Source organism: Abrus precatorius, unplaced genomic scaffold (genome assembly GCF_003935025.1).
Source record: "Abrus precatorius isolate BTA unplaced genomic scaffold, Abrus_2018 Scaffold9, whole genome shotgun sequence".
In the NCBI taxonomy this organism is placed as follows: Eukaryota; Viridiplantae; Streptophyta; class Magnoliopsida; order Fabales; family Fabaceae; genus Abrus; species Abrus precatorius.
In genome coordinates, this window is record NW_020874439.1 from 30,867,089 (window position 1) to 31,008,080 (window position 140,992).

The window sequence follows — 140,992 nt, forward strand, 5'->3', positions numbered from 1 at the left end:
CTGTCATTCTACCTTGCCAGAGTCACTCTGGGGAGAGGCACTAAAAACTGCAGCTTACATTCTAAATAGAGTGCCAACAAAGGCAGCTGCCAAAACGCCTTTTGAGCTTTGGACTGGGCGAAAGCCTAGTCTAAAACATTTTCATGTGTGGGGATGTCCAGCTGAGGCAAGGCCTTATAGGCCAAATGAAAAGAAATTGGACTCCCGAACAGTGAGCAGCTACTTTATTGGTTATTCTGAAAGATCCAAGGGCTATAAATTTTATGATCCCACACTAAAGACAATTTTAGAGACGGGAACTGCCACGTTCTTTGAGGATATTGAGTTTGGAGGGAAGAATAAGGTTAGGGACTTTGTCTTAGAGGAAGAATCAATAACAATTCCAGAACCGATTCAAACAGTTGCTTTTGATAAAGCAAGTTCGGAACCTCCACAAGACATTGTTATTGAACCCCTTACTCAAGATGATTTGGTTGTTCATGAAGAACAAACTCAAGATCCTCAAGAACCTGTGCATCATGAGCCAATACCTTTGCGGAGATCCACTAGAGAAAGAAGAAATGCTATTCCAGATGATTACATAGTATTTCTTCAGGAACATGAGGAAAACAATGGTATGATGGAAGATGACCCAGTCAACTTTCGTCAAGCCATGCAAGGTTCTAACTCTGAAAAGTGGATTGAAGCAATGAAGGAGGAATATAAGTCCATGCAAGACAACAAGGTTTGGGAACTTGTCCCATTACCAGAAGGTGTGAAACCCATTGGTTGCAAATGGATATTTAAGACCAAAAGGGATTCCAAAGGTAATGTGGAGAGGTATAAGGCTCGTCTTGTAGCCAAGGGCTATACCCAAAAGGAAGGGATTGACTTTAAAGAGACTTTCTCTCCAGTTTCATCGAAAGACTCTTTTAGGACAATCATGGCTCTTGTTGCACACTATGATTTAGAGCTTCATCAAATGGATGTCAAGACGGCGTTTCTCAATGGTAACATTGATGAGACAATTTATATGGTGCAACCAGAAAACTTTGAGTCAGGAGATCCAAAGAATATGGTTTGCAAACTGACAAAATCCATTTACGGGCTAAAACAGGCGTCTCGTCAATGGTATCACAAATTTCATCAAGTAATTCTATCATTTGGTTTCGAAATGAATCTTGTTGGTGATTGTGTGTATCACAAATTCAGTGGGAGCAAGTACATTTTCCTGGTCTTATATGTTAATGACATACTGCTTGCCACTAATGATATAGGCATGTTGCACGAAACCAAGAGATTTCTGTCTATAAATTTTGAAATGAAAGATCTTGGTGATGCTTCCTTTGTATTAGGAATTCAGATACACCGAGATCGATCTCGGGGTACTCTTGGATTATCACAAAGAAACTATATCGAAAAAGTACTTCAAAGATTTGGCATGCAGGAATGTAAAGCAGGAAATACTCCAGTTGCTAAGGGAGACAAGTTCAGTCTCAAACAGTGCCGAAAAGGAAATTTGGAAATTCAAGAAATGCAAAAGATTCCCTATGCATCAGCTGTAGGGAGTTTGATGTATGCCCAAGTATGTACGCGTCCAGATATAGCATACATAGTTGGGGTATTAGGCAGATATTTAAGCAATCCAGGAATGGATCATTGGAAAGCAGCCAAAAGGGTTATGAGGTATTTGAAGAGAACAAAAGATTATATGCTCACATATAAGAGGTCAGACCAGTTGGAGATCATTGGATATTCTGACTCGGATTTTGCAGGATGCCAAGATAGTTTGAGATTCACTTCAGGTTACATTTTCATGTTGGCTGGTGGTGCGGTTTCTTGGCGCAGTGTCAAGCAAACCATTACTGCTTCATCCACTATGGCAGCAGAATTTGTAGCATGCTATGAGGCATCAAATCATGGAATATGGCTGAGAAATTTTGTCACAGGGCTGCAAATTATGGAAGGAATTGAAAGACCACTTAAGTTATATTGTGACAACAAATCAGCTGTATTGTATTCTAACAATAATAGGAGCTCGACCAAGTCAAAACACATTGACATCAAGTTCCTAGTTGTTAAGGAAAGGGTACAAAGTGGACAGATTTTCATAGAACACTTAGGGACAAACTCCATGATAGCAGATCCTCTTACTAAGGGACTTCCACCCAAGGTTTTTCATGAGCATGTTGCTCACATGGGTGTTCTAAAGTTTGAGGATTCTTTAATTTAGTGGGAGTTAGTCACTTCTATGTATTTTATGTTCTATGCTTGATTTTATGTATGCATACATTGACTTTTGGATATATTAATATATATGTTTTATCATTCAGTCATTACACTTTGTATATTAAGGTTATTGAATGATCTCATTGAGGTAAAGTAGGACCAGTTGAAAATAGACATGTACAGGCCACCTTCACGCAATTTTCATGCTACTCATTTCATGATGAGTCTATGTCATTTGATTCTGTCAGCATTAGTAATCATTGATGGGTTTAGTTGTGATTGATACAATGAAAACTATTTTGGTTCTATATGCAGATGTAATCAATGGACGAGATTTTGGAATATGCTCAAGACATGTAATGGCAAATTTTGAGCTCATAAAGTCTAATACATTTATAAGGATTGTAAGGATATATATATTTGTGACCAGTGGGAGATTGTTAGCAATTTTTGGGTCACACATATATATTATATAAATAAATGTGTTAGGGCCATTATTTTATTAGCCAAAATATTAAAGTGGTCTAATTAATATAAAATTTATGGCTAAGGGCATATATGTCATGAAAGACTGATTGTGTAGATACCATTAGTGATATTATAATTTAATGAGGGGCTAAATTATAATTATCAGTTTTGGGGTAACTGATGGAAGTTACTAAAATAAGGGGTTATGGTCCCCATTTGTAGAGCGCAGTAACACACGTGAAAACACACGACTCTTTTCTCTTCATCCCCATCAGGAGAGAAATCCAAGAGGAACAAAAAGGCTCTCTACATTTAGAAGATTATCAAACCAATCTTGAATCTCATCACATTGTTTGTTCACAATGGCAAATTCAGGTACGCTTCCGCATTTAGTTTTCATCATGATCTTGAGTATGGGATAGAAAGCATGTAATTAGGTTGATTGATTAAATTCTAACAGATGGTTCATAACGTGCCGGAAGAACTTGCTTAGCCGGACGATTCCCTATAACCAAGTACGAAGTTCAGCGTGATCTGTTGCAACACGATGACGCTTAATGGCTTTCTAGCACCGTCATGCTTCTTCGTTAACTTTGACAACAAGTCACGCTTTCTCACGAACTAAATGTCGTTCATGTAAGTTTCAGATCATCAAACTTTGCTTCATGAACCGCTGGTTAGGTGTAGGTTTGTAGCGATATAATCGTGAACTCGGTTTCAATTTCAATCTATGAAGAGAATCAGGAAGCTTATAAAGAAGGGCCATATTCTTGGACTGATTAAGTTTAACCGATTAGATTTTGAGCTAAGAGGTAAAATAAGGAAGCGAAACCAAATGAAGTATGAATTAAAAAATAGCAAGTTGGGTGAAAAAGAAAAGAAAAGGAAATGTTACCATTTGGATAATGTTTAATGTTATTGTTGTTTAGGGTTACAGAGTTATGAGTTTTGAAGTAATTAAAATGGGAGATTGATGTTTATACATTTATATGATAATATATGTAAGAAGAAGGAGTTTACAAAAGTGTGAGTGAGAATTTTCTGACCTTTTAGAGTGAGGGTTAGGTTGATACAGGAAGTGTATCAAGGTATAAGCAATACATGATATATGCGTGAGCTTCCTAAGTGTCAAAATTTTTGTTTTTTATTTTCATGTTTTTGTTGCTTAGAGTGGAATGTTTTTATTTTTGTGAAAATTAATCTATTATTTAGTAAATTTAATTTTAAATCCCTTAATTTTTGTTTACGTTTTTTCTTTGTTTTGAATGCTTAAGGTGGCATGATTTTCTTTTTGTAAAAATTAATTGATTATTTGATAAATTTAACTTTAATCTTGTTCAATTAAAAAATATTTTATATAAATAAATTTTTTTAAATGTTTATTAATTGCTAATGATATTAGTTAAAAATTAAAAAATTCTTAAAATACATTAAAACACACATCTCTTGTAATCTTTTAATGCACACTCTAATGCAATTTTTATTTTTTTATTTATTAATTCCTAATCATATTAGTTAAAGAATTAAAAATAATTTTTTCCCTTAAAAAATGTTACAACACTTCCCACTTTTAATGCATACCTTTAATGCAATTTTTAATTTTATTTATTAATTAGTTCTTCAATTAGTACCCTGACAAGATTCTATTTTATATATTACTTTTATATGTTGATACTTTTTATTTAAAAGCCAAAGGTGTATTTTTCAGATGAAAAATTATGTATGGTTAATCCTAACCTTAAAAATATGAGTATAATTATCTCAATTATAAAAATAAAATAAAGGTAATACACACGTGTGTGTGTGTATATATTATAATTTCTGATAAAAATTTTATGAAAAATAGTTTGTTAAACCAAAAACTTTGATATTTATAAGCTAAAGGTGAGATTTGAATAGAATATGGCAAACTTAGTTTTTTAACCAGCTAGACACTTAAATGTAATTTTTTAATGATAAAAACTTATTAAAACGTTATTTTTCCCATTAATATTATAATAAAGTGTAAAACAATATGAATTTCACAAATATTATACATTTTTTAATGAATGATATAAAAATCGACAAAAATACGCTTATAGGAGGATAGGAAGCATCATAATAGGAAAGTTAGAGGCACAGTTTGTTAAGTTTCTCCAGAACCTCGGAACAGATGACTTCGTCCTCCCTCCCAACATCAATGCATCACCTTACGTAAGATGTGAGTTCCTACGTATAAATAGCTAAATCAAACAAAATTCTCTAGTACTGGCTCAATTCTCTCTTCAATTAATGATTTTTCTTCTTGTTTTCTTTCTCTTACGTTTTACCTAAGAAAAAAAAATTTAATTAGTTTCTTCTTTTCTCTTCTCTCCCGGTAGGAGTAGGAAAAAAGAAAGAAAAACTTATCTTTAATTCTCTATAGAGAAGAGAAGCATAAGTAATAATGGCGGCCTTTAGTGCTGATATGACCTTAGAAAGAGGGAGAGAATCATTTGCAAGGGCTTCAAACGTTGAATGGGTGGAAGAAGATGAAGCGGAGCTTCAAATGGCTGCACTCCTGAGGTTGCCTACACAAAAGCGTCTTAACCTAGCATTGCTGAGGAAGCCATCTTCAGCGGAATCCAAAACAGTGGATTCCAAAAATAAGAAAGGCAAAGTTATGGAACAAGTTGATGTCAGAAAGATGGATCGCTTGAACCGTGAACACCTTGTCAAGGAAGCTTTAGCTACTGATGACCAAGACAATTACAAGCTTCTTTCTGCCATTAAAGAACGCTTCAATAGGTACATAATATAAACAGTTTTTCATCTTTATATATTGTATATATTAATTCATTTTCTTTAGGAATACATGTCCCTTTTTCAAAGAATATATTTTTGATGTAAATTTATTTTTTTATCTCTTTGATCATTTTGAGATGATGATGGTTAAAATATTTTATTCATTTTTTTATCAATTTAATTTGACAAAATTGTAATAAGTGGATGATTTAATTACCGTGTGTTTGGTTTTGTGTTTTTATACTAAAAACTATATAATATAGGTCTCCCCCCCCCCCCCCCCCATTGAGACTTATTTAATATTACATACATGAAAGGGTCTATATATGATTCTGCATTTAAATAATTATTTGTGTGGTTGAATGCAAAAGGGTTGGATTAGAGGTGCCAAGTATCGAAGTGAGATACAAAAACTTGAAGATTGGAGCTGATGTTCAGCTTGGTTCAAGAGCTCTGCCAACTTTGCTCAATTACACGCGAGATATCTTTGAGGTTCATACCTATTGCACTATATTACATTTATATATAGTTCCAACTTCAACACAAACATTTGGAGATTCAAAATTACTAAACAAATCAATTTTCATTAAAAATATTGATTATATACGTTTATTTGTTTAATGATATTAATTCATGTACTTATAATACAATTTTTTATAACGTGTCCTTGCACACATTTTTAAAAAAATCGTATTTAATTTATGTTTCTTAATCCTTAATTATTAGTTCATAGTTTACAAATAATACAAACTGATTTAATAATGTTGACATCTAGAGTATGCTTACTAGCTTGGGGATATGTCGACCTAAGAAACATTCTTTGACCATCTTGAATGACATCAGTGGCATTATCAAACCTAAAAGGTAATTTCTTTTTTTATTAATTTAAATTATTTATTTTTTCATGGAGGCCTCACTTGGTGGAAATGAAATATACTAATGTAGCTCCAACATATATGCATGTGTAGGAATAAATAAAACTAAAGTATTTAGTATAGCTAAACATTTACAACGGGCTAATGAATTGAATCAATTAATTTTTAATTAGTATAATAGTGAATGAAATGTATACTATTTTAATGCGTAATTTTATGCATGTATTTTTATATTGAAATAAATACCAAAATTAACGTTATGTATTGTTGCTTAGGATGACGTTGCTCCTAGGACCTCCAGGTTCAGGCAAAACTACCTTGCTTTTGGCTCTCGCGGGAAAACTTGATAGCAACCTTAAGGTAGTACAAATCCTATGCAGGATTGATATTACCTATTGACTAACATTAATTATACTCTATTCATAAATTGTTTTCGAATTTAACATAATTTTTCAATTATTATTTTATCATAAAAGAAAAAAAATTATAGTTGAGATTCTTTCTAATCTTTTGATAACTGCAAAAGATCCAATTCCATTTAGGCAAAGTTACTATATATATCCATCATCCGTGGTTATAATTGCATTCTAGAGCTTTCTTAAAGCAACATTATATATCACATTATATTTGTAATTTTTAATGCTTTTTATTTTGTGAAGTATAATAGTTACATTTTGGTTTTTTGAAATAAATATTAAACTATTACGTTGGGTAACTTTTTTAGCTAAGATTTTTTTTAATATAAAAAATTTAGTTATATCACAATTGCAAGTGATGCCAACGTGCATTAAATCAGTACAGACAAAAATGTTAGGTATTAAGATTAGTTTTGTTCATAGAACCTTTATTTGTTTGAAATTAGTCCAATTCTGAATTGCATGCATACATAACAAGAATGTGACATGTCAGAGCGTTCTTCAAAATTCCATTATCATCTTAGAATTTCATTATACACTTTGTTTCGGTAATACCTTTGCAGAAAAGTGGTAGCATAACATACAATGGCCATGAGCAAGGCGAGTTTTGTATTCAAAGGGCATCTGCATACATTGGCCAAACTGATAATCACATTGCAGAATTGACAGTGAGAGAAACTTTTGATTTTTCTTGTAGATGTCAACGTTCAAGTAATGCAGGCATATATATATATATATATATACGGGTAGGATTTTTTTCTACTGGTGTAAGTTTAAAAACTCTTATACCCAATCTGTCTTTTATTTAACTTAAATTTAATAGGTTATAATTTATTATTTCACTGATAATTAGATTTAAGTTAAATAAAAAATTCAGATTAGCTATAAGAGTTTTTAGACTTATAATGGTACAAGAAGATTTTTTCTAATATACTATATATAAATAATATTAATTTCATTATGTACAGTTTTTTTCCTTTTCACAATTCAATTGCTTACTTTCCCGGTTTAATTTCATAACAGAGTTTGTGAAAAATCTGGAAAGCTTAGAGAAGGAAAAAAACATCGTTCCAAGTGCTTTAATTGATGCATTTCTGAAGGTTTGTGTCATCTTAGATAATGTCTGAAAAATCATGCATATATGCAATTTCAGGGCTGTCCTCTAATGTTGAAAATGATTTTACTCCACAGGCATCAGCTGTTGGTGGCAAAAGGCATAATGTGATGACAGATTGTGTTTTGAAAGTGCTTGGTCTTGATGTATGTTCAGATACGATTGTTGGCAATGAAATGATAAGGGGTGTCTCTGGTGGCCAAAAAAGGAGAGTTACAACAGGTAATATATCATACATTTGAATCCATATTTGTTCTATGGACAAATGGGTTTCTAGATAATGCAAAATTTGATGCATATTTGTTGTGACAATGTCTATACAATAAGATTAACACATTATGAAGGCACTAATTGAAGATGAAGCAATGACATGCTATTGCATATCATTTTTTTTTTTCACCAGGAGAAATGATTGTGGGACCAAGAAAAGCTCTATTTATGGATGAAATATCAACTGGACTTGACAGCTCAACCACATTCCAGATTGTAAAATGCATAAGAAATTGTGTTCATCAAATGGATGCTACTGTGCTTATGGCTCTTCTTCAGCCTCCACCAGAAACATTTGAGCTCTTCGATGATCTTCTGCTTCTGTCAGATGGCTATATGGTATATCAAGGTCCCAGAGAAAATGTGTTGGAGTTCTTTGAATCCTTAGGTTTCAAACTTCCACCACGCAAGGGAGTTGCAGATTTTCTTCAAGAGGTATTTGTAGACTTTTGGTTTTTCCAATGAACAAACTCAAATGCTTTATGAATTTATTGCTTAAAAATTGGTATTTTTATTATGTCAGGTGACCTCCAAAAAGGATCAAGCTCAATACTGGGCTGATTCTTCAAAGCCATATAAGTTTATTTCAGTTACAGAAATTGCTGAGGCTTTTAGGAATTCCAAATTTGGAAAGTCTGTAGAATCCATGCAAACTGCTTCCTTTGATAAATCAAAGAGTCATCCTACAGCTTTGCCCAAAACTAGATTTGCTCTTTCAAAATGGGATCTCTTTAAGGCTTGTATGTCACGAGAATTGACCTTGTGCAACAGGAATAAGTTTCTTTACATTTTTACTACCTTCCAGGTATATACAGAATTAATTAAATAATGATGCACTTAAACTTGTTTCTATACATAGTTTCCAATTGTTTACAAGTAGAATTCATGAAAAGTTAGAAAGGTTCCATTAATCTTTTACAACTTAAAAATAGAGTTCATTTTTAAATGTAGATTGTAGACTATCACAACCCCTTTCCCTGCCAATCAATTCAACCAGGAAAACGAATAAACAATATGATCATAAGAACTCCTAATGCACATTGCTATCTTGATATCACTTTTATAGAACGCTTTCACATAGGCTTGTGCTTTGTGAATTTATTAATTATTGTTTGAAGGAAATTTTCTCATTATTTTACATTTGACAATTTCTCATGTTGCTTTAAAGGTCATACTTGTTGGATTCATCACCTGCACAATGTTCCTACAGATAAGATCCCATGATAAGAATGAGTCTACTGGGACTCTCTACCAATCTGCATTATTTTTTGGACTAGTGCAGGTGATGTTTAATGGCTATTCTGAGACATCACTCTTGATAACTCGACTACCCGTCTTCTACAAACAAAGAGGCAATTTATTTTATCCTGCATGGACATGGTCTTTGTCCTCTTGGATTCTTGGAATACCTAATTCCGCTGTTTCAGCTGTTTTATGGACTTGTGTTACATACTACAGTATTGGATTAGCCCCTGCTCCTGGAAGGCACTTTTCTTTGCATCCTTTGTTATGAAATTTTTTCTTCTTTAAAAAAAATATTCAATATTCATATTCTTTTCATTTTGAATAATGTTTCAGGTTTTTCCGACACATGGCTTTGCTATTTATGTTACATCAAATGGCTTTAGGTCTCTTCCGATTCATGGCTTCACTTGCACGCGATATGGTTCTTGCTAACACATTTGGTACAGCTGCATTGATGATTGTCTACTTGTTGGGAGGATTTATTATCCCTAAAGGTGAGCAGCACCAAGAACTATGAAACAAAATGCAGATATAGTGCATGCTTTGGAGAAATAATAGCTTATTTTTCAAAAGCTCTCTCAAGAAGCTGGCAAAAATAAGCAATTATTTCATCAAAATAATATGAAACAAAGAGATGCATAATGATATATTGTGGTGAGTGATTTGGTTGTTATTCTCAGGTATGATTAAGCCATGGTGGAGTTGGGGTTACTGGGTGTCACCTCTTAGCTATGGACAGAGAGCAATTTCAGTCAATGAATTTACTGCCACAAGGTGGATGAAGGTATTTTATGCATGCTAATTAAATTTATTATTGCTTTTCTATCTTTATTGCTAGTGATTTATAGAAGATTTATGTAATTATGGAAAATTTTTGTTTTAGGATTCTGCTTTTGGCCACGGCACAGTTGGTTCCAATATTCTCAAGTCACGCAGTTTACCAAGTAATGATAATTGGTATTGGATTGGTTTGGGAGCTTTAACTCTCTACTCGTTGCTTTTCAACAGCTTGCTCATTGTGTCCTTGACCTATCTTAATCGTAAGTTTAGAATATTTTTACTTATCCTTAGTCAATAAATTTCTTTTAATATGTAATGATCTCTAAGTACTCTCCAATCAAATGATACCAATCTTTTATGCTCTTTTTGCTTTTGCATGTCACAGCACTCCAAAAACCAAGAGCACTTCTTCTTGATGAGGATTCAAATGAAACAGCAAAACTCAAATCAGCTGGTGATGACAACAAAAACAAGGGAATGATTCTTCCTTTTCAATCTTTGACAATGACATTCCACAATGTCAATTATTATGTTGATATGCCAAAGGTATGTAACATTTGTAGTTTCAGTTTCCTGAATACAATTGAAAAACACACAAGAAAGTAGGAGTTGACTTATCCATTAACTTGCTTTTACAGGAGATAGCCCGACAAGGTGTAACAGAAACCAAGTTGAAGCTCTTGTCAAAAGTGAGTGGAGTTTTTGCACCTGGTGTCCTAACAGCATTGATGGGATCAAGTGGAGCTGGAAAGACCACTTTAATGGATGTTCTTGCTGGGAGGAAAACTGGAGGATATATCGAGGGTGATATTAAAATATCTGGCTATCCAAAAGTGCAACAAACATTTGCCAGAATAGCAGGATATGTTGAACAGAATGATATACATTCTCCTCAGCTCACACACAGTTGAGGAGTCCCTGTGGTTTTCTGCATCATTAAGGCTTCCAAAGGAAGTAAGCCTTGAAAAGAAGCATGTAAGTTCTTTACTGAACTTGTAATGATAATGAACCATGTTAGTTTGCGCAACGTTAACCAATTCACTCATATATTGTGAAATATTCTGCAGGAATTTGTTGAACAAGTGATGAAACTAGTAGAGCTTGATAGTTTAAGACAGGCTTTGGTTGGAATGCCTGGTTCTTCCGGCTTATCGACGGAGCAGAGAAAGCGTCTTACAATTGCAGTGGAGCTTGTAGCAAACCCTTCCATTATTTTCATGGATGAACCTACGTCTGGACTTGATGCACGTGCAGCAGCCATTGTTATGAGGACTGTTCGTAATACGGTTGATACTGGTAGAACAGTGGTTTGCACCATCCATCAACCAAGTATTGATATATTTGAAGCCTTTGATGAAGTTAGTTTTTCAATTACTGTGTCTAATCAATTTACTACTATTATAACTAATGATTAAGTAGCTTATCTCATATGGTCTGAATTTTGATTCTTCATTTGCAGTTGCTTCTTATGAAACGTGGAGGAAGGGTCATATATGGAGGAAAGATTGGTAGGCAATCAGATATAATGATAAAGTATTTCCAGGTGAAACAACATTTTAATTGTTTCTTTTATATTTTATGTCATTTCGTTCCTTAGTAGTGTGAGGATCAGCATGTTAAGATAGAAGGAACTTGCAAGTCTTTGCCACTAAAATATTTGAATCACCATGTTCAAAGAGTTTAGCCTCAAGTTAATATTGCCTCTTCTAGCTTCTAAAAGAACATGCAGGTGCTGTGAACATATTAAAGTTCTATATTACTTCAGAGTTTTTAGTTATTATCAATCTTGACCTTACTTTTGTGTCTTGACTTTACCATGCATTTTTTATTACCTCGCCTGAATTGTTTTTTGGAGGAAAATTCATGTTTCTGTATCTTGTTGAGTTGATTGTATTTTAATGGTATGAAATTTCTTTCCTATTTGTTCTATAGAATATCGAAGGAATCACCCCAATTAGCAGTGGCTACAATCCAGCTACTTGGATGCTTGAGGTTTCCACCGATGCCGTTGAATCAAAACTTGGTATTGATTTTGCAGATGTTTACGAAGATTCTGAGCAATTCAGGTATATACTTACTTATTTTCATGTGGGCAAGGTCTTCCCTATACTTCTAGTATTTGAGGATAGGATCAAATCAGTGACTACGATAAATAATACAAAAAAGTGTTTTCCATGTGAGATTACTGATTATATCACATACGTGCCTCAGGGGTGTGGTAGCTTCTATTAAGGATTGTGGACAACCTCCTCCTGGCTCACAACCGTTGAAGTTTGAAACAGAATTTTCACAAAACACATGGACACAATTCGGCAAGTGTTTGTGGAAGCAAAATCTAGTGTACTGGAGGAATCCACCTTACAATGCAATGAGGTTGATATTCACCATAATGTGTGCCTTGATACTTGGTACAGTGTTTTGGGACCTTGGTTCAAAAAGGTATACATCCTTTATAATCTTATTTGTCATAAGAAAAAGTATCTTACATGAAACAAAGGCAAATAGTAGAAATAATAACCATGTCACTAAATATTTTGCAGGGAAACTATTCAACAAGTGTATGTAATTATGGGTGCACTTTTTGCTGCATGCCTCTTCATTGGAGTGAATAATGCGTCTTCTGTACAACCTGTTGTTTCAATAGAAAGGACAGTGTTTTATAGAGAGAAGGCAGCTGGAATGTACTCTCCTATTGCTTATGCAATGGCCCAAGTAGGTGTCATTTTACTATAAATGATTTTCGAGGTTAAATTTCTTGTGAATTTTGCACATCATGATTACTTAATATGATTATTAACAGGGGTTAGTGGAGATTCCATACATTGCTGTTCAGACAATAGTATTTGGTGTAATCACATACTTCATGGTCAATTTTGAAAGGGATGCTAGGAAGATCTTAACTTATCAATACCATATTGATATGCTTCCTGCATCATGGATTTGTTATACCCCTAAAATTTACATCATCGTAGAAACTAGAACTATCTACTTTTAGTTACATTAATCATATAAGTATCTTTAAACTTGTCCTAAGACAAACACTAAAATAATACTCTTTTTTCATTTCTAATGCAGGAAAATTTTTCCTTTATCTTGTGTTCATGTTCCTTTCATTTACCTACTTCACCTTTTACGGCATGATGGCTGTTGGTATTACACCTACCCCACAATTGGCAGCGGTTGTTTCATCTTCATTTTATTCTCTATGGAATCTTGTATCTGGGTTTCTCATTCCAAAATCTGTGAGTTAAAAACAACCATAAATATGTTATACATTTATATGTATGTAACATTTTTATATTTGCCCTAATGTTAATGAGTCTTGTAATGTTTCAGTATATTCCTCCATGGTGGATCTGGTTCCATTATATTTGTCCAGTTGCTTGGACACTACGTGGTATTATCACATCTCAACTTGGTGATGTCCAAGACATAATTGTTGGACCTTCATTTAAGGGAACTGTGCAAGAATATTTAGCTTCTAGTCTTGGATATGATACTACAATTAATGGAATGTCATCAGTGATGCTTTCAGTTATTGTGCTTATTTGTTTCATCATTCTCTTCTTTGGTTCCTTTGTTGTATCCGTTAAGATGTTGAATTTCCAAAAGAGATGATTCAAGAATAGAGTCCAGTATCAAAGATAATATCATGATTGATGATTTTTATATTGGATAATCGTCATTGTTAAATACTCATCTTGAAGTAAAATACATGAAAACTAATAATATGTTTTTATTTTGAAGTGTTAGTCACATCAACTACTATAAAAAAAATCCAACTTCCATTTTTATTCTTCGTTGTGTTTAATTCTTGTAAATTTGGCAGGGATAATAGCAAAATTAAGGATGTTGAACTTTGATATTATATATACCAAAAATAAGATTATATGTTGACTAAAATTTTGAGCAAGAATCCATCCTCTACATTTTCTTTAGTTAATTTGACTAAAGTAAAAGGTGCACTACAAAGAAGAAATCTAAGAATTATAATCTTTAATTAAAATTTTAATAGAGTAAATTTTAATTATATATAACAATTTTAGCTGTTATTGAAAAATTAATAATTATATATTTATATTTTAAAAAATCAAAATGCATTTCTATTTTTAAAGAACCAGATTATTTTTTTAATTAATGTTTGTGTACAATACATAGTATAAATTATAATTTTTAACTTTTTTTTATAATCTATTTCTATATATTTATCAATAATATAAACGTTTTCCAAAAATTGGCACATTTTTTTAATATTATTTCATTTTTATACTTCATTAAATTTCTTTTATTAACTTTTCATTTGTCTCGTATAGATGTTTTTGTGTGTGTATTTTCATCTTTTTAAATTTAATTTTTTATTAATTAATTACCAAAAAAATTTATAACAAGAAAAAATTGGGAAAAAATTGTATGTGGAAGAATAAAAACATTAATTTTTTAAACAAAAGAAAAATATTTTTATAAACATTAAATGAATATATTTTTTATTTAAGATAAATATGCATTAAAATATTTTTAATTTATTAAGAAATAATGTACTTTAATTTCTATTTATTTAAATTTAGAGAAAAAAATTTAACAATATATATATATATATATTCTCGACTCTTTTTTTGTTGTTGTTAAATATCAACATTTTATTAAAGACAAATTTAGAGTACGAATGATACTCTAACCCATTACAACTTTAAAGGGAATTAACAATACATGTCAAGGATCATTAATCTAATTCACAATCGATTTTTCTAAAGGCCCTACTGAGCAGCTTCCAACATACATATTTTAAGCATTTGGCTGAAGCTTTGATTCTTTCTTCCTCCTTACCTTGCGAAGTGTACTCTTAACATTAATTCTTTCCTGCACTACTGCCTCAATAACAACATTGGATTGAAGAGAATCTAGTCTTTAACTCAATACGTGATTAGTCTCGTCTAACCCATGAGAATGCTCAATAATCAAGCCATTAGATTGTCAATGAACTCTTTTTGTGTCACATTCTTGCCTCTAATTGCTCCCTTATCAACAACATTCAGTTGCCATAATCCTTCGTTAGCTCCCATGTCCTACCAATTCATTTCCTCATAAGTTTTGACCAACAAAGGTCCACCTCGGTCAGCCTCCTTTTCAAACGCATCATCACCTAATCGCACAACATTTACATTATAATTGAAAATCAAGTCATTATTGATATTCACTTTATAATTTGAACTCTCTCTCATTAATGCATCTGTTACGTTCTCTATGAAATTTGATTCTGTACTTTCAAACTTGATAGACGATGCTGAGTCGCTATCAAAACAACTAAATTTTTTAAAGATTTTGTAGTATAGAGCCAAACCTAGGTCTATTCACGGATACACATTCTCATTTAAATTCAATTTTAGATTTTTCTTTTTAAAAAAATGCAAAAAAGGTTTTTGGGGTTTTGAAAATTGCAAATTAATCAAATTGAATTACGAATAGAATAAAATTGAGTAAAAATGAATTAAGAAACATCAATCCACAGAATACCAAATGCGTGTAACTCTGGCTATCACAGTATCTAAAGATTTAAATCTGTATTTGAACAATCACCTAATTCAATTATTAATTCAATTGAATAACCTAATTAAAAAAAATTACGAATTAAATCAAATAATCATTTAACCTAATTCACATTAATTATCAAATTAGAGTATTAATCGAGTCTTAATTTGAATTCTAACAACAGAAAAGTTAATCACAATTGCAATATACAATTCTGATATTAGAGAGAAAAATAGAACAAATTCAGAGCAATTTAGCGCAGAACTCAAGTCAGAATTACAGCGTTTAGATTCTGCGATTGAACAAAAGGTTTAGCCTTCTATCAAAGCAATTAACCCACGCAAGAATGAGAAAAAAATGAAAGAGTTCAAGAAAAAGTAAAAATAATGATTCTTATTTCGGCCAAGTCTCAAAATCTCAAAGTGTTTTATCACATTCTCTAAATAAGAACCTTATTAGTCTATTTACATGCTCTAATTAGAATAAACTAAATGGCCAAAATTTGGACCTTAATTATAACTACAAGCTCAAATACAATTATCTAATAACAATGGGTCTAAATGCAATCTCGCAATAATATTCAGAAAATCTACCTCAACTTAAAAAAATCATAAAAAATTGAAATCAAATCCAAATCTAACAATCAATATTTGCATTTTTAAGCCCTAGATGTATAGAATTCAATGCAATTAGAATCAGCCAAAAATTATATCTGTAGAAAAAGTTATGACCTAAAGAGTAATCAGAGGTCAGAATTACTGAAAAATATGAAATTAAAACATTTATTTATAATAGGTCCAATTTATTCCAATAAGTAGAAAATGGTAAAAATTTTAAAAACAAAACATATTAAAAGTGTTTATAAACCAAAATAAAACTATAAATATAAACCTAAAATATGTCACATCAAACTCTCCTTGATTTTGTATAATATCTGACATGGAATCATGTAAATTTTGTCCCTGATAACCACCCGATGTCCCCCTTCTCCGTGCTCTCCATACTATTTTTTGTCACTACTTTTTTTGTTGCCCTGCTTGCCATTAGATCACAACCCTTCTCACCATAATATGAAGTTTTATCTTTCAAAGCGTCCAAATCCAATGAAGTATTTGAATCATGATATCACCACCCTCTTTGAAAGAATTCTCCCTCGTGTTCCTCAACCATCTGAATTAAGAATACAAGATCATTAACATAAATCCTTATATCTTTATTAATCAACACATGTGTTTGAGTCCATAAATGAACTCTTGCAAAATCCATACGTCTTCGAGATGTTGTATCATTGTCCATGCACACAACATCTCCCAGTGGTGACACTATCTTCTGAAAGAATGCTCCTGACCATATGATATATCACGTCGTACAAACAGACCCACGTTCCTCTATTAACAACCACAATACAAGGATACCACCAATCAATGGTATAAAACAGTTTAGACAAGTTATCTTTATACCTAACTATAACATCCCCCAAATCCTCTAAATCCTCTGATTCCAATATTATCACTCATGGTAATGGTTTTGATATTCAATATGGATTTCCGTACAAGGAAGTCAACCACACTATTGAGCTCTTCTGGCCGGTGTAACCTTTCCATCACCGCTTTACAACACCTCTCATATCTTGATTAACATGGAACTCGCTATGATACCACTATTTTTTCTTAAGCACCCACATCGCATTTTTGTTTGGCCCTGCAATAGCACCATTCTCCTTCACCATATCTGCATAGTTTCGTCCACCAACACTACACTACCTCTCCGTTCCACCTTAGTCCCTACGCTAGTCAATAGTTTTGACACATTCTCACGCACAACATCCTGATTTTATCTCGTGATTTCTAATTTATTGCCAGTTCTACTATATCTAGACACGTTCAATGTCATCCACATGTTGACTATTGTTATGAAACTTAGTCTCTTTTTCATGTCTTGGATATCCCGACCTCTACAAATAGCAGGAACCCAAATCTACGTCGATCCTTGCCCCTCTTTGAAATAAACAAATCCTCAACCTTCTCATACCTTTGGAATATCTCACACAGCGCTAACACTTCATGATTCTTCGTAAAATTTAAAAAAATATGTTGATAACGTTTGTATACGACTAATGTATCTTTTAAATTTTTTTGAGATTTTCTTTGTTAAGCCATCATAAGCGTACACGCTGAACCTCCACCCTGTCTTACACCCTCTCACTCTCATTTAGTAGATTTACCCCACTTTAATTTTCCTCTAGCTCTAAAAAAGGATTCTCCCCGTTTAGTTCCTCAGGTATGCAAACACAAATTTATATTAGTTGAAGTTTATATTTTTGTTTATGTGTGGTGTTAACGACATTTAATCTCTTATTTAGAAGCTTGTTTAGTTAGATAAAATAATCTAAATTTGTTTATAATATCTTTTTACAAATTTTCTGATTCATCAAATAAAAAATATTAACCATTTTTAAAATAGTAAATATATTTATTTAACACTTGTTTTATTAAAATAAATAAATAAAAATACAATATTACTCATGTTAATGGATTCTCATGTGTGACCCCAAAGGAAATACTTTTAAAAGAATTACATGAAAATTTAATAAACCGTGTTTTGAGAGCATATATTAAAGATTTTCTAACCATATTATTAGTATAGAATTACTACAAAACCTGAGAAAAAATTGTGGAAAGTGATTGCAGATGCAAAAACCATAGATAGAGATAGAGTTGATATTGCCATACATAAAGTGACACTAGCTAGGAGACATCGACGTGGAAAATAAGTTATATACATTATTTAATTGGATGATTCCATCCGAATATAAACTATTAAAGTATGCAGCAATTAAGGGCTAGTCAACTAGCACATGCAAACAACACCTTACCACTAATTTTGTAAAGGAAAACCTCATCCTCTGGTGCTCCTTAAATTTATATCATCAAACACTCCAAAATTGAAGTCAAAGCTAGAAATAAACCTTTAGGGAATTAGCTTCTCGTCTCTCATGCAATCAATCCAGTACAATATTGAATTCAATGTCTTATACCTTGTAGCAAAACCAAGCCCATCAACTTTTTCTCTACTCCCCAAGAGTTTGAAAGGGAAACGAAATAATGCATCTAGAAATTCCCAATTGGCCAAATTTTCCACACTTGTTTGGACCAACCCATTTTCCTTCACAATCTCTTCCCAAACATGATGCTTCTCAGGCATGGCTTTTGAAAACCAAAAGTTCTCCACAAACATGTCTTGTGGGACATGCACTCCCAATTTCTTCCCAACAATTGGCCAAACCTCTTTCCAAGTGAAACTTGGGCCATTGATTGAATTAAAAGCTTGGCCATTGTTGCAAATTATATCACTTTTTGTGGCTGCCCAAATGTGTTGATCAGCTACAAGCCTAGCATCTGATCCATCAATATAGGCCTCTTCCCAACACTTCCTAGTTCCTCCATAGACAAAAGGGAGCTTCAAATGTTTACAAATAGCCCCATACACACATAAGCTACCCATGAAGTTATAAACTGATCTAATAGAACTACCCAACAATAAACCAGGCCTATGCACAGACCAGGACACCTTACCATTAAGTTTCTCCATGAGCAAATCCTCCAAAGCATAGTAGAAATTAAGGGATCTACTCATTCTAGGAAACTCTTCATGGTAATAGTGGAGCTTCTCTTCATCAAAGGGTGCTTGAAGTGATACATAGTGCTTGGTTCCTGTCTGAAGGGAAACATGCTTTAGATTCTTCGCAATTTTGAGTATAGAATTCAAAGCATTGGACATCATGGCCTTGTTTTGCTCACAACTTTCTTTCGTCTCTGATGGGAAGTGGCTTGCCCATGTGATCCAAAACACATGAGTCACATCTTGTAAGCCACATAGCTTCTTTTGGGTCTCCAAAGGGTTAAGCAAATTACAAGAAATGAAATGGTAACAAGGACTTATAAGGGTAGTTGGTATCTCAGGATTTCTAGCTATACCATAAACCTTCCAAGAAGGTTCTAAAAGCAACCTCCTAGCTAGCTCAATCCCAACAAGTCCAGTGACCCCAAAGATGATAGCAACATTGTTTGTCTCCTCTATAGATGCCATTGCCATATGCGGGACTCTAGACACTGACCCTTCTTTCCAAATTGAAACCATTTTATAGTAATATGAAATGAATGAATGGTTGTGACTCATTCATTATATGTATTTGGAATTTGGGGGTTGCAATAATGTGGACTTTCTAACTGTCCTAACAACGATCAACTTGTCTACAATGCTCTTCTTTTGAGGAGTGTTTCTGGGCTGTCATAGTTGTAACTTGTAAGGTAGAGGTTTGAGTTTAAAATTCCAAGTAGGATAGATGCTGGTTGTTGCCAAGATAAGAGACATGAGTGTGTTATTTTATTGAGTTCTTCAAAGATGGTTACAAATATGTACTTTATGATTGAAATTTTGACCAAACTTCTCTTTTGTTATTAAAAATAGGTGAGGCATAAAGGAGTATTGAGTTCCAAACTCCACCATCAGATTGTGCCCTTAGCCATTGCAATGCTGGCGTTGCGGTTACAAGCAAATTTAAATAACATATATACATTAACGTGCTGTATCATTAACTTACTTCACCTAATGCCAAGGAACTCCTTTAATAAATATGTATGTGCTCACACCATACATCAAGGTAGGTCTTCCTCTTCTTTAAATCACAAGCTTTTAATAAAGGGTGCGTTGGCAATACTGTTTATAAGCATTTATCTAATAAATTTTTATTACATGAAATCTTATATTATAAGTTTTTTTAACTTGATTTTAAAGTTGAGTTTATCCATTCATAAATAAAAAAAAATGTTAGGAAAAAAATATATTTATTGTATTAAAGTTATAAAAGTATAATAAATATTTTTTAAAATAAAATTTTACTATCATTAGTTGTTTCTCTTTAGTTTTAAAAACTTAAGTTAATAAAATTATATATTATATATCTGACCACAAACTTCTTAAAATAAGTAAAAAAAAATATTTTTATATGTTACATTGAATAGCCTATTAAAATAATTTTTTTAAAAAATTATAATAGTTGTAAGTTATTTTTATAAACTTTAAATAAACTCTCATTACATAAAATATTTATATCATAAATCAGATTATAAAATTTATTTATGTAAATTAAACAGACATTATATTGACAAATTATATAAAAAATTATTAAAATAAATTGAAAAAATTTATAAGCACTATAAATATTTTTATAAACACTTTTAAATACACTCATTATTCAGGAACAATTAAAAAAGTTGAACAGTTATCACAGGAGTCTCAAATCTTATGATCTTAAGTATTAATTTTGAGCTTTTGTTAATCTTACATTGGATGAACGTGGAGCACCTTGTTGTCTTTAAAGAACCAAAAAAATATGAATGACTATTCCAAAACCAAGAGTGGATGATTATTCCTTTTAATTTGGAGGAACTGTGTTTCCTCATTTTGTGGGAATATTAATATGGGAAAGCAACAAACTAATTCAAAATTCTTATGTACAATTGAAACACCCACAAAACTTTCCAGACAAAAAAAGATTAATATGATAGTCTGAATTATTATTTTATAATCTATTTGAGTGAAAAAAATAACAATTTCTTTCTTGAAGCAATGAAAAAGTATTCAACTTAGTAGAGTTGAGTTAGTTGATAATTTAATTTAAATAGTTAGTGATTATAGTTAGACACACATGTGATCAGTTAGTGGTTAATTGTTTTTCTTAATTTATAAGCCTTATTTTAGACTTGTACTATATATTTCATAAGTTTTATTCATTTTACTAAATCCAGATTTTCATTAAATACAATATAATTGAGTTGGTGATTAGTTTAAGTACTTAGTGATTGAAGTTAGATGGATATGTGATTAGTTAGTGATTAATTACGTTTTTTAAGTCAACATAGGCCTTAAATTATATACTTCAATTCAATTAAAGTATATATGATTTGAGCCTCGTCTGCAAAACAAATAGCTAAATGCCACGTCCTGAATTTGTGTAAGACAAATACCATATGATTTGAACACAATGCCACGGGTAACATATTGTCTGTGTGAAAATTGATAATTTAATGACCTAAAAAGCTTTTGCAACACATTGTTTGTATTTAATTTAGAGTTTTATTAATTTTTATGACTGATGATAAGTAATTAATAATAATAAAATTTTATTAAAAATGTATTTATTATATTTTTATAACTTAAATACAATAATTATGTATTTTTTTATAAAAAATTTTCAGTTATGAATATTTAAACTCAGCTGTAAAGACTAAGATTAACAAAACTTTTTAATTTAAGTTAAAGATTGCATTAGTCGAGACTTAAACTAAATACTACATGTAGTAAGATACAATAATTCTTTGTATTTAATTTATATGTTGAATAATAAAAAAAATAATAACTTTAATGATTTCAACTTGAGCCTAGTATTTTATAAGTTTTATTAATCTTCATAAATAAACTGAATCAAATCGTAAAGAGGAAACTTAAAGAGTGTTTCTCCATAAAGACAAGAAAAAACGCAACATTCTTGATCCATTGATTATTTTATACATTGAGTGAAACGTTGCCCATTCTTTAATTAATACATGGAAAAATGAAATCATTAGGGAGTAAGCGAGAAACATGGAAAAGGTAAACGAAGGGAAAAGCGATTTTCTAATAACCCTTAATATCACTGTACATACCTTATCTAAATCTCTCCTTTTATGATTTTTTTTAATGTGTTTTAAGAGTATATAATATAAATTTATATATAATAATCTTTATCAAAAGTTAAAATTTATCATATAATTAAATAAAATTGTATTATTTATTAATCTTTTATTATATATTTTTAAACAAAAGTTAAACAAATTTTATATATGTAGATTCTGACTTTCTGTCGGAGTTCCAAGCCTTAGCTTCAAGGACACAACTTTCAAGAAAAGGCTAGGGAACACAACCCTCCATTCCAAGCTATGGTTTAGCCCCAAAATTGGTCCTTATGTTTGACCTGTAACTCCAATAAATTAAGTCAAATCTAGAATTACTTTATGTGAAACTCAAACTGCTAATTTGGTAAGGTTGTTTTAGGATATCCAATAGTGAATAAAACGAAATGTCTACTTCAAGTTATTATTCTATTATTTATGTATTTTATAATTAATGAAACGCAAAAAAAAAAAAAAAAACAAAAATAGCGTGCATTTATTGTTTCTTTAATTAGAATTATATTTAATTTTAGTGTTAAAATTTTTTAATCAATTAAGTTGTCTATTTTAAAAAATCAACAAATTTAGTTCCTTATCAATTTTTTTTACTTAAAACACCTAAATTCATTGTCTTATGTGCAAAACTAATCAGACAAATATCATATTTAATTTAAAATTAAATAATTAAAATTTTCTATCTTTAAATATTAATTTCACATAAAATAATAATAAGAATTAAGATAACTGTAACTGAAATCTCTGTGTCTATCTCTTTTTTCCCTCAATTTCTCTCCTTATTCTGATTACCAGCAGAAAATATGGTTGGGTATAGACAGAGAGCAAATATTAACTCAGTATGCACCTCCCTCTATGGTATACACATTGACTATGTTTGTCAATATGCCATTGTACATGTCTTTATGATTAAAACATTCTGTCGATCAATGCACAGGTTTTATCATTTGGTGTCAAGATCTTCTTTTTTTTCAATCTCATTTTAGATTTTCCATGCCCTAACTGAATGCGTTGCAAGAAAACATATCACCAAATGGTTTGCTATCTATAAAAACACGTTGATATAGAAATTTACCTAGAAATGTTTAAAACTATGTTAGGAACCCAAAAAACAAAATATGAGAATATAGTGATTTTTGTTATCGAATATCGAATGACAACAAAGAAACGGAGAACCAAGACTAGATTCAAGATCCAAGAAAGAACAAGACCAAAAAAACAAAATTACGCAAGAATCAAGAACACAAGAACCCATAAATAAGAACCAGAAGCAAGGTCAAGGCCGAAGAACTAGAATCAGAAGCAAGAAACAAGAAATCAAGTCTTAGATCAAGATCTGGGAACCAAAAAACAACAATAATACCAAATCCTCCAGGAACAAAATTGTATGAACATGGCAGTTAACAAAAGGTATTTTATAAACAACCTTTTACACTATTTTTTAATAATGTAAATAGGAAAAAAAAATATTGGGAGAAAATAACCCCTAAATTTATAGGGCCATAGCCCATCATTAGAAAGCAGAAACGCAAACAAATTGTTGTACTGGGCTTGGGCTTGGGCTTGGGCTTGTATGGCTCAGAATTGTTCTGTAAAGTTCTGTTCCGTTTACCCTTTAACCCTTTATGCTGTTGACCCAAAAAAGAAAATGTTCTACTGTTCTACACTTTATCCTCAATATTCTCCATTTCCTCTTTTCCTTTCGCTTCAGCAAAACGCAACGCTCGTTGCTGTGTGTTAAGGTAAAGCGACACCGTTTAACCCTTCCCCTTCTCATCACAGGTTAGCTGACCCATTTTTCTTCAGTTTCATCATATTCTTCTTCTTCTTCTTTTCTCTCTTTATCATATAATGAATAGTTCAAAATTTATGAATCAGGGATTTATGTCAGGTGATTGAGCTCTTCATCTGATGTGTTGTTGGCCATTTCATTTTGTTTCCCTGATTTGATGATTTTGTAGAAATGGTAGAGTTTGATTTCTAATTCTCTGCTTTTATGCTTTGATGATATAAGAATAGTGCCGAATCTTGCTTTCGGTTGCAGCTCTTTTGTGTGTGCGTTTGTGGTTTGGTTTAGATGATGAATTGCATCCAATTGTTTGGTTGAGAAGCATGGGAATCTAAATTCGACGAATTTGAGTAGTTTCTAGGGTACGCATTGCTTTGGTTTCTTACTGTTTATTTCATGATTTTTAACCATCTGGGTAACTCTGATTCCCAATTTTGAATGGAATACTGAATCCTGCGTGTTTCTTCACTCGAACATGATGGGTGGAAACTACAATCTACAACAGCATGGTTGGCAGCCATAAATGCATTTTCTTACAAACTGTAATGATTAGTATTGTATTACGATTTGGCACTATCGGTTATGTTACATCTATGACTTTATATGGAGGTAAAAGATTGATCTGTTTCAGTGCATGGCATGTGAGGCTTCTTAAATAAACCATAGGTAGTATTGGCCCAGCTTATTTTGAGCTTCTCTTCTTAAAAGGAGAGGCTGGGACAAACAGAATTTTATGAAAATAAGATTTTAAAACATACTGGCTTTTGTCCACAAAATGGTGGTTTTCTATTTGTGGGAGTCATTAATGCAAACTCCAAATCTCACCCTGTTCCCCAAACCAAAAATTACGACCAATGTTCTATTTGACTGTTTTACCTGATCTGCATTATCTATCACCTTTTGGCACTTGTGTACTATAGTATCAATGGAGCCCTTGATTCAAGAATGGATAACATAACTGAAATGACATTAATTCAGCATGCAGGGTTGTTATGAAAATATTAAAGATTCATCAAGTCACCAAAACATTTCTAGATCTAGTATTTCATGTTGTATAATCACGAAAGCAACTATTGTTATTGCAATGTACAGAAAAATAAAAATTTAATAAAGCAAGATGGAGCTTGCATGACTCTTAATTATATCAGATATTAAAATACAAAACCTTTACATGTAACTGAATAAAATATTATGAAATTCTACAGAATAATAATTTTTGTTACCAAAAAAATAAAGGAAACTGCACAAACGAAGGAGGAAGAAGAAGGTGGGTGCAGAGAAACAGAAAAAATGGCAGAGAAATTAGCCCCAGAAAAGCGTCACAGCTTTGTCCACAATGGTACCTTTCCATTTCCCCCTGTTGTTGTCTCTCCAATTTTATTCTGTTTTATACTGTTTTTTTATCAACTAAATTGGAATCAAACAAACCCATGTGCCATGAGTGGAATCAGGTCAAAAGGTGTTTGAGTGGGATCAAACCCTAGACGAGGTCAATATGTACATAAATCTCCCTCCTAACGTTCATTCCAAGCAATTTTACTGTAAGATTCAGTCCAAACACCTTGAACTTGGCATCAAAGGCAATCCTCCGTATCTCAATGTAATTCTAATTTCTTGCTCTTGATTTTCTTTCTCAATTTATTATATGCCTTTTTTTCCCTTTATCATTTCTGTTGCTGGTTTTTTATTTTTATTTTACTTTCCCCCCTTATATATTTATTTATTTGTGTTTGATTTCTCAGCATGATCTTACTTCCCCAGTGAAGACTGATTCGTCTTTTTGGACCCTAGGTAAAGGTTTAAACTTTAAAATTTCCCTAATTTCATAACCAAAGATGAAGTAAATGTGGGTTTTTTGGTGTTTATTAAGTTAAATTTGTTGATTGATACTGGTTTTGGAATGGCGTCTGCAGAGGATGACATAATGCACATAACACTGAATAAGAGAGATAAAGGTCAAACATGGGCTTCTCCCATATTAGGTCAGGGTCAGTTGGACCCATACTCTTCTGATCTTGAACAGAAGCGCCTCATGCTTCAGAGATTTCAAGAGGAGGTGAGTTGTTCTTTTCATCACTATCCGTTTCTGTGTACTGGGATAAAGGTCAAACATGGGCTTCTCCCATATCTAGCATGTGCTTCTCAACATCCTTTGTTGTTATGGTAATTTTAAAGTAACTCATTTTGTCTGCAACTCAAAAAATGATGATGATACTCCTTCTTTTTGCCCTTTTATTTCTTGTCAGTTCATCTTTACATTTTGGTTTTGTTTTGTGTTTAAAGAAAGGTTTATTCTTTTATCATGATCTTAACTCAATCTACTGCATTTGCCCAATAATGATGAGATGTTCATTTAAAAACATGTAAATCTTTAGTGAAAACAAAACATTAAAAATATTTTAATCAGTACCTTCAGCTGTGTGACATTGCACTATCAAATGTATTGCCAGTTGTCACTTGTAATTGACATATTTGGGCTCTAGATACACATGGATGTGTTCTGATTATTTGTTTATGTTATAAATTATTGGCATCTGAACCTTCTTGAGGAGTATTTGCTTCTTACTGTTCCAACCTGATCTTCTTCCTTCCATTTTGACGTAAATAAATTACCTATAATAAAAGTGATAATGGTGAAGTCCATCATTGTTTAGAGAAACAGATAAAGACTTGTTTTAGGTTACTAATTGATAGCCATTAACTACGTTATGTGATTAAGTTTTTAGTGGGACATTCTTTTTTCCTTTAAACAATTATTCCTAATGATAATGCTTGTGCCTTGCGCAGAACCCAGGTTTTGATTTTTCACAAGCTCAATTTAGTGGAAGTTGTCCTGATCCAAGGACTTTCATGGGTGGAATCCGATCAGATTGATGATCTTAGCTGATGTAATTAGTATTTGCCTGCTTTAAGAAGTTATCAAACGGTAAATAATCTGTGTAATCTCGTTTGTCTCCGTGTTAGACGTAATCTAATTAAGGCAGTCTCAATGCACTTTCTGTAATGAATGACTGGCTATATTGACATTATATGATATTTTTTTAATCTCTGTGTTGCTGCTTGGCGTTTAAATATGTACATAAAAAATGGGGCATTTTAGCCAGACATTGACTTTAATAGCTTAAGATCTGATGTAATTACGATTTCAGTCTCCTATGAATCACCAAACCAGATCAAGCTGAAACATAAATATAACCATTGTTTCTTAAGCTTAGCAAGTTCTGTTGTGTAGGGTATGCCATCATTTAGATTTGCTTTGTGTCATCATTTGGAGGAAGACTTCCATTGGCTCGTGTAGATGTTGGCATAAGATGAATTTGCATCTAACGGTTTGTAAAATTGTCTTGAGCCCTTGACATTCCGCAACTGAGTGAGTGAATGTGCAGAGCAAGTGATTGTAAAGTAGAAGATTATTAGAATAGTAAAGGATGCAGAAGACAACAATAACTGAGAGCAATGTGATTCGATCTGAACAAGAAATTTAGACCTTTTAGGTATTTGCTGATTTAGGGGTTTGATATTAAAAATAAAAAAAGTAATAACATGACACTGGAAAGGTAAAGGAAACCAGTTCAAGATATCTCTAATATTTCTCTTAAATAACTTTTGAAGAATAAATATTTCTTCCAATATTTACTATCTAAAGGGGCTTCTTTTTTTTCCTTTTTCTTGATTTTATAAATATTTCTTCCAATATATTTATATTAAGTTTAAAAATGATTAAAAAATTCAAATATAAATATATTTTTATTTTAAAAATCAATATTTTAGATAACTTTAAGGTACAACTTAAGGTAATAATTGATATTTAATTATTACATGCAACGAATATTGCTATTTAATGTTTATCGTCTCATAATTTTGAATATGTTGTTTAGTATATTAAGTGTCTTTGGTTATATTTACTATCGAACTTTTTAAAGATATTTAAGGTAATCAGAATAATGAGATATATAAAAAATTTATATATTAATATTAATTAAAAACAATATAATGATTGAAATCGATTTAACTGTTGTCTAATATTATTGAAGAATAAAAAGCTTCTTATGTTTAATGTCTACTTTAATATATTAAATATGAATCGTATTCTTAAATTAGAATTATTTAAAAGATATACTAAATAATAGAAGTTTTAGATATAATATTTTATCTTTTTATCCTAATTTAACGTCTTGAACTGATCAAGACTCTCTTAATCAAATTGATTTAATCTAAATTAAATAATATTTTAAAAAATTAAACTAATTCAATGCAATTAAAATGGATCAATTAAGAATTTATTTTACTTTATATCCCAATTAAACCAATCAATGGTGACCATATGCACTGTAAACCATTTACTCACTACAGTTGCGGTTTGATTTTAATGGCAAACTTTTATAGATTATATCTAATGTTGATAAAGCATCTAATGTTGATAAAGGAAGTTTGAATATTTATTAATAATAAAAAGTCTTTAATTGAATAATTAATTAAATATATTAATTTAATTTGATATAAAAGTTATGTATATCATAAAATAGAAAAAGTGCATATGATTATAGAAAGAACTTTGTGTCAATTAGTCACTATCTAATGAGTTTACACTAGCTTTGCAAAAAAAAAAATGTAATATCTAATGTTGATAAAGGAAGTTTGAATATTTTTTAATAATAAAAAGTCTTTACTTGAATAATTAATTAAATATATTAATTTAATTTGATATAAAAGTTATGTATACCATAAAATAGAAAAGGTGCATATGATTATACGAAAGAACTTTGTGTCAATTAGTCACTATCAAATGAGCTTACACTAACTTTGTAAAAAAAAAATGTGTTATGGGAAGTTACTGATAGAAAAAAATAAATTGTCGATGTGTGAGTATGAGACAAAAAAAAACTGCCTCAATAGTGTACAAGAGAAAAAAGAAATCGTCTAAAAAAATAGCAGTAAAAAAAAGTCGTTGCAATATTATAATTTTGATGTCCCTTATTTACTTTTTTTTATCTGCAAACTGTGTAGATCCAGTTTTCTTCTACCTGTTATATTTAATATCTTTCTCAACACTTTGTTAAGTTGCAACGAGAGTTCTTTTAAATTTAAATTTTAGTAATTAAATATATATTTTTTTTTAAATTTATAAGAATGAACATATGGATAGGACATTATTTTAGTTTAATTTATTATTTTAAATTTAAATTTTAGTAATTAAGTATTTAAAGATATTTTTTATCATTAATTTTAAATAAGAGTAGTTGCAAGAGTTATTTTCACTTTTATCACCATATGTAATTTTTTTATTAAGCATTTAATTTTATCCTTTTACTATTTTTTATTTCTTTTAAATTTTAATTTATTTTTATTTAATTTCAAATCTTACTATTGTATTGTCGTATTAAAATAAAGATTTTTAAATAAACTAAATTTAAAATTATTGTAATTATAATTAATTTAGTTTTAAATTTTAAATTGTAACATACACTATCAATAAAATTTAATAAATTTTTCTTTCATTTTAAAAATTTTATCTTTAATTTAATATTACTAATAATTAAAAGTAGTATTATTTTCTTTATACTTTTATTAAAAATACCCACATAATTAAAAAAAAAATTGCTATTTGATTTAAATTATTACAATTTCACTAACACCAATAAAACAAAATATTTCCTTAAACTAAAAAGAATTCACAAGACATATAAAAAAAGTGAAATTAATTTACACTTACAATTAATTTTTAAGATATATTTTTTAATATTTATTTTTCAAATATCAACTATTGTGATCATAAAGCCCTATTCTTTGTCAACTAAATTTTGACTTATAAAAATGACCATATGTTAAAACTTAGTTTCATAATTGAATTGTGAAAAATATTTAACCACAAAAAAAAAAGCATAGTTAGTTAACATTCAATTTAAGGTCACATAATTGACTATCATGTATTAATTACTTTGTTACTATTTATCATGTCTATATAAAAGATATTGTCTTTTCAAACTGTTAAATTCACCTCATTACTTTCTTTTGGTCAACTTTGACTTTATATCTCTATATAGAGTTACGTATTCCAAGGCTCCAATTTGGTAATCTCATGGTAAAAATAGTCAGGGTGTTTGTGTCAATTTTTTCTTTTTCTTTTGACATTTAAAAATATGATATAAAATTAAAGTTTTTTTTTAAAAATTAGTAAAGAACACATAATAAAATATTTGTATAATTTTTTATTTTAAATAATAAAATATTATAAAAATTTAATGTAATAATAATAATCAATATTAAATTTTTAATTAAAATTTATTATTTTAAAATTTTTTAACATATAATCTTATTTGAAAAATAAATAACGGATAATTTAATGCACTGTTGTTTTATTTTATTTTATTATAATTGTAATAACTATTATTATTATTATTATTGTTGTTGTTGTTTCACTTGGTTTTCTTTTCATGCTTTTTGAGATTCTCCCATGCCGTTCCTCCCTCTGTATCCATCAACCATAACCTCTGCAAAATCTCAACTTTCACCTTCAAAACCAATATCGGACCCAATTTCCTCTGAAATTTTCTTCCTTTGACAGTACCCAGATCCATTTTGTTCCATTCCAGAGATGAAGAACCCAAGGAAGAAGAAGACGAAGCCAAAGAAGGTTGAGCAGAAAAAAGGAGGAGGGGTTGTTGAGAATGAAAATAAAAAAGAAGACGAGAGGAAACGAAGGGTTTTAGAGGCATTGATTGAGGCTTTCTCCTTGTCTTCTATTGAAGAAGCTGCCAGGGCTTATGATGTTGCAGGTGGTGATCCCGACAAGGCTTCGCAGATTTTAAGGAAGGGTTTTGGGGACAACGTTGAATACCCTTTTTGCTCTTCTTCTTCTATGTTGAGTGGTGGAAGCAGTGGTGTTTCCTCGGCTTCAACTTCGGGTTCCTCTGATGGATTTGTGGAACAGACTTATGGAGAAGATGTGAGGTATTTCAAAGGGGGAAGGCAGAAGAAGAAGGTGGTTGCTTCAACTGGAACTGTTTCCACTGTTCTTGGGAAGGATTACGTGAGGAGGAACGGCACGAGGAACAATGGGTTTAATACTAATGGGGTGGTTGTTGATAAGGAAGAGGCAGAGCAATTCCTCTGCTCTATGCTTGGGAATGATTCTGATCTTAGCTTGGCTGTTGTTAGAGATGTACTTTGTAAGTGATTTTCTTTTTATTTTCAAATTTGACTTACCTTAAACAAGATGGATGGAGGAGTGATATCCTCTGATAATTTATGTGATGATTTTTAAGTTATAGAAGACTAATGACTAGATGTTGCAAATATTTTTTTATTTTTTATTTTAATTTAATTCTAATTTCAACTTTGTAACCATTTAAAGTTTTAAACCTTGTTATCCTAAGGTCAATTGTTTGATGTAATTCTTTTTCTTTTTCAAGAAAAAGGTTGTCAATTATGATATTTTGTTTAGGAGTTTAGTTTGTTTTGGTTTTATTACTTTGTTGTTTGACCTTTGAATTTGTCTTTGCATGCAGGTCAGTGTGGATATAATATTGAAAAGGTATGACGGCAATCTGAGATTATATTTCACTCAAGTCCTTAACACATAATGATCGTTTATTATTCTCAATGTTGCACTTATTGATTTTTGTCAGTTACTTTTGTTTGTGTACAGTGTACACAAAAAGGTTGATTGCTGTTTGTGCCCTTTTTGTTGGTTTGTGGTGGTGCATATGTTTAGAGTAGGATGGTTTCATTGGTTATTTGTTTATTAGTGTTTCTGGGTCTGTAAATGGAATATATGCAGGTTGATTAGAGAGCTCCTTTGAGTTGATCTTGATACACACACATTTTGGTTTCATTTTCTCTGATTTTCTTTGGTTTAGGAGGATCCTGTTTTTTATTCTTATTTTCTCATAAGCCTTCTTTAAACAAAAATGTCGGTGTGATTTCATTGATTGAATATGCAATGCCATACAATATTTCGATGTCAATCTATCCATGTTGTGGAACTTTCATTAATGAAGCAGCAATTTATTTCTTATCTCATGTTTTGAATTTTTCATTCATGGAGCATCAATTTTCTTCTTACCTCAGTGCATCATGTGGTGCCACCCCAAGCTATCAATCTTGGATAGTGGTGCATAGTGGCTTACTCAAAAAATGCTATAGTAGGATAGCACATAGTAGGATGATCACTATTCAGAGTTTTTATATACAAATTAAATAATTTATACTATATTCATTTAAATGAAAAGAATAAAAAAAAATACTCAAAATTCATGAGTTATATAGAATTAACAATAGAAAGTCATAGATCTTGAGCAAAATATACAAGTAAACAACAATAAAAGTCCAGAAACATTCAAAATTCAAGCTTTATTCATATTTCAAGAACAAGACATCTTAAAACATTCATTAAAAAGGGAGGGCAGCTGTCACTCAAAGAGAACAGAAGAAGTTGTGGGTTCAAAGTTCAGAATATAGGTGATTCACGGTTTAAAATAGAGAAAAGAATGGAGCGTAGGTGTTGCTAGAAAGACTGCATGAGGTGGTTGAGCGTTGGTGGTACAAAACAGAGAAAAGGGTGAGAAAGTGTTGGTCTCACTGTGTCTTTTGGCTTTTGAGCAGACGTAATGACATACTACATATTTGAAATCTCTTTCCCTCATTTTTTTAGTTATGGGTTGAGGGGTAGAACAAATCAACAAAATTTAAGAAATAGGAAACAATAAATGACAAATTTTTGTAAACATAATGAAAACATGTCACTCGAAATTGAAAACAAGAAAATAAATCGAACACCTTCTTACACATTCTATTGTTTGCACTGCTTTTCTGTTTTTAAGTTCGTTGGCCATCACATGTGGCTATAGTGGTTTACTTCATTTTAATTTCATAGACATTTTTATGCAAATGGATAGTAGCAGTGTGTGTTATCTTGTTTTCCATCCCTACGGGGGTTTTAGGGTGCTGTTCTAATCAAATAAAGTTATGCTAGTTTTTAATATGATTAGCTGTGAATATGATTTTCCAGGCCTCAAATATATTGCTTGATTTAGCTGCATCCACAGTTGGGCAATCCAGTAGTGATAGACATCCTAACTACAGAGTAGACAACATAGATGATGAAAGATTCCTTGTTGACCCAAATGACAGTGTAAGTGGCATTTACTGCTGCTTTCAAATTTATGCTTGTTTAATCTTTGAACTGGTCATGTGGTCTCTTCTGAAAAACTCAGAGATGTGTGTAAGCTACTGGGATTGTACAATACAGCAAGTGTGTTCATTTTGGTGGTATTATTAACTTCATTATGTGTCCCTACTGGTACATCGTATTAATTGTCAATTTATTCACAGTTGACAGACAGGAGATCAGAGTGCACGTCTCTTTCATCAGAAAGTGAACTTTCTGATAATCAATGGTCTCTTGTATCTTTAGACAGGTAAATTACATCAATGCATTTATTAAACTGCTAGTTCATGGAAGTGTCAATTAATTATGCCTTTGTCTTCCCATTTTTGTCCCACTATGCACCTCCTACAAGAAAAAAGAAAACAATTCTGGTAAAGGATCTTTCAATTATTGAAGCAACATCTTTTAATTCGTTTAGTCATATCATAATTTAAACTATTAAAGTAGTCTGGTGAATAACATGGTGGTGGGAATTTGAATTGGCAATTGAATATTGTTGATAGATATATCTTGGTGCATAATATTTAGACTGTATCTTTAGATATACTTTTACATCCTTCAAGGTTTTAAGTTTTTGCATAGAACTACTAAGTGCACATTCATTTCGTTGAAATCCTGTCATATCCATAGTCCACTAGGATTGTAATTATGCTTAGCAGGCAACATTATTGTTCTCAACTCCTTTTATTAAATCATGACAAATGCATTCTTGAACATGAGCTATATAATCTTAGCATAAGCCCTGGGATATGCCCTTTAAATAAAAAATATACTTGCCACTTTTGTATGAATTTTAATTAGTAATATAAGATTGGGCTAGTGGTGTGAGGGGCGTGTGTGGTTTGCATGTAGTGAAAGGTTCAAGGCTCAACATCACTATTTTACCAAAATAAACAATAGTATAAGAGAATTTATTACTTGTAATGTTGGATTTCCTTTTACTTGATTATCCTCCTATTCTAGCATATGCTTTTAGTTCCTGTTTATACCTTCCTGCATTTGAACTGCTATGTCATCTTAATCAAGGATGTTGGTATTTGGAACCTAACTCCACTAGCTAGTTGTTTCTTGGTTTTAGGAATTATGCGGAGGTCCTCTCTAGTTCTAAAGCTAATTCTGCTATTAGCCCAGGATGTACAAGGTCTGAGATTCCTCAAAAGGTGCTGGAATCTTTGTTTAACATTCCCAAAATTACTGAACACAACAAAGATGCCATGAATTGGAGGAGAGTAGCAAAGAAAATGCAGTCTTTGGGACCTGGATTTGATATTTTTCCACCTGTTACAGAATCACAGCAACGTATTTATGGTACTTAATGGCAATTTTGAAATAATACCTGCACCTTTTGGCTCTTCTTAAACAGTATTAGTTGGTTTGTGCCTGTGTAATTTATTTTATTATTCAACAATAGTTATCTGATCTTCAGTAATTACAAATCTGATGTATGCTGGTTTCTCCTTCTGTTTTACATGCTATCATAGTTTGTAATGGGATTTTTGTCATTGGTTTTATTGAGTATGTTGGCTTGCAAGTCGCTCAATTTAAGGCTTGATGGAATTGATATGGTTGAGTTACCTGTTCTATATGGTGTAACCAGGTGGCTTGCCATCCTAGGCAACCCAAGTCAGGGCAAGGAGGATACATCATGCATTTTTGGCAAGATTACCCCTATACACATTGGTAGATTTTGCTAGAAAAGGTTGGATCAGACTGGAAAAGGCTGAATCTTGTTGAATATAGCTGGAAAATGTGGGCTAGGGTCTTATCGGATAATATTGTTTTGCTTGGTCTCTGAACTCATTTGATGAGTGAGAGTAGCACAAGCAATGCTTGTGCCATCTAGGATAAAATAGGAAGTAAATTAATTCTTAAGAAATATAAAATGCCAAACAATCTGGAGGAAATTTTGGATCAATGATATATTATTGGCAAATTGGAAAGAGCTCAAAACATTAAATTAGGAAAGAAATAAAAATAGTTAATATTATAATCGTAAAAAGGTAATGTATGTTAATTAACTAATTATCAGTGCTAGTGGTTAAAATTGTCTTGGCAACCTGGGATTGGTTCAAAATTACCCTTGGTGGCTTATCTAATAAAGTTTCTTATTCTTGAAAAGATTCAGAGGAAAAGAGAATTTCAAAGCTATACAACCATAATAGTTAATTTACTACAATCTTTTTGTTTATTTAGACTTTGGGATTATCTTTTCTTTCTATGCTTAAATTTAACAGGTTCCTTGATGGTATCTAATGATGACGAGTTTGTTTACTTCTTTTGTTTTCCTTGTTTCTAGCTAAAGGAGATGAATATCAAGTGTTTAGGGAAGATTCAAATCAGCATTGGAATTCAGTGAAATCTTATTATCAGAAAGTAAGTTCACATTTGGCCTTTTCTGGGAATTATTTAACTTTGTGATCTTTAAGCGGGTTTGCTATGGAGTTCAAATGTCAGTTCAGAACATGAAAGGGTGACATAATTTTGCAGGCTGCAACAGCATTTACCAAAGGGGATCGAGCATATGCTGCATATCTTTCTGACCAGGTTTGCTTTTCTTTGTAAAGAATGGAATTTCATGTGAAAAACAGGATACACTTATGTTGCATCAATCATTGGGATGGTTGTTTATTATAATATTTTATGTATTTCATCTGCTTTATCTACTGCAGTGTAGCTTGAAGTAGGTTGATTCAATAAATAAAGACAAAAGATCAGAATTTATATATTCTAAACATTGATCTATATTTTAGTAAGAAGGTTTCGTCTGAATGTTTATCACGCTTTCTCCTTTCCTCTGTATGATGCTTTCAATCTCCCTTTTTATGCCTCTGTAGATGTAAAGTTTTAGTTTGATAATGAGGAATCGAGATCCAAATATAACTATGCCTTGTGTATTCCTTTTTGAGGTCCATTGTTTTATAGAAACATTTTAGATTGCATTTTCTCCGTTTCATGGTTTTAATTGGAATATCGACTACTTACTATGTGGTGGTTTATATGTACACTACCTGTATTTTGTCGAATCCTTTAGCATGAGTCACCTTTTTATATAATGCTAACTATTTCTGTACCTGACTAGGGTAAAGAACAAACAAAATTAGCTCAGAAAGCAGACACAAAGGCCAGCCATGACATATTTGTAGCTAGGTTGGTGGATTTCTTTAAACAACAAAGCCAGAAAACCTCCTTTATCACATTTGCCTCATTTAGCATTGCTTGTATTAAGCTATTGTTAGTGATATGCAGAAACAAGGGTATAGAAAATGTGATAACTATTGATTTGCATGGGCAGCACGTGAAACCAGCGATGAGAATGCTGAAACTTCACCTTCTATTTGGATATGTTCCCTGTAAGCATGTTCTGAGGATCTAAGTGCTACCATTTTCTCACCACTTTAGACCAAAATGACATTGCATTATTGACTTGCATTTGCATTTGTTTACCTTATCTGATTACTGTTTTATATATCTGCTTGCAGCTGTCCAAGTACTTAGAGTCATTACAGGATGTGGATCACATGGTGTTGGAAAGTCTAAGCTAAAACAAACAGTATGTTTTAATTCCACTCTCTTCTATTCAATATTTTATGCACTGAATGTATAGTGTAACAGTGTTCAATGTAATAACATGTTGGCATATATTTTGGAACTTGGTGCTTACAAAGAAATTGATTTATTTTTGTTGTTTACATCCTATAAAGTAGAAACTCTTGATCATTATGTCAATGTGTCTTTGAAGGTGCTAAAACTGTGTCAATGTATCATTTGCTTAACACAGGTTATAAATCTTTTAGATAGAGAGGCAATTGAATGGAGTGAAGAGAACCGTGGAACTGTGTTGATCAAACTCAATGGATTTAGAGACTTCAGCTTTCTGGATGCTGACAGTGACAGTGATAGTAATTGATTAAGCATGTTGTATAAGCTAGCTATAAGCTTATCAACTTGTTGTACCAAATTTAGATCAGTAACATGGCAAAAATAATGAATAAATTAGAGCATTGACATTGTACTGTACATTAGGTACCTATTTTTGTATAATCAAGCTCCATTGTCATTAACTTATGGGGACAGATCTTGGCACATTTTGGGTTATATCATCTGATGTGAACCCCTAGCTCTATTGAGTCAAGTTGAGTCAGAATTGCATTCTCAGAGTAGGGTAATGACCTGAGATGTAATTAGCTTTGTATATACATGGATATGTAAAGATTATTTTTAAATATTCAGGATTTTTTTTTTAATTTCACCATATTCTTTTTTTTAAGTGCTGTGGATGATAATTACACACTGGTATGTTCGATGCCATGGGCTTTGGTTGGCTCGAAAGATCAACCGATCAAGTGCTAACCACATAATGTTGAACCTTATTATTTCCTTTTTATTTTATTTCAATATTTTATTTGAATTCCAATACATTAATGCATTCATATAAAACTGATTACAAGATTAACGTATGCATGCAATCCATTTTGATTGATTGATTGATATCAATTCTTGCGTAATAATAACATTTAATAATTACTTATATCAATTTTAATAATTATTATTACTAATTAACTTTTATATTATAAACAAGAGTTATTATTTAAAAAGTAAAGCATCAGTGAAATCACAACATAATTTGTCATGTATATTTTAGGATTAAAATTCTTTTAATGCAATAATTTTACTTTTTATCTACATTTTTTTTTGTTTATTCTGATTTAAATTTAGAATATTAAAGTTGTTACTTAACATTTATTTTTACCTTATATGAATTTTTATGTTTTTCATCAATATTTATTTTTACATTTATAAAAACTATCTTAATTACTTTTAAAAATCTTATCTCTTAAATTTATGGTTATTAATATATATTGATTATTAACATTTTATTAAATTTTCTTTGACACTATACAATAAAAATATTAGTTTAAAATAAATCATATTTTAAAATTATTAAATTTTATTAAATTCTCATAATTTTGATACATGCAAGTCATATTTATAGCATTAGTCAATTGTTTTTTTTTAAAAGATACTTAAAATAATTTTATCATATATATAATTATTTATAAAATATAATTATTAAATTATTAAATTGTATGTATATTCTAAAAAAAAAAAAAAAAACAATGCATTGAATGGGCCACGTTAACTTTTCCCTTTCTATTGCTTTCTAGGCATTCAACTGACGCGTACGTTGTTTTAGAAACAGGATATCGTTATCATAATTTGTCCTGTTTTTCCTTATTATTTCTTTCTTATTTCATTTTAATACAAAATTTTGCATGTATTTTTCTTCTCATGATTATCTTATTTCCCAACCTAGCCCTCACATTAGAGGCTGCTGCTTATATCAACAGCCATGTTCACCAGGATCTCTACAAATCTCACGTTCACAAATGCCATTTTTCGTTTAATCATTAGGGTGAAACTTCATCTACCGAGTATCACAAACATACAATTAACGTTTGACCTATAAGCACATGCTTTTAACAATTAAGTAGTCTCTTAGGTGGAAATGAAATTAAAACTTGAAACACCTTCAACAAATCCTGGTTGAGAATAAAGAAGTGCATTTATAGAGGGAGTTCACCACTGTCAGCAATCACAACCTTGCTCTTGGGAGTGCCACTTTGTTTTCCTTCAGCTTCAATCTTGTAAACAACATCCATTCCAGATAGAACCTTACCAAAAACAACATGCCTTCCATCCAACCTATCAAATAAATATATACATTAATAATTTAGTAGTTTCTAAGCATGGCAATAATGCATAATGAAACGCACATGACAATTGAAATACCAATGTAACTTTTCAGATTTCTTACGTCACACTACACAAACTGCATAAATAATTACAGGAAATACAGGCCCTCACAAATTGAAGTATGCCATAAGAATATAGAAGAAACAAAGCATTATGCATTATAAATATGCTTTAATAAAAAGACAAAAAGAATTTAGTAAGCATCATAACATGTGATCTTGATATTTGTTTTCTTCTGCAATAAGTTATTGATCCAGATATAATTACCAGTTAGTTGTCACAGTTGTAATGAAAAATTGTGAACCATTGGTGTCAGGACCAGCATTTGCCATTGATAGAAGTCCTGTTCATACATATAATAACAAAAAAGAACATTATCCCTTCATAGATTCGTATGAATTTATGCTTGGCAAACTTCTATAATAAAAGAGGAATATAGAAGAAAGAATATTACCTGGTCCAGTATGCTTTAACTTGAAGTTCTCATCAGCAAACTTCTCACCGTAAATTGATTCTCCACCCATTCCATTGCCATGTGTAAAATCACCTCCTTGGATCATAAAGCTAGGGATAATTCTATGGAATGAGCTACCTTTGTAATGGAGAGGCTTTCCACTTTTACCAGTTCCCTTTTCCCCTAATAATTTGGACCAAACAAGAGTAAAAATGTAAAGGATATAATGAATTTAATTAGTAAGATGAAAATAAGCACCTCACAAATTCAAACTGTGATATCATTATTGAATAAGCATGGGAGGAGGAAATTTTATTAAACTCAAACATCAGTGAAAAGACAGAAGTGAACAATATAAAATCCACCTTGTCTTTAAGAACTTAACTATGTACTACTGATCTAAATTTGTTCTCATTCTCATACATAGAGCAGTCTGATTACAGGCCAACCGTTACTCATCAGTTCTTACATTGAGTGAATCTATTTATTCACTTATTTCTGTAGCACAGCTGAAGATATGAAGCACATATAAAAAAAGATTCAAAAAGTTCTCTAATTATATGATAAAAGCAATACACAGAGGCAGTGAAAACAAGATCACCTGTGCAAAGAGCTCGAAAGTTTTCTGCAAAAAGGGAAATCAAAACAAGGATTCAGTTAATGCTAACGATGATAATTGAAAAGAATCAAAGTGCAGAGAATTTGAAAACCCAACCTGCAGTTTTTGGAACTGTCTTCCCATAGAGACCCATTACAATTCGACCTGCAAAGTCAATTATCACAGCATACATACCAAAGGTCAAGATTTGATACTCAATTCCAGGAAAAGGAAAATAATCCAACACCAACTCAGCTATCAACTTTAGAAGTGGGCCATGACCCACCAACTGAGCTTACAAAGGCCTATGACGATTCCCAGTCAAAGATGGAAAAAAAAAAAAAAACAAACCAATACTTCTAGCAAAAGACAATGTTGCTCACACGTATATAAAAATATTGGGTTTTAGCAGAGACAAGTCCTCCACAGACTCTACCTACCATATTTACATAAATAGGAAAATGGAGAATTCCAATAATTCAGAATTGCTACATTTATTCATTAATAATCAGAACAATTGAGTCAAACCTCCCCCCTCCTGTTCCACTCACATAGGCTCAAACCTCAAATCACATCCACTAACCAAATATCAAACTAAGCGCCTGTGTCCTTCTCCTTTGGAAACATAATTTCAGGAAAGTGAAATTCTTTGCTTTAGAAAAAGTGGGCTCTAACGTGATTTTATGCATTGCTTAACGTGTAACTTCCATTACAAAAGTTAAACAAACAGGCTAATTAACCAACATTGTGCCTATTATTAATCATTATTCCCGCCATAAACACGTTGGTCATCGTAGGTAGATTCTAGGTCAAAAAGTTAGATTATTGTTTGATTGGAAATGAATTGTGTGAAAGTGTACGCGCAACATTACTCAATTACAAGTTTACAAGATTATTCTAAGTAAAAATAAGCTTACTCAATCATCTCATTTCACTTTACTCTGAATCATATCAAGGAAAGCAAAACATAAGACACAACACAACGACTGAATAAACCGCAAACACAACGAGGAATTAAGCTTAAAGACCTGCAGCTTTTCCATCAATCTCAACATCAAAGTAAACCTTGTGGGTCACTTCCTTCAAATCCTCCTTCGATTTCTTTGCCTGAAAAACACACATAGACAACAAAATTGAATAAAATTAAAAAAAAAAAAAAAAATTGTACCAAACTCAATTGCAAGTCAAATAAATTCTAAAAAACAAGGATTATTTTATAATTAATGTAACATAATAGAATTTTCCTCTGATAAAATAGAAACTATGAATCTCGATCTCAAGCTCGATTGTTGATCCATTCCCTTCACATCGAAAGGATTTGAGTAACCCTAAAATTTGAATAGGGAAATAAAGAGAGCGAGAGGGAACCTGGATTAGAGCTAGGGTTCCGAAGAGGAGTAGTGTACACAGCAGCAACGACGTTGTTTTCGCCATCTGTTGCTTGCTTCTATGATCGCAGCTTCGCCGCTACAACTCCGACTGTGTGTGTGATGAGAGTGATACAGTGACAATACGATATGGGGAATTGTCGTTTTCTATGATCATGATCGGTCTGTTTTTATTTGTCATCTTAACCAATAGGTGTTCTACACGTAAGCATTAATCTCAAATTGTTTGATCCATTTGCGCAAGCCCTCTTCTAGTTTTGGGCCATCCACGTTGTTTGCACTAACAACTTCTCTTAGGCTGGTCTTATGTATTTGTGACAAAAAATATCTATAAAAATCATATTGACAAAAAATAATCAACAAAAAATAAAAAAGAATGAGGCATAATTTGAGTAAATTTACAGAAAATTTGTTATCAAAAAATTAATATAAAAATATAACTTATTTTATAAGTTAAAAATAACTTATCTCTTCTTTAAATTAAAAAAATAAAAATATTTTTAAAAAAAGAAAAAAAAACGTTTCTAATTTATAAAGGAAGTTTTATAATTTTTTATATTATTTTTATAAAAATTTATATAAAAGTTTACTTAGTTGGAAACTAAAATTGGTTAGTTTAATCGGTTTAATAACTCTTTAAAGACATTATACTTCATTAAGAATCATGTTAATGATGTCAAAGCATAGGGTAAATACCAAAATAACCATTATTTTTACATGAGTGAAGGAGTTACTCTAGCTAATAACCAGGTTATAAGTTAAAATTCTTTAAATAGTGTAACAAAACATAATTAGGAGATAAATGGAAAAAAGTTATATTTACATTCAATCAAAATTGAATACATTTTTCACAATATATATATATATATATATATATATATATATATATATATATAATTTTTTTGATAACTAGTAAGTAAGAGCAACACAAAGTCAGGCTCAGTCTTTAATGCTAGGACGCTAATACAGAAAGTAGAGAGTCAGATAAACTCTACATTTTATACTTCCCATTTTCTGTGTGTTTTAAGATAATAGCAACATATCAACAATTGCATTTTGCAATTCCAATGAATTCAATTCAATCATTCCATGATGTTCAGAGAATTTATTTTTTACCACCAAGTATCATGCTTCGTTTTCATGTTGCTTACCAGAAGAGAAATTCAAATAATTATATATTTCATTATTATTCTTTTTCGGTTTTCATCTTTCTTTGGAATCAATTTGAAGAATGGAATAAGAATCATGTCTTAACTCTCATGTATCTGTAGCTTCTTCCTGCTCTTTGGTTGCACCCCCTCAGAACCCATCTTCCTCTTATTCTCTATCTACTTCACCATTGCAACCAGAAGAAGCCAATTACCATGAAGGTACACATCATGACATCCAACACAACCATCAACACCACCAACAAATAACCACCATTTCTTATTGGATCAACATTTCAAACACAAATCCATCAATGACTGCCATGTGGGATGATGTTCATTTCTAATCTTGCATCACTGTGCTAATATCATTTTGGCTTGTTGCTTAGTTCATGTTGAGGTTTTTGTCCTTTTTTCACACTTTTTTCTCATTCATTAGAATTATGTATTTTAGACTTGCTTTAACTTTTCAGTTAATTCTAAGATGTGGGTTATATTTTCTATTTTTTCTTCTTCTAAAAAGTCAACAAAGGCAACTTTTTAGTTTTTTTTTTCTCTGTTCCGCAATTAATAAATATACTTTTAGTTACTCTCCATCACTCTTATGTTTTACTTGCTTTCTAGTAATGATTTGGAAAGCATGATTACTCTTAATTAATTAACCAGTTTAATATGCTCATAAATTTTGATTCTTGTATGTTGATCTTATATAATGAAATAGGAAATTTGTTAACCATGTTGGGTATGAAAAATATGTTACAACAAGATGATGAAATTTTTTAAAATTTAATTGAAATACACTCCTTTTTATTTTTTTATATTATTATTTTATCATGAATTAGATAATTATTATTATTATTGTTTAAAATAATTAATTTAAAAGTTGTATCTATTAAATATTTTAATTAATTATTATATATACTCTTAATATTATTTATATACTAATCAATAAATTTTTATTTTAATAATTAATATGATTTTTATGCTTTTTTATTCATAAGTTTAGAGTTTTAAAGTTTTAAGTACTTAGTTGGGCCAGATTTAGCAATAGTTATTTTTTTTAATTAAAAATAGTTTTATTAAGTGAAATAACTTTATCCAAGATTTAAGGTGACATTTAATCCCTTTTTTTCGTTTTGTAAGTTTAAAGTTAAAACAAAAATGAGTTTAAAAAAATAAAATCTAAAAGTTGTTTGGATGGCATAATCAATCTCAATCCTTGTTTTTCATCTGAATCACTTTTCCCGAACTTTCTTTGCAGTTACTCTGATTTCTTAGTTATTTTGATTTCCCTGTGAAAATGGTAGCCATTAGAGGGAGGCCCACAAAAAGCTAGTAACGAAGCCCAAACTCCTCAAACTCACTTTTTTAAAGTTACTTTGTTAACAACTTTTCCTTCGTTCAAAATAAATAACTTTTTTAAATAAGTGTTTTATAGATATGAATTAAAATTAATAAATAATAATTTTATTTTTTTTAGATCACAGTTATTTTTTAAAATAATTTTATTAAATCTGAATAAAATAATAAAACTAACACAGTTACATTAATCGAAATCCAAAATCACACGTTAAAAATTGTAGAAATAAGAATATGATTATTTTTTTAAAATAATTTTTGAAAAGGAAAACAAACATATTTTAAGTTTGTTTTTATGTTTTTAATAAAATGATTTAGTTTTTATTTAAAGATATTTATTAGTATTTTTTAAAAATAGTATCTGACTGAATTTAAAAATAAATAAATAAAGTCAAATATCATCTAACTCTTATTTATAACTTTTGTTATGATTTTTTTAATGAATAATTGCTATTTTTTGTTATCAAAGGACAAACGATCTTTTATGATCTTTAGTTAATCATCATTGTTTTGATAATCTAATTTCACTCACGACAAAAAAAAAAAAACCAATTTTCACTGTAAGTCAGTTTGAATGCACGATAACAAACAAGAAGAGCATTTCAAAAAATGGCATAAAAGTGTGAGACGTGCAAAATTAGCGAACCGGAGTTTCGGTGCGGCAAGTCTTGTCGACCATGTGTTTGCATAATTTCCAAATCGAGAGTGGCTCTGCTTTTTCTCTGTCAGGCAATCATGTTAGCACCAGACAAAACAAAGCCATCATTTCTCATCATCCCCGTAATAATCTCCACTTTTCACCCACGTGCCCTCCACACCTGCCTATTGTTGCATTTCTTCACATAATGCTGTGAGTGGTAATGGCATGATAGTGAAAGACCACTTTGAATTTTATTACATTATTAAATAATATGATGTAATTATATTAACTTCTTTTTATTAATTTTGATTATTAAGACTTATAATTAATTGATAAGATTTTGTTTTTTAAAAATGTATTATTTCTTTAATACAAAGGCTTATTAATTAATATCTTAAAGTTATGTTTTTTAACAGTATTATCAGATACAAAATTTTTACATCTAATTCTTTAAATTAATGAACACCTTTCAGAACTTAAGCACAGAAAACGTTGTTACACCTTTCTGTTACACACACCACAACATTGTTATAAAAACGATTCTTATTAAATGAAAATTGAATTAAATTCTTATAAAAGGTAGGACCCTTCCCCACCACGAGAAGGTTGAGAAAATTAAAATTTTAAAAATAACGGAAAAGAGTTTCTTGTTTCCAAAATAGGACTTCCCTTTTTGCACAACAAACTGCACCACTCAAGATCACAATGCACCAAAATAATAATTCTTCTTCTTCTTCTTCACCGTTCCCACTTCCTCTTCTGCCATGGGACACACATCAAAGCACACTCCTCGTTCCCCCTCATACCTCTTACCCTGCGTTCTCGCTCTCTCTTTCTTCTCCCTCACAGCACTCCTCCTCTACAAGGTCCTCTTTTTCACACACCCCATGATTTTTTCTTCCCTGCCCACTTCCTATTTCCCTCTCTAATTCCATTTTATCCACTCTTTTCACTCTCTCATTCACCTTTTTTTTCTCTGGGTAATTTCATCGAACAGGTAGACGACGTCGTTTCGCGTACCGGAACCGTGGTGGGTCACAACCTAGAACCAACGCCATGGCACGTTTTCCCTCACAAACCCTTCGACGAAGAGACTCGCCAGAAGCGCACCTATAAAATTATCCAATGCTCCTACCTAACATGCCGTTACGGAGCCGCTCCCGGCGGAGAACGGCGGAGATCCGCCGCCGGAGAAAGTGGCCGGGAGGAATGCCCGGAATTTTTCGGGGCGATCCGGAAGGACCTGGAGCCTTGGGCGGTGACACGGATTTCGAAGGCGCATGTGGCGGCGGCGAAGAGGTACGCGGCGTTTAGAGTGGTGATTGTTGAAGGGAAGGTGTTTGTGGATTGGTACTATGCATGTGTGCAGAGTAGAGCAATGTTCACTGTTTGGGGGTTGTTGCAGCTTCTGAGGAGGTATCCTGGGATGGTTCCTGATGTCGATTTGATGTTTGATTGCATGGATAAGCCCACTGTTAATAGGACAGAACATCAATCAATGCCTTTGCCACTGTTTCGGTATTGCACCACAAAGGAACACTTTGATATCCCTTTTCCTGATTGGTCTTTCTGGGGTTGGTAAGACTTTATCTGGGTTTGTGCCAAAATGTCACCTTTTAAAATTTTTATTCATTCCAATGCCTTTACTTTTGTTGTCCATTTGTTTATTGTATAATGGGTATCTGTGGTTGGTAAAAGAATGTTCACCTTTAATTTAAATGTGCATGGCCTCTTTTATCCTTTAAAGTTTGAGGAGATGAAAGTATATTGTTACTTATGCGTGTTTTTCTAAAAGACAATTTTTTTTTCTGGAATGTTGTGAAAGGATTAGGACTTACGTGAATAAAGTCTGCTCATCTTTGATGGACCTATATTCACCCTTAATTTAAGTACATATTGTGTTTTTTTTTTTACTTTAAATGTTTTTGAGTAAACATATCTTATTTGTGCATTTTAAGGATATTTAAAAAAAAAATGTTAGTGAAAGAAGTAGTTGTGATAAAGAAAATAATCTCTTTTCCTTTGTCAATTTTTTAGATCACTTTTGAAAATGAAAATATATTTGGCTCTTTTAAATTGAACAGCAGGAGTGTAAAGTGAGAAAAGAAAGGTAGATCTGCTATTGATTTGAATAAAAAATATCTAAAAGAATATTGCAGTTACCAAAACTTACTATACGACCAATTTACATAAATTATGTTGATATTTTAATGGTGTAGTGATAAGAGCATGTTAGTTGGTAGATAGTTTTGGTTTTTGACATATTTATTTTGATGTAATTTACCTATCTTTTGAACATTCGTTGCTCAGGCCAGAGATAAATATACGATCCTGGCAGGAAGAGTTTCCAGATATCAAGCAAGGTTCTCAAGCTGTTAGTTGGAAAAAGAAGTTACCCCGAGCATATTGGAAAGGAAACCCAGATGTTGCATCTCCTATTCGTACTGAATTGCTAAATTGTAATCACTCTAGGAAGTGGGGAGCACAAATTATGCGTCAGGTTGGGTTGAATTAACTTATGCAGGTTGAACCTTAATAACGTTTTGGTGATTTCAATGTGCTTTATATACCAAATGCATTGCAGGATTGGGGAGAAGCAGCTAGAAGTGGCTTTAAGCAGTCAAAACTCTCAGACCAATGTAATTACCGGTGAGTACTATGATTATATTCATATTTTCATGTTAGATTCACACAGAAGTTAATGCTATCAGTTTCCCTTGAGAAGCAGCAAAATATGATTAATTGAGTCACAGTGCACACAATATATAAATGTATTTTTTGAACAGTTAATATTGCACATTATTTAGAGCTAAAGTTTCTTCTTTATAACAATGCCTGACAGTGCATAGAAAATCAAATTAAAAAGTTAATTTACACAGAATTGAGATGTCATTTGGTTATGTCTTTAAGTTCCGTTTTTTGAGAAGTCACGTTTTTAATGATTGGAACGTTTTCTCATTTTCTTAATGTCTTCTTCCTGCAGGTATAAGATATATGCTGAAGGGTATGCATGGTCTGTGAGTTTGAAATATATTATCTCATGTGGTTCTGTTGCTCTAATTATATCACCCCAGTATGAAGATTTTTTCAGCCGTGGCCTTATTCCAAACCAAAACTTCTGGCCTGTTGATCCTTTCGATCTATGTCCATCTATAAAGCATGCTGTACAATGGGGAAACCAACACCCAGATGAGGTATTTCTTTACTCACTGATGTATGTTCCTGTCATTTAGTTTTGATCCATGACGAGCATTGTAGAGATATACCTTTTCTGTAAGTCTAACTCTCTTTTTTTTTTTTTTCAAAAAAAAGAGTTATTTCCCCCTCATATACTTTTGTGTTTATTGTGAAAATCTACTCATATTCAGGATTCTCTGGCACTTATAAAAGAAACTACAATTGAAATCCAGATGTTGTCAAGTATAACAAATCTGTCAAAGGAAACATTAGCACATAGAGGTTGAGATCAATTGCCATTGGCACATCAGAAAAAGAACATGGTTATTAGAAATGACATTTGACCACAGAACACTCATGAACTAATGGTAACAAAAATTGGTGCTGGAAATTATACATACAAGATGCCATGACATGAATCATGCAAGTAATGATCCCAATGAATTTGATTATTTATAATAGTTTCTTTTGTGTTGCTACAGGCTGAGGCTATTGGTAAAAGAGGGCAGGATTTCATGGAAAGCTTGAACATGGATCGAATTTATGATTACATGTTCCACCTTATTTCAGAATACTCAAAACTTCAAGACTTCAAGCCTACTCCACCATCAACTGCCTTGGAAGTTTGTCCAGAATCCGTGCTTTGCTTTGCTGATGACAAACAGAGGATATTCCTCAGCAAGTCATTTGCATCCCCTTCTCAAAACCGTCCCTGCAATCTCAAACCAGCCTAGAGTGATATCACTTACAAGTTACAATTTACTTCACAAAAATACTGATCAAAGGATGTGGAACATCAATGAACATGAAATCAGAGTGAACTGGAGGGGTATACTAAAGTGTGTTATTGCCGGTATCAAAAGAAAAAGTACATGTTATTGAATATTGTAAATTTATAGTACCTTTTTTAGGTTATCATTTATACGGTTTAGCTTTAGTTACAGGCCATCATCATTTATCATTTAACACCAAACACCACAGTGATTTTCATTTCACTTTTTCCCGGTCATTCTTTTATAAAATAAATATCGTCACTACTTCTTTGACATCCTTCATATCCCTGTAGCACTTTCTGTTATACCATATGGCGTAGCACATTTATCACTTTTGTAAGATATGTGTTTGGAGTAATTAATAAAATAATCGGGGTAGTCTGGAGGTTTATTCGTGTTTCAATCAAAGTAGTCGTCAATACATGAAATGTTTGGATGTTGAATGAGAAAAAATAAATAATGGGAAGAAAATAGGTGAGAAATAAAGTAAAAAATAAAATTAAAAATGTGTTATTTAAATGGGTAAAAATGAAAGTTGAAAAAAATTATATTATAAGAATTATAATAATCACAAAAGTATTAATTTATCAAAAAAATTAACATTTTTAAATTATAGTTTTTTTCCTAATATTTTTAGTAAAGATTTTTTTAAAAAAATCTAATTCTTCCCCTTAATTCTCTCTCTTTTAATTCCTTTCTCTCAAAATACACCCATCCAAACGCAACCTATGGCAAAGCAGCCTTGGACTTCTATAAGAATTCAAACGGTGAAACTGTTCAATGTGGTTGCAACTTGCAACTTGCAATAGTGGCCAAAATCTACTTTTATCCTTGAAACAACATTAATTAGCTTCTTTTTTTTATGTTATATAATTATTTTCTTCCTCTGTGAATATATTTCACATAAGTTTTCTGTGTTTTATGCCTCCATTCTTTCCGTATTAAAGGTCTATTTTTTTTCTTTTTTGTGTGTTTGGTTCTTTCTTTTTTCTTCAGACTTCCCAGTTTAGATAGTTTATGCAACATGTTCTGCTCTTTTTCTATTAATTTCACCACCGTCTTTCATTTTTTACCTCCATTTCTGTTTCTTATTACTCCTAGATTGATTGATAGTGATTGTGTCATGATTTTTTTAACTCTGTACAATATTGTATAGTACAATAAGTTGTATAGAATATTAAAAATTGTAACATTTAATAGTATAAATGCATTGAATTGCATTAAATTTTTAATAAAAATTACTAAACTTTATAATATTTATTATGAATTATTTATCCTACTTTTTGCTATCCCACTCTAACATCTTTGGGGTTCACAACAAGAAGCCACTATCCGAGTGGTCTACTATGATTTCAATTTTGAATGTTCTTGCTTTTCATTTGAATTCCATTTCGATCATACCAAACTTTACTGCTAAAAGAGCGAGAATATGATACGCATTGTATGTATGTTGAAGTTTCTGTTAGGAACAAAATTCTTGAAACATGGCGACTCTAGTGAATTTCGCTGTAGAATTTTCTTGGAAACCACTAAAATGGAATCACCCCAAAGTTTTTGACCTACCTATATTGATGCCTTTTCAAATTAAAATACTATAGCTTATTGAAGGCATGCCATTATAGAAATGGTTTGAATGACCAAGATAATGGAAGTTTGTATAAATATCATATGTTAAGTTGTATCAGCATCTCCTAATCTACCAAGTAATATATCAAACAAGGAAAGGAGCGTAAAATCAACGTTTAGGCCGTTCACAACTTAAAGGAATCATGGTGGAAAAGTTTACGAGACCAAGCAAGGAGCACTAAAATTACAACACTTTCGAGTCCACTAGCTGTTTCGTGGCACATTTATTCATCTTAACCAACGGTAATCTTTGTCAAATATATTTAAAAGACCTACAAACTTGAATCGAACCTACAAGATATAACTAATAACATTGAAATAAATGGGAATTCATGGACATTTAAACACGAAACTCACACTAATGTGACTCTTGTCTTGAGATTACTTACTCAACGCTATGACCTCAATAGGTCCAAGCATCTAATCTCAACTACCATGGTTTGTGTTATTAAGATTAAGGCTAAATTTAGATAAACTTTTAAATAGTCCTTATAAAAAAATTAATATAAAAAAAATAAAATTTTGTTCATAATTAATATAAAATTAATATATGTTGTTTTATTTTTTACAATGTTTTTTATTTAACTTTCTTAGACTTTGAGCATATAAGTTATTTCTAGTTTATGAAAGAAGATTAATTCATTTTTTACACTCTTGTTCGTACAAGTTGATGCATTTGTAAGAATTAAGAACAGAATTTAGTGAATTAAAAATAAAATATTGAATAAAAGCATGAATAAAAAGTTAATGTGTGCTCAACATATCTTCATAGTTCTAGCAACTAATAGTTTTAAAATCAATGAGAAGTAAGAAAGCAACAATGATAGTTTATAACAAAAGAATTACAAATATTGAATCATTTAGTTGTTTATTTTACATAGACTTAAAAACCTATATCACAAAATAATTATAAATATTGAATGTTGTACTTTTTTATTTTAAATACTTTTTTTTTAAGTTTAAATTAACTTTTTTTAGAAGTCTAACCTATTTCTAAATTGATAATAGAGTTGTTAAATGAATGAGTTCTAACTAATTTAGTCTTGTTTTATGTGGATTAGAATCATAAAGCTCACAAGAGTAAACAAATTACTACATAAAAATTTCATAAAGTTAAAAAGTTTATAAAATTAAATAGGTTAAAACTAACTTACAGGTCAATTGATTTTAAAAAATTATTTTATTAAAAATATTTATTTTATATAATATTTTTATAATTATAAATAAATAAAATTATTAAAAAATAAAAAAATAATTAAATTTGTATAATATTAAATATTTAGAATGAATTTTTATTATTAAATAATATTAAATTAAGTTACATATTTATTTAATTTTTGTTTGTATTATTAATAATTATCAAATTATAATAAGTTTTTATTTAATATAATTTTATGCAAAATTACACTTTCATCTCTTAACTTTATAGTAAAATTCACTTTCGTCCTCTAACTTTTTTTTTTATTCATTTTTGTCTTCGAAGTATTGTTTTGTTTCTACATTAGTCCTTTTCGTTAACTATGTTAAATAACCTAGTAGAAATGTCTTACTTAGCACTGAAGTGTCTTGATGTTGTTTGTTTAATCATACATGCATTTTTTTATTTAAAAAGTAATTAAAAAAATTGCAACTTTCTCTCTCTTTCTTCATCTTCTCACATCCCTTCAACTTCTTTCTTCCTAAATTCCTAACCCACCAGCCTTACCTCCCTCTCTTACAGTCCATTTTCCCCTTCTCACAGCTTTCCCACTCCTTTCTTAGAGCTTAGACACTTTTTTCCCAATTCACCAACTTTATTTCTCCCTCTCGCAACTTCTATTTTTCCTTATAGCTATTTCTCTCCTTTCTCGCAGTTTCTTCATCTCTTCCCTCTATCCTACTAACCTTGTTTTCCCCTCCCACAGTCTCCATATTTTTTTTCGCAAGTTAATCATTAACAGCAACACAAATAAACAACAAAATAACGAGAGATTCATATTTTATAAAAAATTAAAGAATTATACATAAAAAGTAATGAATTTGGACTTTGATGTAAATATGAAATAACCCAATAAGCAATTGAGTAAAAAATTGCAGCTTTAAACTCAAAGAAAGAAGGAGCATAATAAAGTATTTTTTAAATCAAATTTATAATTAATAATTGGGTATGAGGGAGACAAGGCTGCAAGTGTAAGATAAGTATTTTTTTCGTCGTAAACAGTGTTGGCAGTAAGGAAGACGAGGAGAAGGGGGATGCGGGAAGGAGGAGACAAGGTTAGTAAGTTGTAGGAAGGGGTGGAAGAAATTGCGGAGGAAGAAGGGAAGGGGAGGGAGACTATGAGAAGGAGGAGACAATGTTGATGGGTTGGAAAAAAAGGTGGGGAGCTGCGGAGGAGGAAAGGGAAGGGAACTGCAGGAAGGAGGAGACAAGGCTGCGAGGAAAATAGGACTCCTGGGTTGAGGAGAAAGGGGTGATGGAACAGGAAGAGAAAGGAAGAGAAGGGAGAGGGCCTGCAAGGAGGGAGAGGGGAAGTTGCAGGGAAGAGAAAGAAATTGTAGGAGGGGAGGATGACAACTGGAAAGAGAAAGGGGTTACTGGGAGATGAAGGAAAAGAGAAGTTATAAATCAGCTCCACTTCACTATTTTTAATTATTTTTTAAATTAAAAAATTTAGGTTGGATTAAATAAATACCATTAATGTCATTTTCGTGTCACGTAAGATATTTATGTTAAGTTATGTAATAGAGTTAATGGAGAGAACTAACGTGGGCAAAAAAATAATACTTCGAGGATGAAAATTAAAAAAAAAGTTAGAGAATGAAAGTGAATTTCATTCCAAAACTAAGGGACAAAAAGTATAATTTTATCTATAATTTTATTTAAATATTAATTATAAATTTTTTTATATTTTAATATTTTATATTATTTATTTTTATATAATTAGTTTAAGAATATTATATATTTAATAAATATTTCTAAAGTCACAACAAAGACATAAAGTTAAAAATAAAAACTAACGTTAGTTAAATTTATTAAGTCATTTATTATTATTAAAATACTTAAAATGATAATTTAAATAAAATTTAATATGTTAAAAAAAGTAATTGCACTAAATTCATAGATGCAAATAAGTAACTTGCAAATTTGACAAAAATAAATGTTTACAAATTTAAATTTTATCTAATCTTAATTTGATAAATTTTTTTAAAAGTGAAATAATTTAATTTAATATAAATTTTTACTAATCTTGAAAATAATTTAATAAAAAAACACATTTGTGTTTTAATAAAATAAATAGTAAAATAGTTATGAATTATTTGTAAAAAATATGAGTTGATTCACCTCTAATCTTGATCTTAATCCATCTTTTGTAAGTTCACTAATTATAGGACTTAACAACAACAAAGATACCGTAAAAGATGGACTGTGGGTTACAACCCCATATTGACAGTTCTAAATAACTTGATAACAATCAAATGTGACATGAAAATATAAGAAGTAGCTTTCAAAATTGATTAACAAGTTATATAATATCAAAATATTATAATAATAACGATTTAACTTCGTAGAGCTTGAATTTTGTAAGTGAGTAAACTTTTAAGAAAAATTTTAACCTCATTTATTATAGTAAATAAGCTGTCTGACCTGAGTCTATTGTGAAAATAAGCTATGAGAATTCAACGAGCAACTTAACTTATTTGCTGTTTAATTTTTGACGTATACTTTCTTTTATCCGGAAAAAAAATATCCAAATCAAATTCCAATTATTAATTTTAGGTATAATGTCAATTGCCCATCAAGATTCATCTTGTGTAAAACTTATAAATAAAGCATTTGAAAAGTTTTTAATAGAAAATTAACTGAATGATGAAATACAAATATCAGATTTTATTTAATGCTGACTGATTGAAAAATTTTGATTAATATCTTTTGTTTGAATAGTTATTTGAAATGATGATGTTAATTTGAGTTTGATTTAGTATGAAATTTGAAGACGCATGTTACAACATATATAAAGAACAAATGAATTATTGAGAAAGAAGATACAATATGACTATAAAATTGAAGTATGAGAAGCCAAATTTGAAAATCCAAGAAAGAATTGTCAAAATCAATTTCATATAAAGAAAAAAGAGCGTAGATTATGAAACTTTAATATGAGCCAAAGAAATGGCAGAGATACAAATCCATTTACAAACATCTAAGACAGATCATCATCTGTAGCGTGTAAGCATGAAGGCCGCTGCTGCCGTTGAAAATGGCCTTAAATTAATTAACTCACAACGTGGTCATGATCTCAAATTTGGAAGCTTATGACTTAGCTTAGCACTAATTAAATCTGCATGCCCCATGCCCCTTAGGTTAGCAATTAAATTATGGAAAAAAATTATTAGGAAATTATTAACTTAATTAATTTATTCAAATTTGTTACCCAATCCAAATGACTACTTAGTTTTGGGCGGTTTCAGAAGAAACAAATAAGCTGGCCTCACTCAATTAGTCCCACAACTGAAGTGACACCTACCTCATTATTTCTTGCATAACACTTTGGACTACACAGTCACCATGACATTAAGGCCAATTCATGTAATCAATTACTAACCATTCACTTTTCTATTTGCTTAAGGGGTTGTTTGTTTTTAATTAGAAAAACAACTGTTGAACTTTTTAACACAAAACATACATTTTAATAAAAAAAAATGTATGGTCCAAATCATTTCATGTACTTAATTAGGTTCAAAATTAATTTTATTGCATCTCCGAAATCTCAGATGGGCAAGTCTTTTATGTTCACCTAAAGTGCATACATGTATAAAACAAAGAATAGTTTTACAAAAAGAAAGAGGAAATTGAAGTGAGAAAAATAAATAAATAAAAGAATTTCATGAATATATTAGAGGAAAATTTTTCATTCAAGAGGTGCTGAGAATGAAGCTATAGAGAGGCTACCAGGGCTGCCCTCAATAAAAGCCAATGCCCTCTCCAAGTTAGCAACTATGTCAGTCATGTCAGGCCTCTCTTTTCCCTCCAAATTCACACAATGCATGGCAGTGTAAGCCATGATCTCAATAGACTCAACCTCATTCACTTCTGGTTGTCCAACTCTATAATCCAACACACTCCAAAGCTCTCCTGATGCTATCTTTGGCCCTGTGTATTCCACCACCCCAATAGGACTCGACCCTTCTTCAGTTTTGAACACTGCTCTTTTTCCTGTTAGAAGCTCCAACATCACCACTCCTAAACCATAAACATCACTTTTTGTGGTTAGCACATTCAACACATAGTACTCAGGATCTATGTATCCAACAGTGCCAACTGCTTTGGTAGACATCAATTCTTGCTCAGTTTCAGGCCAAATTAATGACAATCCAAAATCAGAAACTCTAGCATTCCAATTTGAATCTAAAAGTATATTTGAGGACTTTATATCCCTGTGAATAATGGGTGGCACTGCATAGTTGTGAATGTACTCAATCCCTCTAGCAGCATCCAATGCAATTTTGATTCTCATCTTCCAAGAATTCAAAATACTACTACTTTTCTCAATGTTATTCTTGTCATGCAAATGGTCATAGAGTGATCCATTGCTCATGTACTCATAAACCAAAAGCCTCTCATCATTCTCCTCACAGAACCCAATTAGCCTCACCAAATGCTTGTGGTGGAGCCGGGACAACAATGCCAATTCAGAATCAAATGCAATTTCTTTCTCCTGAAATTTCTTCTTCTTGGTGCTTGTATCTCCTCTCTTTATGGCCACTTCACGACCATCTGCTAACTTCCCTTTGTAAACACTCCCAAAGCTTCCAGCACCTATCTTATTCTCCACTGAGAAGTTGCTGGTGGCTATTGCGAGTTCACACAATGAGAAACTCTCAGTCCTATCCACATGCTTTGATGATGAAGCACTCCTATGTCTCCTCAATCTCCCTGAGCTTTGCCTTTTGCTAGAAAAAGATCTGAATGTTGTTCCATTGGAACCAAAATTAGGCATGGGAACTATATCCACATAGGCATCAGATTCTGAGCTTGTAGGTTGCACAGAATTATCAACTTTAGTCCTCAAGAATCTCCTACCTCCAATCCAAAGCAAATAAAAAATAGTACACAAACCAGCAAAAGCCCCAACTGATCCAACAATAAAAAATGCCAACAATTCCCTCAAGTCTTTCCCTTCACCTGAAGAATAAGATTCTTGAATTGGAACTTGTGGTGATTGAGGCAACAATGGCACAGCAAGTGGAACCTGAGTCTGACAAGAATAGCAAATACTCCCAGAGCCATGACATAGAACATCAGAATCAGGATATGTACCACAAGAACCACAACCACCCTCAACACATGGACCTGGAAGAACCATTCCCAATGGAACCTCATTAGGCAAATGAAGCTTAACACCCCAACCAGGACCCCAACAAAGCACAGACAAATTCCTAGTAGTCAACCCACAAACAAAATCCAACCCAGCAACAATTGACTCAAAAGAAACACCCTTTACCACATCACTATCAAACCCACCCCAACACACAACAAACCCATTATTGCGCCTAATACCACAAGTAAAATCAGCTCCTAAAGCAAAACCTGAAAACTCCATAGCAGAACCAAAATCACCACCACCAAGTTGACCAGAACCATTGTTCCCATTACAAACCAAAACCCCATTAAGAGTCAAACCACACACATGAGACACACCAGCAACCAAACTAGACATACCCAAATTCTCAAACTTTCTTTGAATCTCACCACCATTTCCATTCCCATTTGCACCCTCATCACCCCAACACAAAACTTTTCCATTTTCCCTCAACACTCCACATGAAAAACCACACCCAGAAGTGATGCTACCAAACCTTAACCCTTCCCCAGGTGAAGGAAACACCACCCCACCATTTCCTCTCCAACACCTCACCACACCAGATTGCACCTCTCTAGCACAAACCTGAGCATCACCAACGGTTACATCCGTTAACTGCACCGTGTCACTGTGAAACAACCTTTTCGGACAAAACGATGTGTTTTGTTCATTCGTGTCCCAACAGTGGAGGCTGTACCCGCCGGACCGGATGCCGCAGAAGAAGCTCCGGCCACCCGAGATCGCCTGAAAGGAAACGTTGGGAAGGGTGAGGGGGACGAGTTTTCCGTTTTGGTAGCATTGGATGTGGTGATTTGTCTCGCCGGCGACAACGCCGCAGACGGTGGCGGTGCCGTATGTGACGGCGGTGGTGGCGGCGGAGCCAAGGGCGTTGACGGTGGTTAATATGAAAAGTGCGGCAAAAGAGAATGAGAGAGTGAAGGGTGTCATTGGGAAGAAGTTGGTTTCTTCTTCTTCATTGAGACAGGGAAATGGTTACGAGTTTGAAGAAGAAAATGAGTAAACTGAGAGAAGAGAACCAAAGATAGAAAGTGTCGTGAGAAAATAAATGTTATTATTATTCTTATTAAGGAAAGTATAATGTATAATATTTTTAATAAAGAGTTTAATTTTTATAAATTATTAGTTTAAATTTTTTTATCTTAATAATTAATTAAAGATTACTATAAATACGATGACTTTTGTTGGTGATTAATATCAAAGTTAATTATTTTTAATGATACGATAATTTATAATTAGATATAGTTTAAATGTATTTTGATTATATTCATAATATTTTTACTATAATTTTTAAGAAAAGTATGTTATATACTTGTTCTTTACTGACTGGTCTCAATGGTGTTTAAATCCGTTTTAAAATATAAGTATAAAATAAAAAAGTTATTATAATAATCATTTTTTTGTTAATACTATAATTATTATTTGTATTATTAGATTTATTTTAAACACTAGAATTTGACCTTTATTATTATATTTTTTTAATTTATAATATGTGTATACAATATTTAAAAAATGAATAAATATAAATGCATAATCAAAGGAGAAGTGTTGAAGATAATAATTAATGCTGCCTTATATTTTAAAATAATACATAAATAAAAATATTTGTTTGAAATAAACAAATAAAAAAAAAAGACTAAAAGTAACATTGTTATTTTTTTTTATATTGTAAATATGTTTTTTTTAATAAGAGAATACCTTATATTTTTAAAGCTGTTCATAAATCGAGTTAAATAATTTAAACTATTAAATGATAAAAAAAAATGCAAATCGATCAAATTGTTAAATAAAATAATTAACAAATGAAGAAAATAATTATTTATTTGATTTGATTTGATTTTAATTTCTCATATATAAAATTAAACCAAATCAAGTTGATATCCTCTTACTATACATTATATAGCATGACTTGTCAAAATTGTCGTCTTTTTTATTTTTCTCTATTTATTGTGGCCATCCTTTTATCATACACAAGTATGAATTTTAGGGGAAAAAATATCTTGTCATATATACTTCTTTTTTTGGTTCAATTTTCATATATAAATTGAATGTGTATGGCCCAATGATACCTTTTTTTGTCCTCCGAACTTTGTGAATTTTTTATAACCTTCTTCTCTTTTAAAAAAAGAAATTCTTTTTAAGTTTAGTTAATATTTGTTCATTGTAAAAATATCAAATAAATTGATTTGATTTAAATTATAAAAAAAGAAATTGGATTGAATTTGATAATATATTTTAAGAATCATGCCATATAGTGTTCTTAACGAATTAATTATTATTATTTTATATTTAAATTAGTTCAAACTAAAATGCAATTAATTTTTATAAAAAATTCAAATGATCTTTTTGTTTAAAATCTTATCTAAATTAAATCTGGAATATTCTTAACTCTCATCATTAGTCAGCACTTTTATAATTTTAAATTATTAATTATTTTAAATTTATTTTATATTAAATTTTTATTCAAATGTCACATTTAATAATTCTTAACTTTTGACATTAAATTGTATTAATTCTGAATTTAAGTATACTTTTAAAATACTTCTTTTCATATTTTTTTTAACTTTCTTTTTTCCTTTAATTTGAACATCTATTATTGTCCATAAAAAGATTATAATATTTATTTATTTTATTTGAAACAGTTATGTATATTTGTTTTATATTTTAAAATTTACTTAATGTACACATATTCACACATTGCATGGGATATTCATTAGTTATTTTATTTGTGTTTATAGCGATGATTGAATGCGTTGCAGTTGTGAACGAGTGGTCCCTGAAAATGGAAAAACTTGTTGCTGTTGTAATGGTAATTAATGGTAGCATATGGTTGTTTTGAAGAGAAAACCCAAATTCAGGAATTGCATTTATATCATTATATGCTTATGGCAAATCCTAATTAATGCTTTGTAAAAGAAATAAGAGTAAAAACAAATCGTTATTAGTAAAAAAACTATTATTAATATATTTCTCTCATAATTTTTATTATTTTATTTTACTTTTTTGTTAAGCATTTATAATTTTATTTTAAATTTCTTAAACTACTATTTTTAATAAAACTATATATTTATTTCATTGAAATCGTCTAGTTAAAATGTATATAGAAGAGTGTGATGAGGAAATTAATTTAAACTTCTGGTAAAGAACATGATATCTTAATATTAGAGGTATTTTTAATATTATTTTTAATTAAATTAAAAATTTACTTGTATTCATTTTCAGTATAAAAATAGTTAAAGTATAAATTTAATTAAAAATAGTAAAAATACTTATACACGTAAGTTTTGTTAAACAACATTTTCAGTGACCGCAAAGAAATTATTTTTTAAAAAAATGCATCAAGCTAATGAATAGTTTTAGGGTTTATAAAAAGCATTATATAAAAAAAGGTATTCGCTACAGTTTTGTAGACTTAAAAAAATATTATATACTCTCTTTATATCACCAGTTGTAATGTGATTTATTTATTATCTTAAAATTTATAAAATATTAATGATTACTTCACATATAAAATAGAGTATTAAATTCTTTTATTTAGAGGAGATAAAATATGTATTAATAATGAATTCTTTAATTATTTAAAAAGTTTTTTTGTAACACTCGTACTAGATTTATGGAAAAATATGCATTTTTTCTTTAATATTCGACTCTAGGGTAACTAAGAAAATCTTTTTAATACAAAGAAATACTTTATTTTGAATTGACGTGGTATAATAAAGACTATTTTAAATTAATGTTATTTATATTAATATTCATTCATGTTTTAATGTATTATTAATTATTATAAATTTATTCTTTCATTAATTAGAAAAAGTTCAATTATGTGTTATATATAATTAATATTAATGTAAATTTTATGTAATATTTTTTTTACTAAATACAATATTGTTTAGATTGTAAATATTGATAGTTGGGTAGAATTAATTAGTTTTCTAGTTAGTTAGATTTATTTTTTGTACATACCTAAATTATATAAAGGAAAAATACTGTCACGTGATTAAATTTCATTTGTATATATAACTTTCCAAAATTCTTTATAGTTAAAATTAATAAATGTATATCTAAGCATAAGATTTTCTATTGTACATATCTAACATATGATGCTCCCTTTATTTGTGAAAATCAAAACTAAAGATTCCAAGTTAATAATAATAATAATAATAATAATAATAATAATAACAGTAACGAGCTAACTCCATATCTTGTTCCTTCTCCAATTTCTTTGTGGTAACGGTTGAGGTAAAAGGAAGACACTATAAAAACGAAGTAAAAGGCACATAAACTTAATTAACTAACTCCTGACCAGTTGATGAAATTGGATTAGAATTGAGGTCAATCCTTCATTTGTTAGTCACAGTACTAATTGGGATGGGTTAGGTTAGGTGGTTTTTGAATAAAAACACAAATGAACAAAGTAAATATTTAATCAAATTTTGATTGAGAGATTTTCTTTCATCAATCTGAGTTTACTTCATTTCAACACTGTCAAGTTAGCTAATATTTTCTATCAAACAATTTATACCCAAAAGATGTTGTTTTGTATTCAAGTTTTAAAAGAATAATTAAAATAATATTGTTGTAGATTAAAATATTTTAAAAATTTGATAGTCATAATAGTTGAATTAGTTCATATTTTACGTATAAATCAATCTAATTACCCTACAAAATCTATGCTTTTTAAATCAATTGATCAAGTTAATCAGGTCACCAAGTCAAACTTAACCCATTATCACCCTTATGAAACTATATATACACCTTTTATTGCAATAACATCTTGTGACATCATAGTGCATACATCGATATTATTTTTCTTTTGCTACAAGAACATCACTGTCATTTTAAATTTGACAATTATACATTGCAAATATGCTTATTTTAAGAAATAGTATTTTAAGGCGTAAACATCATATAAATACCTGCTCTTCGTTCCCAACAATTATTAGAAGATAGATCAAACATGTAACGTTGACATAATTCACATCTTAGTTAGTTGTTTGGGTGACATGTGAACCTCTTCAAATATTTAATTTAAAAGTATAGAGACTCTTGACTTTTATGCATACATGCCATTGTAATTTGGTTTGACAGGTTAAATAATTAACTGTACTTTACCTAGTCTCTGCAAGAAACCAGCACATAAATTGAGTTGTCATCTAACTTGTGAGAAAATTAATTATTTTCTTGCACCTTCCTTCATCCAATTAAGATATGATCCGTTTATAGTACTATTGTTTAATGTAGTGTACTAGAAAAAGAAAGCATGATTATTAGAGGAGCTGTTTGGTTTGTTTTATGGTAACATTAATTATTAAATGTTAAATGACCAAGTTGAGTTAATTTATACATGCTAGAATTTCATTCGGATTAAAAAAGTTTAACAATAGCATCAAAGTTAGAGTCACACCATGCATTTTTACATCTATTAAACTAGCATTTCCTTAGTTGTCTTTGTTATGTTTCCAATTAAACTATATCGTAGCTTTATGTTTTAAATTCACATGAATGTTCATTCGTTTTATAAAAGGGCTACAGCTATTTCCAAATGACCTTAACAGATTTTGAAGCAAATATTTAAATACTGGTCAAAGGATATCGTGTATGATCAAGATACTGTTAAATCAATCGTTCTATATAAAGTGAAGTTATAGAAATTGAGAAATGAGAACATCGTCGCTACTAGAGCTCATTTCCTAGGTGTGGTATCGCTTGAGAAGATCCTAAGCTCCTAAGACACTTTTAAATATAGTAATCATATCTTATTGTAATGAAATCAGCATACACAAGTTGGATATTACATGAAGTACTTTAAAATATATATTTTTTATAATTTTTTAAGCTTTTAATACAAATATCACAACAATTAGATAGATTTTAATGTTTTATTATGTCTATAATAACTTATCTTTATTTTTAAAAGATGAACTTTCTTGTCATTTAATATTTTTATTTTATGTTAAGTTTATATTAAATTTTATAAGTTGTATTAAAGTTATGCTATATTTTATGATTTTAAAATTTATAATATTCTCATATCTGTACATATTTAAATGGACAAGTTACATTCATACCTCTTGCAATTTAACTAAATTTTACCTTATACTTTCTTTTACATTACTTTAATCTTCTTTAATTCATATAATTAAAAAGATGGTTTGTATCATCATACAAAAGATACAATGTTATGTTATTTTATAAACTAAGAAAAATTTATACAAAGTTAAAAAGAGAGAGAGAGAGAGATATTAAGTAAAAGTTTATTAAGTTCAAAATACATAAATATAATTTAATCTATATTAATTTTTCTTTCTTGTATAATTCTTCCTCCAAAAGGAGCATCTCTACTTTTGGTCCTATAAATGTGTCTATGTGAAGACTAAATAATGAGTGGCATCCAATGGTCATACTTCTTAAGGAAGAAAGGAGAATATAAAATAAATTAAATTTGGTGACAGATCCCTTTACCAGCTAATAAGATTGACAAACATCCTTTAATAAAATAGCTTGGAAGGTGATGCAACAATTGGTGCTTGAATTTATTGCACTATAAATAGATGTAGAAACATAAATGGTTCCCCTAAAATAATGTGATGCATGAAGAGGATACAGGGCATAGAGTAATATCATATACCAAAGCTTTCATGTCTAATTTATTCTTATCAAAGAACCCAATAAATGCAAAAACGACCCAAAATGATAAATAATCAAGAGAAGTTGCAATAGATGAATAACTCTACAGGCACCATTTGAATATCTGGTTACATACTACATAGGGCATTTTTCATTAATTTGATTTTCATTTAATTAGTATTACTAATTGTTGTATCACATAATGGGATACATTAGGAGGAGGGTAACGAAGCCACTAAGCAATTGTCCTAATCAAAATTTATGTCATGATCAAACACTTTAACTAAGTACGGATTTGGAAATTAACTAAAATCACATTAAATTATGACTTATAACGTTAAAATAAATATACAGAATGAATTTAACGTGAATCCAAACTCATGCTGAGTATTTATTAAATCATTATTTATCACTTGAATGTTTTCAAAGTAATACTCAATGTTTTATTTTCTGTTTTTTACCAGAATACTTAGAACAGTGATGCTATTTGAATTATTAAAGATGATATTATCTGTAATATTATATATTATTTTCATTTTTCGTTTATTTTTTATACACAAATTTTAAAAATACACTAAAATGTTAACACTATACACCCTTTATCACATTTTTAATCTTTTACATACTTTTTATTAAGTAAAATTGATATATATGCAACGATAGACCTATTCATTGCATTGCTGGATACATTTGTTCTCTTAACATGTGCGTACTTTTTCTTGTCTTTTTATAATAAACTGGTTTGCAACTTGTGTTATTAGTGGGTATTTTATCTTGAAATAAATATATATTTTTTAATAATTAAAGAATAATTTTTTAATAATTATATATATAATAAAATTATTTTAAATTATAACTTTAAAAAAATATTTTAGCTTAACTTTATAACTACGAATAATAGAGATTAAAATAATAAAATTTTAAAAAATTAATAATAAATCAACTCTTTGCTCTATTGTCTTACAAAGTAGAAATGAAATTACACATTTTATATGATCCGATCTAATTTGAATAGTGGAATTAATTTACACTATTTAATTTAGATCGGTGGGGTTGTTTGGGTTCGCATATTTAATTAGTTTTAGGATCATTCTTACCATAAGTTGTAAAGAATCTTAAGAATGATGATAATTATTAGATGATTGTTTTCTGAATCAATGATATTATTGACTCTCAGGAGAATTTGAACAATAGAATCTGGAGTAATGAATAGTCTTTTTTAGAACTCTTAACGAATAGTTAAATATAAATAAATAAATAACTAGTTCAATATTGACTTATTAATTAATTGAGATCATATGGCGTTTTGTTAACAGCTACAAACAAATTTGCATTATAAAATTGGGTTAGCAATGCCAGATCAATTTTTAAAAGATATGTAAAGGTTATTGAGATGTGTTAATTTTCTGCCCTATAATTATGATTGAGATAGGTAATTAAATAATGTAGAGGAGCATTAAAATATATTACTCTCTTTTGATTTTTTTTTATAAAAAATAAAATTAAGGATACTTTTTATCTTTATTATAAAAAATAAATAATATATTTAAAATGTATTAATTGTTAAATTTCTTTTATATTATTCTTTTATTAGTGTAATTAATATACAAATTACTAACTACACTATTTAATATCATATATATTTTTTAAATAAAATTTATATTTATAAAAAAACATAATAGACTTAATTATTTTTCTTGTTTCTGATGATTTAGTCTTTTATTTTTTATAAAAAAGACTAGAAGAAGTATTTAATAAATATTTACTGTATTATTAATTATTAGTTAAAATTAAATAAAAATAATAAAAAGTATAAGTGTGACTCTTTAAGTTACATATTTTTTATAAATTTTAATAAATATTTATTGTTATATAAGCATATTTTTTATGTTTCTTTTAAATGTATTATTTTCATGTATTCACAAGTACATTAAATTAAAAAAACAAAATAAAATAATTTTGTGGTATTTGACAGCCAATTGTGTGATAAAGTTCAAGAGAGTTAATTAATTAAGACATTAACTTAATTAAATATCTTTTTCGTACATTTTGAAGTCTTACATGCATCTCTATCAACTTAACTTCTTTCCCATTAGATAACGTGTCCTTTATCAACACAGGTTAATATAACTAATTAAGAATTTGAAGATATAATTTAATGTATTCTTTTAATTTGAAGATATAACGTGTACTTAATGTATTTTTTTAATTTCTCTATAGTGGTTAGATATAATTTTCAATTTCGATATTTAATAAAAATGATATATGATTTTAGATAATTAAAAAACATAACTTTTGTAATTTTGAAAAACCAATAGCAGATTAGGATAAATTTCTTAATTTTTTCTTTTGTTTTACATTTTCTGACTGTTCATGCTTCTACCTGTATTGACGTGATAAATTAACCCCTCAGAAAACCAAAGACATTCTTTTAAAAATCTACATTAAATAAATAAATAAATAAAAGGAAAGAGAGAAGAGAGGGTTATAGAAAATGCATACGATTGTGTGAACCTGGGGTATAAAAAATTATTATTTTTTATACTTTTTTTTTCCTTTTAATAAAGACTTCTTTAAATAATTTTGTTTTTCTCAGAATGATTATATAAAGCTAAAACTTAAAATAACAAAAACTAGCCCATGTCAAAATTCTAATGAAATAAACGTGAACTAGGCCCAAATAACCTGAGTGGATGCAAGGCTATCTTCCTGTTCCATTATAAAGCGAATAATCTTTGATTTGATCAGGAAAATGAATTTGGAAAAACTAATAATTAGCTGAAAGTTATAGAATTAATGGAAAGTTTAAAATTTTGTTAAATGTTCAAAATTGATAAATTAATTGATTGAGTTAAAAATATTTAATAAAACTATTTGTTATACTAACCAATAAGTATAAAATGACATGAAAGCATATAAATGATGGAACTGTGATAAAATATTAAGAGTTAAAAAAATGATAAGGTTAAATGATAAATGGTAACATGAATTAGGGTTTTTTAAAACACTATAAAAACGTTACAAAATTACTTAAAATAAATTCTTTTACTAAATAGGTCTAATTAAGGCAAACAATTTTTTAAGCTAATTAAATTAATTTAAAAAAAGTGTGATATGTATTATAGGATGAGACCTTAACTTTTGAGTTTAAACTATTGGGCTATGTTAGCCCTGGCCCAAGTTTATTGATCCACACTTCCAAATCAAAAGCTCACTTTTTCTTGCACCAATACAATTCTTATTAAAAAAATATTAATTAAAAAAGGGCTCTCACTGTATCTAAGGACTACACAAAAATAATTAAAAAATAATAAAAATCAATATTTAACGTTATTAATATATTAAATTAAATTTTTTAATAAAAATTTATATGTTAATTTTTATTAAAATATTTCTAAATCTTTTTGTTTTGTATGCTCACAAATCATATTTACTGCTAAATAAAAAAATTAAATATTTTTTTGTGCTTTCAAAATAATGAAAGTATACACTTTTTTATATATTAATATTTTATTAAAATAATTTATTAACATTTTGTGATTTCCAATAAAAATTTATCATACACCAGAAGAAAGATTATTGAAAGATACATTTATAGCAAAGCTCTTCGTAGTATATGATCTTAACACATTAAATCTGTTTATTACGATTGAAAGGGGGAACAGTTTAGTCCTGATTCCAAATAAATAATTTGGAAGTAATTATGTGAATAATCTTTTTTGAATTTAAATAAAAAAATTATTTGAAGAATAATTTGAGAATTAAAATTACTATTTTTATGAAATTTGTTCAATAGAATACAGTACAATGTAAGATAAAGAAAATAAAAGTAAAAATTTAAAAGATAGACAAAAGGTAAAGATTCTGGAAAACAAATAGTTAAAGATTCATATATATATAAAGAAGTGATGAAAGCATGCATATTCTTTTTATTTTTTTACTTAGCAGGTAGTCTTAAGTGTTACATGTGTTATGCTTTCAAAGAAGAGAGTTGCAAAGTAATAAAATACAAGGCAATCATTATTTAATGTCAAAGTAGCCTACATCAACAACTCGTAGTGTATAATTTTGACCAAACGTCATTAGATTTATTTAATACAACAATTGCAAATAATTGACAACCAAAATATTCTATACTCAAGCTTTGAAAAATTAACTCTTAATCTTTAACCCATTCAATTATCTGATCACTTCAACATTTTAATTAGCACAACATTTTGATTGACCATCCTTTTTAAGTGCTTCTCCAAATTATAAATTATTAAAAAAGTTAAATTTAAATTTTATTTTATTTTTTCTAATAAATAAGGCTTAGAATCCAAATAACAACAAAAACTTAGATAGTACTTCTAAAGTATCAAGAATCTATAGTATTTAGAGAATAAAGAAAAAATAAATTTAAAAGAATTGAATCAAAAGAATAAAAAGGCATCTTGTCATCAGCCTCAGTTTAGCTAGTCAATCAGCATAATGATTAACTTCTTTCAAGATATGGCTAAACTTAATAAAATAAATATATTTTAATAAATTCTTAATCTTACTAATTATAAGAAATAAAAGATTATTACAATTAAAATAATTAATAAGCAAAAAAATATCTCTGTGTAGTCTTATTCAATCCATATCAACTAAATATTTTACTATACTATCATCTTAAGTCCTAGTAAACTCTTTAGAACTCGACAGCTATAAGAGTACAAAGATCTAGAGACCTATAAAACTCAGCTAAAAATCTTCCTTTACAATCCAAACAAGAACTCCTCCGCCAGCAGGAACAGAAATTAGAAAGGAAGTTTCATCCACGTTGAACTTTAGATGAGACTGAATGGAGGGCCTGGCCTGCCATTTTATCGGACTTTGACTCAACAAATATGACATGTTAACCAAATATCTTTGCTGGAAGATTTATTCTAATCTTCCACACCATCTAGTAAACTGGTATAGTAAAAGAGATGAAGACCCTCGCGAATGTCCTTTAATCGTCAAATCATACTGTTGAACCAAAGAAAAAAATATATATAGTCAATGTTTGCATTTCAATATGATCTCAGTACCAAGAAAAAGATTGCAACTAAATAATATTGATAATATTAAAGATTTAATTTCTCAAAACTTAAATCTTTAATTAATTAATAGAAATAATTTTTTTACAAATTCTCTAAAATTAATCTCGCACTTAAGAGAAATTAAACTTATGTATCAAATTAATTAAAAAAAAACGCTGAAGATGAGTTCAGGGGAGTATTAATTTCTCTCACCGTGAGTGACGTTATTGATTTTAGTTGCGGGTCTACGTGCAAATAATTATTCAAAATTATCTTCATCAATAACTTTTTCTTTAAATTATAATACAAGTGTAAGTTTCCTTGACTATATACAATGTTAGTGCGAGACACTTTTTTTTGGTCAGCATTCATCTCAATGATCTCATATCTATTTTAACAAAATAATGTCACGTCAATAAAAAGTATGTCTTTTATTATTATTACATATATTAGAGCCAGCCACTCACTATTTGAAAAATAAAAATAAAAATAAAAATAGAACCAATTTAGAAATACTAGTCCAGTAACATCATTTTACGTTGAAGCAATGGAAACCACAAAAAAAAAAGTAGGTCTAAAAATTCATTCAAGTCATAAGTATATGTTATAACTAATAACTAATACTTGTCTGTTTCACAAGTCATTACCTCGTTTATGAATGGAATCCAGCTTAACCTGAGGTGTAAAACCACGATAATTGGTTGAAATATGAAATCTTCAAGTGAAGTGAAAAGAAAATGTGAGAAGAATTATACCTATTTCTTTCCGGTTATATTATGTAAATATCAAATAATTGATATCACGTGTAGTATCATATATAATTACTTTATCTTTTATTATTTTTATTATTTTTATATATACTCTTGTTAAAAATATTTCCCAAATCAAAAATTCTCTTTTAGTATATATAAAATATTTTCTATTTCTTATTTGGTACTCATTGATTCTCAGATGAACATATACAAGTTAGTTTAATTTGATTGAAAATAAACTAATTAAAACGCATTTGCTTGGTTATTTATTACTTATTATTATTTGTCAAAGGATGAATTATCTTTTTTTTTTAATATCAAACAAAGAGATGCATTTTTATGAGCCTCACCATATATTTTCATGCATTGTCATTATTGTCTCACATAAAATTGAATAAAGAATGAATAATTAATTGTTCCTTGTTCCAATTTTTGTTTGTTTGTTATTATACTCCTTTTTTTTTTTTGCTTTTTACAATGTCAAAACAGACCTTAAAGTATTTAATACTTTTAACGAAACATCAGGACACATTTGTAAAATAATAATAATAATAATAATAATTAAATGAATAAATTAAATTGTCGAACTTGAAAGCCAATATTTGTAATGTTTCTGATCCATTAACAAAGGAAAGGAATTTGTATAGGCAAGGCAACCTAGTTGATGTTAAGTCTATCACTACAACATACACTTAAAGCCAAAAGAAAATGATAAGCGAGTATAGAAATAAATGGGAAACTGATAGTTATCACTTTCTAGCATTGGAAAAGTTGGTGCCAAAACATATGAAAAATAAAATCCAAACAATATAAGATAAGAATGAACCCTAACTTGGCAAGGCTGCTAATACCAATTAATGCAAATCTGAAGTAGTTTTCAACTACAGAGTGAGTCATGTTCATCAAGATTTTTATTCAGATTTGAGGAATCTGTTCTTAATTATGCCTAAGTGGGTGGATTTCCTATTGGCTTGGAAAGATCAACATAGTCTTAGCTTCCTCACAATTGTATATGGAAGGATGCTTACATGAAAACGCTAGCTGATTACCCTTGAGAATAATTTTAAATTACTTTATGTTATATATTTACAAACTCTCTTAATTATTAAATATATGTTGTTTTCAAAATAATAAATATGCAAAATTTAAATTTAATACTGATTTTATAAAATAATAAAAACATTATTGAATAGATATATAAAAAAAATATCGCAAAACTCTGTCCAAATCTATTTCCTGTAGGAGATGCCAACTGAAAATTTTCAATATAAAATATAAAGTTATGGCCTATATAGTCATGCATTAATAATTTAATATTACATCGATTAAGTAGATAACAAAGCATTTAGATAAGTCAATCGTATAGATAGATAAATAAACACCGTATGTTAACTCGAAAGTGAAGTGAGATTACAAAGCTTTTAGTAAATCAAAAATACCTTTTTAATAATTTTGGAGAATATTTCTTAGTTATCTTTGTAACTTTTTGAATATATATAAAAAAATAATTTAACATATAATAATTATATCTAAATTCGTATTATTTTTAAAATTATTCAAATAATTTTATTCCCAATACAACTGCGGCCCAGTTAACAAGAACTAGAATAACTTGGTGATTGACCACTTTTATATCGACACATCATACAAGTCAATTTATAAACATGATCATTGTTTTCTTTTTTTTTTTTCTTCTACTTAATCCCACTTTTATATATAAAAAAAGGAGTCACGTCAAACGAAAAAACCTATCTTATGACCAAAGTTTCGAAAAGTTCTGTAATGCCATACGGAATGAAGACTAACCATCTGTTTTTAGTGGTTGAACTTTAATTGGATGGTTAATAATCTGTTTTGGAGAGGTTTCAACTTTATTAATTTTTTAATGTAACTTTCTATAATAGTGAGGAAACATATCACTGGGTAGAAGGTAGGCTAGAGACAAGATGCACAACCTATGAGAAAAAGCCTTGTGCTCTCTGGAAACTTGGAAAGGCTCCAATCAGCACCAACTTTCATACCATAAGATGTCAATTTATTTGTATATATAATCATATATGTATCAGCATTCAGTTAATGAGTCTAGATTGATGCTTAATCAAGGCAACAAACCTACATATATTTACTATTGCTCTGTCAAATGCAATCAACCATGTTATTTTGTTATAAACAATATTATATCCTTTTGAAATGTAATGTTCCGTTAATTTTGCTTCCATGTTGTAAACAATTTTATAAATTTAATGTTCTTCGAGGAGATATTCATTATAAGTTTTACAAAAAACAAAGAAAAGAAAATAGACCAAAAAAAGTGCGTATTTTTAGGAATTGAACTAGTTCACTCACAATTAATTGTTAAAGCTTAATAATTAATTAAGTAGACTTGAAGTGCAAAATAATTTTATAAAATATATAGTATCTAAAGTTTATTTAATTACAATATTTTTTCTATAATCTATGGTGTATGTGATCTTGTTTTTATGTTTGAAAAACCTAAAAATTTATAAAACAGAGTTTTAACCATTTCTCTCTTGCTGTGTTCATCCTTCCTTGAAAGAGGACATAAAATATAACGGGACTCACCGAGAAGGGAATAACAATTATAATCACATAAATTATTAAGAATCTTTTTAAATGGAAATGAAAGAGAAATTACAAGCATTCATTCTTTATTTTTCATTTTTTTTTCGTATTTAATTGTATTGTGGTTCATAATAATTGGTATAATTGATTCCTTAACAACCATTGTCAGCATTATTCATTGTTTTGAAAATCAAATTCAACCGATTAATTTGACCGGTTGAATTAGGAATTAATCAGTTGTTGTATGATCTATTTGGTTCAAAAAAACTAGCTAATTTTAAAATTGATAAAAAAAAATAGTGTTAAAAATTGATTTGAATCAGTTAATTTTTTTTTATAAAAAAATTAGTGACAAATAGTAACTTTTTACTATACAACATTATCATTTGTGCAAATTAAAGAAGTGCAAAATTTAATGAAAGAAAAATTAACCAATAAAAAAGAGAGGGTTAAATTTATGAAAAGAGAAAGATATGTTTAAACTAATGACCATCTATTCATAGCATTTTGTGAAGAAATTTTAATTCATTTATTAAAAATATAATATTTATTATATTTTAATATAATAGATGTTTTTAAATAAAATTTTATCACTTTTAATTTAACATTTTTCAAAAGTTTCATTAAGTGATCATATAGCTAATGAAAAGTTATATCATCACGTATAGTCGTATACCTTAGAGTAGTTAACTTGTAGTTCACAACTCTTCTTTCTCTTACCTTATTCTTTCCCTTTTTTTGACCTCTATTCCATTTCCAAGATTTTACTTCTTTACCCACAAACTCTCAAGCTTCGTCCACTCAAATTCTAACCACCTATGTTGCACACTCCACTTCAACCTTTAACGTGCCATGACAACTCATTCATTTTCAACCAGAGTTGTCATGAGACATCATTAACTCCGTTGTAAAACTCTTAAATGGAGATGGGTCTCCCACATATTTTTTCTAGGTCACCCCAAAGTACCTTAAAGTTTTTTCCTTTTCATTTGTCTGTAGGAAACTTCACATGTGCTTTCTTTTTTGGTCCACAAATGGGTATGTCCCAGAAAATTCAAAACGTAGTCGTAGATAACTATGTTTGATTCATGTGATCAATGAGAGCTATGATATATGCATGGGAGAACTGAAAATGAAGAAGCTTAAGTATCCTAACATAGGAATCAAGACACTTACAAGTATTATTGATTACTACAAAAAATAAAAAAATTAACGAATAACTTACACAAATAACATGTCCTGATTTTCACCACACCTTGATTTCAGTCAAATTATTTTAACCTCTTACTTATCCAATGAAATACATCTACTTTTATTCATGTAACATTTCGTATGAATTTTTATTGTACGAAACAGCATCTTTGTTCACATAAAGTGCCCAGAGAATAAGAATGCATCTAGGAAGAAAAACATGAACGTGTCAAACGTGCTAATCAATCTTCGTAGGGATGTGAATTTCTGAGGACAAATCATCCTCAATCGCACTCGAACTCATCTTCACCACGTTGGACAAAAGAAGATCAACAAGGGATCCACTCCAAACACCTCTTTCCTTCTTTTGCTTCACAACCCATAATCATGTCTAGGGTCTACATTATATATTAAAAAAATATTTCTTATTGATTTAGCATTATATTAATCTCTGTTAATATAGTTTTTCCTAAAAAAATTAATTACTGGCGTAGATATTTTGAATTATTAATAATAATATGATATCTTATATTAATAAATAATTTATTAATTAAAATATTAATATATAACACTTTTTAGTAGTATAGATCTTTAAATTTTTATTAATTTTTTCTTAAATAAATACTGCACTAACAAAAATTACCAATAACAAAACTTAAAACATAAAATAAGTAAAAAAAAATATTGCATGCCTGGACGACAGTGCAATTATAACCTGAGGGTATAGAAAACATTTGAGTTACATTTTATATATATATATATATATATATTACTTCTTTAGAATAATGTATTATTAGTTATATATCGCTTAAAAAAAAGTTTACAGTTTATTTTATATGGTAGCAAATAATATCAATGCGATACAAATACTTACAAAGAATATACTAAATGAATTTTTTATTTTTAATATGAGAGCAGAAAAAGTGGACCATATTAAGATAAACAATCAATTCATAGGATGAATTTTAAATAAATTTTAATTTGAAATATTTATTTATTATTCTATGAATAAAAAAATTATTTCCATATGAAAATATTCTTTTACCTGGAGCATTTCTCATTTGTGTGTGTAAAATTACATGTGCATATTACTTGTTCTGCTTTAAAAAAAAAAAATTTTGGCTGTTAAAATTCATACATTGTTCTCCTAAAATAACCTACCTCTTTATAAGTAACTTTTGTGGTAAAAATATTTGTATGTTAATTTAAAAAAAAAATACATTGTATCTTTACCTATTAATAATTAATTGTTAAAATTTAATTTAATGACATTGAATAAAAATGTAATAAACAATGAGAAAAATTAGCACGAAAGAACCAAGCAGTAATATAAAATTAAACATTAAAGACTAACAATAATTCCCACAACATTATTGACCATGCAAAAAGTTAAGATGTCCTTCCCTTTTAGAGTTCATATTGTTGGCTGTCATTTTCTTTAATTCTCCCTACACTTCACAGCACTTTTATAACTGCAAACTTTCAAGTGTAGTATCACATGACTATATGGACATTGGTAAATGATGTAACTACTACTTACATGAAACGATGTAGCAAAATTTTGTTAAGTCTTCAAAACATGAAAAGTACTGAGGCCTAAATACAGTAGTTGTAGAGCACTAAAAAAAGAAAAAACAGCTATGAATCATTAGAGAACAGGCTTCTCAAGAATAATCTGAAGGTCATAAAGTGAGATTTACATTTAGGGTAAAAATGAAGTCGGCAAAATTTAGGTATAACATTTTGAGTATTATTTATATTATTTTATAATTAAAATTAAAGCTTTTATTTTACTAAACAAAAAATATTTAGTATTGTCATAAATTATTAAAATAAAAAATTAATTTTAATTATAAAATAATACTAAAAATGCTTAAACAACTATATCAAAATTTTATCCTAGTATTAACTCAACATTATATCAGTATTTACCATGGATTTCATCTTAAAATTTACAATGGGTAATATTTATTTAGTTATTTTTTCATCTTTCTACATCGTTGTTCCGAGGTTTTTATGATTAATTTCTGACTGTTACTCAGAGGACCTCAACGATCTTGTGTTTTTTAAGGCTACAAAAGTCTATAATTTGTAAGGCATATGCATGAGAAAGGCATAGAAAGTGGCAAGCTGCACTGTCTCACGTTGGTTGTCTTCTGGTCTGGGCCAAAAATAGATATCACCGATTACCAAACGCTTTTTGCGAGGTTAGCAGTAACTGGTAACAGTCACTGTGGTTGGAAAATGAAGTACCCTTTTCAAGCATGAAAATGTTAGTGACATATTTTTAACATGCTTTTTAGTATCATTTTGTTATTAAATATATAATCTATATGAGATTTATCAAACTACATTATTGTTGTTCTATATTTAATAAAATTTATACAAACTGCAAATATCGTAAAAAAACATCTTAACAATTAAACATGTTAAAGAATATTTCAACTTTTTTTTTATCCAGAACTACTTGTATCTAAACATTATGTTAAACACAGGACTAATCTGATTTAAATTAAGTAGGATTATCACAGTTAAAAATTTAATTCTCACCATCTAATGTTCAATACAGGTTTTACTAAAAATGTTGTTCAGTTAATTAATCTATGCATACATCTTAATCAAATTCAATGATTTAAAATCAATTTCATTTAAGTCAAATTTACTTAACTTTGAAACAAATAAATAAATACTTAATTGAATTACACTACTCTCTTTATTCTATATCTGTGTTGTCTAAGATTATGTACACAAATTTAGAAGAAGAAAAACCCTTTAACCATTATTTATATTCTATCTTTTTTTTTATTTTCAAAAAACATACTATTTAGCAGGTGAAAAAGGAGTAACAAGTGGGATATATAATTAGCTGAAGCAGATATATATAATATTAAATAAATACATGATTAAAAAAGTAAAATTAGAAATAAAAGCGCAGAAAGAAAGTAACAGTCTAGGAGCTGATTTATGCGGTTCCTAAGAAAAGAAAATGTCAGAAATAATAATTGTTTTTGAAAAAGAAATTCCAAATTAAGAAATGTCCACTTTTTGCAGAAAGCGAGGGACCCTAAAAAAGATTCAGCACTCTAGAGTGTAGCTTAACAAAACAAATGAAAATATCTAGGATCATCGATGCCTGCAGCACCAACTAGTACAAGCACCTCTCTTTGTGTTTGGTGTGGCCCCCCAAAGAGAAGAGAATGCACTTCACAGTTCACAGTTCACAGTTCACCATTCACCATTGACCACGCGCACTAACCTTTCAACCCATGATTCATTGGAATTTGATTGGAAGGTGTGATGCACAGCAGAAAGTGTTGGGATATTGGGTGATACAATAAGATATATGGTAGTGATGGAGAAGGTTACTAAATGGAAGCAAGTTGGTTCATAAATGTCCAAAGCACCTGTCACGAGCTAAGGCCTTTATAGGATGGCACACGCACCTTGCAGTGCCAGTGGCCCTCCTCATTCCAAATCTTGAGTGATTGTGATACAAATATTATTATTATTATTATTATTGGCCTTTCCCAATTCCAATTTTGCTAGGACCCGTTCCCATCAAACCCTCGTTGCATTATAGGAGAGAGAAACCCACACTTCCATCAATTAGTCAACATTTTCTTTATTTATATGCTTCTCCTTTATCGAATCAAATCACCATCATTGGTATTTTTTACTACTTTTATTCATTCATAATTCTTTTACAACTTTTTTATGTATATTTTTTTGTGGGTCTTAAAGATAACAGTTTAAAAATTAAAATATTTGAATATTTAATGCATTAATACATTAAATTTTTTATTTTTTATTTTTAATAAAAATGTGGTAATATAATTTTTTACTGTGTTATTAGATATATTTATTATTATTTTTAATTATTGTTATAGTTATTTTTAAAAGTAGTAATTAATACATTTAAAATAATTATCAAAGAATAAACATAAACACTTTTAACAAAAATTTTAAAAATTCTCAATTTAAATATTGTTTATTAATTATTTAACCGATATTTATCCATGTTTCTTTTAGGTTTAAGATACAATAAATTATAAGAATAAGTCAATGTGCTATGTTACATTAATTGAAGCAGTTATTATTAGAATGAAATAATATAATTATTCTTTGAAAATAAATTAATCGTTCTTTAAAATCACTACTAAAAAGTATTATATATTAACTACTTTTAAAAATTAAAATTTTAAAATTTTTTAACAATCTTTAATTTATAAACATATATAAAGATGAAATAATGTTAAACTTACAGCAGCTTCATGAATATTTTTTTTATTTTTTTTATATTAACAAAGTTAATTTATTTTATAATTATAAATATTTTTTTTATATTTTATATTTTTATTTTTTTTTCAATCACCAGCAAAACATTTTGTTATTTTGATTCATTTATCTATTTACAAGCGTTTAAGTTATTTAAATTTAGACTATTTAATTAATACAACATGTAAATTTAAGTTTTAACAAGATAAAGAATCAATTTTAGTTTGTGATAAAAAAAACTTATAAATAAATCAATTTTAAATTTTGAACGTATAAACTCAAATTTAAATATAGTAATAAATTTATTTTATTTTATAATAAAAAATTAAATCTCATATTGACAGTTTATACTTTAAAAAAATTGTTCTTTTAAATAATACTTAAAAAACAGTTATATATTAATTTTTTAAGTACGTCCATTTTATAGATAATAATACTTATTAAAAAAAAATTAAACTATTCTTTGAATCAATCTAATATTTTCTCCGTTGTAACAAGTGTTTGCAAAATAATATAAAATATAATAACCAAATTCCAAACTAAAAAGTAAACAACATAAAAAAAAACAAAACACAAAGATTAACCAAAATTAAAAAAGAAAGAAAGAAAAGATGTATCGATGAAAGAGGGAAAGCTTCAAAACAATATCATGGCTTGCATAGTTGCATGTTTTACTTGTTCTAAAACCCTTTTTTTTTTTCTTTCAATTAATTAATCTCCCCAAAGAAAGTGTTTGTTTGGAATTACAGTTCTAAAAGATTATCACTTAGTTTATTTAAATTTACTAAAAGTTACGGAAAAATCTATCATATTTCAATATAAATTATACCAATCATTTACTATATATTCAATGCATGTCCTCGCTGTTAACTTATTGTTTCAGTAACCCAACCTAGTCTGAACCACCAATGCCACTTTTGAGTGGAATTAGAAAAGACATTTTGAATTGATAGAGGGCATCCACCAAAAAAAGATGATATATATTCAGGGTCCTCCAATCTGATTATGGACAAACACCCACAATTTGATTGATTTAAAAGGTTGAGTTAATCACAAATAGGTAACTCACGACCCTTTCTCCAATTGAAGATTAACAGTTTATGGGGTCCCACTTTTTGTGTGTCAACTCAATTTAAAGTGCATGTGATATAATATTTTTTAGAATCTTGCTAACAAGTGCCTCAAGGGCACTGAGCTGTTGGCATATTTGCCTATTTTTCTTTTAATATACACAAATTATGTCCACTAGTATATGAAATAACCTCAATTGAGTGGTTGAGTTTAGATAGACTCATAAGAACATCCAAAATGTCTATAATAATATTTTAGCTCAAGAAAACTACCACCAGTTAGATTATATCACGATCCTTGTCCCCTCTTTCTATCTCTCTCATCTTTGCATTTTAAATATGGTTAAACAGCAATGGATAAACTTTAGATATTAAACGTTATAATACTTATGTTTTTGTTAAATGAAATAAATTATCCTTGTTTAATATCGAAATTAATTATAATAAATAATAATAAAATTATAAATACAATCAAAATTATTTAATTAAATTTATATTTTACATAATAATATGATATGTGATTATAAATAATGAAAGTTACAAGTGAAATATCAACATGTATATAATATTTTAAAGTGAGAATGTTTATGTATGATTATATGGATAATATTCACTCCTCTCACCTCTCTAATGATAATGTTTTTTTATTTAAAAATGTGAGAATAAATCTCAACTATTAAATCTTACCAAGTCACGTGAGTTTAAAACTGTTTTAACTTTGACCCTTCGTTGATCAGATCAATCATTTTTATTCTAACATAAAAATATATATTATATTTCATCTATATTTATATGTCTTCGTCTAGTAGATATCCAAGAAAATATAAAATATCTCAGCCATATGCTTTTTATGGGAAACAAAATGTTAGAAATAGAGTGTAAATAATTAAATCATTCATCGGATGAACTAAATTAATTGAGATCAAACACGTAAAACGAGATACAAATTTAATATTTAATATTGGATTATTTTTAAGATCTTAATAACGACTACCACCACCGCAACAAAAAGAACAATAATAATAATAATAATAAGCTAGTATTAAAATAAGTTTAAAATTTTACATCATGATGCATGTGATATTAATATAATATGCCATTGCAAACTTAAGCACTAGAAAGGATTTTCCTTTTTTCAAATATTTCTTTCCCTTATATATAAAGCATGGGGTTTAATATTTTTAACTGGCATTTAAATAATTTTATTTATTTTTGTTTAAAAGACTGCAAAGAGGAACTCAGGAAGCTTATTATTAGATAGAAATGTTAGGGCACATTAAGTCTTCATAGAGAGATAATATTTAACTTTAATATTGGATATGTACAAATCTATTAAGCCGTGATCTCCTCTTGACTTGGATAAAAGTCTTTAATAGAATTATAGCCCTAGTTCAAAAGCCATAAGTGAATTGGGTGCTCTCACCCTTATCCCAAGTTGTTCATTTTCAATAACTTTTAAAAAAGAACATATATAAATAAATAAATAAATAAAAGCAGAGTAATGTTATTGATCTAAATCATCATATTTTATATTCATTAAGAATAAATAACAATATAACATGATCAAATTAGGATAGTATATATATTCCATTTCGTACTTCTCAAGAATTAATAAAAATTGTATAGTTGTTGAAAAATTATATATGACTATATGCGCCAGATACTTACTTATAAAAAATAAAGTGAAAAGAAAATTATCTTTTTTTAGAAGGTTGATAATTATGACTAGAAAGAGTTATAACAATTTTTTCTGTCATAAATTATATATAATTATAGATTAAACCATTTAAATACATTTCATACGTAACGTTTAGTATTTACCATGATTACAAAATAGATACTTTACTTTAAAATTTGCTACAAAGAAAATTTTCTAACAAGTGAAACATAAAATCAATCCTTAAAATCACGATGACTAATCACGTTTGTCTTTATTTTTTAAAAAAATAGACCTTGAAATTCAATCATTTCAATCCTCTAATGTCAGGGTTTGTAAATTCGATCAATAACTCTAGCAACTATCAGTTATTTTTATTATTGATTTTGGTGCATTAATCTTGGTGAGACATATTTGTTAGCTTTCAAAATTATACAATTGGTCTTCCGTGCACTTAAAAGATAATGATTCATAACAAATATTATAACACCTTGAGTAGCTATATCTAGGAGCATTATATATGTTAGACACCTTTAACAGCGTTCAAATGGATAGTAATAATAATTGTTATTAATTTCCATTTTCTAGCATATATAATAGTCGCTTTTCGTAACACAATTCTCAAAGACTTCAAGAAAAAAAATATGGCTATGTTGCAAGACTGGTTGGATATGGTTGACAATAGATGGCAAGGTGAGTGACAAGATGTTGGACTCAATTTGCGTACTTTAGAGTTGATTTGGCGTTGATAGAGGATTTGAATTTGGCCTTTGCCATGGCCTCAAGGCATAGTGCTTCTACTTCTCTTGTTGCCATTCGAATTAGAGAATGAAAATGAATTGCAAGGCAGAGCAGTCCAGACTGGGAGGATGCCATATTTGTGTTCTACATCTTGCAAAGTAACATTTTTGGTAATAACAGTGTTAAGAAAAAAAAATGAAGACATGTGAAAAAATTTTAAAATTTGAAGAATCAAAAGAATAAAAAACATAGATGATATTATTTTTGTTACATAATTAATTATATATGTCAATTAATGTAATATCTTAACTTTTTATTACTGTTTTTTATTTAAATATAGTCAACAGAAAGGACTAAATTGATGATGAAAGATAATCTTATAAACTATCAAAAGTATTTTAAGATTTTAATTAGGAATTAAAATATCCATCTTAAATGGAGAGACTAAATAAAAAATTTACTCATTTTTTTGTGTTTATTTAAATTATAAAAATATTGTAAAAGTTGTTTCAATATTACCAATCAAGGCACATCACTGACTTATTTCTCATTGCGATTAGCATGCAATTAAAAGCTCCAAAATATTCACTAAAAGTTTTTTAAATACAAAAGTTAATCCTCCATATATAACTCATCAGCATGTGGGAATCTCCATAGAAAGACATGGTCACCAGCAAAATGTGACTTTCTGATGACTAAGCGGTGCACCTGATCAGGAGAATAGCCTTATTCGTCTTCAAATCAAATTGTGTTGACCTTTTTCCTCCAACTTTTGTGCACGTTTTAAACAGAACTTTGCAGTAAATAAGCTGTATTTTTTAATTACTCTTATAGTCCTGGTTAAGTAAATACCACTTTTTTATAATTATTTTTTAAAGTGAAAGACATTTTTACTTAAAATTACGCCATTATTCCATTTCCCTAGACTTTTTTTTTCATATAGTAAAGCAGTTTTTTTTGTTGCTTCTTTTGAAATTTAGAATAAAAATTTTGATATTTATTCAAAGAATATTTCAGGGAAAGAATGGGACAAAGTGGAAAACAAGCATGGTTGCCCAACAGTGCACGTAGAAAGGCTTTAACATCATGCATAAACAAATAACATTTTATTAAAATATTTTTTTATCTCTCTCAATCACATTACCGATCTTACACTCTTTTTTTATTATTTCTCTCTAATTTGTAAAAAAAGGTACAATTACCGTTTCTCATTTTATTTTCTCTCAAAGCTGAAGTAAAACCCTCACAATAATGAAGCCTATAAACCAATTTTACACACATACATGCACTCAATATTTTGAAGGATTATAATGGCATCACACGCTTTCTATTTTCTCTAGTACCTTAATTAACAATCAAGGCCCTGAAAAAACAAAAAAAATTGCACAAACAGAAGGACAACAGAGACATGCATGCATGTTGTAGGCATGAGAAAATCGTGTATATAGCTTCCGAAAATGAACATGATTAACGTAGAAAGAGGTTGTAGGAGAAGGACCACGACCACGTGACACATAATTTTCTAAAAACAATATTTTAAGAAATAGCAGTATTTTGATAGGGTGCTGCCTTGCTATTTTCTTTACTCATACATTAGAGGGTCACAAACACCCAATCTACGTTTTATACTGGCACAACCCCCAGAGTTAATTATTTATGAGAAATTCTATTTGTACGTTTTTTGTATTTTTTTTTTTATAATTAATAAAGATTGAAAGAGAATAAATGAAAATCTGAGACAAGATCTATATATGATGGAAAAAATGAAGAGTAAAAACATAAATTATAAAAATATTTTAAAAATGGGATTTTTTTATATGAAAAAAATAAAAAATCACGAAAAATATGGTATTTTATGAAAATTATGAAAATACATTTTTTTCTTAAAAATCGCCTTTAAGTCAGTGACATATTTTGGATACTTTAAAAGTTTTTTATTATTTTTTAAAAATTTTCCATTTAATTTTTATTTTATTTTTAAAAAATTATACTGACGAATTTTAACTTTTATAATTTTTTAATGTTTTTGGAAAAATCACCTGTAATAATTTTTCATTATTCGATCAGTATTTAGATATATTTTTCAAATTTTGTATATAAAAAATTAAACCTTAAAAATGTGTATGAAATAATTTTCTTTATCAGTTACGTAAGTTCAATGACTGAAAAAAGTAATAAAATATAAATAAAATTTCGAAACTCAGAATAATGGGAAAAAATGTTTATTATCGTATCCCTGTCCAACTTTTAAGAAAGATATATTATTTGTACATAAATATTTTCGCGTTCCCTTATTATCATTTTTCTCTTTTCCTTTTTCATTAATATCAGTTTATATTTATTTATATATATAACTGGAAATATGTTATGAACCATGAATTTTTTTTTAATAATACATATTGAAAGGAGAATATAAAATTATAAATGATGGTTACGAGATTACATAAAATTGTAAAGTATTTTTTATTAGTATACATTATTTATCATAATTTAAATAATCAAAATCTGTCACATCAACAACTTTTTTGTCCATGTCATGTGCGGTTCTGCAAGTCGGAAGTCGTGAGTACTAAGTTGTAAAATAGCGAGTGGCTGGAGATAGCTTGGTGTTAACTCAAGGGCCTTCTTCAGGTACAAATTAACGTGCGTAAATAAATTTATTCTTGCTAATATAATAGTTTATAAACAAACAAAAGTATAAAAAATTATGTTAATGATATATTTTAACTAAATTCATAAAAATTATCTTTTTCTCTTTTTTAAATTCACCTCTCGATCGTACAAAATAAATTAAAGATTATTAAATGAAAAATAATAAATAAAATTTTATTGACCTTGGATTATGAATCTAACTCAAAGAGTAACATTTAATTAAGAGATACAGATACAATAGAGAAACAGAGATACGAAAGAAAACTAAAAACACAAATTCAAAAAATATTAGTATATTTTCTAGAAAAAAAAACACCGAAATCTCATTTTTTTTATGATAAAAATATTTTTAATAATTATAAAAAATTATATATATTATTCTATTATCACTTTTAAATATAATACACAAATACAAATATTAGTATATTTTTCTTTTGTTATCTTCGAATTTCTGTCCTAATATGTATGAAGAAAACACTAACTTATGGAAGCAGTAGAGTGGGTAAAGATGTGTCGGTTTGGTGAAGTAATAAAAAGAAAAGAGAGAGGAAAGGGTTAGAATGGGTGATATGATTTGAGATGGAAGATATTATTTAAGATTTGTGCATAGGAAGAGATGACATATATGTACCTTGCTTTTACTCCATTCCTTTAGCTATGGATAGATGCGTTGACAGTTGCAATTGCTGGCTTTGGTCGATGCAATTGCTGCGAACTGAATCATGATTACATGTAAGGTGTCGGATAGGGTTTGGCTATGATGAAAATTAATAATAATAATGTAATGGGTGAAGCATGAAGTGACAAGATGCTGCTCCCGTGACCACATGGTCCAATCACGATAGGGTCCCCATGAATTATTATTCAACGTCATTAAAAAGGTGGGGTTTGTTTCGATAATGATTCCCCTCTACACTACAAAGGTACAAACACAACAACACCACTCCTCTTACACCTCAATCCGTATGCAAAATCCTTCCCACTTAATCAATTTTATCTATCTTAATTATTTCTTTTATCATGTAATTTATTAATTAAATTGCTTATTTCATCTTCTATATAAGGGAATAAAATGTAAATTTGCCAAATTTTATTCATTATGGTAACAGATAGGTTTTATATATTATACACATACCCACATAAGCAAATAGGCAAGAGCAAGTCTCCTCATCCTCTATTTTTTTTCCTTAAAAGATTATATATAAATTTTTTATTTTTTTTATTAAAACATGGGATATGATTAATATCTTACTTTCAAATTATGTAAGACTTTACTTTTAATACTATTTACGAGAAAATAAATTTACTCATATTCTAAATTGTTTGATATTTAAGGATTTTTTTAAAAAAATATACAAAATTATAAATTATTTCATTGTAATCTTAAAACATAATTTTTTGTGAATTTTTTAATTTAAAAGGAAGGTAGTGTTATTTTAATCTTTGAATTATATGATATTATAATAATAATTATTATGTATCTTAAATTTTAAATATTTTAGATATTTATTAATGTGCAATTTAGTTGTTAGTAGCTATTTTTAATTAAATATGATATCATCATGCACTAAAATAAAGTGAATTAATAAAATATTAATTAAATTTTACATCATATAAAATTTATAAACTTGATATACTTTGTGAGATTTTTAAGCCAAATAATAATTGAAAATCTGATTTACTAGATGGAATTAAATGTGTAATATTACCAAATTTGAATAAGCGTCAATTAGTCCTATCCGTTTGCTAAAAGTTAATCAATTAATTACACAAGCAAGAAATTATTGATAAAGATAGCTTCATAAATAATAAATTATGTACATTGTTAATCATAGTTTGCTTTTCTTCTTTTTCTTCTTCAGAATCAAAGTAATTAACAAGTTGGCTAAGTGAATCGTCCCCACACAGAGGGAACAAGGTTCCATTTCGCAGCTTTCGCTCCAATTCCCTACTACAATTTGCCGCTTGGAAAGTGTTTGCATGACTCCCTGTACGAGGTTTGATATTTATAAGGTTTAGTGATTATCAAAACCCCCCATATTGACGTTCCTGTAAAAATGGTCAATAACATCCTTTAATGCAAAATAATCATAATCATATATATCATAAACCACAGTAGCAAACAATATACTTTTTTCAATCTTTTTAAATAATTATTTTTTTCGTGTAAGGATAAGCCAACATTTTGATCTTACTCATAAACAACTAATTATTAATACTTTATAATTTAAATTATAAAAAATAAATATTCGTATATATTAATTACTAAATTCCTCTTAACAACAAGTCACTTATTCATTATTCATATAAGTTAATTTATTTATTTAATGTATGAATTATCAATTTAACTATTTAATATTATGAATATTTTTAAATACAATTTATTTATTTATAAAAAAGCAGGAGAAAGTATGTTAGATAACAAGCTATGGGAAATCACTATATGAATCATGATTGGTGTCTTTGAGAAAACTTTGGAAGATTTGAATTTGAAAAGTTTAAACTGAAGTGATTTTAACCATTAATCACGGCAATGTTAATTGCAAGGATCGTGATTGCGGAAAAGCTAATTACTAATTACACATTTTCCACGTATATATGGAGCCCTAGATTGATGGTGTATGCATGCATATTGTTCCCACGTAGCATATACTGTGACATGCTTTGGACTTTAATCTTTGGCTGGGGGAAAAAACGTAGCCATATGGTTCCCAAAATGCATTGTTTTCGGCCACATGGTTATGGTCCTTACTCGTCAATCTTTTCCTTGCAATTTCTCTTAATTGTCGTGACATAGAAGCCACAAAATAAGCAAAACACAAGAATACGTTAGTATCGGACATCAACCTTTAAACCTTTGAGGTGTTGTTGACCTTGAGGACCCACCACCATCCAATATCCATGAGCCACCTTTCTATCTTTGAACGCTCGTGCATTAACTTTAAAAAACTTGCACAAAAATTGAATGAGAGTAACATAAATTAACTTCACGATATATAATATATTATAATAAATATATTACTTGAAAAGGAAATGAAAAAGTGTCTCCTTTGTCATGGTTATAGGTAATTTTAAGCCCAATATTGGTAACCACGCAAGCATCTAAGCAATAAATGTGATGGCTAACATTTTCTTCCTGTTTGAGACTTGAGTACGACCCCAGAAAATAAAATTTGATTTTGTCCCACAAAAATGAAGTGGCTCAAAATCACTTCAGAATTTCATATCTTTTTCTTTTGGGCACTGTTTGATATGCTTCAGTAATATCTTAGCATTTTAATTTGGGTCTTTTTCAAGAAATACTTTTAAACATAACCCTAACTTCTTAATTTAAAACCTTAATTAAGGCATAAGTTCAAAAGTTATTTTATATATAAAGTCGTGCTTCCGGTGTAATTAGGTAAACAATAAGCTTTTACGAGAATTATGTCAGGAATTTTACAATAAAAGTTAATAAAATGAACTAAAAGGAAATTATCTATTCATAAGATTTTTTAATGTAACTAATTAAGTTCTATAATACCCTAAGAGACATTTTGTTCGCTAAATATTTATTGAAACTTGCCAAAATTCTCAATAATCTCGCTTTTACGTGTGAGTTCGCCCAAAAAAAATATTTCTTAGAAATGATTTAATATAGCACTCGGAACATATATCCTTGAGGGCTGCAACATTGACAATATTAACAACGTACCATCTCAGAGTCGCCTTAACCAAATCTTTGACTTTGACATAATTTACTATACATAGTTAAGAAAACTCAAAATATTAAAATTTTGGAAGTTTAGAAAAAGAGAGAAAAAAATAATTTAAAAGGCTTAAGAAGGAAGGAAAAGTAAGGGTGAACCTCTTCCTTTCTTTTCTGTTTAATATTAAAAAAATAAAAATTTAATATATAAATGATATTATTACTTTTTTATATTATATATATAATGTAAAAAAATATTTAATCTAATAAATAGAAATATAAATGATAAGCTCTACTATATAAGTTAGTGAGACTCAAATAAAGAAACTAAAAAACTAAGATTAAAAGAATTTTAGAGTTAGAAAAACTTCTTAATTTTTTTTATATTTAATTAACTTCTAAAAAAAGTCAGTGATCCCAAAACTCTCTTTTCTCCTTCCCTCTTTTCTTCAACAAGAAACTCAAATAAAAATTTTAAAAAATATATAATAAAATTTAATAAAAAGAAATTACACTAATGAGTTTGAACCACATTGATCAATAGATTCACTGTACTTTTTACTTATAAACTTTTCACTTAAAACTTGTACTTTAATATTAATGTCAATAAATTATACTTTAATATTTTTTGATATATAAATAAAATAGAAAAATAATTATTATATTAATTATTTAATACCTAATTTTTTTAGCATCGAGTAATTTAATATACCTAAATAATTTTCATTTTTATATAAATTTCAAGTATATAGTACACTAGTTTTGATGTATATCAATAAACTATCGAATACTTAAAAGAAATTATAAATATAATTTTTTTAATTCAACGGTGAATTGTGATTGAATTATTTAATCGAGATTATTAAATAATATAGGAATAAATGTAATTATATGATTGTAAATAGATACCTCCTTTAGATGCATATTTATTAATAAAAGAGAAGAAGAGGTCCCAACAACGATCAAATACTGTTAAGATTGATTCTGATAGATCAAATATGATTACGCAGAATCTGTACCTTAGAAGCACTAATTCATGCGTACCTTATCACGAACAGTTTGATTTATGTAATTTGTCAACTAAGAACAAGTTTTTACTATTCACTTTTTCTGATGGAAAAAGGGTGGCTTTTAAATTTTAATTAATCGTTGAACAAGACTCCATATAAAAGCTGCGTAGTGCTCTTTTGTTTAAATATCGATCACACAATATCATTACGTTCATTATAATTTATAAACGATTAAATCTCTCAAACATATCAATTAGGGCTCGATTATTGTATGAAAAAAGTTTGGTTAAAAAACATACTTTAGTCTCAATTGAAAAAGAGGAAATTATCTAATTCATGGTTTGTTAACATAAGCTAATTTTATGTAATCTGTAAGTTATTTGATTTTGATATGTTTAATCATGCAGGTCAATCTTCTGCCATGGGACGGCTTACGTCAAATCAAACCAAATCAGATTAAAATATATGCAAAGTTTAATTGTATTAGTCATGCTTACATAATTTATCATCTATCATTTTGGTAATCCCTCGCCCCACAATATCATTTTATAATTTCCACATCAACAAAATGATCGATGATTCAGTATTAATCCTGTTATAGATATTGTATCAATAAATTTTACATTAATATGATCATGTTGTATGAACAGATTTACAAAGTTTATTGATAAAAATTATACTAATCGAGGTAAATTCAAATTTCAATTATTAATAAATAAATTTTTTACTAAAATATAAATTAAAACTTGCGATTATGAATACTGAACCTGTGTCACATCATAAGCTTAGGATGAGCGATGGAGATTAGATTAAATAATTTAGATTAGGCCCATAGTCTTCCCTTTTGTGTAACTAAATCTGAAAAAGCAGAAAGAAAGAGGAAAAAAGAGAGAAAGAAGAACAAAAGGTCCCTATTAGACCCAAAAGCTTGACATTGACCCTCTCTCACCCTCATATGCTTGAGTGGGCACGGCATCTCTCTCACCGTGAAAGACAAGCACTCAGAAAGTTTTTGAAACAAAATAAAAATGACAAAAGTGAAATTTAATAGAAATATTTGATAGATCCATAAATAATTTACACCTCTTCAGTTCTTCACTGTCCTCCCACATAGAATCTATACCCACCATGTGTTTCATCCATGCCCAAACACAAGGACCCCACAAAACATTGCACAGGTATTCTCCAACTTTTCATGTTTAATTTTCTGTTTTCTGTTACACTACACTCTAACATACGTTTCATTTTAAGTACAAAATAACACTTCTATTTCTTCTCTTACAACACAAACACAATTTTGCTTAATCTTCTGTTTGAAAGAAAAGGAAATGCTTCAATTTTTCTTTTTACTTACTTTTAGTTCTTTCTAAAATTTGACTTTTTTACCATATATAAAAATGATTTATATTCATTTTCTTAAAATCAAATCAAATACTTTCACTTAAGTTTACACTTTTATTCATAAACATTTTACTAGTATTAACACATTTAATATTTTTTATTATATTACATCACTTATAGTATTTATTATTTTTACATCTCTCTAAGTGTATATATTCAACTAAAATTCTATAAACTATTTTCCTAAAGCTTATCCCTTGGTGAAATACATTAAAGTCCAAAACTAATCTCAGTTTCTTAAAGGCGAAAAGATTATCACAACACACTTTGTAAAAAAAAAAATCACCTCTTATTATAATATCTAACCAGTAACTGTATTGTAAACTTTATTCTTCACCCAACATCACAACATAACATTGACCCCTCCACAAATAAAAGAAATAAATTAATAACATGATCATCCCCACAAAAACACCACTAGTAGTGTCTTCCTCCTTATCAACTCAAACTCCAACACTTACAATACAACCTCACTACTCTCTCTCTCTTCTCTTCCAAGACTGAAACTTTCCCTTGTCCTGACACACTCACTGGAATAAATAATTGTGGGGTTCAACAACTAAAGCCAAAACCTTCAAGTCTTTTTTATTACCTCACTGCAAAAAGTTCCAACTACAAACCCAAAACTGCTACCTTCAACACAAACACACATAAACCATAACATCACATTTATCATCATCATAGCTACTTCTCTATCTTATTATTTCTATTATTAATATATTAATTTTTTTTTTACATTTCTATTCTTATATATGCTCGCCGGCGATGCCCACGCCGGTAAGCACAGCGAGGCAATGCTTGACGGACGAGGCGGCGCGTGCGTTAGACGACGCTGTCACCGTGGCGCGTCGACGCAGCCACGCCCAGACGACGTCGCTCCACGCCGTCTCCGCCTTGCTGGCACTCCCCTCCGCCGCGCTCCGCGACGCCTGCGCCCGCTGCCGGAGCTGCTCCTACTCGCCGCGCCTTCAGTTCCGAGCGCTGGAACTCTCCGTCGGGGTCTCCCTCGACCGCCTCCCCACCACCAAGTCATCCGCCGTGGATGGCGGCGCCGAAGAGGAGGGTCCGCCGGTGTCGAACTCGCTCATGGCAGCGATCAAACGGTCTCAGGCGAACCAGCGTCGCCACCCTGACAGCTTCCACTTGATGCAGATGATGCAGCATCAGCAACAGCAAACGACGTCGTTGCTTAAGGTTGAGTTGAAGCACTTCATTCTCTCGATTCTCGATGACCCTATTGTGAGTCGTGTGTTTGGTGAAGCTGGCTTTCGAAGCTATGATATTAAGCTTGCTTTGCTTCAACCTCCTCCACCTTCTAGAATGTTCTCTCGCTCCACACGGTTGTCTCCTCCGGTTTTTCTTTGTAATCTTGAACCGATTCGGAACGGTTTGGGGCACCCTTTTGTGGGGTTTGATGAGAATTGCCGAAGGATTGTTGAGGTGGTTGGGAGGAAGAGTAAAAGGAATCCTCTTTTGATGGGGGTGTATGCAAAGAGTGCTCTTAAGAGTTTCGTGGAGTGTGTGCAAATGGGTAAAGGTGGAATTTTGAATAGTGAACTTGGTGGGTTGAGTGTGGTTTCGGTGGAGAAGGAGATTGGTGAATTTGTGAGGGAAGGTGGGAGTAATGAGAAGAAGATGGGGTTGAGGTTTGAGGAGGTGGGTTGTTTGGTGGAGCAATGTTCGGGTGCTGGTGTCGTTGTTTGCTTCGGGGAGATTGAGGTTTTTGTTGGGGAAATGGGGAATGATGATGGTGGTGGTGGTGTTGGATTTGTTGTTTCGCAGTTGACGAGGTTTTTGGAGGTTCATGGGGGTAAGGTGTGGCTGTTGGGTGTGGCGGGAACCTCTGAAGCATATTCTAAGTTCTTGAGGTTGTTCCCTACTGTTGACAAGGATTGGGATCTACATCTTCTGACCATGACCTCTGCCACCCCTTCCATTGAAGGACTCTACCCTAAATCCAGGTGGGTTTCTCTTTCTTTCTCTTTTCTCCATTGGTTTGAGTTTGTACTTGTCTTCACTTGAAACTTGGAACTAAACCAACCTATGTGTACTGTTGTAGTCTGTTTTGGATGGGTTTGGTCTTCCACTTTTGGATATTTATATATATTATATTGTGTAGTATTATAATATTATATATATGAAAAGGTTGTAGTATGTTTAGATGTGTGTAACAATATTTTTTATAGAGAAAAAAGTTGACATGTGAAGATGGTTATTGACAAATAAATGATCAGGTGTGAATTGAAGGATTCCAACTCGCTTGTGTTGTTGAAATCTCTCACTTGCTTCGGGACTTATTTTTGTGATCTAACTGGTTTGGCTTTTAGTTGCATCCCTTTCTTCGTCTTCTTTTTCCTCCTTTTTCTGCCACTTCTAAAGTTGTGTGGTTACAGTGGAAACAGAAAGGAAGTAGTTGTTTAAAAAGAAAAAAAAAATCTTATTATAAAATTTTAATTTATGATATCTATCTTTTCTCTTTTTTCTTAAATATATTTAGAGCATACTGTAATGAAGTTCATGATTCAATTTAGTCTGTTTTCATAGAAAAAATTAATTTTGCTGTGATGCTATATGTTGGGAACAAGTTAATTTGAATTTTGCGGGGTTTAGGCCAATTCCATTCGTCCAACCTAGAGTGGCTCCAATCAGTCTTCTTCATTACCATGATCTATATCTTGGCATGCATAGAAGGATTTACATAGATTTATAGATGCTTACGCATTTGCAGGCTTTTGCTGAATGCTATGATAAATGCTTCTTTTTCTGTACCCCTGGCCCACAGGCCCCCTCTTCTCTTTTGGGTTATGAATGTAGTTTCGACCCTTTAGATGATTCCTTAAGAGGGCCTTTTTTTAGAGCCCATCAAGCTCAATAGCCTGTTGTGATGTATATATATTTGCCTATAATATGATAATAGTGTATATATGTATATTGGTGTGATTGACGATGCTTTTTAAGTCTATCTCATCATGTGCACTTTAGCTTCTGACAGTTGTTTGCACGTTGGATTTAAAAAGTTCCCACTTCATGGTAAACTTGCAGCTTGATGGGGTCCTTTGTTCCATTTGGTGGGTTCTTTTCTACACCTTCAGAGCTGAAAAATCCCCTAAGTTGTACGAATGCGTCATCTTTAATTCGGTGTGACGCATGCAATGAAAAGTATGAACAAGAAGTTGGTGATATTTTGAAGGTAGGTCCTGCTACTTCGGCATGTGGTTACTCAACAAGCTTGCCTTGGTTACAAAAGGTTAATGTGGACTCGGATAGAGGATTGGATGTGGCAAAGGTGTGTGTTTTGATCACCTAATCTTGTTTTCCCTTGTTCAATGCATGCAGAGAAATTCACATCCTCACACACATACATGCAACTTCTTGCGGCCAATTGCTGTACTCACCCACTAAAATAATTTAGAGGTACGCAATAATAATAATAATAATAATTGCCTACAATGGTAAAGATAAAATAAAATTACACATTTCCCATTAAGAAATCAAACCGAGAACTATATCATACAACACGTTCAGGATGGAGCTAGGCATAGTCTATAGTGTAGACTATTTTTTAGGAACATAATAACGATAAGCTTTCTAACTACGTTCTTGTCTGCATTGGTTGAAGGGACTGCGTCTGAATTGAATCTTAAATTATCTTTATTCGAGAAAACTCACGTAGAGCATCTGCATAAGTTCTTATAAAATATTTAATTAAAAAAAATATATTGTGAATTATATTAAATGAGAAACCCTCAATTTGGTCCTCTAAAGTTATTTTTGTTATTATGAGACTAAAAAAAATTAGTTGCCAAATTAGTTTCTCGAAGATTAAATTATCTCCGTATTAGTTTCTAGAGATTTATTTATCACCAAATTACTCTCTCAATGATTTAAATGGTCATCATTTTTGTCCATATTAAGGACTAAAATGGTATAAATAAAATAATTTTTGGAGGACTAATTTGTTGACAAATTAAATCCTCGAGATACTAACTTAGTGATAAAATCTTTTTTTGAAGGACCAAAGTGGTAGTAAAAAGAATCTTTTTTTGAGAGACTAATTAGTTGACAAATTTCTTTAAGTGTTGATAAGACATAACTTTGGAGACTAAATAGAGGGTTCTCTCTATATGAAATTGCATTTTCTCATATCAACCCAAAATTAATCCTTTTCCTTCGTGTTCATTTATTTCTCTCTTGATTAAAATTCTTGGATACTCCATTGTCAATAATCATGTTTTGATCCATATGCCATGCTTCATTAATGCAATTTTTAACTGTATTTATTTAAGAATGAACTGCATCATCCAGTGCAGACTAGTGAAGGAAACACAAGTTTGAATGCTAAGATCTACGGATTGCAAAGGAAATGGAGTGATATTTGTCAACGTCTTCATCAAAACCGATCATTACCTGAATTTGAAATCACCAAATCAAGGTTCCAGGCTCCATCTCATGAAGGACTTCAATTTGGTTCAGGAAGTAGCAGCAAAGGTCCATCCCATAATGAAATCCAATATTCTAATCAAATTTCCTACATGTCTAAAGAGTTACAAAGTGCACTTCCATTCAAACAGATACTACCAATTTCAGTACCTTATGATACTGTTAGTATCAATGATGAAGTTGACCACATACAAAAAGTTTCAAAGACTTGGGCACCCCCTTCTTCTAAGACCAATATGAGTCTCCCAGACCTCACATCATCTTCATCACTCACTCCTGTGACCACGGATTTGAGATTAGGAACTATATATGCATCAGCGACAGCTACTCATGAGCCGGATACGCCGAAAGTAAGTGATCATAAGAAGCATCTTCAGCACTTGTCAGACTCGCTTTCAACTGATTTTGATGCCTTGAATGAGAATACTTCACACCAGATAGCTAGATCTTCTTCCTGCTCTGGTCCAAATTTGGAAGGGAAATTTGAAACAGTGGATTTCAAGTCACTTTACCATCTTCTCACTGAAAAAGTAGGGTGGCAGGATGAGGCTATATATGCTATCAATCGCACGGTGTCCCTTGGTAGATCCGGTGCTGGAAAGCGCGGTACCTCACATGTTAGAGCAGACGTATGGCTTGCTTTCCTTGGACCAGATAGGATTGGAAAAAGAAAAACTGCTTCAGCACTTGCAGAAATTTTATTTGGAAACAAACAAAGCCTAATCTCTGTGGATTTGAGCTCCCAAGACAGGTTTTACCCATCAAACTCGGTTTTTGAATTCCAAAATTCATATTGCCATGATGTGCTTATGAGGAAGACAGTTGTGGATTACATTGCTGGGGAGTTGAGTAAAAAGCCACATTCTGTTGTCTTTCTTGAAAATGTAGATAAAGCTGATTTTGTGGTGCAAAATAGTTTGTTCCAAGCGATAAAAACAGGCAAATTCCCTTACTCACACGGAAGGGAAATCAGCATCAACAATGCAATAATTGTTGTAACCTCTGCTGTGTTGAAAGGAAGTGGTTCTTTTGATCTGGAAGAGCATAAACTTTTTCCTGAGGAAAGAATCCTAGAAGCTAAAAGATATCAAATGCAATTATCACTTGGACATGCTTCTGAGAATGCCAAAAGGAGTGGTTGCACAAATGTAAAGGTTGCACAGAAAAAAGGGTCCTCCGAAACAATATTTCTGACTAAAAGAAAGCAAATTGAATGTGCTGAATTCAAGGAGAAAGCGTCATGCAAGACACTGAAACAGGTGGAGGAGGCATCAAGGTCCTATCTGGATCTGAATATGCCTCTGGAGGAGGTTGAAGAGGGCAATGATTACAATGATCATGAAAGTGAATCCATAGTTGAAAACCCTGAAGCCTGGTTAAATGATTTATGCGATCAAATTGATGAAAAAGTGGTGTTTAAACCATTTAATTTTGATTTGCTTGCTGAGCAAATAATAAAAATCATTGACATGCAATTTCGAAAGAAGTTTGGATCAGAGTTTATGCTGGAAATTGAGTATGATGTTATGGCACAGATTCTTGCAGCTGCTATCTTATCAGACAAGAAAAAAGCAATGGAGGATTGGGTAGAACATGTTCTTGGTAAAAGCTTTGTCGAAGCTCAACAAAAGTACCACCCTTCACCTGAATATGTATTGAAACTGGTTCACTGTCAAAGAATTTTTGTGGATAAACATCCTCTTGGAGTATGCCTTCCAGCTAAAATTAATCTGAACTGAATTTTTGCTCTCACTATGTATTTTGTAATTACTTGTAAAATGTAGCTTTAGGTATATAGCATTTTTTGGCTAATCAATCCCACAATTTTTTTCTTTTGTGGTGATCATTGTGATGCAATTTTTATGGTAAAAGGATGTGTATCTTCATCGGTTTTCTTATTTACTCTAATGTCTTTTGTAGTGATTGCTGTAGGAGTAAATTGTGCAACTAATATTCTTAGCGAATAATAAAAATGAAAGAAACTATTGAGGCAATAATAGCATAGAAGAGATTGCAAGCTGCATGACAATAGTGTTGTGCTTGCGGGGAGGGAAAGGCACAAACATTAAGTTGATGTTCAATTTTAAATTTATTTTAAATCACCTTATCAAATCGATTATATAAAGAAATAAAATTTTGTAGAAAAAAAAATATTTTTTTTAAGAAAAGAAAAACATATTTAGAATTCAAAATTAAACATTTAGAACCCAAAATTGACTATAATCAATTATAACTAATCACTTTTTTAGATATTAAAAAAAAATTTCTAAGATGTCACTATAATTATTATTTTATAAAGAAATAAAATTTTTTAGAAAAGAAAAATATTTTTTTTTAAAGAAAAAAACTCCAGTCTTTGAGTTTGCAGATCAACTCACGGTTATACAAACAAGATTCTTACATAGAAAAAAAATTAACTTTAAAATAAAAGAATAGATTTGTATTGTACTATTTTACCTGCCATATTCCTTATAGAAGTTATTACACTCCTAAGGCAAGTATGTGACACAATCATTAATCTTACATAGAAAACAAATGTTCTATTATTTATTATAGTCATTCATTTGATCTTATCCTTGCATGCTAAAAATATAGAGAAGACCTTGCCCACATGAAAATAAGTAAGTGTATACTTGAGTTGCTCAAAATTTTTATGAACATCTGCAAAATCAGTATCAAGTTTTAATTCAATGACAGCAGTGAAAACCTCAAGCATCCATGGATTGCAGCCATTGAGGTGATTCCTTCAATATTCTACAGAACAAATAGAAAAGAAATTTCTTACCATTAAAATATAGTAAACCCAACAAAATACAGAAATAAGAGTTTTCCTCCAGACAACAATTCAGCCGAGGTAATGAAAGATGCATGGTAAAATCAAAACAGAAAAGTAAGTCAAGGTTGATAATAACTAAAAATTATAAACTAATATAGAACTTTAATATGTTTACAACTCTTGCATGTTTAAAAAATATTAACTTGAGAGTAAAGTCTTTGAACATGGTGGTTCAAATATTTTGGTAGCAAAGCCTTACAAGTTTCTTCTACCTTAACATGCTGATCCTTACACTACTTAGGAACAAAATGTTATAAAATATAAAAGAAATAATTTAAAAGGTAATTTTACCTGGAAATACTTTATCATTATGTCTGATTTTCTACCAAAGTTTAGACCCTATCAGATAAGCTACTTAATCATCCGTTTTAACCAGTCCTCATAACAATGGTTGCTGCACGTGCATCAAAGTCCAGACGTAGGTTCATCCATGAAAATAATAGAAGGGTTTGCTACAAATTCCACTGCAATTGTCAAACACTTTCTCAACTCTGTCGATAAGACATAAGAACAGGGCATACCATTACCAACCAAAGTCTGTCTTAAACTATCAAGCTTTGCTTGTTTCATAACTTGTTGAATAAACTCCTGCAAAATATTTCATTGCATATCAGTGAATTGGTTATACATTATACACTAACATGGTTCATTATCATTACTAGTTCAATAAATAACTTACATGCTTCTTCTCAAGGCTTATTTCTTTTGGAAGTCGTAATGATGCAACCACAGGGACTCCATAAATGTGAGATGAGGAGAATTATGTCATGTGTCTCTAACTATGATCACTAACTATTTAAAATATATAATATAAGGCTTATATTGACTAAGAAACGTAATTACTCACTAACTAATCACATACACATTCAACTTCAATCACCAAGTACTTAAACTAATCACAAACTAAATTATATTATATTTATTGAAAATCTGGATCTAGTAGAATGAATAAAACTTATGAAAATATATAGGACAAGTCTAAAATAAGGCAGGTTTGAGTTTAGGTTGGAAATTGAATATGATGTCATGGCACAAATACTTGCAGCTACTTTCTTATCAGACAAAAAAAAAGTAGTGGAGGATTGGGTTGAACATGTTCTTGGTAGAAGCTTTGCTGAAGCTCAACAAAAGTATCACACTTCACCTGAATATGTATTGAAACTGGCTAGCTGTCAAAGAAGTTTTGTGGATGAATATGCCTTTGGAGTATGCCTTCCAGTTAGAATTAACTTGAACTGAATTTTTGCTCTTACTATGAATCTTATAATTACTTGTAAAATGTAGCTTTTACTAATGTAGCATTTGGTAGTATGTAACATTTTTCGGCTAATCAGCATTGGGTAGTATGTGGCATTTTTCGGCTAATCAATCCCACAATTTTTTTCTTTTGTGGTGATCGTTGCAAGAGTAAATTGTGCAATTCATGTTCTTAGCCAACAATAGAAATGGAACAGATTATAGAAGCTGCAAGCAGCATGAAATTAGTGTTTGTGTCCGTGGGGTTTCTGGGTTGGGCTTTTGACCTGAGTATCTTCCTTGAACAGAACAATGAAAAAATAGTTATGTTTTTTTAATGAATTAAAAGTAGAATTGTCTCTAAATTTCTAAACATACATACTTAATGGGAGTAAACATTCATTCTCCAAATAACAAATCACAAGCTTAAAACTAGAAATTATGTTTGGATACTCCCAATCAAAATTGATTGTCTTAAAATTTACATTTGAACCAACTTGATGAATTGTAACTTTTATGTTGAGTTTAAATTTTTTTTACTACAGAGTTATTTTTAAAAGTAAAGTTTTTAAACATAAATCAAGTTACTTTAAATTTACTTTTAAACAAAATTAATTATACATAATTTACCCAGAGCTTAAGCTTGTTTACCCAGTCAAAATTACTTAAATGGTATGGCCTCTCAATGCTCTCTAACAGTGCTTCTTTTGGAATGGTTGCCAATGAAAAAAATATATATAAAAACTCCCATTAATACTGCTCATACTTGTTATAAATTGTTATAAATGTAATAAAATGTTTTAATTTATATAATTATTAAAATATTTGTATTTGTTTCGATATGAGAGTTTAAAAAAAAAAGTTACAATTTTAATAAATTTTTTTAAAACATGTTGTTTTACACTTTATTATAATATTAGTTAGGAAAATATTTTTTAATAAATTTTTATCATTATAAAATTACGTTTAAGTGTCTACCTCATTAAAAAATTAAGTTTACCACATTTTATTTATAGCTCACCCTTAGTTTATAAATATCAAAAGTTTTAGTTTAATAAATTATTTTTCATAAACTTTTTATCAATAATATATCTATATATATATATATATATTTATTTTATTTGTATGAATGTGATAATTATAATGGTTAAGATACTATATATAAATTTTTATTTAAATTTGTTAACTAACAATAATTTTAGATCTTAAAAGTAATGAATAAATAAGTTTATATATATATATATATATATATATATATATATATTCTTACTTAATTTATTTTTAATTATTGAGAGATTTGTCACTTTTACTTGAATTTTAATCTAGTTTGAGTTTGTGTAGTATTTGATTTATATAAATCTTGATCTCTCTTCCTTACAAGTATGAAAATATAGTTTAAGCTTAAATAATCTCTTTAAACTTTTAAACATATATATTCTTCTTATCATCTACATTCAAGGATGCACATTAAAAAATAATAATTTTTTTATTAAAAATTATAATATTAAATATTATTAATAGATTAGATTTTATAATATTTTTATCAATTTTATAAAAAAATTAATATATATAAACTCTTATTGAGTGTTAACATTAAAAAAATGTTAAAATATATGGTTTTGATATTTTTTGAACCTAAATACCAAATTTAATTTAGGTATGTATAAAGGTGTTTATTGACCAATACAATTTAGTTTCGAATAACATGGTAGCTTAATGTTTATTCTTGTATTCTTTGTTAGGAAAGTTAACAATATTTTTTCTAACACACTCTTTATTATTGATTAAAATTTATTATAAACTAAAAAAAATAAAAAGATATTAATTTAAGAATGAGATTCACATAATTTTTATAATTTTTAGTCAATAATAAAAAAAAAGATATATTTTAAAGCATGTAATAGAAAACATATTACTTATATATTTTAAAGCATGTAATAGAAAAAATGTGCTTATCCATAGTGCTCTCTTTAAATGGCATGGCCTCGATCTCAATGCTCTCTAATAGTGCTTCTTTTGGAATAGTTGCCCAATGAGGAAAAAAAATAATATAAAAACTCTCATTAATGCTACTCATACTTGTTATAAATTGTTATAAATGCAATAAAATGTTGCAATTTATATAATTATTAAAATATTTGTATTTGTTTCGAAGAGTTTAAGAAAAAAAGCAAGAATAATAATAAAGTTCAAATAATAGTATTTGGAATGTCATTAAAAGTATATTGTTAGGTAAATTGTCATGCTTAATCTATTTTGTACGAACAATTAAAGTTACTTCACCGGTGCTTAATCGTCACTTGAAATAGTACAAAGCGAATTATATTTTAATCATATTGAAATTTTCTGTGTGCAAGTTTGGATCAGAGTTCATGCTTAAAATTGAGTATGATGTCATGACACCAATACTTGTAGTTGTAAGACAAAAAAGGAAAATAGAAAAGGTACTCCCCTATATCAAAGCTAACAAAATTTCACCCACCCACCACTCTAGTGTTGAGAAAGATATCAAATATAATAGTAATAAGCGGAAGCAAACTGGATCTTTCTTGGCTCTACACAATTTTCATGCAATTGATAATAAACACAACATAGAGAAAGTAAACAAGAAGACCAAAAGTCTTCCTGGAACCACCAGAGATCAACATAAAATACAAACTTCACTGGCAAAGTGGATAACAACGCAATAAACCTTCAACGGGTATTCAGCTATAACAACAAGAAAAGAAATTACAGCAATACCAAGATCTTAATGCACATATTATACAAACTAATCAATTAATACTGTAACTTTTCTTCACTGCTATCTTTCATCTTTTTCTTAAGACGACTTCTTTTCTCTCTTGCACTCTTTCTTGAGACGACTTTTATTTTTCTCTATGTCTCTGTAACTTTCTATGACACATATTTTTTTTCTTTTCTTTTTTCTTTTTACCAAATCAGCGTGGGCCCACTTGATGGTGACCCACCTAACAAATCTCCCCCTCAACAATCAGGTGGGGCAACTGTTAACAAGACCCAGTTTTCTTCAACAAGTGGCAAATTTCTCAGTAGGTAAAGTCTTTGTCATCATATCTGAACCATTCTTATCAGTATGAGTTTTCTCCAATGATAATTGCTTCATCGTCAGCGCATCCCTTATCCAGTAATAACGAACCTCAATGTGCTTAGACCTTGAATGAAAGGTCGAATTCTTGCTGAGATGGATTGCACTTTAGCTATCACAGTGCAAAACATACTTCTCTTGAGAAAGACTTAGTTCCTGTAGGAATTTTTGCATCCACAAAAATTCCTTTGCAGCCTCTCTAACAGCAATATACTTTGCCTCTGTAGAAGATAAAGCAACACACTTTTGTAACCTTAACTGCCATGACACTACTCTACCCACAAAAATCATCATACAGCCAGAAGTAGACTTTCTAGAGTCCAAATCACCAGCCATATTTGCATTTGTGTACTCATCTAACACAAGTTCATCACTCATAAAGCATAAACATACTCTAGAAGTACCTCTGAGATATCTGATAATTACTTCATAGCTTGCCAATGCTCCTTACCAGGATTAGAGAGAAACTTGCTAACAACACCAATAGCATAAGCAATATCAGGTCTTGTACATACCATGACATACATTAAGCTACCAACGACAAATGCATAAGGAATCTTCAACATTTCTTTTTTTTGTTTCTCACTTGTAGGACACTGCAAAGAGCTCAACTTGAAGTAACTTGCAAGTGAAGTACAAATTAGTTTGGAATTGCTCATGTAAAACCTCTCCAACACCTTCTCAATATATTTATGCTGCGATATCCACAATTTATCATTCTTTTTATCTCGAATAATTCTCATTCCGAGAATTTGTTTTGTGGGGCCAAAATCCTTCATTGCAAAGGACTTGTTCATTTGTCTTTTGAGTTTCTCAATCTCATTCATGTCATAACCAACAATTAACATGTCATCCACGTAAAGTAAGAGAATAATAAAACTTCTATCATGAAACTTCTTCATAAATACATAATGATCAGAAGAAGTCTTAACATACCCGTGATCTATCATGAAGGATTCAAACTTCTTGTATCATTGTCTTGGGGCTTGTTTCAACCTATATAAGCTTTTCTTCAATCTGCAGACAAGTTTTTCTTTGCCTTTGACTATGAAACCTTCAGGTTACTCCATGTACATTTCTTCCTCCAAATCTCCATGAAGAAATGTTGTCTTCACATCAAGCTATTCAATCTCTAAATTCAAGCTGGCTGTCAAACTAAGCACTTCTTTTGACTGAAACCTTTCACAACCAACCTTACCTCGTACCTTGGATGTGAGCAATTCTCCTCTGCTTTCAACTTGAACACCCATTTATTCTTGAGTGTCTTCTTTCCAGGAGGCAACTCTACTAACTCAAATGTGTGATTCTCATGTAAGGATTTCATCTCATCTTGAATAACACTATTTCATTTATCCTTTTATTCATGTGACATAGCTTTTTTATAACTTTCTGGCTCTCTCTCCCATCAGTGAGCAACACATATTCATGTGGAGGGTATCTTTGTGAAGGATGACGATCTCTAGTATATCTTCTCACTTGAACCTCTACATGTGGTATTGGTGGATCTGACTCAACTGGCTGAGGTTCAAGTTCATTTCCTGCATTATCAACACCAGCATTCTCATTTCCTCCGTTATTGGTGGCTCTAGTAGGAGGATTTGGTATAGCATCGTATCCACGAACAACTTGTTTTTGCTTCTCATTCTTATGAATATCTTTAATGGTTTGGTCTTCAAGAAAAACAACATCTCGGCTTCTAATAACTTTCTTGTCAACTGGATCCCACAGTTTGTAACCAAACTCTTCACGACCATAACCTAGGAAGATGCACTGTTTAGACTTTTCATCAAGTTTGGACCTCTCATCTCTTGAAATGTGAACAAACACCTTGCAGCCAAACACTCTTAAGTGATTGTAAGAGACATCTTTCCCTTTCCACACTCTATCAGGAACATCACTATTGAGAGAAACTTAAGGAGAAAGGTTGATTAAGTAAACTGTTGTTCTCATTGCTTCACCCCAAAAGGCTTTAGGCAATTTGGCATGAGAGAGCATACATTTGATCCTCTCATTAATTGTGGGGTTCATCTCTCTGCAATCCTATTATATTGTGGAGTCTTTGAAACTGTCTTCTCAAGCTTGATGCCATGATCCTTGCAGTAATGCTCAAATGGACCCCTGTATTCACCACCATTATCTGCTCTAACAGATTTTAACAATCTCCCTGTTTCTCTTTCAACACTTGCATGAAAATGTTTAAAGACTGTAAGTAACTAATCCTTAGATTTCAAAGCAAAAGCCCACACTTTTCTCGAGTTGTCATTAATAAATGTCACAAAATAAGAACAACCACTAAGAGATCTAGCATCCATAGTGCAAACATCGGTGTGAACTAAATCCAAGATATGTGACCTCTTATGTGGAGGGTAAGTACTGAAAGAAAACTCTACGTTGTTTACCAACAAGACGATGAGAGCAAGTTTTAAGAGAAGTACCTTTAAGAGGGAGAAAATTTTGCCTCGCAAAAGTGTCAAGTTCCTTCTCACTCAAGTGACTCAGCGCTTGTGCCATAATTCTATGGAACTAGTCTCAACTACATTCACCTCAGCTGTAGACAATTTTGCTGAGGTCCAATAGAGTGTATTTTGTTTCACTCCTCTTCCTACCACTAAGGTCCCCTTGGTGCACTTCCATTTACCATCACCAAAGACACTATGGTAACCATCTTCAACAAGTACTTGCACTGAGATCAAGCTAAGACGTATATCTGGAATATGCCTGACATTTTTTAAGTGCAACTTACATTCGGTATTACTCTCCAACCAAATATCTCCCATGCCCACAACCTTGTTTATCCGTTGATTCCCCATCTTCACATGCCCAAAATTTTCAGCAATGTAAGATGTGAAATACTCACGGTGAGGAGTAACATGAAATGAGGCAGCAGAATCAACAACTCATTCATATTCTTGACATGTATGGTTAACAGAATTATCATCATAAACAACAACAATATCACCATCAGATACAATTGCAGTGTGTCATCATCATTTCTATTATCAACATCTTTCTCTTTTGATCTCATCTCCCGCTTAAGCACTCTACATTCAACTAATTCACAACATCCTGGAAACTACTCATATGCTTAGTCACCGAGGAGTCATCCCTATATTTCAAGTTTACTAATATTCTAGTTAGGAATGTCTTGTTCTGTGCATTCTTAGACTCAAACATGTCTGCCAACTTCTTCCACAAGCTGTGGGCATTAGTTTCACTAGACACATGATGATAAATACTCTGATCAATCCATTGCCTGATCATATCAATTGTCTTCCAGTTAATCTTCTTCCATTCCTTTTTAGTCTTATTCATTGATTTAGTGCCATTACCCTGAATGGGATCATACAGTTCTTTACAAAATAACAGATCTTCCATTATGGACTTTCATATAGAGTAATTGACAAAATCCAATTTAATCATTGTACCAACAACATCACCTTCACCCATTTTAAAAGTACAAAACATAAATCCAACCAAGGAACTCTGATACTAGTTGTTGGGAAAGATATCAAATATATTAGCAACACGCGAAAGCAAACTGGATCTCTCTTTTCCTACCGTGCAATTAAAATTGGCTCTACACAGTTTTCAGGCAATTAATAATAAACACAGTATAAAGAACGTAAACAAGAAGACCAAAATTATTAACATGGTAAAACCCTCAACAAATATTCAATGGATAACAACACAATAAACCCTCAACGGATATTCAACTATGGCAAGAAAAGAAATTATAGCAATACCAGTATCTCAATGCGCATATTATGCAAATCAATCAATTAATAAAGTAACTTTTCTTCTCTGCTATCTTGCATCTTTTTCTTAAGACGACTTCTTTTCTCTCGCACTCTTTTTTGAGACGGCTTCTATTTTTTTCTCATGCTCACTTTTGAGACGACTTCTATTTTTCCTCCATCTCTGTAACTTTCCATGACACATTTTTTTTCTTTTTTCTTTTTACAAAATTAGCATGGGCCCACTTGATGGTGACCCACCTGACACCTAGCATCCAGGACAAAAGATAATAAAAGAGCTTTGCCTAACATTTAGTTAATTCCCACAACAACAAGAACATTTCACCCATCAAAATAACTTAAAGCATGCAAATATCCATGTTTAATTGGACCTCGTAACCTAACACTCACTTGAAATTCTTATCCACACGTCCGTGAATCCTTGTTCTCATAACACATATTTTCATATATAAATATGTAAACATTCATCACTCTCTCTAATTACTTCAAAAAAAATCAAAATTCTATTTGCTTAGTCAATAGTATCTTTAAGCAATCATAACATCTCATAGTCCAAATGATAACCCTCCCTCTTCTTTTCACACTAATAGCTTTGTTCTACATATACTTCTTCTTATTTCATTTGGTTGGGTTCTATGTAGTGACTCAAAGTTTAAGAAGTTTAACTGATTCAATATTAAATGATTCAATATTATAGCCTTCATTTGGAAGGCTCTTGGTTTTCTTCAACTATATTGTTCACATTTGTACATAGCATTTCAGCCACCTCTCCTTTCCCTTTTCTTTTTTTTCCTTTCCCTTCTTGTAAGAGGTATCATTTAGTTTAGCTTTCAAAAATGGTACATGATTTTTAATAATTAAACATAATTTTATTTTTTTTGCATTTTTATTCATTTTCGTGCAGGCTTCTATCATGTTTGTGGCTTCTATCAAGACGACTTCTTTTCTCTCGCACTCTTTTTTGAGACGACTTCTATTTTTTTCTCATGCTCACTTTTGAGACGACTTCTATTTTTCCTCCATCTCTGTAACTTTTCATGACACATTTTTTTTCTTTTTTCTTTTTACAAAATTAGCATGGGCCCACTTGATGGTGACCCACCTGACACCTAGCATCCAGGACAAAAGATAATAAAAGAGCTTTGCCTAACATTTAGTTAATTCCCACAACAACAAGAACATTTCACCCATCAAAATAACTTAAAGCATGCAAATATCCATGTTTAATTGGACCTCGTAACCTAACACTCACTTGAAATTCTTATCCACACGTCCGTGAATCCTTGTTCTCATAACACATATTTTCATATATAAATATGTAAACATTCATCACTCTCTCTAATTACTTCAAAAAAAATCAAAATTCTATTTGCTTAGTCAATAGTATCTTTAAGCAATCATAACATCTCATAGTCCAAATGATAACCCTCCCTCTTCTTTTCACACTAATAGCTTTGTTCTACATATACTTCTTCTTATTTCATTTTGTTGGGTTCTATGTAGTGACTCAAAGTTTAAGAAGTTTAACTGATTCAATATTAAATGATTCAATATTATAGCCTTCATTTGGAAGGCTCTTGGTTTTCTTCAACTATATTGTTCACATTTGTACATAGCATTTCAGCCACCTCTCCTTTCCCTTTTCTTTTTTTTCCTTTCCCTTCTTGTAAGAGGTATCATTTAGTTTAGCTTTCAAAAATGGTACATGATTTTTAATAATTAAACATAATTTTATTTTTTTTGCATTTTTATTCATTTTCGTGCAGGCTTCTATCATGTTTGTGGCTTCTATCAAGACGACTTCTTTTCTCTCGCACTCTTTTTTGAGACGACTTCTATTTTTTTCTCATGCTCACTTTTGAGACGACTTCTATTTTTCTCCATCTCTGTAACTTTTCATGAAACATTTTTTTTCTTTTCTTTTTTCTTTTTACCAAATTAGCATGGGCTCACTTGATGGTGACCCACCTGACATCTAGCATCTAGGACAAAAGATAATAAAAGAGCTTTGCTGAACATTTAGTTAATTCCCACAACAATAAGAACATTTCACCCATCAAAATAACTTAAAGCATGCAATATCCATGTCTAATTGGACCTCATAACCTAACACTCACTTTGAAATTCTTATCCACACGTCCGTGAATCCTTGTTCTCATAACACATATTTTCATATATAAATATGTAAACATTCATCACTCTCTCTAATTACTTCAAAAAAAATCAAAATTCTATTTGCTTAGTCAATAGTATCTTTAAGCAATCATAACATCTCATAGTCCAAATGATAACCCTCCCTCTTCTTTTCACACTAATTGCTTTGTTCTACATATACTTCTTCTTATTTCATTTTTTTGGGTTCTATGTAGTGACTCAAAGTTTAAGAAGTTTAACCGATTCAATATTAAATGATTCAATATTATAGCCTTTATTTGGAAGGCTCTTGGTTTTCTTCAACTATATTGTCCACATTTGTACATAGCATTTCAGCCACCTCTCCTTTCCCTTTTTTTTTCCCTTTCCCTTCTTGTAAGAGGTATCATTTAGTTTAGCTTTCAAAAATGGTACATGATTTTTAATAATTAAACATAATTTTATTTTTTTTGCATTTTTATTCATTTTCGTGCAGGCTTCTATCATGTTTGTGGCTTTTTCCCTCTTCATTCTCAGGAGAGTGCTATAGCTTGTTCCCTAAATTCCTTCCCGATACCCCTTCATCACGTCTTGGGCACCCAAAACCCTAGCCTTGGAAAAAAGATTTTCTCACTTCCCCGGACGAATAGATTTCTTCCAAAAAGCACTTGTGAAAGCGATCAGAAACAATAGCTCGTGGCATACAAGTTTCAGTATAGTGGAAACAAAAGTCTCAGTAACTTGGGAACTCGTGTAATTAGCTCGATGGGGTGTAAAATGGCCGTATTTTTACAAATGGTCAACCACAACTATTATAACCGTAAAGCCGCACGCGATGGTGGATGTTCCGTAATAAAGTCCATTGCAACGTCCTCCTATATCTGAGAAGGAAGAGGTAGGGGGCACAATAACCCAACAGGGTGCAGTTAAGAGGACTTGGTGCGCTGACAAACCATACAAGAAGACCCCAACACCTCTATCGATTGACTATCTTGATGCGGAGGGGTCGCTTCTTCATGAACCAAAAGTGATAGTTTTTCTACACTAACAGATCCTCTTTCTCACAGCATTTTCGGAGCAGGCTCAGTGCTTTCTTTAGCCTTGGGAGAAATCGATTCGGTAGTGAGAATCGATTGAGACTTAATCATACCTGAGCCTTCTCTGACCTTCTTTGTCTGGGCAGTTAGCTATAAAAAGCAAGAAATGAGAGCTAGAACTAATGTCACGCCACGGTCTATATCTTTTGACAAAACTTAATTAGAAGGAACTCTAGGATGATCATCTGGTAGGTCGTCAAGGGTCTTAATAGGAATCTAGTTGGAAATCCAATCTGTCTGTCAATTAAGAAAGAAAGCTCTAGTTCAATTCAAATAGGTCAAGCGAAGTAAGATATCAAATGCAGGCACTACACATAAACATAGTTAAAATTCTATCATTAAATAAAATTTTTAATTTAATTAATTTATTTATTATGCTTACTTTTCTTAAATTTTCATGTTACTTACCTTTTTAATTTTTTATCAATTTTCTTTAAATTTAAATAAATAGAAATTAAAAGTGCATTATTTTTTAATAAATTAAAGTATATATATATATATATATATATATATATATATATATATATATATTGCTAATAAACGGGACTTAAAGTCCAAAAACAAATCGAAAACTAGATAGCTCTTTTAGAGTACTAAGAACCTAGAGAGTCTAGAGTAACTAAAAGAAGTAAATCTAAAGACGCTAACTCTAAAATACAAAAAGAAATTTCTCCTTCAGCCCTAATTTTAACAAGTCAATCTACAAAATGGTTAGTCTCACTTAAGACATAGCTAAACCTAAAAAAATAAATACAGTTAATCAAATTTCTAATCTCACTAATTATATGAAACAAAGGATGATTACAATTAGGTAATTTTATAAGCAGAGAAATAACATCTAGAGAATCATATTCAATTCAAATCAACTGAAAATTATGCTATACAACTAGTTTAAGCCCCCAATAAACTCTTTAGAGCTTGACAGTAAGGGGAGTAAGGATCCAAAGCCCTATAGAAATCAACTAAGAACCTTCTCTTGCTGTCGCGAATGAGGCCTCTGCAGCCAGCAAAACCAAAAACATGAGACGCAGCTCCATCCACATTGAGCATTAGATGAGACTAAAGAGGGGGCAGCCATTTTATTTGAGATTGGGAATCCATCACCCAAGAGACCTACTAAAACCTGCCACAAAAGAGAAAAAAATCAAATTCATATAAAATTTCATACAACAGGGTTTCAACATTAATGTGCAGGTTTTGAAAGCTACAAATCCTTTGGGTAAACCTGCAATCCCTAAATATGTGAATAACAGATTCAACATCCTCCCTACATCTAAAGTAATTAGGAAAAGTAATATTTATTAAATTAAAAATATTTTAATCCATACTAATGTTAAATAAAAAATATATCCATATAATCTTTATTAAATTATTTTTATTTTATTTAAAAAATTAATGTTTTTATTATTTCACATAGAATTTTTTTCCAATTATTTCTTGTTATAAACTTTTTTTGTTAATTAGTCAATAAAAAATTAAATTTGAAAAAGATGAAAACACACGCACAAAGAAAAATCTATACGCGACAAATGAAAAGTTAATAAAATAAAATTAATGAAGTACAAAAATAAAATAATATTAAAAAAAATTAGTCAAAATTTGAAAAAACCTTTATACTATAGATAAATATACAGAAATAGATATAAATAGATTATAAAAAAATCAACTTAAAAAGTTATAATTTACACCATGTATTGTACTCAAATAGTAATTAATAAATAATTTGATTCTGTAAAAATTGAAATGCACTTATATTTTTTAAAATATAAAGATATAATTATTAATTTATCAATAACAGCTAAAATTATGATATATATAATTAAAATTTTCTTTTCTAAATTTTTAACTAAAGATTATAAATTCACTTTTAAACAAAATTAATTATACATAGTGAACTTCATACAAACACAAGTTTACAAAAACACGCACATAATCAAATTTATTTCGACTCAAGTTTTCAAACACTCACAGAAACAAGTTAAACCAATTACCAATTCTCAAGTCCAAAACCCCATGCATGAGAAAAATAAAAATGTCTAAACCTGCAATAAATGTGGGCTTTGCTGATTATCCAGAGCTTAAGCTTGTTTACCCAGTCAAAATTCCTGAAATGGCATGGCCTCTCAATACTCTCTAACAGTTCTTCTTTTTGGAATGGTTGCCTATGAGAAAAAAAAATAAAAAAATTCCCATTAATGCTGCTCATATTTATTATAAATTGTTATAAATGTAATAAAATGTTGCAATTTATATAATTATTAAAATATTTGTATTTATTTCGATACGAAAGTTAAAAAAAAAAGTAAGAATAATCGTAAATCGCAAATAATGGTATTTAGAGTGTCCTTGAAAGTAGATTGTTAGATAAATCATCATGCTTAATTCAATTTGTACGAACAAGTAAAGGTCTAACTAGCAAATTACCACGTGCTTACGAGTAGACAGTTGTGGATTACGCGGCTGGGGAGTTGAGTAAAAAGTCTCAGTTGTCTTTCTGGAAAATGTAGATAAAGCTGATTTTGTGCTGCAAAATAGTTTGTTCCAAGCCATGTAAATTCCCTTACTCACGCTCAAGTTTGGATGAGAGTTCATGCTGAAAATTGAATACTGTAAGACAAAAAAGAAAAACAGAAAAAGTACCCTTTTATATCAAAACTATCAAAATTTCACCCACAACAAAAAAAAATAATAAAAGAGCTTTGCTTAACATTTAATTAATTCTCACAACAATCAGAACATTTCACCCGTCAAAACAACTTGAAGCATGTATATATCTATGTCTAATTATACCTCATAACTTAACACTTATTCTCTGAAATTCTTATCCACGCGTACTTTTATTCTCGTTATTTGTTTAGTCAAGAGTAACTCTAAACAATTATAACAACTCATAATATAATTCTCTCTCTTCTTTTCACATTAATACTTCCTTTTAATATTAAATAATTCAATAGCTTATTTATCATGACATTTTTATTTAAGACAGTTAATTATAAAAGTTTAATATTAATTTTACCTTTTATTCAAAGATTTACACAAAATATATAGTTTTATTTTTTATACCAAAAATTATTATCTTGAAGTGAAAATGTTTGCAGAATCAATAAAGAATAAAATTGCGTGTAAAAAGAGTCGATAGAGATATTACGAAAATTGAAATAATTTTATCGTATCAAAACTTATTTTAATTATTTTTCACACAATTTATTAGTAAATAATTTTTAGTTTATACTGATAAATTCCATATCAAATTTACATTGATGTCTTATATGTTTACAAATTTTAATGATTAATTTCGCAACTATCGCCCTGGTTTAATGTCTTTGCCCATTATGAATTATTTGATGTAAGATCTCTCCAAAATGGTAAAAAAAATAAATTCTAAAATATAAAAAATTTAAAAAATGCTACAGGATAGAAACAACTTTTAAACGGGAGTGACAGACACTTGCTTCTTGCTTTAGACGTGTGAATGAATACAGGAAAAAATTAAAATTATTTAAAATAAAATTAATTTATTAATAACATATTTATTAAGGATATCATATTTCAAAATATAAAAATAAACAAAATTAGTTGTACCAAAAAAATATTTTAATGATGTTTTATAGATAGTGATATGTTTAAGTTTGATATAAAATATTGGGATTGATTAAAAAAATATAAACAATTAATTAAATAAGAAAATATTAAATTGATTTAATTTGATAGAAAAGTTTAAAACATCTGAAATAAAAAAGACATGTGGTTTACATAATAAGAGAATATATTAAAATAAAATAAAAACTCAAATTTTGTTATACAATAAATAAATCGTTAGTTTAAGTGATCCATGTTTAATATTTTTTTAGCATAAATTTATTGTTTTAACGTAGTTACCTTATACGAAGATGCTTAAAAAAACTTGTTTTAGAAAAGATAAAGAAATTATACGTAGTAAAAAGAAAACAAGAAATAACACAAATAATAGCATTGCTAACAAGCACGAACATAGAATTCACATATTTCATCATATTTGAAGAATCCAAAAAAGAAGAAGTATTTAAATTTTGCCAAAAAAATAAAAACTGTCTTTTGTATAATTATATAAACACTCACCCCTTTGATTACTTTAAAACTCAAAACCTCATTTGTATAAATAAAAACTGTCACTCTTATTTTTTCACCATTATATTTTCTGCACCATATTGCAAGTGGAGAAATTACATTTAGAATGGGTGAAAATGTTAGTTCAAAGTGCTGACTGTTATGTTTCCCAATCACGGCAATACCAAATTGTACGAGCAAAGGTTAACCGATTCACGTGCTTACTTAATCTAACTAGCAAACTATACTTAATGTTATGTTGAAATAGAAAGGAATTAAAATTAATAATTAAATTATATTAAAAATAAATTTTTACCGAATTTTTAAAAATTATTATTATTATTTTAATAATAATTTTTTTATTTTTAAATATATTTATAATAAAAAATATTTAAAAATAAAAATAAATAAAACAAAAATTTTAAAATTTCCTTCGTTCATTTCTCGAAATCATAAATTTTTATATTTCATGTATCATTTACACTTTAAACAAAGGTTTTCCTTTTTGACGGATTCGAACCCATAACACTGTGATTCGTAGTCATGTGCTTTAATTTTTTGAGCTACAAGCCCCATCACTCTCTACTAGATATCTATTTTTCGAAATACCCTAAAAAATGGAAACTTTTCCTCTTTCCAGCCATTTCAGCTTAAGATGTGAAAGTACCCCTCTCTGTATAATAACTGTGCGTTTCGAAGTGTAAAGTAAGAGAGAAAGGATTTCATAATTGTAGTTTAGAATAAGACGATTTTTTTTTTCATTTTTCATTCTTATTACTTTTCAATATGAAAATAATTATATATATATATATATATATATATATATATATTCTTACTTAATTTATTTTAATTAACGAGATATTTGTCACCTTTACTTGATTTTAATCTAGTTTGAGTTTGTGTAGTATTTTATTTATATAAACCTTGATCTCTCTTCCTTACAAGTGTGAAAGGATAGTTTAAGCTTAAATAACCTCTTTGAACTTTTAAATATATATATCTATAATATATACAATTAAGTACCATTTTGTGAAAAGTTTGATGAGATGTTTGCATCTCATGAAAAGCTTTTTCAACACTCTTCTTTATCGCTTTTTATTCTTAGAAACTTTATTCTACTTCAAATTTCAAATTATGAAAAAGTAACAATTATATCCTGACAATGTCATTTATTATTTGTCATTTTCTATACTGGCATGTTATCTTGGCAAGATGTATTAGAACTCATTCCAATAACTTACAAAGGAAAGGAAACCCAATGAACACCAAAAAAAATAAATAAAACTTACCAATAAATAGTCTATTGAAAATTTGAAATCAAATTTATGTGTTATGTGGTATTGAAGCTCTTTCTGCCTATAGAAGAACAGGTAACCAATGCGTTTTATTTCTTCTATCATCATGTTTAGTTATCCCTTATTTTATTACTTCTTCATATTTGTTTTACCCTTCTTCACTTTGCTTTTACATATTAGGTTCTACCAAAGGATTTTACTATGGAATTTCCTTTCTAACGTTTTCTTGCCTTTGGCTTTCACAAAGAATCTTTCAAATGAAATCATAAGGTAACATTATGCAAAGAATCTTATATTCTTTTCCTATAGTGTAAATTTGAAATCAGTTTTATGTACTTTGCAGTCTTGAAGCACTTCTGCCTACCATTACAAACATTTGCAGGTGAAGAAAAGAATAGTTAAGCAATGAAATTAAGGATAATCTGCATTTTGCTTTATCGTGTCTCTATATTTTTTTTTTCTTTTTTTACATTGTTTGAAATTAGTTTGGTGTGTCTGACTCCATTGCTCCTTCTTTCGATATTTACAAACCTTACAGATAAATAGAAGAAATATTAACTAATGTAAGTTAGGTGTAATTTATATTTTATTTTTCTATGTATTCATGTTTAGTTTATTCTTATTCACATTGTAACTGTATAAACACCCTAAAAAATAAATTCTCTCAACACTAGCAGCAATCTCTCTCAACTCTATTTTTTTTATTAGTTCTGTGTACTTTGCGACTTCGTTATTCTGCATCCTTGACAATAAATCTTGCATTTGAATAGAAGAAAAGCTTAAGAAAGCAAACTCAGGTATTATCTTCATTTTTTTCTTACACCTTCATGTATGGTTCATACTTCTTCTTCCTCTTTCATTTTTTATTACTTTCTTTTTCTTTTATATGATTTATAGAGCATTATCATTTTTTTATATTTTGATTGCTTACACACTATTGTTATGCATTTTTCTATTGCTTGACAAGAACAAGCTCAAGTATCATCTTCACTTTGGTTCACCCTTCTTCTTCTTTTTTTATTAATTATTCATTACTTTGTTTTTGTTTTATATAATATTTATATAGTATTAATTTTTTAATAATTTGATTGCTTACATACTTTTGTTATGCATTTTTCTAATGTTTGGCAGGAATAAACATTAATAAAGATTAACTAAGGAAACAGAAGTATGACCTTTGTTATGCATTTTTTTATTTATTTTTATTTTTTTCATTATTGTGCTTTTTTTATATTTTGATTGCTTACACGCATTTGTTATGCATTTTTTTTATTATTTGGCAGGAACAAACAATAATAAATGTTAACTAACGAAATTCAGCTATGATCTTTTTGTGCATATTTTCATTTTTTTATTATTATGCTTTTTTATATTTTGATTGCTTATACACCTTTAATATGTTTTTTTTTTTTTTTATGTTCTTCACTTTCTGTCTGCAATAGTATGTTGTTATAAAAGCAGAATTATTTTATCGTTGAATAGTGTAAATTTAAATTCAAGGTTGACTATTATTTCTTTACATCTTTATTTTTTCTGAAATGATTTTATAATGCATATTATGTTCAACGCTTTGTTGCCATTGTCTTTTGCAAAAGATCCTTCAGATGCATTCAAATTGTTAAATAAAATTATAATATTTTGTGTATTTAACGAGTTTGACAATGTAATGTTGAAAATAAAAGTAATTATTTTTTCTATAGCATATGTTTTATATACTAATATATGAAGTGATTATTATACATGTTTTTGAAATATTAGTTAAAAAATTATTTTATATACTAATATTTAAATAGATATCAGTATACGATTGATAAAGTTAAAATAGAAGTTAAGACTTTTAATTCTTAGAGTTTTTTCATTCAATTGCATTAATTTATTATCATACTACTAGAAGTCAATTAGTATTTTCAGATTGTTAGATATCTATGTTTTTATTTGAATATACAATTATATTTTTCTGATGTTATAGAATATATCAAAAAAGATGATTGCAAAATTTGTAAATGATGAGAACGGAGCTTGAAAGTAACGCAGTCTGAATCAAATAGTAGTTGTGTACAAAATTTTAATTTATTGTAAATCTAATATCAAATTTGGAAGTAGATAAAAATAATTTTGCACATTAAACAAATTTAGATAGGGAGACAAATGTATTTTTGTATTTGATGATTCAAACATGCAACTTTAAATGTTTCTTTTCAAGATCTTAGTTTACAACTCATGTAAATATTATAATGATTGTAATTTTTTTTTTCGATATTGTTCTTAAATAAATTCCATATACATTTAGTTTCTATCAATATTAACTACAATAAAATTTTCTATATATGGTTTAATGAATATTAGTATTGTTAATAATCTCTTTTATGCAAAATAAGATCTTGATAAATTTATTATAAAAATTTACATTACTTAAACACACAAATACACATACAAAGAAATATAGTAGGAAGAAAATATATTTATTAATATAAATATTTATTTGATAAAATTAACATAATATATATAACATACATATTTTAATAAAATTGATGATAAAAAGTGTTAATATTTTTATTTTAATTAAAATTTTATTTATCATTTTTTATGTTGTTGCATTAAGCTAATAAAAAATATTAAATATTAAATTTAATTATAAATTATAATGTGCCATGTGTAAGATTTTATTAAGTTTAATTTAATTTTAAATTCTACAATAAAAATAGAATTAAACTACGTAAAAATTATGATTAACAACAAGTTAGTATATTAAAATTATTTAGATCGATTTTTTTTATGCTACTAATTAAATACACTTAATTTTATGGAAAAGCTAACACACTCATTTATGAAGTTATACTATTTTATCTTTTAAATGTACAGATTTTTTAAAATATAAATAATATTATTATATATTGTAATTTGTAAATTTTTATTTATAAATATTTACATTATTTAAATAAACGAATAAACGTGTATATATATATATATACCACGGGAAGAAATATTTATGTTAATATAAATATTTATTTAAGAAAATTAGCATAATATATATAATACATATATTTTAATAAATTTAATGTCAAAAATTGTTAAATTTTTTATCATAATCAAAGTATTTTTATTATCTTCTATTTTGTTGAATTAAGTTAATAAAAAATATTAAATATAATAATTTTAATTATAAATTTTAACTTAAACTATATAAGATTTAATTTAATATTAAATACAAGAAGGAAAATATAACTAAATTACATAAAAAAATATGATTAACAACATGTTAGTATATTAAAATAATTTAGTTTGAGTTTTTAATATTATTAATTAAATAAACTTAATTTTATGAAAAAACAGATACACTTATTTATTAAGTTTTGTTATTTTACTTTTTTAGTAGTAATTATTTTTTTATTTTGAATAATATTATTGTATATTTTAATTTTTAAATTTTATTTATAATAATCTCATTTACATAAAATAAGAAGTTAAAAAATTTATTATAAATATTTACATTACTCGAACAAACGAATGTAGATATGCAAATATATTATATTAAATTATATTATATATATATATATATATAATATGTATATTTTAAAAAAGTTGTTGACAAAAATTATTAATTTTTTTTATCACAATTAAAGTTTTATTTAGTATTTTTTGGAAAGTTTAATGAGGTGTCAGCACTTCATGAAAAACTTTTGAACACTCTTCTTTATTCTCTTATATTTTTAGAAACTTTATTCTAATTCAAATTTTAAATTATGAAAAGTAATAATTATGTCATGACAATGTCACTTATTATTTGTCATTTTCTATATTGTCATATTATCTTAGCATGATGTATCGGAACTCATTCCAATAGCTTGCATAGAAAAGGAAACCCAATAAACACTCAAAAAAATAAATAAAACCTACTAACAAATAGTTTATAGAAAATTTGAAATCATTTTTTCATTTATAATGTCTTCTACACAAAATAAAATGTTAATAAATTTATTATAAAATTTTATAATATTCCAACAAATGAATACACATACAAAGAAATATAACAGGAAGAAAAAATTTATATTAATATAAATATTAAGTTTTATTTATTACTTTTTATGTTGTTGAATTAAGCTAATAAAAAATATTAATAATATTAAATTTATTTACAAATTATAACTTGTTACGCTTTAGATTTTATTAAGTTAGTTTAATTTTAAATATCAAAATAAAAATATAATTAAATAACGTAAAATTTATTATTAACAACAGGTTAGCGTATTAAAATACACTTAATTTTTTTATTATAATCAAAGTGTTTTTTATTATCTTCTATTTTGTTTAATTAAGCTAATAAAAAAATGTTAAATATATTTAATTTAATTATAAATTATATCTTCCACTGTCTAAGATTTAATTTTTAATATAAGAAGAAAAATCTAACTAAATCACGTAAAAAATATGATTAACAATAATTTAATATATTAAAATAATTTAGTTTGAATTTATGAAAAAGTTGACACACTTATTTATTAAACTTTCTTATTTTATCTTTTTTAATGATAATTTTTTTATTTTAAATAATATTATTATATTTTTAAATTTTATTTATAATAATCTCTTTTATATAAAATAAAAATTTAAAAAATATATTATAAAAATTTATATTAGTCGAAGAAATGAACGCAGCTATATACATATATATCAATTACAGGAAGGAAATATTTCAATCGACATAAATATTTATTTAATAAAATTAACATAATATATATAATATGTATATTTTAATAAAGTTATTGACAAAAATTATTAATTTTTTTATTATAAGTAAAGTTTTATTTTGTATTTTTAAAGTTTTGGTGCATTAATCTAACAAAAATTGTTATTTTTTTTATCATAATGAAAGTGTTATTTAGTATCTTCTATTTTGTTGAATTAAGCTAATAAAAAATAATAAATATATTAAATTTCAATATAAATTATAACTTATAATGTGTAAAATTTTATTTAATTTAGTTTAAATTTAAATAGATGAAATTTTTTTAATAAATTGTGTAAAAAATATGATTAACGACGAGTTAATATATTAAGATAATTTAAATTAATTTTTGAATATTACTAATTAAATAAAATTAATTTTATGAAAAAATAGACACAATTTTTTATTAAATTCTATTATTTCACAACTTGAAAAATCTTTGTTTAAATTATATATTAACTTAATTTTATATATATAAATTAAATTATTAAATAGTTTAAATTTATTTTATAATTTTTTAATAATAAAAATTTTAAAATTTAATATTATAAATTATTCCGTGCATTGCACGGAATCCATACTAGTATATATATATATATATATATATATATATATATATTCATCTATATTTAAGGATGCACGTTAAAAAATAATAGTTTTTTATTAAATATTATTAATAAATTAGATTTTATAATATTTTTATCAATTTTAATAAAAATATTATTATATATAAACTCTTATTAAGTGTTTAACATTAAAAAAATATTAAAATATATGATTTTGAAATTCTTTGAACCTAAATACCAAATTTAATTTAGGAATGTATAAAGGTGTTTATTGACTAAATACACACTCTTTATTATTGATTAAAATTTATTATAAACTAAAAAAGTATAAAAAAATATTAATTTAGAAATGAGATTCACGTAATTTTTATAATTTTGTTAAACATTTCATTCAATTCAAAACATACTCCAACATTACTCCATACTAAAATAATTTATCAAATAATAAATAATTAAAAGAAGGTATTACACCTAAGGAAAAATAGTAGTGTTACAGCGAGTTCCATGTTGATCAAGATACGATTGAGAGGTGCTGCAAAGCGGTAGTAGAAAGGTTACATGAGCTCAATAGTGTGGCTGACTTACTTTTATAGGAATTTACACTGAATGTCAAGGCCATCACCATAGGTGACGATATGGTTCTGTTGGAATTAAATGGTCCAGAGGATCTTAGAGGAGGTTATAGCTAGGTATAAAAATAGTTTGTCTAAGTTGTTTTATACCACTGATCAGTAGCATCTTCATATGCTTGGTCAGAGTCATTCTTTCGAAAGATGATGTCAGCATTTGGAGATTTTGTGTGCATAAACGATGATACATAACTTCCTGAAGACATGAATTTTGTAAAAGTTTACCTACGGACTCAAATACATGTGTTGATAAATGAAAATTTAAGGATTTATGTCAATAATCTCGTGTTCTCAGTATAAATGGTTGAGAAATATGAGAAAAAATTCTTTCAAGAAGGTGACATTATCATGATTTAAATACATCATTATTGCACAATGTTTCATTAGATTATTTTACTTATTTCTAACTTAAACTTTCGATAAAATTTACATTAAAAAATATTATAAACATATAAAATAGCGTAATCTTAGTTAAATAAATGTAAAAAATAAGGTATAAAAATTAGTTTATTTAATTATCATATCCATTAAATGAGTCCTATGTGATAAATCGGAACTGAAAAATAGCATATTAAAATTAAATTCTTTCATAAAACTCTAAATTAACTATATTTTTTGGTTTAAGACTATGCGTACTCTGTGTGAAGGATAATTAATTTATCCTAAAACATTTCTAACGTGAAATTTGCTATTAACAACAAAGTCTTTGAGGAAGGAATTAAAAAGGAAGAGGAGCAAGCGCTAGTGACCGATTCGACCTTCCTTTTTGACTCATGAGCCATTAAGACTTGTTGCATCAAAAGTCTTCTTTCTCACTCTCTCTCTTGCAAACGTCGAAGTTTAAAGCAAAAACAGAAAAGCACCCAACTTCACTAGCTTTGGTGCTGTTTCTTTGCTTTGTATAAGGTATGCTTCTTTGCTCCTTGCTTCATCTCTTTTTCCTCTTGATGGGTCTTTGAATTTCAGCTAAAAGATCAATTTTTTTTTTTAAGTTTGTGAAAGTGCAACGCTTTTCCTTGGTTGCCAAGAAAATTCTTGAGAGAGGTGTGTTTGTTCAATAATATGCTTTCTCTTTCATCCTGGAAATATGACAGGTTGTTTTTGCTGTTTGTTAAGATTGCAACAATTCTCCGTTTTTTCGGTTTCCGTATTTTGTGTTTATTTTTAGACTTGTTATCGGGCATAAATAAAGATTGAACGTTTATAACTGAAACTAATGCTTGTTGCAAATTTCTTGGTGATATATGATTTTGTAACTATGCCAATCGTTATATGTCATCAACCTCCACAAAATGGGAAGTTTTGTCTCTTACATTGCTTCATGTGATTGTTATTTTTTTGGTTTTTTTGGTTCAACTGAATATATTTTGAATTTATTTTTGTAGGCTTTAAATTGAGATATTCTTTATGGTACAATAGCATATTGAATTGTTCTTTTCTTTGTGTCTTTATAGATTCTGTAAAACCATGTGTAGTGGTTATAAGAGGAAACCTTCTCAAACTGGTTTGATTAAGGGGGTTGAGTATGGACGACAAGAAGGGTCGCATCTTAAAATTTCTGCCTTGCTCGAGTTTTCAGCCACAGATGATGTAATGGCTTTCAAAGATGCAGTTGAAATAGAGGGTTGTGATGTTGATGAGGTGGGCTTCTGGTACGGGAGGAGGGTTGGCTCAAAAGAAGTGGGTTTCGAAGAGAGGACCCCTCTTATGATTGCTGCTATGTTTGGAAGCAAAAGTGTGTTATCTTATATCCTTGGAACAGGCCATGTTGATGTTAATCAGGCTTGTGGGTCAGATGGAGCTACTGCCCTTCATTGTGCTGTTGCTGGGGGTTCTGCTGCCTCCCCTGAGGTCATCAAGCTGTTGCTTGATGCATCTGCGGATGTTAGTACTGTTGATGCTAATGGTAATAGGTCGTGTGACTTGATTGTTTCGGTGTCAAATGGTGTGTTTAATTCAAGGAAGAGGATACTACAGGCCATATTAGAAGGTGCGGATGGTATTGATGAGGCTTACCTTAGATTTGATGATGCTGTACAGCAATATGTATATACACCTCGGAGTTCAAAAGATGGGACTGAGAAGAAAGATTATCCTGTTGATCTCTCTCTTCCTGACATAAAGAATGGGATATATAGCACAGATGAGTTTAGGATGTATACATTTAAAGTGAAGCCTTGTTCAAGAGCTTATTCTCATGATTGGACTGAATGCCCCTTTGTTCATCCTGGGGAAAATGCAAGGCGGCGTGATCCAAGGAAATATCAATATAGTTGTGTCCCTTGCCCTGAGTTTCGGAAGGGATCTTGCAGCAAGGGGGATGCTTGTGAGTATGCGCATGGAATTTTTGAGTGCTGGCTTCACCCTGCTCAATATAGAACACGGCTTTGCAAGGATGAAATTGGATGCACTAGAAGAGTTTGCTTCTTTGCTCACAAGCTGGAGGAGCTTCGTCCTGTGTATGCTTCTACTGGTTCTGCTATGCCTTCTTCCAGTTCATATTCAGCTAGTGCTTCTTCATTGGACGCTTTAACACCACCCTTGACTCCATCTCAAGCATCTTCTCCTGTGAGTGGAACCATGTGGCAGACTCAGTCTCATGTTGCAGCTCCAACCCTTCAGTTGTCTGGAAGCAGATTGAAAACTGCATTAAATACTAGAGATGCTGATTCAGACATTGAATTGCTTGCACATGAAAATCGTCAACTTATGCAGCAGCTGAAGATCGAAGAGATGGCTGCAGTCTCTAGTCTTTCATCCGCTTCTAAATGGAAACGTCCCATGCCTCCATGTCTTTGTAATCAAATCAGGGAGTTACATAGGTTTGCAGGAGTGAGACCGACTAACTTTGAAGACATTTTCGGGTCGCAGATACAATCTCCCACTGGAATTCAGGTGCATCAACATGTGAAACAGCAACTGAGAGACTACCCTTCCAACTTTTCCACTTCAAGAGTGATTCGATCGCCATCGTTCAGTGTCGATCCATCTGGGACAACAGCCAAAATGACTTTGAATCCTAGAGATGCTGCCTTTTCAAATAGGAGCCAGAGCTTTATCGACCATAGTAATGTGAATTGCAATTCTGAGTTTCCTTCTCTTGATACCTCTGTTGCTTTTGAGCCTTATGGCTTCTCTAGTTGGGGCTCCCCTGACGGCAAGTTGGACTGGGCCATATGCGATGATGAACTGAATAAGCTGAGGAAATCTTCTTCTTTTGGATTCCATAGCAGCAATAGTCCTTTAAAATTGGCTTCAACAACTGTGCCACCAAGTGTTGATGAGCCAGATGTGTCTTGGGTTCATTCACTTGTGAAGGATGCTGCACCAATGGAATCTGAACAGTATAATTGTGTCGAAGAGCAACTGCAATTCCATCTTAACGATGGAAAAAATGTGGTGCCAGATAATCAGGAGCAATTGTACATGGAGCATGAGCAGATTGTTGCATAAATGCAATGTCAATAGTGGGACCGGGTCCTCTATGCAACTCTATACTAGTTTATTTATTTAATTATTATTTTTAAATTTTATAGATATTCATTATATGTAGGTGATAATTTGTAGAAATTATGTTTAAATGTTTCCCAGGGCAACAATGTAGAAGCTGAGCAGAATTCAAGTTTTCTGCTCCAGTAGCTACTTATAACTACTAGGGTATTTGATTCCATTGCTTTCCTAATTTTTTTTACACCTGTTATTTGTTTTGCTCTATTGAGTTGTAACTTTCCAGCAACCAAGAGTGGAACAAATGCAGTGAGACTAAAGATAATGATGCTGATAATTTTAGTAATGTTAATTTTCAATTTGTTTAGTTTATGTTTATGGCTTATTCATTTTGTTCTCATTATTTGGTTGGACAATATATGTGCTACAAACTATGGTTGCTGATGCAATTACTCATTTTAACTTCTGGCGATTTTATCCTATTTCACTTTAGCTATTCTCATAAAATCTTTAAGTTGGTCCAGTAAACGAGTAAAAGCTATGAGTGAAGACAAATTGCAAATTTTGATGTGTGAAAGATAAGTGTATCACTTGTATCTATATTTGATGCCTTTGGGATTCTTGTTCCCTTACCTTTGGTAGCTAATTATTTATTTAATTTTAAAAAGATTTTTGTTTACTTCAATCATTAGGGTTAAGTTTAAACTTTCATGAATAGAAAATAAAAAAAAATACACATTTATTGTATTAAAGTTATAAAGTATAATAAATGTTTATTTTTTTTTAATAAAATTTTAGTATTATAGTTGTTTATTTTCAACTCTAAACACATGATAAAAAATGAATAAATAATTTTTTACTGTTATCAATGCATTGAATTTAGTGATATAATGTGAGTTTTAATAAAAAATTATTATATATATATTATTGTGTATCCTTAAATGTAAATAAAAAAATAGTTAAGTTTTACCATCTCTGTTTTGAAAATTTTAGAGTCAGGATTCACTTGGTATTACCCCTTACCCCTCTCTTATTTATATCATTGCGATGCGTACTTTTGATGATTTTGCATGCAACACTTTCGGCCATAAAAGTTTATATTAATTGGTTCTTTGGCTCTGAATGGGAAGTTTGTGGAGCACTCACAAAAGCTCAACTCATTGGTTTTTACTTTTATCAACCTTTTTTCCGTGGAAAATCTTAATATGGTTTCTTTGGTCCTAATTGGTAGCTACCTCTAGTGCACATTGAAAATTGTTGAAATCCTGTTTCAAGAATTCAAATGTGAGGTGTAGAAACTAGTAAAAGTAATTATATTTTTACACTCTTTTTCTATATGTATTTTTTATTTCTCTTTTCATATCACATATCATATCATATCATATTTTTCGTTTTCGCTTTTCTCTCTCTCTCTCTTTTCGCTTATTTTACACCTCATTTTAGACATGTTAGCACATAATTTTTGAGTGAACTCTGTTTTCTTTTTCTTTTGGTTGATAAAGGATAAAGTTTTATTATTCCAGCTGGCATGCATATTTTTATATCGTTTTTTAATACTAGATTGAATGAGTTGCCATATATTTGACCCTTTTTTTTAAGAAAGATGCAACGTGGACAATCATAAGAGAGTTAAAAAAGAAAAAAGAAAAATTCGCCTAAAAAAGTGCTACATTTGTACATAACTTTTAACATGATATGACGCAACATCAAAGATTTAGAAGTTAAACGGTAAAAACAATGTTTTTGTACGCAAACAGACTGGTGACTATATTAATTTTTATAGCTATTGAAGTAATGGCATGCGTTTTGAGGTTGCTTGATGAAATTGAAGTTAATTAAGGAATATTTAGAAGGATTTATAAATAAAAAAAATTAGCGGTCTCATAAATTTATTTAATTTATTTTAATAAACTTTTAAGTATAATTTATCACAATAAACTTTTTTTCACTTAACTAGTATAATTTATTTGATTTAATTGTCTTTAAACGAACATTCTGAATTTGTAATACTTTATGTTATTGCATCATAGAATTATTCTATTGTGATCTGTTTTTTTACAAGTGTCATTTGGCTGTGATTTGAACTCATCACTGTTACACTAAAAAAACGGAATGTAATTTATTATATAATTATTAAGTTACGTACATACATGAGCATTAGGCCCAAATGCATATGCTTTTCTTGTCTCCCTCAATCAATTTTTACACATATCTCACAGCACTAAAAATTCAACTAAAGAAAAGACAAATAATCTTACTGGATGCACTATGTGAAAATGACAGAATAAAAACCAGAAACAGTGAGAGCAGAAGGAAATTAAATCTTTATATTATACACTTTATCAATATGCTTAATTTACAAATTTTAGTTGCTAAGTTATCAGTGACTGCAAACAAGTTGCTCCACAACCTCATTTAACAAGTGATCAAAAATTTCTGACCCAAAATCTGCACTAATTTCATCTAAATCACCTTGTTTATTAGTCCATGCATGATTTGATGCACCCAATTCATTTTCAACTATTCCGCAAGCTTCACCCCAAACACCTATGTACTCATGACTATGCTTCGCTATTTTCTTTGATCCTTCATATTTGTTGTTCTCAATTGCCTTAACCTTCCTCTCATCAATCATCAAGTTACCATCAGAACGCTGAAGAAAGTGCTGGTCATTTTCAAGCTCTGGTGACAATTTTCTTCTTGAATTCAAACCAACTGCAAAACAATTTATTTGCAATTTCTTATAGAAATTTCAAAACTTGAACATAATCTATTGAGATGACATAATGTATATCAAAAGCAAAACAAAGTTTAACTCAAATTATCAAAGAAAACAAACCTGTTCCACATGGTTCACGCTCAAAATCAAGGACAGAAACTGGGCTTGAATCTTCTGACTTGCATTCAATTTCTATCTTGTTTTCAGGGTGACAAATTGTTTTCTTCTTCCTTCTTTTCTTTCTCTTCTGCTTTTCACCAACCACAACTTCCTTGCGGTTGATGATGTGTGACAATTTCACTGCTTCAGAATCAAAACACTTCTGCTTTTCATTTAAAGCCTTTAAAGGATGTGAACTGTTGGTGATTTCTTGAAGTTTACCATCATTTCTACAAGGCTTTGGAGACACCCTTTTTTTGCTGTGTTTCCCCTTCTCATCATTCACCTTTTCACTCTTGTTTTCTCTCAATTCACCTCTTTCTTTTAGCACCTTCTGCTTCAATTCTGCACAACCCGTTTCTCTTTTTCTCCCATTGGATTTGAATTCTCTACTCTGACCTCCATTTTCAAAATTAAATACCAAAAAGTTGTCATTTTCATGCAAAAGAAAAGTTGGAGCTTCTCTAAATGACAAGGTCGACTTAACCTTCTTATGACCCTCCATTCCATTGCATTCTCCCAAGTAGTCCACAGAATTCATGGATCTGCTACGTGAAAGTGAACTTGGTTTTGGTACACAAGGTATCTCTATTGATTCCAAACCCATTAACCTTGCTACTATTCCAGGAGTAGTAGTAATAGTAGTAGTAGCCGCACCTTCAACACTATGCTTAGCCTCCAAGTGGTGATCTTTGCTACTCACCAATGCATCTAATGAATCAAATTCTGTTTTTTGGTCAGATGGGTCTCTTGGAAGGCCATCAGAGCAAAGTATCTTGCGCAAGATGGCTGTGAGACACCCTGAAGTGGTGCTTTTGGAGTTGCACATAGTTGGGTCTAAATTGTTGGTGGATGAGGATGATGGGGATGATGCACGAGAAGAAATTGAGACCTTCATGTTTTGAATGATCAAAAGAAATTGGTAAATAAAGAGAAAAGGAAGAAAACCAAATTAAAAAGAAAAAGGTGAATTGCGGTGTTGGAATCTCAAACTTCCAATTCAGTTCAATGATAAAGGCATAGTTTCCAAAGAGAAAAAGGCAATGGGAACAATCAAAAGTGAGATTTGAATTTTGCTACAATAAGGGAGAAAAGGGTGGCGGGCTTTGCATTTGAATGTGAGAAATAGCAAGTTAGAATAAGTATACGTGGACTGCTAAAAATTATTAAATGATCCAAGATTATGGCGTATTTAAGGTCTTGATTAATTATTAAACGATATATGATTTTTTTATTTAAAAATATAAGTTTATTTTTTTTATTCAAGTATTTGCTTGTGTTTATATTTATTGAAAAAAGCTAAAAAGAAATGAAGTGAAATTGAAGAAAAATATCTTATTTGAATGGTTTGATTAGATGATAAATGATGGATGGAATAAAAAAAAAAATAGTAGAGTCTACAGTTTTGTATTTCATTTTCATATATTCAAAAAATGCACTTGGATCACTTCAATTAAATTTTTTTATATATTAAATAATATTTATATAAAGAAAAAAATAATTTAAATTTATTTTTATGATTTAATCAACTTGCACTATCTTTGTGCTTTTGCACATTTTTAGAGGCTTGTCTCCACGCGCTTTGTAAAGTCATTTTTTGTGCTAAATTTGTGGTTTGTTTCCCGGTTTTAAGCAAACAGTGTCACGCTCTTGGGGCGCGTTAAGGGTAACGCTTTTGCCACATTGTTTGAAGTTCAAAGTGGTTCAAACACTAGAAAAGGAAAAGCATGTATGACGAGGAATGAGGCTTGCCACTTGGATGTGGTTTCTAGCATTTTACTTTTGACACAAACCGAGGAACTGATTATGTATCATTATTTGTCATTTTGTGTGGAGAGTGAGACATTGTCATTTGTATTATATGTTTTCTTTTGTTTTGGTAATATCAGAATATGTAACTGATAATGTCAGTGGCCTGAGGAAATTCTTTTGGGTTCTGCACCCAAAGGTACTCTCTTTTTGCTGTGGTGGTTCCGAGTTCCAACTTCCAACAACATAGTCACTGTATTTCCTTGAATTGAGGAAACATTAACATTAAAAAAAAAAACATTAATTTAAGAGTCATAATTTTAATTAATAATGTAAATGTGTTAGAGAAAATGTACTTAACATTACTACAGAGAATATGATTTTGTTTCATCAATGCTTATCAAATGTTTACTGCCTTACTTATAATATTAGAAATGGTTAAAATAATGAGCCTGATTATGTGATCACATTAGTTAAAATGTATTTAACATTAATTAATGATAATTATTATATAATATAATTTTGTTTAAGTTAGGTAGAATTAGGGGTGACCCACCTTCACATTCTTGGATAAAATTGTTGTGACAAAATTTTTTCTAAATATGTAACAAAGTTTGTATTAGTAATATAATGTTTTATTTTAATTTTTTAAATTAAATTTTTATAAAAAAAATTATTAGTATTTTTTATTTTTTATTCTTAGTTCTTAAGATTAAGTTCAAATATATAAAAATAATGTTTTTATTGAAAAGTTTGATATTTATTATATTTTTATACTTTCAATATAAAAAATTTATTAGTTTTAATTGTTTAATCTCAACTTTTAAAATTAAATTAAACATTTTTTTATGCTTTAAAAACCTTTCATAAAATCAATAATCCATTAATGCCATTTTATATGATGTCATTAGATAGTGATACTTAAGGGAAGGAGGAGGGTTAATGTAAGGTTGTCTTCTTAAGAGTTGCGAAAATTAAAAGCTTAACGCATTAATTGATTGTTTGCCCCCAAAATAACACTGATAACGTTAGCACGTCCATGTGTTCCCCGGGTTAATTAGTGGTGTAATCAGATTAGAATAAGCTTAGTTAATGTTTGAAGGATTAAAAAATATTACTAAGTAATATAGTTCTTCTGTTTTTTTTAACAATTTTTTAGCATGTGTTTAATGACACACGTTAAAAAATAATAAATTTTAATTTTTTCAAAATTATAATATTAAATATTAATATTAATGTATTAAATTTATGATATTTATTATTTTTAATATTTTTATTGTAATAATTAATGTTTACTTAATAAAGGATATAAATAAATAAATAAATATAATAGATGATTGGTATAATAAAAAATTACACAATAATTTTTTATCAAATTTAGAATACTAGGAACTTTCTTAATCCTTGTTCAAAATCTGAAATATCAAATTAGAAAAATAGAAGTAGTATTTTTTTAAAATATATTTTTTAATTGATTAAATTTTAAAAATAAAATAATTTAATGATTTAACATTAATAATCAAATTATAACGTAAATACTTTTATTTCTTAAAGATATTTTTAATGAATAATTTACATTTCTTCTACTTTATGCCTATAATATTTTTTAATTACTAGATAAAGCAACTATTAAATGCATATTTTTTTTATAATAAATACAGATATTCTTTTAGTTAATAGTTACTTTACAAAATATAAAAGAAAAATATTAAGAGGATATAAGTTGTATTTTTTTAGCTTTGCTTCCAAATTATGTAAATGACAGAAAAAGAAAATAACAGACATAATTTACAATTATTTATCCTGAAATGACATGCAGATACAGGATAGAAGCAATGGAGATGCATACATTACGCATATCTATATAACAAGTTTTGAAACTTTTTTTTAAAAATATGTTACTTTTTTATTCTAAGGATGTGTTATGCGGATTCATTGGTCCTATTTTAGTATTATTGTTGATATTATAGTATTTGTATAGAATCAAATATATCATTTATAAAAATACAAAAAAAGAAGAGTTAATAAAAAATTCTCAATTTAAAAGAATTTATAAAAATCTTTCTCTTCGTTTAAAAACTTTTATATAATAATAATTATTAATTAATTTTTTTAAAAATTAACTCCCAAACAAATTTAGTCTGGTAAATTTATGGTACCCTGATAAGTGAGAGGATTTGATATTTTTCTTACACGTGGAATAATTTTAATTGCTAATTTTATATAAATAAATAATAAAATTAGTAGTATAATTTAAAAAGACGTTAATACCCTTTTATCTTTAAGATATTCAAGAAATTATAATCGTTAATTTAAAAAAAATAAATATCTTATTAAATTTAAAGATACCACAACAAATATCATTTAATTTTCTTTTAAAAAATTGAAAGACTTTGATAGTAATTATTTTTGTTTGAAAATTTTAAATGAGAAAAAAAAGTTTATAAAACTTTTAAAACATTTTTAATCTTATAATTTTAAATTTTTTTAAATTAAAAATTTTATATTAACTCTCTTTCTTTTCTTTTTTTTTCTCTTATCCTGTAAATTTTTTTTTTTCTTTCTTTAATCTACTAAGTAAAGTCTTAATGTATTTTTGCTTCAACTTTAACTATTTTTTAGAAAAAGAAAAAAGGAAAGTGATATAGAACAAAGAAAGGTGCAAAAAGTTTGGATCGAGTGTTTGTTTTTATTTTGTGTAAGGGTGGAGTGTGAATAAAACCTAAATTCAAGACAAGGCCCAAAAGGCTTAACAACTCCATGGCTAAGCCAAGTCCAATCAAACTAGCACACCAACAAAGGTATAAAAATAGGTGAGCTTTTTGTTTGGTCAATAAACATAAGTAAACTTGATCAAATTAGTTTCTTTTGGGTCAAGAATGTGATTCAAACCAGAGGAGAAAAAGGAGCCTAATCTAATTAGATAGCTACTACAACAGAAGAATAAAAATCACATCTACACACAAGTACATTAATACAAAATTGGCTCTTATTACAAAATGCTTGTTTCTTTCACAATTATGGGCACCTCAACTCTACTAATATGCTACTTTAGGCCTTAATTTCAAGGCTTATGGTTCTTCAAATTCTTTATACTTGGACATCAATCTTTAGGAATAGCCTTGTCACTTTGTCATTTGAAATTAAATTATTACCAGTAACTCTTGGTATTGGGTCTTGTTAAAAACATTGACTAATAAATTAATATTTTTTTATTAAAAACATTTTAAAATTTTTAATTAAATTTTTTAGAAAAATAGTTAATATTTTTTAAATTTTTATTAAAATGGAAATAGCTTTAGCAATAATATTCATTGAACTATTTTTTCATGTATATTTAAGAACATACAGTAAGAATTTGTTTATCGTAATTTTTTAAAAAATAATAAGATATCATAGAATTAAGTACATTAATAACTTTAAATACTATAACTTTTAATAACAAAATATTATTTATTAATTTATTAACACGAATAGTTAAGTACACATTAAAAAAATTATATATTATATTTCTTTTCATCATGTGAGAGTAGCATTAACTATAGGTAACAAGAAAAAAAAGGTAAGAGGTATTAGGAATTTAGGATTCTCAGAAGAATAAGGCTAGCAATACAATTTTTTTTCATATACATTTTATTATTAAGTAAAATTTATTAAAAATTATAAAAAAAAGTGAATTTTACTCTCTTTTTTTAAAAATTAATATATTTTTATATTTTTTAATAAATTTAAGAAAAAAGTATATTACTTACATTTCTCTTCTTTCATGGGAGAACAACTTACGCTTTGTCTTTATTCATTAATTCAAATTATCAACATTCATCTTTGTACTTTTTAAATTATTTGGGTATAAAAATTAAACATGGAGAGACAGACACCCTCTCCAATCCCTACGATGTGTTGCAACACTTCTTGATATTTGTTTCATCCAAATTTGCAATGATGTAATTAGTTATTTAAATTGCTCTTAACAAATATTGATAGACTTTGATTCTAAGAGGAGTTTTATATATATATATGTATGTATGTAAAGATACTTTAGTTTTTTTTTTGTATCAAATGAATACAAGAATTAAAATATCTAACATTTTTAATTAAAAAATTATCTAGTAACTGTTTTAAGGACCTTGTTGGATATGAATTCTAAAGCTTTTAAAGAAATCATAGGACATTAATGCAGAAAGAAAGAAAAAATTAAAAAAGGAAAAATTACAAATTAATTAATGAAATTGGGCTAGTTATAGTAGTTGATCTGCACCAGTCACCACTGCTAACATTACTTATGGCCCTCAATCGTAAATATGCCCTTCTCAGCAATATTCTATGATTACTATAAGGCCATTTTTAACGTTTATTATTTATGTTGCATTATATATAATTAATTTTAAATAAATTATTAGTCTCTAAAAATATTATGTTTTTCATTTTAATTTGTATAAAAAAATTATTTAACTTTAATCTTCTAATATTTTAGAAAAATTATGCAATTTTAGTTTTTCGTTAAAGATTAAAATAACATTTTTAAAAATTAATAATTTTTTAAAACTTATATATAATAAAAAATTGTGAAATAGATAATAATTATATTATGGGATTCTTTATAAATAATAACTACATTTTTATTTTAGCCAGTTACTTTAGTCATTAGTGGTCTATTTTGATGTTTGGATAAAAAATTATAAAAAATTAAAATTGAGTTGATTTTTTATTTTTATTTTTAAATTATTTTAATATTGTTAAAATTTAAAAACAAAAATAAAAAATGTATACGCAATGTTACTGTTCATTTCATACAACAAAATTTAAGGCAGAATTAAACACGCTAAAATTCAAATAAAACTTATGTTAACAGGCTTTTTATTAGTTATAATCGATTATGATAGAACTGATAAATTATCAATATCATATAACGTGTCTTGCATTAGTATCTAAAATATTGTGTATCTCTATCTAATTCAAAAATTGATTATCAATTGTCCAACGTCAGCAAGTACTATTTCTATAATAAAAAATAACTTTAATAAAATTAATTTGATATTATTATACATAATTAAAATATGCATTTTTATTAGAAAATATAAAACCCTTTTAACTTTTAAGTGAACAAACCTATTTATCCAACTAGGAAAATAAGATAGAACATACAATTTACATATTAAAGTGCTGACTAACAATGGTTATTTTGTAACAGCTAAAATTTTGATAATTTCATAATTTGTCTGTGGAATTTGTCATAATTTTAATAATTATTATTCTACATTTTACTGGTGAAAACGCATTCAATACTTAGAACCAAAACACTAGTTTAGAGTGTAGACAAATTATAGTCGGCTGCATTAATTAAGGTCCAGAGATGAATCATGTAAAAGCTTCTACATGCCAACAACAGTGAACTATAATTGAAAAGCGCATTGAAAAAAAGATGCATTGCTAACATAGCATGGTTTGAAAAAGTAAGTGCATTCCTAGCATAGCTAGCTCATGAAAGCTTATACATGTTACCTAATTGATTTGAGTAGGTAACTGGCAACATTCTAAGTTACATAGAAAATATATTGAAGTGGGATGAATCAATTCAGCATCAAAACTTTACTTAGACGTGGTCCAAGAATTTCTCTGCAGGCGAGGATCAGTTTGGTAGTACACAATGTCACCATAGTTACTCACAAAGTGGTCCTGACTTATGCTGTGTAGCAAGTACTTTATTAGATGGAGTGGCACTGCCCCTGATTTCTCTGGCTCACGATAATACTTTCCTAGCACTGGTTTTGCAGCTTTCGTCTGTAGTAACAAAAAATGAAAAATAAAAATGAGTAACAAGGACCACTAATTTGTTTTTTTTAATGTTATTTAAAAATTAATATTGAAAGCACTTAAGATAGTTCATGTTTTTGCAATTTGAGATTGTGGGTGTGAAACAGATGATACCGCTTCAAGCAAATGATAATGTGGGATTTGAGGAAAAAGATGATGGATAACATGAGTGCCAATGTCATGGTGAATGTTGTTAATCCAACCATAGTCACGATCCACAGTTGTAAGACCACCCCTTAGATAAGTCCATTCCTGTCAAATTACAAGTAGAAGCAAGTAACAAGTGAAGAAAGTTCCTACTGTTTTTAAGGGACGCCAAAAATGCACCATAACTATGTTATGTGTGTCAAACAACTAATAAATAATTTTTATGATTCTAAAGATATCGATTAACAGCTTAGCATTTGCCTATATTCATAATATAATAAGAGTTTTGATATTTGAATTACTCTTCTCAATATTTATACTGTATATTTATTTTTTATTACACTTATTCGGTAATAATGAATTTGACTTTATAATGAGTGTAGAAATATTTTTAGTTCCTTTGGCCACAGTATCATTTTTGGCCAGTAACAAGATACCAAACAAAATTAATGGAACAAATTAAACTTGTTAAAACGTTTATATCAGAGCTTCCCATTATATATTCTTAAGTGGGTCCTTCTCATTTAAGCACCGATGACATAAAAGCATCGGTTGCTAATAATTAAAAGAGAAGAGGTTCCTTTAAATATAATTATTTATTTTATCAATTGCTCCTTAAACAGGTAGAGCAGTAATTAAGATATTTTATGTTACCTTGCCACGGTACCAAGGTAGTTTCTGCTTGTAACCATGATGATGCAAGTATGTGACCAAGTCTAGCCACATGATGAAGATCTGCACATGTTCAAATAAATGAATAACTATTGGACATGTGTTAACTAAATAATTTAAAATAGCATCTTTAGATTCACTTAAACGAATGTGAATTCAAATTTCAGTTATAATTGAGAATGTGAGAGTGAGATTACCAAATAGGGAACTCCATAGAGCTTAAACATAAAAAATGGTCCCATTATGAAGGACAGGGAGAGAAGCACAGAAAGCATGATGACCCAACAGAGTGTTGAAGTTAGCACATCTTTTCTTTCACTAGGGGAAAACAAGTTGCTATAGGGGTTGAAGTGAGAGCCTTCCTTTCCGGGGCTTCTGCTCCACTGAAATATGGCTCAGATCAAAAAGAGAGTGAGATTCTAGAGCTATAGTACAATAATGTTGTCTTTCTGTTAAAAAAAGCTCTCACCAAATAAAAGGGATATGCAAAGATGGGGAAAGGAAAAGTGAATCTCATGGTTCTTGTCATGTTGTCTAGACTCTTGTAAACCTTCTCTGTCAGCTGAGATAAAGACCCATAAAAAAGAGAGACAAAATCATTAAGTTCACATCTTCAAAGGGTTGTATGCTTTTAGAGAACATTTTTTATTGTTTTTAATTGAAATCTTTCACATTATTTTTATTCTACTTGTTTTTAATTTTTGTATAGAAAACACTTAGAATAGTTTGTTTTTAGTATGTTCTTTTTACAAATCTTTAGAAACGAAGAACAAGAAAAAATGACAACTTCATAAGTAAAAGAGAAAATAAAAATAAAAAACGTTCTTTTAAAACTAATCAGCTCCTTAGATTTCCCTTTTTCTTCTATAGGGCCAACCGGATCTTTCTACAGATTTAAATTGAGAACAACGTGGAAGCAAACACATACCGGAACCCATGATTCATCCTTCTCAACATGTCCATGGTTTTGATGGTGAGTTCTATGGCTAATTCTCCTACAAACGGCAAAATGGTTTAGATGTCAAGTCAAATTAAAGATTTGGTGTACAAAATAAAACTTTTAAGGACAAGATGAACAAGAAAGGTTAACCAACCATCCATGGTATGGTACAAGAATTGATGAGTGCAAGATGTGGCCCACTACGCTATTCAACCTGGGACTGTTTGAAAAACTTCCATGCCCACTGTTCAATGCAACAAGTTCAAAACTTACCATAGAACAGATAATTAAAAATCATGCATCATAACCAAGTGAAATGACCAAGCATTATTGGTAATGCATAACAAAATAAAATAACAATGAGTGAGCATAGTGTTGTAATTTATGATTAGTTACCAATCATGTCCAAGAACAAATAAAGCCCAAAACATTGTTCCTTGAGCAACCCAATAGAGAGGCCAGAAGAACCAGTTATTGAAGCCAATTGCTGCAGCTAGCAATGCAGTGACTACTAAAACATCCCTTAGAACATAACTCAGAGACCTCCATGGATTCTTGACCCAACAATGGTTGGGAATTGCTGCTCTAATTTCGGCAATCTTAAAGGGTGGAGGAGCACTTGGATCAAAATAAGTTTGATGCTGTCCTTGCCCTTCTCCATTGCTAACATATTGTAGATGTTGTGCTGCTTTAACCATTGTTGCTTAATGTTTCTCTCACAAAGTTATGCTAGGTTTGGAGAGGGATTGCAGCTATATAGATATGATGAGTATATATAGAGGTAGATGTTGGCGAATTCTTTCAAAGAATATATGGGATCACATGCACACACACACATGTATATAACAGAAAAAGGTAACCATAATAATATTAAATATAAAAGCATAATAAATACACTCATTTGCTTTCATGACTATGATGAATCTATGAAAATCATCGGAAATATGACACCTCAATGGCTAGATAGGATGAGTAGGCAAACGACCAGGGATGTAAATATCTTAATTATAGAAACATGGAAAACGAGGAAGAAATTGTTTTGGATGCTTAAACTTTTTTAGGAATATGTATTTTGTTTAAGTCGTGATGATTTCAAAATATCCAACAAGACTACAACTTCTGCAGAGTACTGACGTTTGATGCTATTTTTTAATACAAGACAAAGGTAAAAATAGTTAGCTTATTTTTTGGACAAGACTTTTCTAAAATAAGAAAGAATTTAAAGTATACAAGTAATAATGATTCATTTTAGGTAAATTTTAAAGAAGTCATCGTAGAAGAAAAAATCAGAATAAAAAATAAATAAAATTTCTTTCATAAGTTAAAAATAATTAATTTTCATAAATTTTAAAAAATTAAATAAAAAAATATAAAAACAAAATAGTTTTATTTACAAGAATTTTTTTTATCTTTAATATAAATTTTTTCTCTTATAAAAATTTACACAAACTGAGTCAATATATTATTTCTTAAAGGAATTAAATTCAGTAACAATAAATACATGGTTAGTTGTATGTTTTAGAAACTTACTTTACGAGAGTTTTTATCATTTTTATTATTAAATTTCAAGCTACTCATTTATAAATTTATAATAGAAAATAGGTATAAAACTCCAAAGTGGATTTTATTTGCTTGAATGATATACAATCAATAGCCAACAACTACTGTCCAGATAAATCATTTTTATAAAATGGTAAAATATGCTTCAAAAAGAGTTGATGGGAGGTAATTAGATTCGTCACAAGGACGCAAGAAGAAAATGAAATAAAATACAACTTGCAATGTAAACAACTCTTCATAGGCATATCTAATTTAGCAATATATGATTAGCTAAATCAACAAAGATAGCTATCATTTAGGCATAACACTGATGTGCCATAGCATTAAGATGATCTAAGATTATTTGGATTCGACTTTAAAATATGATTTCACTATATTATGAGATATTAAGATATTAAATTTCGTCAAAATCACAATCCATGTGTTTAGTACTTTTTTTCCTAACTTTATGGGTTGCGTGTTTGAGATTTTTGATAGTGATGTTAAGAATGGGATTAAGTTCATCCTTAAACAAAGATGAACTATCCTTAAACAATATCGCAAGTTCTATTCAGTGTTTAATGCATGTTTATGAAGATTTTTTTGGTAACTTCCAGTGTTGGTTGATACCTTAAATTTGCATAATTCTATCGTTTAAGTGCATTTTAGATGAAGTTTTGTAAAAACATTTGTGTCGAATTAAAATTTTATTAAATATTTATTTTTAAGAGATAATTTTTTAAACATAAATCTCATTACTTTAAATTTATTTTTAAACAAAATTAATTTTACATTATAAAGTTAATTATGAATCAAGCTTATAAACGTTGGTTAAAACACATACTAATACTTTTTTTATATAAAATTGAGATTATAATTATGAAGATAGTATTATATGATTTAAAGATTAATAAATTTTGTCTTCAATAAAAAGATATAAGTTATAAGTGAAGTAATAAATTATAATTATTTAAATATAAGTTAAATAAAATATTCAAATCAATTATAAAAAATTTTAAAATTAAACTAGTATTAGATTAAAGGATAGAGTTATGATGGGCAGCAAAAAGTTTTCACGCTAGGAGCATGATGCCACAATCAATTAAGAGTTATATTGATAAATACTCACGTAGTTAAAATAAATAAATTTAATGATAATAAAATTGAAAATTTTATGTTACTTAATTTGTTTCAGTGGCTCTTTCGGTTTGAAAATTTTGTATTGCTGTTTTTTTTTTCCTATTACGTATGATTAAAATACTATGAAATTTTGACAATATAACCATTAGATTTATTTTAAAGCGATGTATATTATTATTATTATTATTATTATTATTAGTATTTCTTTTAAAAAATATTAGTCTCGATTAAAATTACTTTTTGAACTTTTTAAAAATAATACTCGTATTTGTAACTATCTCCAACAATGATTTACTGCATATTTAGTTATGGCATGTATGTTATGTATCACATTAAATTTTATAATTAATTAACAGTAATTTTTCTCCATAAACAATATATTAAAATTAAATTTTTGTTCTGAAGTATTTTTAAATTAATAAATACTAGTATATGATATCTCTGTAAGGATTGTTTTAATTATTTAGGTCTTTATTATAATTTTATATCTAATAAGATATATGATATAATGTTTTTATATTAATTTAAAATTTTACCTAACTAAATTTGTTATAATTTAAATTTATACTAGTGCATTATTTTATATATTCTATAATATTAAAATAAATAAATAGGAATTGTTAATTTGACTAAAATTTGTTACATTGAAACAAATGGTTCATGAATCATGTATTCATGTATCAATGCTTTCAATGATTTAATGAGAGGTCTGGTTTTAAAAAGGTTAGATACCACCCGCAATGCACATTTGCATCCAAAGCATGATATGAACATGAGGTAGGGTAGGTATGCTTCACCCCTTTCTAAATTGAGTTTTATAATTTTTTTAGTATTTTTCTTAATAAATAACATATAAATGTACTTTTGAGCTTCTTCTTTTTTTTTAAATATAACTTGGTACTTTAATTTATACTTTCATAAATTTACATTTGTTGAATAATTTTTTTTAATATCTATTGTTTTGCAATTTTGGGAGTCCATAGAGACTTGTAAGGAAATGGAGAATGGAGAGGGAAGATAACATTATCCTTACCCTTATTCTAATTAAAAGTCATGCAAATGAATATTTTGATTCAAAATTTATCTATTTGAACCGTTGAAGCCTTATTATATGTTTTATTCAAATTTTATCAATTTTAATGTTGGTATCTTTGACAAAAAATTTAAATACTTGGTAGATATGGTTTCTATGTTAATCATTATGAAAATTAATTATGCTTATTTGTTCAACAATTCATAATCACATAAATGTGTAAAATTTAATAATCAAGAAAATATATATTGGGTTAAAAATCTTTGGCTGTGATGTCTCTAAAAGTGGACAGAAGAACCCATCACGATGTAGGAGAAACTCTAGCTTTTGAACAAGTTTTTGCATTTATTACATAATGCTATGTTTCTCAAAGAAATAAATAGAGTGAATAGAGTCCATTCATGTCTATTTACACATAAAAACCAAGAAAAATGAGTTCGAAAGTTGTAGGAAGCTTATAACCATATAAAAAGATGATTTTGAAAATGGGTAAATTTCATTCACACGTGATGTATGTACTATAAACAAGGAGTGAAATTTGGTCACCGAAAATCTTACAAAATTCGTGCATTTAATTTGGTTTCCATCATTTTGTTAAATGTAAAATGTATGCGTGTATAAAGGCTTATTGTTGCGAACTTTAGAACATGCATTTGGAATGAAAAAAGAAATAAAAAATATCAATAAAATTCCTAGAGATAATTGCATAGACTAAGCTTAATATCAAAGATTAGTTTATGTGTGTTAATTCATGTGTTGGGGAATAACATCAACAATGTTCATCTTTATTAGTATGAGACATAAATTCGACAATTTATTCTTAACTAGAAAAAGACTTTTTCTTGAATTAGATTCCTAAAACGTTTCACGTGTTGCGCATCCATTGCCATAGCTTTTTCATTCTTCATTGAACGCAGCCACTTGTTCCCATTCCTACGACTTTTCCTAAACCCAAACCCATCAGAAAGAGGAAAATAATAATAAAAACAACGGTACGAATAAAAGAGTAGCGGCGACTAGTGACAGAGACCATCCATAGGCCTAACCCATTATGATTGTAGACTGTTAGATTTTAGGGTACCTTTGGGGAAGGATGTTATTCCTTTATAAGTTTAAATTTTTTTATTTTATTTATATTTAATTGTTTATAAAATAATAAATTATAATCTGTTATATATAAATTATAAAAAAAAATCATACTGAATATAAGAATTTTTAAACTTCTTTTAATTTATTAACTTAGTTAATTTGTGATAAGGTAAAGAGATATTTTAAAAATAAAAATTACTAGTTATGAATTATCAAAATTTGTAAAACATAATACTTATTTTAATTTGAGTTTCTAAAGAATTAAGATCTATAATTAAAAATAATGATTTGTCAAAGAATTAGTTAAGCTTTAACTACTTCAAAGAATTTGATCTTCATAAAATTTGAGATTAGGTTAACTAAATTCAAATCTAAATCTTTTTACGTGTTGAAAATTTCATGCATCATACACTCACTTTGATCTTATTTTACAAATTTTTTTATTTACATAAGCTTAACTTTCACAATTCTACTCAAATCCTTCAATTAAATGATTAGTTTACAAATTAATCTTAAGACAATGTTATACTTTTTTTATTTTACTTGCCCTTGGCATTAGTTGCTATCATGCATATAAATGAAGATCGAAGGACTTCACTTTAATATTAAATATTTTTTCTAATGATTTTGTTGCTATTAATTTTAAGTATTAAATAATTAAAAATATAAATTTTTTATTTAAAAGATATTTATCATAATTTTTTCAATTACTTAAAATATGAAACCTCAAATGATCGTCAATGGTGTAGGAATAGAGATTTTCATAGATCGAACACTTATAAATTAAAAAAAAAAAATTAAAGTACCAAAAATCGTTATTAAAAATTATTTAAAAATTAATATATTAATAAATACTAATAAATCTTAATAAAATACTTTTAAAATGATTTTTTAATATATTTTATTATTAAATAAAATTCATCAAAATTTGACTAAATAATTTGGACTAATTAATTCTTTATTTTTGGTACAAGTTGTACTGATGCACTAGTTATTCTTTAAGGAAATATTTAATAATTAAGAAAGTGTTAACTTCTAAAAATGTTCCTTGTAAATATGAAAATTCTATTTAACTTGTAATACTCTTGCTTATATATCCAATTGGTACAAGTATAAGACTAAAAAAAGAAAACAAAATAAAACATAACACTTAAAAGTTTAGTGGGTTTTATTTTCTTTCATGTTTGAAACGTGAGGAAGAGTGCAACCAAATACTTAGAAGCTTAAATTGCCACCACCAAAGGAAGAGTGATAGAGTTTGATATAATAACATGACTATGCCTTTGATTAGGTTCTTTATGCTTTTTTGCATCGTTTTTA

The 140,992-nt window shown here is 29.1% G+C and overlaps 10 protein-coding genes and 1 pseudogene across 18 annotated transcripts; 6 read left to right on the plus strand and 5 right to left on the minus strand.

The window, feature by feature from the left end:
• Positions 1–5,101: 5,101 nt before the first annotated feature.
• Positions 5,102–13,757, plus strand: LOC113851195 (annotated as a pseudogene).
• Positions 13,758–18,635: 4,878 nt separating this feature from the next.
• On the minus strand, positions 18,636–19,760 carry LOC113851196 (iridoid synthase CYC2). The gene has a single exon (XM_027481670.1). It carries the CDS (start codon positions 19,758–19,760, stop codon positions 18,636–18,638), a length of 1,125 nt encoding a protein of 374 aa, XP_027337471.1.
• Positions 19,761–24,048: 4,288 nt separating this feature from the next.
• LOC113849732 (nudC domain-containing protein 2) lies at positions 24,049–27,276 on the plus strand. 5 transcript variants are annotated; one of them, XM_027479849.1, is made up of 7 exons: positions 24,131–24,175; positions 24,438–24,724; positions 25,419–25,521; positions 25,634–25,782; positions 25,925–25,973; positions 26,096–26,238; positions 26,970–27,276. In XM_027479849.1, exons 2-7 carry the CDS (start codon positions 24,689–24,691, stop codon positions 27,054–27,056), a joined length of 567 nt encoding a protein of 188 aa, XP_027335650.1. In that variant the 5' UTR covers positions 24,131–24,175; positions 24,438–24,688; the 3' UTR covers positions 27,057–27,276. The 5 variants fall into 5 exon arrangements, with proteins under 5 accessions (XP_027335652.1, XP_027335653.1, XP_027335651.1 ...); XM_027479853.1 differs by lacking the exon at positions 24,438–24,724 and adding an exon at positions 24,272–24,284 and having other exon boundaries at positions 24,135–24,175; XM_027479852.1 differs by lacking the exon at positions 24,438–24,724 and having other exon boundaries at positions 24,063–24,175; positions 25,388–25,521.
• A 3,307-nt stretch (positions 27,277–30,583) lies between these two features.
• On the plus strand, positions 30,584–37,717 carry LOC113849281 (SMR domain-containing protein At5g58720). Of its 4 annotated transcripts, none has more exons than XR_003502089.1 (11): positions 30,584–31,351; positions 31,691–31,716; positions 33,193–33,315; positions 33,516–33,601; positions 34,430–34,659; positions 35,648–35,724; positions 35,839–35,895; positions 36,431–36,498; positions 36,588–36,701; positions 36,831–36,901; positions 37,130–37,598. XR_003502089.1 is itself a non-coding variant. In XM_027479065.1 (11 exons), the coding sequence occupies exons 1-11, from the start codon at positions 30,778–30,780 to the stop codon at positions 37,256–37,258; spliced, it is 1,545 nt and encodes a 514-aa protein (XP_027334866.1). In that variant the 5' UTR covers positions 30,584–30,777; the 3' UTR covers positions 37,259–37,717. The 4 variants fall into 4 exon arrangements, 2 of the variants coding, with proteins under 2 accessions (XP_027334866.1, XP_027334867.1); XM_027479065.1 differs by having other exon boundaries at positions 36,598–36,701; positions 37,130–37,717; XM_027479066.1 differs by having other exon boundaries at positions 30,601–31,351; positions 36,598–36,701; positions 37,146–37,593.
• A 765-nt stretch (positions 37,718–38,482) lies between these two features.
• LOC113851539 (peptidyl-prolyl cis-trans isomerase CYP20-1) lies at positions 38,483–41,674 on the minus strand. 2 transcript variants are annotated; one of them, XM_027482046.1, is made up of 7 exons: positions 41,526–41,674; positions 41,186–41,264; positions 40,275–40,322; positions 40,161–40,184; positions 39,560–39,742; positions 39,373–39,448; positions 38,483–39,054 (listed from the first exon to the last, which is right to left on the minus strand). In XM_027482046.1, the coding sequence occupies exons 1-7, from the start codon at positions 41,589–41,591 to the stop codon at positions 38,916–38,918; spliced, it is 615 nt and encodes a 204-aa protein (XP_027337847.1). In that variant the 5' UTR covers positions 41,592–41,674; the 3' UTR covers positions 38,483–38,915. The 2 variants fall into 2 exon arrangements, with proteins under 2 accessions (XP_027337847.1, XP_027337848.1); XM_027482047.1 differs by having other exon boundaries at positions 38,667–39,054; positions 39,373–39,427; positions 39,569–39,742; positions 41,526–41,666.
• Positions 41,675–45,218: 3,544 nt separating this feature from the next.
• LOC113850372 (O-glucosyltransferase rumi homolog) lies at positions 45,219–49,041 on the plus strand. The gene is made up of 6 exons (XM_027480899.1): positions 45,219–45,558; positions 45,690–46,270; positions 47,003–47,192; positions 47,277–47,341; positions 47,676–47,886; positions 48,352–49,041. Exons 1-6 carry the CDS (start codon positions 45,457–45,459, stop codon positions 48,601–48,603), a joined length of 1,401 nt encoding a protein of 466 aa, XP_027336700.1. The 5' UTR covers positions 45,219–45,456; the 3' UTR covers positions 48,604–49,041.
• Positions 49,042–55,157: 6,116 nt separating this feature from the next.
• Positions 55,158–57,557, minus strand: LOC113851197 (putative serine/threonine-protein kinase-like protein CCR3). Its single transcript, XM_027481671.1, has one exon. The coding sequence runs from the start codon at positions 57,555–57,557 to the stop codon at positions 55,158–55,160; it is 2,400 nt and encodes a 799-aa protein (XP_027337472.1).
• Positions 57,558–89,807: 32,250 nt separating this feature from the next.
• LOC113849573 (protein SMAX1-LIKE 6) lies at positions 89,808–95,553 on the plus strand. The gene is made up of 3 exons (XM_027479574.1): positions 89,808–91,280; positions 92,362–92,605; positions 93,630–95,553. Exons 1-3 carry the CDS (start codon positions 90,085–90,087, stop codon positions 95,496–95,498), a joined length of 3,309 nt encoding a protein of 1,102 aa, XP_027335375.1. The 5' UTR covers positions 89,808–90,084; the 3' UTR covers positions 95,499–95,553.
• A 24,418-nt stretch (positions 95,554–119,971) lies between these two features.
• Positions 119,972–123,045, plus strand: LOC113850452 (zinc finger CCCH domain-containing protein 66-like). Its single transcript, XM_027481007.1, has 2 exons — positions 119,972–120,130; positions 120,679–123,045. The coding sequence occupies exon 2, from the start codon at positions 120,692–120,694 to the stop codon at positions 122,675–122,677; it is 1,986 nt and encodes a 661-aa protein (XP_027336808.1). The 5' UTR covers positions 119,972–120,130; positions 120,679–120,691; the 3' UTR covers positions 122,678–123,045.
• Positions 123,046–125,051: 2,006 nt separating this feature from the next.
• LOC113851198 lies at positions 125,052–126,447 on the minus strand. The gene is made up of 2 exons (XM_027481672.1): positions 125,511–126,447; positions 125,052–125,386 (listed from the first exon to the last, which is right to left on the minus strand). The coding sequence occupies exons 1-2, from the start codon at positions 126,445–126,447 to the stop codon at positions 125,052–125,054; spliced, it is 1,272 nt and encodes a 423-aa protein (XP_027337473.1).
• Positions 126,448–132,887: 6,440 nt separating this feature from the next.
• LOC113849137 (omega-3 fatty acid desaturase, endoplasmic reticulum-like) lies at positions 132,888–135,569 on the minus strand. The gene is made up of 8 exons (XM_027478804.1): positions 135,268–135,569; positions 135,026–135,115; positions 134,860–134,926; positions 134,401–134,493; positions 134,129–134,314; positions 133,914–133,994; positions 133,227–133,364; positions 132,888–133,079 (listed from the first exon to the last, which is right to left on the minus strand). Exons 1-8 carry the CDS (start codon positions 135,567–135,569, stop codon positions 132,888–132,890), a joined length of 1,149 nt encoding a protein of 382 aa, XP_027334605.1.
• Positions 135,570–140,992: the final 5,423 nt, after the last annotated feature.

Bases quoted from the DNA above. Each gene is read 5' to 3' on its own strand.
- LOC113850372 (XM_027480899.1), top strand. From the start codon at position 45,457: ATGGGACACACATCAAAGCACACTCCTCGTTCCCCCTCATACCTCTTA. The intron at 45,559-45,689 runs GTCCTCTTTTTC...TTCATCGAACAG, and splicing joins CAGCACTCCTCCTCTACAAG to GTAGACGACGTCGTTTCGCG. The intron at 47,887-48,351 runs GTATTTCTTTAC...GTGTTGCTACAG, and splicing joins GAAACCAACACCCAGATGAG to GCTGAGGCTATTGGTAAAAG.
- LOC113849137 (XM_027478804.1), bottom strand. From the start codon at position 135,569: ATGGTTAAAGCAGCACAACATCTACAATATGTTAGCAATGGAGAAGGG. The intron at 134,494-134,859 runs GTATGTGTTTGC...TCTTTATCTCAG, and splicing joins AGGATGAATCATGGGTTCCG to CTGACAGAGAAGGTTTACAA. The intron at 134,315-134,400 runs GTGAGAGCTTTT...GCCATATTTCAG, and splicing joins TTGCATATCCCTTTTATTTG to TGGAGCAGAAGCCCCGGAAA.
- LOC113851197 (XM_027481671.1), bottom strand. From the start codon at position 57,557: ATGACACCCTTCACTCTCTCATTCTCTTTTGCCGCACTTTTCATATTA.
- LOC113850452 (XM_027481007.1), top strand. From the start codon at position 120,692: ATGTGTAGTGGTTATAAGAGGAAACCTTCTCAAACTGGTTTGATTAAG.
- LOC113851539 (XM_027482046.1), bottom strand. From the start codon at position 41,591: ATGGCGAAAACAACGTCGTTGCTGCTGTGTACACTACTCCTCTTCGGA. The intron at 39,449-39,559 runs GTAATATTCTTT...ATGTATGAACAG, and splicing joins GTTAAAGCATACTGGACCAG to GACTTCTATCAATGGCAAAT. The intron at 39,055-39,372 runs GTAATTATATCT...TTTATTTGATAG, and splicing joins ACAACTGTGACAACTAACTG to GTTGGATGGAAGGCATGTTG.
- LOC113849281 (XM_027479065.1), top strand. From the start codon at position 30,778: ATGAAGAACCCAAGGAAGAAGAAGACGAAGCCAAAGAAGGTTGAGCAG. The intron at 33,602-34,429 runs GTAAATTACATC...TCTTGGTTTTAG, and splicing joins TCTCTTGTATCTTTAGACAG to GAATTATGCGGAGGTCCTCT. The intron at 36,902-37,129 runs GTATGTTTTAAT...TGCTTAACACAG, and splicing joins AGTCTAAGCTAAAACAAACA to GTTATAAATCTTTTAGATAG.
- LOC113851198 (XM_027481672.1), bottom strand. From the start codon at position 126,447: ATGAAGGTCTCAATTTCTTCTCGTGCATCATCCCCATCATCCTCATCC. The intron at 125,387-125,510 runs GTTTGTTTTCTT...ATTGTTTTGCAG, and splicing joins GCGTGAACCATGTGGAACAG to TTGGTTTGAATTCAAGAAGA.
- LOC113851196 (XM_027481670.1), bottom strand. From the start codon at position 19,760: ATGGCAATGGCATCTATAGAGGAGACAAACAATGTTGCTATCATCTTT.
- LOC113849732 (XM_027479851.1), top strand. From the start codon at position 25,374: ATGAAATTCTACAGAATAATAATTTTTGTTACCAAAAAAATAAAGGAA. The intron at 25,974-26,095 runs GTAAAGGTTTAA...TGGCGTCTGCAG, and splicing joins TTCGTCTTTTTGGACCCTAG to AGGATGACATAATGCACATA. The intron at 26,239-26,969 runs GTGAGTTGTTCT...TGCCTTGCGCAG, and splicing joins TTCAGAGATTTCAAGAGGAG to AACCCAGGTTTTGATTTTTC.
- LOC113849573 (XM_027479574.1), top strand. From the start codon at position 90,085: ATGCCCACGCCGGTAAGCACAGCGAGGCAATGCTTGACGGACGAGGCG. The intron at 91,281-92,361 runs GTGGGTTTCTCT...GTAAACTTGCAG, and splicing joins GGACTCTACCCTAAATCCAG to CTTGATGGGGTCCTTTGTTC. The intron at 92,606-93,629 runs GTGTGTGTTTTG...CATCCAGTGCAG, and splicing joins GAGGATTGGATGTGGCAAAG to ACTAGTGAAGGAAACACAAG.